Source organism: Empidonax traillii, unplaced genomic scaffold (genome assembly GCF_003031625.1).
Source record: "Empidonax traillii isolate 1590-97213 ecotype Southwest subspecies unplaced genomic scaffold, ASM303162v1 scaffold355:size2308892, whole genome shotgun sequence".
Lineage (NCBI taxonomy): Eukaryota > Metazoa > Chordata > Aves > Passeriformes > Tyrannidae > Empidonax > Empidonax traillii.
In genome coordinates this window covers 1584206-1728384 of record NW_020955548.1, presented here as the reverse complement: position 1 = coordinate 1728384, position 144179 = coordinate 1584206, and the positions used below count along the sequence as shown (strand labels likewise).

The 144179-nt window shown below is 38.6% G+C and overlaps 1 protein-coding gene and 1 long non-coding RNA gene across 4 annotated transcripts; one reads left to right on the top strand and one right to left on the bottom strand.

The window, feature by feature from the left end:
• The first annotated feature begins 45794 nt into the window (after positions 1-45794).
• On the top strand, positions 45795-105967 carry TRIQK (triple QxxK/R motif containing). 3 transcript variants are annotated; one of them, XM_027892516.1, is made up of 4 exons: positions 45795-45894; positions 63844-63924; positions 92056-92141; positions 103423-105967. In XM_027892516.1, exons 2-4 carry the CDS (start codon positions 63864-63866, stop codon positions 103534-103536), a joined length of 261 nt encoding a protein of 86 aa, XP_027748317.1. In that variant the 5' UTR covers positions 45795-45894; positions 63844-63863; the 3' UTR covers positions 103537-105967. The 3 variants fall into 3 exon arrangements, with proteins under 3 accessions (XP_027748317.1, XP_027748315.1, XP_027748316.1); XM_027892514.1 differs by lacking the exon at positions 45795-45894 and adding an exon at positions 48173-48352; XM_027892515.1 differs by lacking the exon at positions 45795-45894 and adding an exon at positions 48173-48404.
• LOC114061751 lies at positions 46703-48171 on the bottom strand. The gene is made up of 3 exons (XR_003572199.1): positions 48150-48171; positions 47400-47458; positions 46703-46787 (listed from the first exon to the last, which is right to left on the bottom strand). It is a non-coding gene; the product is annotated as an uncharacterized LOC114061751 (long non-coding RNA).
• Positions 105968-144179: the final 38212 nt, after the last annotated feature.

Below are 144179 nucleotides of genomic sequence, written 5' to 3'. Positions count from 1 at the left end.
GAGGTGTCTCATGTTAAGTAGGCATTGGGGAGCTCAAGGACAGCAGCACGGACTGTGCTAAACAGATACCCACTAGTGTCTGCTGTACATTTGCAAGTCCTCAGAGCAGGATGGATGGGTGTGCTGATGTGCTGTATTGGTCAAAACTATAGTCCTTTTATGAAGTTATTTGGAAGTCAGTGGGTCAGTCGACTGGAAGCACATGGTCAACGCAAACACTCATTGTTCATAGCCTACAGTTGCTCTACGATCACTTTCCACATGGAAACTCACTACTATCAGTTATGTTCTACCCTTCCAAAAGTTGCCTTCAAAATAAAAGTATTGCATTAAGGATTTGGTTTGTGGAATTATCTGTCATATTTCTCTATTCCTTGACTGCTGTGAAGTATTGATCTCTTAAGATTTGATATGATCATACTTCCTCCTTTGTTCTAACATAAGCATGAAAAACACTGTTGTTGCAAGGTTGTGAAGCCTTCAAACACGTGACTATATTTTGTTCTCGTAAGATGACAGTTATACCAATATGTGCTTTTTGATTAAGCAATACTAGCAGCATCTTATTTTGCATACCTTGTTCATGGTTTTTGTAATGAAAAGACGAAATATACTAGATAGAGTCACATACTTGGAAATGTAAAATCGTATTTTCTTTCTCACGTATTTTACACTTTTCTGATGAACACCACCTAAACCCTAGTCTCCTTAACTGTTGAAAGGATTGATTTGCATCACTAGATGGTTCTGCTGCCCAGAGAGCCAGCTCCAAAACACTTGTTCTTTCCACTCTTTCTAGGTATTATAATGAAGTGCTCTGGAGTAATCTAAATTATGTAAATGCTCTTTCCAATCACTATGCTTCTCATATATTCCCTTAGAGCAAGATTGAAACAGTGTAGAAAGCATGCTTGATATTCCCTCTAAAATGCTATTCACTTAAACTGTACTTTTTTACAGCTTTTCTACTGGAATGAATTAGGCAAAGCAGAATTAACCTTGTCAGTCACCAAGTCAGTTTCCATGACACACAGGGCTGTAACTAAGAATACAGAAATAACAAGAGAGTTGCAATGCAGTCACCCTCCACTGATTCCTGCATAGAGTATGTAAAGTGCTTTGGGGCGCTCTGAGGAGATAGACCCAATATAAATGTAAAGTAATAGTTAGCAAAGAAAAGTCTTTTTGCCTGGAAGCAAAGGGTAAGGGAAAGAATTCTCAGGCAAAAAATCAAAGGTTTATGTCCAAACCCATGGATGGTGAGGGAAGCTCAGCACACACCTCAGACACAGATGCAAAGCACTGAGCTGCTCACTAGAGTGTGTGGCCTGAGCAGGAGTTTGAGGGAGGGAAACAGGTTGCTTGAGAACGAGGCAAAGTGGGAGACGAGAAAAACTGAGTGAATTCAAAGGGAGAGAGCATGTGCTGAGAGGTGTGAAAACTGAGCCCATGTGGTAGCAAACCAGATTGAACCCCAGAAAAGAGTTGCCAGATCTTCCTGTTCTGGTTAACTTAGACTGGTAAAGGCAGATGATAAATGGGATCAAGGAAACCATGTGTTTCTGAAAATATGGTGTCTGCCTTTCTGCTGATATAAGACCCTGGGAACACCTTCTACATTAGAAAAGGAAAGAATTCTAATTTTATAGGTACCTTACCTCTTTCTGTCTTGGCGGCCTTGAAGTCCTGACCATTTCCTAGCCCTTCCAAGCCATAGTTGTTATTCTTGTTATTCTTGTTATTCCAGTATCCTGTTCTCAAACAAAGGGCAGGATGGATGCAGAACACAGCACTTGGTATGCTTCTGATGATGCTCTTGAAGTGGAGGAGGACTAACATCTTCTCAGACAGGGAAAATGAAAACAAAGGGGAAGAACGAGGGGAAACACCAACTGTGAACTGTTGAATGATATTGTTGGATATGTGACAGATTGCAAGAGAGTGCAAGAGGGTGTTAGAGACACCCTCACAGCCTGACTCATGCTGCTGTTGAGCATTCTGCACAGATAGCAGTTGAGATAATAAATCAGAGTTGCCATCCCATGGTTGACTTGGGCACACTGACATGGTCCCAGGCCTACAATTGCATCTGGCACTAGTTCAGGAACCTCTGCATCACACCTTGTTGCATGGTAAAGACAGGACCATGGCTCACTGGACACCACCAGCTCTACTAGAAGCTCCACCAATACAATTCAGCGACACATTTGTTTTAGAAACTCAGATTAGGTCCTCATTAGTCAGGCTGTTCTGGAGTAACTTGCTGAAAACTGTTTCCGCAGCACACTGAAGAGAGAAGACATTCTCTGAAGCAAGAGCTGAAATTTTTGCATTTTTTTAAAACAAGCAAACAACAATTTCCAAAACTGTAGGGGTTTTAACATTATCAAACTTTCTTCTCCACCACAAATTTTGTGTTTTGAATTGACTATGTTTCTACTTTGAAACTCTAAAAAAATGGGGCTCCTTAGGCTTTGCAAAATTCACAGACTCGTCACCTACTATAGGGCTCTGTTGTGACAGGATGTCCCTCAAAGTGGAGATAAAGTGTGACACTATAACCATTAAATTACCAGTGGTAACTAGCCTTTTCAGTTTTGTGGTGTTGTTTCTGTGCCACATCAAGTTAACGGATAAAGGAAGTTCTGAATGCTCTGAATGGGAACCAGGGGGACAACATCTCTTTTTTTTTAGGGGCTTTTCCTTGTGAAAATTTCAGTGCAATTCATATATGCATCTGTTAATGCATAGAACTGACTAGCATAAACAACAGTGCCTGTATTCAGATGGAGGGTACAATAAGTCTCCATGTATAATTGCTTCCAAAGAGAAAACAGAGGATCAGAAGCTCTGTCCTGTAATATTTATAAATTGAGTAGATATAACTTTTGTATCAGAAAGCAAGTACTCCCCATTAACAGTGGAACACATGATGAATCCAAATATTTCTGGCAAGCTTTTCTTAATTGTCTCTTTCTAAAAATGACTACAACAATGAAAGAATCCTATGGTAGTAGGAAAGGAGATAAACTTGAGCAAAGCAGAAGCTTGAAAGAGAATGCATTATTTCAAAAGGGTTTGCCTTCCTGAGCTTTAACAGAATAGCCTAGTTTTCATGATACAGTGTTGCCAAATTAGAAGAAAAACATATCTCAAAATAGTCTTTGTTCTGTGAATGCATGTCTGTGTAACAGCAGCAGCATTGTTATTCTGTGCCATCTCTTGTTGACAAGCCTGTTTGAGTTCCAATAATGGAAAACTATCATGTTGATTTGCTTCAGATTAACCTCATCTCCTTGTCATACTACAAGTATTTTCCATTACAAGAAACAAATATATGGTGATAGGTAAATGATTTTAATAAAGTCTGACAAATATTTTAAAACAGGCACATAGCTGCTTATTTTATTTTATTTTAGAAAAAACAATAGCATCACAAAGATGGCATCTGTCAGATGTCTTTGGTAATTTTATCATTAGGTGTTGTCATGACTTTCTACATCTGGCTACAAGCAACAAATGCTTTTTTCTCTGTTATAAATATTATTTAAATAGTGTACAATTCTAAACCAATCAGTAAGAAGAACTGAAAATACTGAAATTACCAGCAAAACTAACATTAAGAACTGTAAATAATTGCTCTAATCAATTATGGTATGTTAGCTTCAGGCTACAATAATTTCATAACCCAGGCACAGAGCTGCTGATTGCTTCTTTTATATTTTTCCCGTCAGATGCAGGGCCTGGGAAAAGTGAGATATTCTGATCCTATAATGACAGTACTAGTGTCACAATGCAGAAAGTATCAAAGCAGACAGAGGTGCACACTTGTATGGTGTTTATAGTTAGCAATTACCAGAGGAGACACAAAGTCAGCAACATTTCTGGCTACAAGAAGATTTACCTCTTCAGTCCCTTCCAAAAACAATAAGTTGTGCAATTGAAACTTTAGAATTCGGTTCCAGAACTGCAATTACTTAAAATGTGTAGATGTTGCAAGCCTCTATTTAACCACATACAGGTACTGTGGTGTGCACAGTAACTGCCCATTAGGCAAATAAAATATCATCCCCCTTGTATTAAATGCTACCAGCACACGGCTGCAACTTGAAGGCAGTCTGCTCTTTTTCTACAAATTTACCCTTTTAACACCTTTTGCTTACCAAGGGATAGGGAATGCTTAGCTGGTAACAAACTCTTTTGCTTTAACCCCTATGTACTCCAGTGTGCATTGCTTGTCTATGTTGGAGTCAAGTCACTGGGGAGAGACCTTGAACAAAAATGGGACTACTGAAAAGCCTTGAGTTGTCTCCTTCATTCCATAATAATTCTGACTTCAGAGATGATTTTGGAACTACCAGGAAAACTTGTCAGGGGGCCTGTAGGTCTTGGTCTGGTATGGAAAAAAACCCCCATGTTCCCAAATGATAAACCAAATTATAAACCATGTTCTTGACTATAGACGTAGAAGGAGCATCATGATTAGCTGGGCCATCCTCAGAAGACTGGAGAAGGGTTGAAAAGACAGCAAGGCAGAGCTGAACCTTCTGACATGATACCTCTGAAATTGGATCTCCCTGCCTTGACAGTCCATAGGAAGGAAATTTACCTTGTCTTCATCCTTTCCATAGTTATCACTATCTAGCAGTACCAAATTAACAGCTCATGGGATGTAAGACTCTGACAGAGACCTATTATAGACCATGGTAGCTGAGAATGGGACTCCTCCTCTTGTCCCTGCTGTGTCTGCAAGCTCTGGGCACTGAACCGAGCTTGCTCCTTCAGCTCATGAACGTCCTCTCACACATCCACGATCCCACTTTACCATTCATTTCCCTTTCCTACCTGTGTGAGGGAAGCACTTGGAACCAAATGAGGGTTTCTATTATTTCCACCTAGGAAGATTTAATGCACTTTTAGTGGCATTATGTGACAGTCCAGGCACGAAAGTAAGGTCAGATCTATTCCTAGGGCCTTGTTGGCATCTATAACTGCCTGAGTTGTGCTATAACCATATGTGACACCCACCGAGTGAATTCATTGTAGCAATCACTTTGAGCATATCTCAAGGATTTCATCATCATATTTTGCTGCTTGCTATGCCAGAGAGAGAACAACAGAATGAAATAAAGTGCACAGAACTTTGCCTCTTATGAAAGAGAAATGAAAGAACAGAAAACAGGCTGCTTTTCTCCAGGGTAATTTTATGTAAAAGAACGACCAGCAACATCCTTTAAGGCCTGAAATGTCAAGCTTGTAAAAATAGTATTCTTGGGAGTTGTATTTGATCATTTGTTAAATACTGTGATATAAAATGTAGAAATCCATGTGTAATGCTTCAAATCCCTAATCTGGTTTAAAAGGTCAGTTGAAGCCTAAAAGGACTTGACATTTTCCCTTTAAAAATCTGACTTTTTGACTCAGAGCTAACAACATTTGAGCCTGAATGACCTGAAGGATAAATATAAAAGCTGATTTCAATTGAACTATTTAGAAAGCAGGGGATCTTCTAATTTGTAAGATAGCATTCAGGGAGGTTTTTCCATTAAGAACTCAATTGACTGAAAAATGATTTCCTTGGGTATTCCACAATCTTTCAATGCTTGTGTAAATTTTACACAGGAGGGGGCAGTGAGTGAGGCTGAAGATGTATAACACAATGCCAGGAGAGCAGAAAACTCGTTATGAAACAGAGGTAACTGGTATTTACCTAAAAAAATTGAACCCTTTCCTTTCCTCCTTCATTGCCTTGGCAGACTGGGTCTGCTTCAAAGTCTTTAGTGTCCAGTGCAGATGAGGCTTGCAAGCAAGTACCAATGTCTTAATTAAACCTGACTACAGTCCATTTCAGCACACCTCCAACACCTTCCTACACCTCAGACTTCATTTGGCTCACAATGAGTGCTGCATCAGAGTTTGGTGGCTGCTTTCAGGGTGGTGTGCACTGACCACCTGCCTGGTCGTGTGGATGTGGTTCCTTGCAGAGCCTCTGGCTCTTCTGTCTGGCCCCAGCTCCACCAGAGGCTCATTGAGGTAACTGAAAGTACAGTCACTTTTTCCTCCCCAAGCCTTCCCTGTTCTCTGACTCCTTCCCTCCCTCATGCTTTTCATTGCCAGACCTCCTCCTGGTTGCTTTGCACCCTCTGATCTGTTTTTACCAATGCCATGATGGAGAAAATAGGGATGCCTGAAGGCAGCACAGCCTTACCCCTCAGGCCACTCATGCTCATGGGTGTTGGCCCTGCTATGCACAGTCTTCCCAGTGCCCTGTGAGGGTGACAGAGGAGTGACCTCTCACAAAGCCCCCACAGACACTTTCCTGTGTTTGGTCAGGGGTGGGCACTTGCTTTCCCTGGACAGTCACCACACAGCTCCCTGAGGTGCACTGAGCAGAACTGCTGTGCCACACTGACACCTGTCAGACACAGCACACCCATCAGTCACTCCCTGGAACAGAAATACCATTTATTTAACAGAGTGTTGTCCCAGGATGAATGTCTTCCAGCTTTCCTGGCGTTTGCTTTTGATAAATGCCTCAGTTTCAGCTCACATCCACCCAGCAGCTGGGGACTATTATGCTGTGACAACCTTCTATTCCATTGTCACAGTGTCAGATGCTGAAAAGGATAATAGGTAGATATTTCTACTCTTTGGATGTTAAGAAATAAGTGGCATTCCTATTCCTTATTTAGTTACTTCTTAATTTTAATTAATGGCTTTAGTGATAATTACCAGATTCCTATATTGATAAAAACTGGCACATTCTGCATGTTAATAATAGCACAAATTTTATATTTATGAACTGCTGTTCTTTTGCAAATATAGACATTTGGTAATCATCATTATGATGATAAAATTCATTAGAATTTGAGAAACAACCTATTATCCCTTCTGCCCATCATCTTTTAATTAAGTAACACAGAAGGATTTTATAAGACTTTCCTAGTCACTCTGCAGAGTATTTTTTCTGTGACGGAGTCTCTACATATCAAAATACCTTTATTTCAATTTTGATAGACTTAATGAAAAGACGAAAAGAAGACTGACAGTAGATTTATTCCAGAATATATTTCAGACATTTCAGAAATTTTAACCACTTTTAGTTTAGCACATACTTGAATCTTGTTTGGAAGAAGATTGGAGTTTGAGTGTAGACTGGAGAGTGTTAGAATCTATAATAGGATTTGGTAGTTTGCAATAGAAGAAAACTTTTATGATAATTTATTCTTCAGAAATTTCTAGCAGAATGACTGCCAGAAAAGTTGTGAGGTCAGTTACTCACATTAAAAGTTCAATTGTATCTAAAATGATAAGACCGTTTTTTAATGTGGATTTGGCAAAGAATCAAAAAAGTATGGGGATGGATTAGATTCAGACACTTTCAAACAGTGCAGGCATTTGATGAGGCTCAGTCAGAGCTTTCAGTCCTCATCTACTCCTGATTTATGTCATATTTAAAAAATTTAATCTGCATTTTGAATAGCAAAGATATAAACAGTATTCAAGTACTGTTTTACTTTTGATCTCCTAGATATTAATATCTGGAGAGAATAGATTTCTTAAGTAATAGGAATGTTTTGCTGTTATGGGCATGACCTTTAGGGCTACATCCACAATAGGCAAAGTTTGTATTATTTGATAATATCCTAAATTGAAATCTCAACTTGTCAACACACACCTGATACTGTTATATTTTTAATGCATATATTTACCTGATTTAACCAAAGACTTACACTAACTTCCTTTGATGCTACCTTTTTAATCAGTAGAACTGTCAAAAATACTGTTTATTTTAAGATGTTTTATGTATTTTCATCTTATTCCTGATCACTTTGATGCTGGATAATATTCATGAGGATAGCACATACAGCACCAGCAAATGTTTCAAGGAAAGATGCAGCCTGTGACTATCCTGTCTTTGCCTTTCAGTCTTAACTAGAGCCTAATATACTAACACATCACGGCAGATTCTCTTGCATACTGTGATACATTATCACTGTGTTCAGCCAAGAGTAAAGGAAGCAATTTTGTGAGGTCACAGGATGGTCAATGCTCTTCTATTTGAGTTTTTCTTGGGTTCATACAGGCAATTTTAATCTCAAAAGGTTGTTCCCCTTCTTTACGTAGTTAATATCTTCCTCTAAAAATCTGACATAACTCATTTGAAGAAAGCTACATTTGAGTTTCTTCTTCCAGACACAGTCTGGTGTCATATAGAGGCTATGATGACACAATCACAGATGAACTAATGAAATAAAAAAACTCATGAAACAGAAGAACAAAATATTTCTTCTTGCTTAGTCTAAAATTCATGTTTTGTTTTTTTTTTTTTTTTTTTTTTTTTTTTTTTTTTTTTTTTTTTTTTTTTTTTTTTTTTTTTTTTTTTTTTTTTTTTTAAATTACTGCATCTACTTGGGTAAATAAAATTCCCACTAGAAAAAAAACCACCAAACAAAACCCCCAAACAAAACACAACCAACCAACCAACTAAGAAAACAAATCAAACACAAACCTAAACAAACATTCCCCACAATTTTAATTTAAAGAAAAAAAAATCTCATGAACTGAAACACTTTGTCATAAATGCAAGAATTTTAAGTTGAATATGATTCTGCACCTGGGATTTGCATCCCTTCTGTTCCCAGCATTGTACGAGGGATGACTTTCTCTGCCAAACTGAAGCATTCAGTGATGCACGAGAACCACTTCTATTCTTGAAAAGTAATGGTATTTCATGGAAAACACTACCCTGTCCACACAAACACCAGAATGAGGCAACTGGACTGCAATATCCAAGATGTGCTACAATTGTACTACAGAACTGAGGGGGCAAACAAAGGAAAACAGTTTGATCCCCAAATTGAGACCTTTTCTGTAACCTTTGCTTTAAAATCAAAGAACAGTTAGTTTTCTCAGCCTTTCTCTAAAACTCATATAGGGTTACAAATTTTAGATTAATTTTGCGATAATCCGCAAATCAGTAGAAACCTGTTGGGGTGGTGAAAGCATTTACCTTCCTAAGTTTCAGAGTTTAAAGTGAAGTTACCTCTAATAATGCTGAATTTCTGTGAAAACATTTTACACAATTTTTGTTAAATATACAATTTTGTTGCTTTGAAACGACAGAGAAAACAAGCTATTTTTGCACAGATAGTCTGCCAGTCCTCTGCTTGAGTACTGTCTTTCATTAGTAATAAAAAAAAGTGAAGGAAATATGATTTATATCTCCAGAAATTTCCAAGGGACTGCCAAATGTTGTCTTCAAGCACCCTGCTCTTAGGCAGCCGCTATAGTGAAAATGTTCCCAATGTCTTTCCAATGCAGCAAGCAGGAATAATGTAATACTCTTCCTCCAGATGCATTACATTGTTAAGCACTTAATCTCAAGGACCTTTTTGAAGTACAGATAGTCCTACTTTATTCATCATCTAGTGTTTAGTTTAAAGTAACAAATGATTGAGCTGAAAGTCTTTCAGGAACAAAATTCCTTTTTTCCCCATACATAAACAGAGTTGCAGCCTTTGCATTTTTTGCCATCTGGCCCGCAGTGTGAAATGACATTAGTAGCATGTCAGGTTTATTCCCTTTTCAAAGAAAGAAATAAAGAAAGAAAAAGAAAGAAAAAACATAATCCTAATCTATAGTATGAAGAGTATTAAAATGAAACATCTGCCTCCCTGAAATGAGTGGATGAACTCTGAAGTCTACAAGCTGCTGGAGTTTGTCAAGTACATGTTTACATTGCTGACTGTTGTAAATTTGCAGGATGATGACAAGAAGTCCACAAACTAAAATATCTTATTCAAATGTTTTTAAACATCTGTTTCAAACAGAAAAGACCAGAACAATGAAGTGGCACAGTGATCACAGGCAGACTGGGGATGCAATAATATTATAACTTGGGTTACATAATAAAAGACGACGGAAACAGAGGCTTGTAACTGCAGTTACTGGCTTGTGCTCGAAAGTCAATTGACTGAAATGCTGAGAGGGTTATGCTTGCTGTTGAACTATGTGACTCCATCCAGAGTAAGGACGAAATATGGTCAAATAATCCTTAAAAAGTCGGTTTTTGCTACAGCACCTGCTGATTACAAAGCCAAATAAATTCTGTGCTCTGGAAAACAGCTTTGAACACCTCCAGGAATAAAAGATGTCAGATTTCTCAAGAGCTTTGCACAACCAAGAAGCACTTGACCCATTAGATTGTATTGTTTAGCAAATAGACTTTGCTATTGAAAGGTTTTTGCTTTGCAGAACTCCAGATTAAAGTCCTAGGATACAGTTCTTTTTTTATCATCACCATGAACTTGAGCTGTTGTCATGTACTGAATAGCAATCTTTATTCTCATCCTAAAAAATATACAAAAGGTTAATATGAAGGTGTAAGATTTTTTTTTGCTTCTCACTGTTTTGAGAGGCAGCCAAGAATGAAACATAAAAAACCAGTAGCTTCCTGGTTAATGGTCAGTATTTGTTTAAAAAACCAATTTAATTTAAAAAAATTATTACTTCCTAATTTTCTTTGTGAGATGACGAAACGTTCTGAAAATCACTGAAGTCCTTTGGAGACTGCTGGGACCTAAGCACTTTTGATATAAAGCAGGGACAAATATGGGATTTATATAAGTCCTTAGCTCAAGCAAAATTAAAATATTCCACTGTCTTCAAGACATCTTTGAGCCAATGAAGCACAGTGACAGGAAGCTAGGCATGGCATAACTATGACCAGGGCCGTCCATGCTATTTATTGTATTCCCCCAACCAGTTTTGGCATCTGTCAGTCAGCAGCTACTGGACAGGTGTGCTGAGGGACACTGAAAGGAATTAGGGTTGCTTCTAGATGGATTATGTAGGAAAAAACTGTTTATCTTGTATTTTTGGGAAATAGAAGGCAATATGAATTAAATTTAATTATATGGATATGAGATGTTCCACTTGCTTTGAAAGTTAGAAAATAGTTCTTGGCCACTTTTATTTCCTAGTATCCTTATGATAATTTATTTCAACTACCTATATTACAAGCAACAGAATTTTACTGTGTATTTAATTAATCAGAATGGTGCAATAGTATATTTGCACCACTGCTTCATCACATTATCCTGGGAGGATTAATTCCCAGTGACTTAATTTCATGTTTATGCACCTGGGTTAAGAACACAAATGAATGAAAATATTACTGATTGCATCAGAAGGGAGCAGGGTGAACCATCTACCTGCAAGAGAAGCGCTTGTCCTGGGAGTACCATTCAGGCTGCTCCGCCAGAATGTCCAGCCAAGGTACTCATGCATAGATGTAGGTGGAGTTTCTCAGGGCAGTCACACAGTAACATGACCTAAATTAATGTTGGATATTCAAGGAGAGGAAGTAAGACGAAGGCATGAAAGGGAAAAAGGATGATTTATAAGCTAATGATAAAGGAAGGAATAAGGCCCCCTCATCCATTGCCCACTATAGGGCAGTACGGGTCTTTGTTCCAGAAACATAATTCAAGATACAATTTATAACAAAGAATGCAGTTAAGCTTCATAGTTGAGCTCTTATTCATGTTTAACGAAGTTATCTGATGGGTTTCAGATAGCTTTTAGCATCATCTTTTTAATGTTAGTGCCTAATTTACTATATCTCCACATTATCTCAAACTTGCTTAAACTTATAGTTAGCACTACCAACTACAAGTCTTATTCCATATTTTCAGGGTGCTTGCCCTAGAATTCCTGTAAAGGGGAGGATCCCAGTAGCAAATCTTCATCAGACATATATGTAAAATGCATGATTTTCTCAGAGACTTTGTATGACCTAAACTCCAAGAGCTTGGCTATCCCTTTAAAGTACATCTTGGGTTTTTTTTACTTGCTCACAGTGGGATCCAGGACAAAGGATTTGGCTTCTGTAGCATTTCATGTCGTCTTTTAGGGTCTCTACAAACCTGGACTATACCACATAAAGACAGCATCGAAAAGTAACAGGAAAGCCCATACAGGAAAGAACACAAGCCTTAGGAGAGTGGTTTAGATAAGGTGTATTTAAAGGAACTTAAATGAAGAAATTACACAAATAATAATAAATGCTTCTGTAAATAATTGTTGTGTCTTGGATGTTCTTTAAGTCTTCATAGACTTAACACCATTACATGTTCCTGTAAATACTTTTTTTATGCTAGGATTGAACAGAGAGGTGGTGGCCATGCATTTTGACAGGTGGAAAGCAAGATAGGGTTTGACAGAGATACAGGAATGGGTTGTTAATAAAGGTGTTAGGTCCAGCAGTCCATTAGACAACTTGCTTAGAAGAGCCTTCAGAAGCACTAAGAACCACTGGTTAGTACTTACAGAAGTAAAGGACTGCCACTTGCAACACTTCTGGTCAGCTGCCCCAGGCTCAGCTCCTTTTCCGGTGAGATCATCGCTCCTGAGCACACACTCCCAAGGTAATGTGTAAATAAATTTTCTCCACTGAGGTGAAGTTTTCTCCATCTCTTTCTTATTAATGTTTTTAATTTCACTTGAACATAACACCGTCTTGCATCTAATTATTCATTTATTAGGAAAAAGATGGTTATCTCAAACTTATGTACTGAATTTTCTGACTTCTTTGTTGTCAGCGAGTAATGTTCCTAATTTAGCCTAGAGTCCAGTTCAGCTAAAAGCACTGGAGTGAAATCTTTGAGTCTGAAAATTTAAGGGCTTAAGGGGTATGTAGAGTCCTCATTCACTTAGTAAATCTATTCCTCCAGAAACCACAAAGCTTACACAGTTACCAAATGTGCAGGCAGGCCTAATGATAGAAGCATGTCTCTTAAACTTGGAAACAAATAATCATGCTTTATTTAATGATTTAAATGCTATTTAGATGGTAAAGAGAAGCTAAATACCCACAAAATAAAGCAGCCTCTACATGTAGAGCACAACTTTCCTATGTCTTTGGGGTTCTCAGCTCATCAGATTGAAGTTCAAGCAGAAGTTCAGAATAATTCAGAAGTTCAGAACAATTCAGAAAATTTACAATCACAGAATCCTCTTCTGTGACCATAGTTCCAACCAGTGGTAAAGAACTGCCTCATTCTATATAGAGGTATAGGGATATAATATGTGTAATATAATATATATGATATGATATATAATATGTGTGCAGAATAGGCTTAAGAAAAGGTCATTTGTTGGACTGTATTTATACTGAGCACAAAATCCACAGGGAAAGAACAAACAATCGACCTCACTAAAAATATGCTTCCAGCACACTGCCTAGGAGAGGGTATGACAAGCCCCTGTGGTGCTGGTAGACTAAACTGCATATCATGGAAGGGCTTTCTGTGAAGCTGCAGCAATGCTAACAAAGATTTGTCATTCTGAGCACTCAGGAGCTGTGTCAGCTCCACACAAGTGCAAGCGTAGCACAAAGCCCACTGGATCCTCTGTTGAAGTCAGTGGAGTTACACAAATACATAATTTATTAAAATCTTTATCTAGACACAAGGTTTCTGTTGTAGTGAGGCTGCCAGAAGCAGTGAGGTTTCTCCAGTTCACTCTCAGATAAAGTAAAAGGGCCAATGAAGTATATCACATGCATGGATTCACATGCTATACTGCATGGCTACAAAAGAACAGAAAAAAAAAACATTTCTTGAGAAGATAATGTTGGAGAGTTTGCTCTGCCTCTGTGGACAGAAAATTATTCATCATCAGTGCTAAAGTAATTTAACTGTGAGTTAATGTTAGAACTGCATTTTGTGTATGTGTTCAGTAATCTTTGAATACAATTTGAATCAATAGCAGAAAATATTAACATTAATATTTTTTGCTGCAAACAGAAAAGCTTTTTATATGAACAAATAGTGGAAGAAATTGTGAACATTAGGATGAATTAAGTGAAGAAATCTTTCTTTCCTCTTAATTGCTTCGGTTGGGAACAAGGAAGGTTGAGGAAGGTGTCTATGAAACCAAAACTCCAGATCACAATTTAAAATCCACAGACTTTTAATCTGTTGAATGTTGACTGAAAGAAAGCAAGCTGGCAATTGATCAGCCTTTCAAAAGCATGAGTATCTGAAAAGAACTGGAAAAGTGGAGGGTTACTAAGACTCCTATAAATTAGAGATTCCTAAATAAACAAGAAATTTGTACAATGGAAAAAATCTGTAACAAAATATTAACAGTATAGTCAAAAGATAATAATTGTGTTATGGCTAAATATTTTGGCAAATTCTTCATTCTATATAAAAATATATCAAAAATTTAATAATAAAATGTATATTATACATTACATTACCTGCATTGCTCTTGTTAAGGAAAATATCCAATTTACCAAGTATCTTTTACTGATAACAGCTTGACTTTAACTTGATAAAATTCTGACTTATCCTACAGGGTGCTTAGTACTTCCCTCATGGATTCCTGAGGTCTTCTCACATACAAAATATTCCATGAAGGGCCAGGCTTTTCTAATTAAGGTGCTTCTGCTTTCTAGTTTATCTAAAAAATGCATTACTGAAAAAACTTTTTCCTTTCACAGGAATTTTGTCTATTGTTTATATAGGTATCACAGAGAGATATGTTTGATACAAATTGTTTCAGTTGGAAAGAGCTCTGCCAAAGAAAACAGACAGGCAGCTGTTTGCATTGCATATAAAAATTTTGTTAAATATGGCTGCACCTGTGTAAACACAAATTTATTTCCAAGAAGTACCCCTGCAGCTGCAAAAGCTTTCAGACTTTGCCAGACAAGTTATTTTTATTAAACCATGTAACATACTAAATAGCTCTTTCAATGGTTGTCATGCCTTAGGAACATGTAACATAAAAAAATCTTGTCCATTTTTAGGGAAGATATATTTTATTTTTATTTTTCAAAAGTTAACACAGCAACAGGGCCATTTTATAAGTTAGCATTATGCTATATCAGTGCGAAAATTTAAGGCAATGCATAGATGTATATACTTTATGAAGTGTGTGCACACATGTAGAATTTTATGCTTTGTTAGTGCCTTAGTATCTGCCTGGTACAGGGTCTATCAGAGGTGATAGAGAGATTTTTATTGCCTGCAGCAGACTATGAATCAGAGTTAACTTGAAATGCTTGTATCTGGAGTGGTATTGTATGCTTCACCTCCAGAAAGCTTAAACAAGACAATTTAAAGACTGGGAGATGTCCAGACGCCCCATGGCAGGCAGAGGTGAAAGCAGGGGAAGCCACAGGGTCCCTACTTTCTGGCATCCACCAACACACTCATTCCTGAGAAAGGAGCAGAGAGGTAACAAGCCTTCTGGGTGCACTGGAAATCTGCTTGGATTGTTAGGAACTTGCAGCCAAATTAAATGGCGAAAGCAAACAGCACGTCCATGCAGGATGAACTCAAGTGCTGTCTAGTTATAAGGCAGAATTTCTTCCCCAGCTCTGGTTGCCCTCGAAGACACAAAAACACCTTGCCAAAGTGGGTACAAACAAGTCTCCAGGGATGGCCTGTGTGACCAGGGGACACAGTCCATATTTACGAGTATGCATTCTCCAACTTTTAGTAGCCCCTGGGGTAGAATTTATGGACAAGGTGTGCCGAGGCTCTGGGTTTCCCTATGCAGATGCATATTATGTAATTTGTCTGGTGTATTTGCAGTCACTCTGAGGTCCACTCTGCTCCTGTGCCAGACTTGGCTGCAAATATATGTACCCTTATTTAAATCTATATGTATACACATTCAGTCTATGTGCAATGCATCAAGTGGTCTACCTCTTCTTAATAAGTTCACAGATCTCCCACTGACATTTATTTTAGTTATTTAAGGAGAATAGAAGCTCTTTTATACACTCCAGTCTGTATGAATGGCTTCTCTAGAAAGCCGAAATCAATAGTGCTTAGTGATTCAATCCGTGTTAGGTGCAGCGCCAATTCAAGAGTTCATTGAATGGAGTAATATGGTGCCAACGAAGCCATCTGAGATTAGCGCTCCTTCCTGTCTCTCCAGGGGGGATGCAGAGGACTGGGTGCTAGGGGCACTACTTGAATTACAAGTGTAAGCTGAAGTAACAGCCAGTGTTTTAAGCTAGAAAGTGATCTAGTCATACATAGTTCTTTTTTAAGGTGTATTTCTGGTAATTATTGTGTAAATGCAAACACACAGAGACACAAATACATAAATATACTTTAAAAAGATATCTGTCAGTCATGTCTTCTTGACCAGTGTTTCTCTGCTACCAATTCAAGTGCTAGAGGATGGATCTTCAATAAATGCCACAGAACCTTTTCTCGGCAGCCTTAGTCTCACTGCTCATGAAGACCTCAAGGGCAAAACTAATTGGTAGGCTGGATATCACAGAGCTGCCACAGCAGCATTCAGTGAAAAATGTAAGCACCAGAGCAGATTCTTAGGCACTTTAACACAAATGCAACCTGAATCAGCAGGAGGAACAAGACTGAAACATTGAGAGAAGCAGACTAAATATAGATGGCATGTACCTGCTTGACACAAAGTAGCCAGTTCATATGTTGCTCCATTTCTGACCAGCAACTCTGGTTGAAGAGGTGATAGTGAGCCTAGTTTGGAGAGGGGAAAAATGAAGCCTACAGATGTAGGAAAGAGAATAAAGCAAAGGAAGTATGATAAAAAGGGATCACCAATGTTTGCTTGAATTCCGAGGGGATGCTGTTTCTGCTCTTCACAGGCAAGTTGCATTTGGCTCCCACAAACCTTTGGAGAATAATTTCTTTGAACGTGTCTACAGCGACAAGCACTTGGATCTGCCATGCTAGATCAGACAACCACTGGCATGTAGCTTGTACCAGATACACAAGGAAAATGTTTATGGAACCTACAGGAGGTAAAGTTAGAAGTAAGAAGATCTTAGGCAAGTCAGAAAGTAGGGATCCGCATAATTTCAAAGACTGAACTTTCCGGTGTCTGTAAGAATGAAGTATTGAAGTATTGTGTGGAGAATCTTGCTACTAAAGTAAGTTGCACATACGCATAAGAACAAGTAAAATTTATTGTTCCCTACTGAGGAATTTTTTATTACTGTTTCCCAATTTCAAGTTTTTCAAAGAAAAGAAACTATGAAACAAGTAATAAGAACAAATGTCAAACAAATAAATGTTGAAATATGATTATGAATTCAGACACAATTGAGTTATAAATATATAAAAATGATGAATCCCACATTCACCAAAGAAAAGGAAATATCGAAACAAAAGACCAGTAGAGGACAGGAGAAGGAAATAAAAAGCCCGTATCCAAAGAAACATGCTCCTACATTCACATTTCTGCTGGTGGGGAAAAACATGAACCTCAGATTTTATGTGCAGCTCTCCTACCTTGTAACAGATGAGTTCATGCAGCAAGTGTCCATCCCAGAATCAGCCTGTAAATAAACAAGTATGAGATTGAATTAAATTGTGTCCATATCCTGCAACCATGATGAGCATAGAGTAACTGCTTTCTCTCCCATTAGTGTATGAGTTCCATGTTCTGGAAGTGGTTTACTCTATACCCATGCTGATGGCTATAATTTGTGATGTGTGAATTTGACTTCTGTGAACAGCATATTCTTTATTAGTTTATATGAAGCTGGTTAGTTAGAAAACAACTCAAAGCCAACAGAAAAATAAAAAAGACAACATCAGTATGTCTCCAATATTCTTGGTAAGTAAGACTTTCACATTCCTAACGGAGGAGGTTTGACTCCACTCACTGGAAAAACATTCTCCTTCAGCAATAAGTTCTGTGCCAGGAGGCAGCAATAGAGTACAGTGCAGGACATACAGTTTCCTCAGTGGGAGGCATGTTGGCATCTGCAATGGAAAAAACATGGCCATTAGTTTTCCTGCTGAATGGGTAAGGAAACTGATAATAACAATCGGTTTGCATTTTTTTCCATCCAGTCGAGAAAGATCATTTTCCTAACTGTCTGCTGTGTCCAGAATGTACAAGAGTCACTTTGGGTTCCTTATTCCTGGGAGAAAGTGCAGCATGATTGCACAGCCAGCACTGTGCAAAGCCGTCATGAAATGTATTGTCCATTCATATTTTATTGAAGGAAGCCCTAAAATATAAAGTGTTGGTTGATTATGGGTAACCAAATCATGCTAGATGTCCATAAGCAATTATAATAAAATATTAAAATAGTTATATAGTCTAGTAAAAAAAGAAGATAAAAATATAGAGCCACACACTTTTGATTTAGCTGCTTCAATTTCCTTTTTTGTACATTAAAAATGTATATAAGAACTGCCATTTCAGTTGCATAAGATATCAAGCCACTTTATTTTTTGAGAAACACCAATCTAAGTACAGTTGATTTGCCAAGTCACAAAGATTTGCCCCCACTAAGCTGCACATAACTGAGTTATGCTCATGATCCCTCCTTAAATAATAAATTTAGAATCCTTATTAGAGAAAGTGTTGCTGTCTAGCAGGAGATAAACTATGCTGCAGAAGTCTCTCGAAAAAGATAGAAATAAGTCACTTAATAAAGTCTAAATCATTCCTTAGGTTAGCTAATAGAAGCACCCGTGGTTATAAAATTAATCAGTCTGTGCTATTACAGCAAATTGGTGAAGATTGTATTGACACATCTTCATCTGCATGTCTCATCAGAGGTGTCCATGCCATTTAGCTACAAAACCCTGGAGGCTTTACTCTGCACAGAATCTTATAATACTTCAATTAAGGGACACCAAGCTGCCAGCCAGACAGCAGAGCATTTATTTCTTGATGACTCCTTAAGTTGTGCCACAGGCCTATCATTAAGAGAATATTTTTCACAGCATGTTGCAAAGATCCTCATGCCATTAAAAGGAATTGAAAAAGCATCAATTTGTTGTTTCCACCTAACACAGATATTTTTCATTGCTGGAACAGCCATTAAAAACAATCTGTTTTATTGCGTTCTGAAAAGATCACAGGAAGTACACATTGTGATTTATTTTAAGTGTGACATTAGTATTAAAGGTATAGAAAATCTGAAGTATTTGGAATATAATCTTAAGAAAACAAAGTATTAAATATGCTTTTTTAAAGATTTTGCTGTAAAATCCTTTGTCATGCTTTCATATGAGACCTTCAGAGATTCTTAAATGACCTTGAGGGGATCTTTGCTTTTTGAAAGTGAGTAAGACTCTTTTGGCCACGTGACATTCAGAACTAATAAACACCACCATATAATGGATACAAAATTGAAAAGTGAATTTTTGTCCTCATGTGCCTCTTATGACTGTGACCTTTCCTCAGTGTGGGTTAATACAACCTCTAGGCCAAGGCACAAGGAAGCTTTGCATAGAATATAATATATATATTAAATAAATTACACTTTCTCTAACGATTTAGGACAAATCCTTTGCTCAGCCACTTGAAGTGTTTAAGTTAGATAGCAGGAAAAACTGAGGTCCTCAAAAGAAATTAAATCCCCAAGTGCCCACATTTCCTTAAATACCGAGGAATTGCCAATAAACCTGGCAGTGTGACAGTCCAATTTAATCTTACAGACCTCCTGTGTGCCCAGCACCTGGGTAATCTGAAGATCAGCAAGTCCATGCTGATCACTCCTGCAAACTCTAATCTAGGGCTCATTCCCAGAACTATCTCCTCACTAGAGTCAGGATGTCCAGGGTCTACCTGAGTGATATATACTGCATACAGCTCTGGGGCCCCCAACATAAGAAGTACTTGGTCCTGCTGGAGCAAGTCCAGATGAGGGTCATGAAGATGCTCCAGGGTATGGAGCACCTCTCCTATGAAGACAGGCTGAGAGAGCTGGGGTTGTTCATCCTGGAGAAGAGAAGGCTCCAGAGAGAACGTATAGCACCTTCCAGGTCCTAAAGGGGGCTTAAAAGAAGGCTGGAGAGGGTCTTTTAAAAAGGGCATATAGTGACAGGACAAGGGGTAAATGGTTTTAAACTGAAAGAGGGTAAGTTTAGATGAGATGTTAAAAGAAATTTTTGTGAGGATGGTAAGGCACTGCCCCAGAGAAGTTGTGGATGCCTCATCCCTTGAAATTTCCAAGACTGGATTGGATGAGGCCCTGAGCGACCTGGTCTAGTGGAAGGTGCCCCTGTGCATGGTGGGGAGTGGGACTGAAACAATATCACAGAATCGCAGAGGCACAGAATATGCTGAGTTGGAAGAGACTCACAAGGATTATCCCCCTTCACAGGATCATCCTCAAGAGTCACACCATGCGCCTTAGAGTTCAAGAGTTCTTGAACTCTGTTGGGTTTGGTGCTGTAACACTTCCCTGGGGAGCCTGGGAACCCTCTGTGTGAAAAATCTTTTTTTAATAAGTAACCTAAACCTTCCCTAACACAATTTTGGGTCCTGTCACTGGTCACCACAGAGTCTTTAAGATCCCAGTGTGCAGGCCATATGGGGATCTGAAGGAAGGTTTGCATCCCCAGTGACTCTTTCTGCCACTGTGCTGTTGTGGTGGCTTGACCTTGTTTGACTGACAGGTGCCCACCAAAGCTTCTCCATCACTCTGCTCCTCAGTTGAGCAGGGGAGAGAAAATAGAATGAAAGGCTTGTGGATTGAGATAAGAGCAGAGAGAACACTTACCAGTTACTGTTAAGGGCAAAACAGACTTGCCTTGGAAAGTTAACTGAATTTATAACCTATCAAATCAGAGTAGGATAAAGAGAAGTAAACCCATATCTTATAAACATCTTCCCCCCACACCTCCCCTCTTTCTGGGCTTAACTTCCCTCTCTATTTCCTCTCCCTCCTTTCCCTTAGCAGCGCAGGGGGATGGGGAATGGGGCTTGCATTCAGTTCATCCCAGGTTATCTCTGCCACTCCTTCCTCCTCAGGGAGAGGACTCCTCAGTGCTTGCTGCAGCACAGAATCCCTCCTATGGGAGACAATCTTCCAGAAACTTCTCCAATGGAAATCCTTCCCACAGGCTGCAGTTCTTCACAAACTGCTCCAGAGTGGGTCCCTTCCATGGGGTGCTGTCTTTCAGGAACAGAATGGGTCCTACCAGCAAGCCTGCCCCACATGGACTCCTCTCTTCACAAGTTCACAGTTTCTGCCAAGAGCCTACTTCAGCACAGGCAAGGTTACAGTCTCCTTCGGGTATCCACCTGTTCCTATGTGGGGTCCTCCAGGGGCTGCAGGTGGATCTCTGCTCCACTGTGGATCTCCATGTGCAGCAGTGGCACAGCTGCCTCACCATGGTCTATGACATGGTCTGCAGGGAAATCTCTGCTCAAGCACCTAAAGCACCATCTTCCTCTTCTCCCTCACTGACCTCGGTGTCTGCAGAGCTGTCGCTCTCACATATTCTTAACCTTTCTCTCTCTGGATGCAATTGTGCTGCAACTTTTCCCCCTTCCTAAATACATTATCCCAGAAGTTCAGCCTTGGTGGGTCTGTCTTGCATTGTCTCTGTCAGATATGGTGGGAGCTTCTGGAAGCTTGCACAGAAGCCACCTCTGTAGCCCCCTGCTACCAGAACCTTGCCAAAGTTCAAGAACCATGCTGCATTTCTTTTTTGATCTTCCCACTTTACCAGACAGTTTCCTAGATTTTATTCCTAACTGTCCTATGTACAGAGGAGTGGATAAGAGTCTCTCAAGAGCCCACACAACCCTTAAGTTGCTATTTTCTCCTGAATACCACCATTACTACCTCTGTGTGCTGGAGTATCTTTCCAAGCCATCTCATTCTGCTTGTGCTTGAAGGAAAAGCAACTCTCACTGAGTGTGAAGCCTTTCCAGTGCTTCGGTCCCTGGTGACCTCTGCCCTTCCACACTAATCCTGTAGTTTCATGGGCAATTTTGAAGGAACTGGTTCCCCCATTTTACAGTTTAAGAGGAGCATCACCCTCTCCCTGGTGCTGGCACAGCCATTTATACAGTCACGGACTTCAGCTGGACAAATAGTAGGGGTTAAAGCTAAATTGGCCAAAAAAATAGTTGGTTAGTTTTCAGCCAGATTGGTCCTTGACATGTTCAGCGTATGGCTCCACAATTTCTTGGGCTGACACAGGTCAGAATGGGTTGAGAAGGGAGGAACAAACAATGGGGAGCAGAACAGAGCAAGAATCCTTTCACCAGAAATAGTGTTGAATTGTATTATGTCCTCATGGAATTTTAATGCTGGTATGTTGTTTAGTTAGTTTAGCTGGCGAAGCAAAAAATAACATATCCCAAATCTTATGAAAAGTTTGCTTCCTAAGCATCTCTAACATACAGAAATGAAAAATAAAACTGAAAAATGTTTGTCACCCAAATATGATTCCTCAAATTGCTGTTTCAGTGTAAAATGTTTGCTTAATATGGACCAAAGACCAATCAATTATATTAGCCACTGGTTTATCTGGCCTTAATATTGATCCTCATATGAACAATCCCACAGAATGAATAAAGATTTTTAGCATGATTAAAACCTTCTTCCTGAAGTAAATATTACTAGGATTAAGCCCCTTATTTGCAGTAAGCTGTTTTGGGATGAACCATTAGCAAGACACGTCATTTTAAATCAGCACTAAAGTATTATGGTAATATACTATATATGGAGAGATATTAAATTATCTGGCCTCTTACCCTTATTCATAAATGTAAATTTCTGAAAATATATTGAAATAAGTAGCATTTGCAACTTAATCTCCTCTCCAATTAATTTATTTTAAACTAACGTATGGAGAGTGACAATTTTGTGCAGAAAAAATACATTATATAATGGGGGCCAGACTCTATAGCTCAAATTCATGTGAATAGCCTTGCTTGCCTGAATAGTCCCACTGGTTTCAATGGACTATTCACACCAGTTCAATGGGATTATTCACACACTATGGTATTTGGGATGAAAGGCGCTATATAAATGTAAACTGCTATAAAAATATTAATAATATGCATTTTTAGTTACAGCAAAATATGCGTTTATCCTGGTAGCTGTTATAGCTCATAAGGTAAATCATGTTTGAGCTAAGAAACTCCTTCTGCACATCCAAAACATTTATTTAACTGTGCTACTAATAAGTAGGTTTTTTGTAAAAAATACAAATACACATTTACATGAACAAAAATACCACATCTATTTAGGAAAAGGCTTTTGAGAGCTTTCAGGTAAATACTATGTATGTTTTCTCATTCCATTAGTGCAATATATTTTCTTTTTTCTTTTTTAGAATAAACAAAATACAAAGGTCCAAATTCATCTCTGCAGTAGTTCTATTGACTTCAACTGAGTTTTACCAAAACCAGGAAGGCAATTTCACACAAAGAGTATCACAAAAAAACGCTATTGCCAGTGATTCAAAGGACCAATTTGCAATGTGTTGTGTGCAAGCAGTTCTTCCAAATCAGCATGCAACCCTTCAGCAGCTTCAGAGGAGTTGAATTGCACATTAGGCAATATTCACATTTTTAATGCTAAAACCTAGAAATCCATAGTTACTGTAGATCCACAGAAATTCATAGATATCATTCACAGATTGCAGTAATAATAATAATTAGGGGAAAACTGACAGTCAAGTAACATATGAAGAACCTTTCCTCAATGAAATAGTGTATTAAAAAAACTCTGTGGGGGCACATCCACAGCCAGTGTGACTCTGTGGTCTTCAATTCAAAGTCAGCCAACTCTTAAAGAATAAAAGAGGAGAGAGAAAGCATGTGAGTGATGTACAGTTTTATGCCTCCCAAACTAATAGCTGTGCAGTGAATTAAAATCACATAGTCTAGGAAATCAGTCACTGTCATGGAAACAGTCTGCTAATTTATTTGTTTGTTATTAGTCTGTTTTCTTATTTATTTGTTTCTTGCCAATTCTTCAGGATGCCCAGTAATGCAGTGAGTGTAATGCAAATCCCAGCAGTATCCCTTTGGCCTGAGAACCAGACCTTTTTAGGTAACCAGCATGACAACCTAGTGTAATGAAACCCTATGTTTGCACTAGATGGGGCAGTTCCTTAGCTCTTTTCCCACTTTTTATTCATTCTGCATAGGAGAGGAAATTGGTCAGAGATGATGGCTGGAACTTGTTTTTCAGAGCTCAGCACTGTCACTTTCATCAGTGACCACTCAGGCTCAGCACTTCTACCAGTGTATTTCATCAATTTGTTTTTCCTGTCACTACTTTGTGTTCCAACCAGTGTGGATTTACAGGCATGAAAGAGAGGGAGCTGTGCCTGTTCAGCATTGGGAAGAGAAAACTGAGAGGGGATCTCATCAACATACATAAGTATTTGAAGTGGGGGTGTCAAGAGGACGGAGCCAGGCTCTTCTCAGTGATGCTAAGCAATAGGACAAGAGGCAACAGGTAGAAACACAGGTAGATGCACAGAGAGTTCCACCTGAACATGAGGAAGAACTTTACTGTGCAGGTGATCATGCACTGGAACAGATTGTCCAGGGAGGGTATGGAGTCTCCCTCACTGAGATATTCCAGAAACATCTGGATGCAATCCTATGCAATGTGCTCAGGGGTGACCCTGCTTGAGTTGGACCAGATGACCCACTGTTGGCCCTTCCAACCTTACTCATTCTGAGAGTCTGTGATTACCATATGTTGGTATGGCATAGAGTAGAAAGGACTGAGGTTTGATTTGCTGAGGCCTTGAGTGGTTCCAGTACTGTAAGTCCACATTATGGCTTCAATGGTGAGGAGATGTGGACAAGATTCTAGTCCCAGGAACACAGCACCTGTGCACAGAGGACAAACTCATGCAGGATCCTGCAGCCACGCTGTAGGTGGACCACACAGATTTTGTCACTGTATGTCTTCAATTTCTTCCAGTAAAAAGGGAAACTTCAAGTGTAATAATATGTCTGAATGCATGCTGCACTGCTCCATGTATAGTCATAAGGCAAATTTACACCCAAATGAAGCCATCCCATTTACTATATTGACAACTCAATGGAGATTTTAACCTTCTCCCTTCTTTCTTCCCTACTCCTGGTGTTGATGCTGGTATGGTTGTAGCACCAGACAATTTTCATGTGTTGTGCTGCCCTATTTCTTCCTTAAATCCTTCATCCCGTGTGTGAAACTTGAGAAGACAGAGAGAAGCAATGCACAAGGGTGAGAATAAAAAAGCAGAAGCTTCTCCCTTACAGGAGCCTTGCCATGTAGATCAGCCCCCTTCACATACCTCTCTACATTTCACAGGTACCAGTTTTTGAAGCTATGCTTTTGAAACTATGCTTGACTTTCCAAAGTGAATAATAAATTCTGATCTGAATGAGAACTGCAGTGGAATGACTTCAGTCACAGCTGAACTTGAATCAGAAATATGCTGATCCATATCCCTCTATTTGTCTCCTTTTCTTGGCTTGCCTTTGTTTTCTCCTTTCTCAAGTGAAGTATTTCACCACATCTCTACACATTTGTTTTCAGTTTTCCATTCCATTTCTTAATCTCAAAAAACCCACAACAAACCAAAACCCCAAAATAGCACATTATTCTAACAAGTCTGGTGACCTCAGAGGTCTTTTCCAACCTAATTGATTCTGTGATTCTGTATTACACAGCAAAATATACCGGTATCTGGGACTCTTCTTTCTTCCCCTTTCCCTTTTTGCAGTGGAGAAAGATGACTGATCAACTGAAAAGTACAAAATTAACAGGAGGGCCAAAAATGAATGGAGATGACAACATGGAACTGCACAGGCCAGAGAAGATAAAGCAGTTCTAATCCAGTGATCAGAATCTCACACAGTTTCAGTCCTGAGCTTAGTGACTGGGGAAAGGCAGCTGGGTGCCTGAGCTCCATCAGGCCATGGGAAGATCTGAGAGGTTAAAAACGAACTGTGCTTTGTCCTGTCAGACCCAGTTCAAAGTCTGGGCAGGCTTCAGTCTCTCAGAAAGATCAGGCAGACACATTCCAGTGGTTTCAGAAGGGCCCTTGAAAGCCTGCTATTTTCATCAGCATTGTAAGAAAGACTGGTGTGTTCATCATCTATAGTGACTCTTTTGGCACAGGACTTCTATCTGAAAACAAAGTAATAATCTGGTGATAAGGAAAAAAATTAAAACCATCAATGTTTTATGACTGAAGGTTCTTTTGGGTCAGTCATGTTTAATAGGTACCAATGAACCGATCTCACATAAAAGTTTAATCTCTTCTGGAAAAAAAAAAAAACACAAACAAAAATGCACCACTTTTTAATCTTCATAGTCTTGGAGGAATGAGTTCCACAGTTTAAATATGTCTTTTGTTTTAATTCTCCTGCTTGACTTGGGAGTCACTCTTACTCCCTGCTTTTGGTTAATCTTGCCTTCCTCCTTGATCTCACTATAAACCAAAATATTTTTCCCATTTAAAAAAAAGACTGCTCTTTAACTGTCACCCTATTTCTTTCTTGTCTCTTCCATTTCAAAAATCTAGAGTTTTTCCTGTTCGAAAATTTTTCTGCATCCTCTTCAATCTGACTTCCACACCACTAAGACTGGTAAATTGCCCTTGAATCTCCCATGAGGGTATTCTGACCACTGAGGTACTGCACAAAACAGAAGCAGTGGCATGAATTCCCCTTCCAGATGTGCTTTCTGTGGGAACAGCAAATTTTCACAAAGCTGCACCTTATTATTCTCTGCACAACCAGCCTAGAATTATCCTTTTTTTTTTTTTTTGTGAAACCTACAGCAAACAAAGCTAAGACTGCAGCTTGTTTTAATGTTCCATTTAACCTCCTTACATCCATCTGCCTTATATTCTTTCATCCTCTGAGACTTGTCTCTGAAACATGTCTTTTTGTCCTGCACTTGTGCCTCTCCTCATACACATCTCTGCTGTGCAGATGAGACTCCCAGATGCTACCAAGCTGCGAGCAGCACTAATAACTTCACATCCTGAAATCATTTTTTTGAATGTGCAACATGCACAGATTTCCTCTTCATATGCAATGTGAATATGCACTTTAAAAAAACCCCCAGGTATCTATTGGTAGGAAATTTAGTATAAATGTCAGCATTTTTAAGAAAGCCAAATGCAAGGTACTGCACCTGGATTAGGGGAATCCCCAGTATATACAGGCTGGGGAATGAGTTGATTGAGAGCAGCCTTGCTGAGAAGGACTTGGAGGTGCTGGTGGATGAAAGGCTGGACACGAGCCAGCAATGTGCACTCACAGCCCAGAAAGCCAAATGTGTCCTGGGGTGCATCAAAAGCAGTGTGGCCAGCAGGCTGAAGGAGATGATTCTGTCCCTCTACCCTGTCTCACGAGATACCACCTTGTGTCCTCAGAACAGGAACAACGTCAATCTGTTCGAGCAAGTCCAAAGGAGGGCTACCATGTTGATCAGAGGGATGGAACACCGTTCCCATGAGGAAAGGCTAAGAGAATTGGGATTGTTCACAGCCTGGAAAAGAGAAGTTTTAGGGGTGACCTGTTCGTGGCCTTTCAGTATCTTGAAGGGAGCCTACAAGAAAGATGGAGAGAAACTTACAAGGGCATGTAGTGACGGGACAAGGGGCAATGGCTTTAAAATGAAAGAGACTAGGTCTAGGTTAGATATTAGGAAAAAGTTCCTTAGTGTGAGGGTGGTGTGGCACTGGAACAGGTTTCCCAGAGAAGTTGTGAATGCCTCATCCCTTGAAGTGTTTAAGGTCAGCTTGGATGCGGCTATGAGCAAACTGGTCTAATGAAAGGTGTTCCTGTCTATGGCAGGAGGGTTGGAACTAGATGATGTTTAAGGTCCCTTCCAACCAAACTTGTTCTATGATTTTATTCCATTCAATCAAAATACTGTAAAATATTTTTACAATATTTCAGCTCTCTGTTCATGAAAGGGATGAAGCCGAGATATTTTCCTCCTCTAATAATAATTTTGATAAGAAATAAATCCACTTTTCATTATTGTTGCAAGTTAAGGGCATGGTCATTGTGACTGCTGTACTGGGGCTACCACCAAACTAGAGACTGAATTAGGGCACATTGAGATGCTCATCATTCAGCTAGTTGTTGTCTCTATCAAAGAACAGTTGTCCCTTACCATGTACCACTTCTACTCTACTATGACAGAAGAAAATCAGGGTACTTAAGACAACACTGGGTCTCCAGTCCTTCAGGAACTCTCTGCCACTGTTCTGTGGGCTCTACTTATTCTCTAAAATGTCTAAGTTTCATTCTGCCTGGTGCCTACTTTTGAGACAAATGGAGATCTGCTTATCTATCTGTGTCACTTGTGATTGTCACAGACCTTTCTATTGTAACGTATTGTTTATTTTTCTATAAATTTGGGAAATATTCAACCAAAACTACCATAATCAGATTTTCCCCCAAACATAGAAATAAATTTCATAAACTATTAGATACTGGAATCACATTACTTACACACACACACTGAAATATGTGTATTAATCTCTGAAGTTCAAATTCTACATAAGCACAAAACAAGAGTAATAAAATAATATAATGAATAAACTGGGGAAAAGAAAGATGTAAATACAGGTGAGTGTGTGGAAATTTTTGACACTGAAATGAGAAAACAAAGACTGACACTGATCCTGCAGACATTGGTTTGAATAACTCAGGTCCTCTGTGCAAAGATTTGTTTCAACATCTGAGGCTCTGAAGCCAGAAACATGAATTTTCAGCTGATTGCTTCCCTTTAAGAAGCCACTATAATTAAGTAAAAAATGTGCTTGTAAGCAGAGTAATACCATAAGCATTGACGAATGCTCATTCATGTTGGACTTTTAGTAATAGACTTGCAAGTCACTGTCAGATGATTTTTTTCCATAAGATGTCTCATTTTTTTACATAATTTAGGCAGCTCAAGGTATGAGCATTATCTCAATCTAAATGGAAAAAAAAATCTTCAAATACAGAGTTTTGTCTAATTCTGGCAAAACTCCCTCATGAAAGAACTGATGTGTTTCAAACACCCCACTAATGGTACAGTAAATTACATCTTCACATTTGGAACATTGTAATAGATTTCTCTACAGAGTGATTTATCATGCAACAATTAGGAACCCTAGGGAATTAGATGACCATTTTAAATTTTATCAGCTTGTTTCAATAAACTGTTAATGTGACCCTAATGTTTGGGAAGCACTTTAATATAATCAGATTTCAGTTGTTCAATCTACTGACATTAATGGCTACCTCATTAATCATAGGATTCTCACTGAGACCTCAGAGGCTGTGCTAAGTTCAGCGGACCAGTTCTTACAATAATAAAAACAACAGGCAATTTTCAACAGGGAAAAAACCCTCACTTTAACTGCAAAACATTGGGTTTTGTTATCCTCCAGGAGTTCACAAGGTCATTTAATAACCCTGAAAGCTTGGAAAAACAACATTTTTGTGTAGTTCAGCTTTATTTGTAAATTGGTCAATTAAAAACTATACAGTCATAAGAACTGCAATCTCATGCCATAAACAAACAGTGCAGCCTAAGATGTAAAACATGGGAGGAAGACTGTGTAATAACCTGTGTACAACTGGGTGTCATGGTGCAGGATATCTACCCCACGTACCCAGGGACAGTGATGTTTCCTCCCTGAAACACTTGTATTCCATGGTGATGGCTCTCACCTTGCTGAATACATCACTAACTCATCATCATCATCATCATGGCTAGACTTCGTGAACGAAGATTTGAGAGGGGCTCTACCCACACTTGCTACAAGTGCGCTGATGGCTAAAAAGGCCAATGCGAGATAGACAAGTCCGGTTGCAGAAGGTGCAGCAGAAGGACTCCCCAGGAGATAAAGACAAGACGTGATTCTTTCTGCGTTGTCTTTTCCCCTCGAGAGTGATCCTGCGTGTGTTCTCAAAAGCACAGGCTCCCATCAGTACGATATCGAATGTAGACACTGCTTTCACCATCGGGGTCAGCCGTGGCCCTTTGGAGCATCATGCTGAAGAAGACTGTGAATAAAGTTGGTGCAAGAACGCAGCCTTGCTTCACACCACTGGCTATTGGAAAGGGCTCAGAAAGCGCATCCCCATATCTGACTTGACCGCGCTGGTCCTCATGAAGCGAGATGATCATTTTGAGGAACTTGGGAGGACATCCTAAATGTTCCAAAATCTGCCATAGACCTTTTCTGCTCACAGTATCGAAAGCCTTGGTGAGATCAACAAAGGTAACATAGAGTCCTTTGTTCTGTTCCCGACACTTCTCTTGCAGTTGTCTGAGAACAAATACCATGTCTGTGGTACCTCTGTTGGCTCGGAAACCACATTGGCTCTCAGGTAGAAGATCTGCAATGGCAGGTATTAATCTGTTCAAAAGAATTCTTGCAAGGATTTTACCAGCAATGGAGAGCAGGGTAATACCTCGGTAATTTGAGTAGTCTGATTTATCTCCTTTCCTCTTGTATAAGGTGATGATGACAGCATCACGAAGGTCTGAAGGCAGTTCACCTTGCTCCCAACAGCGCACCACAAATTCGTGAAACTTAGCATGGAGTGCTTGGTCACTGTACTTCCAGATTTCAGGTGGGATTCCGTCAACCCCAGCTGCCTTGCCAATTTTCACCTGCTGTATTGCTTTAAGAGTTTCTCCCATGGTGGGGGCAGTATCCAGTTCAGTTTTCACTGGTTGTTGTGAAATGTACTGCATTGCTGAGTCCTGAACTACACGGCTAGTACTGAAGAGAGTCTGAAAGTGTTCAGACCATTGATTCAAAATGGAATATATCCAAGAAAAGGATACCACTAACTACTAACAAAGCTTACCAGTGTAAGGTATTAACAGAATACTGCAGTGGCTTCCCTGCCACCTGCATCAAAATATCTTGTTGTCCTGAGGAGCTTGATGGAAGATCATACCAAGGGCTTTGTATCAGATAGGCTGTTAGAATTTGTGCCTCAAGGCCTAAGGAAATTTTTATGACTGTCCTTATAAAGGCCTTGGCTGCAGGTTGCCTGTATTGAATATGTTAGGAAACATAGAGTGATATTTCCATGCAAACCCTGAAGAGATATAGGCATGGTCTGAAGCAAAGTTGAGTTCTTTGCGTGAACAGATTAACAACCCATTACTTGAATATTTATTTTCTCTCATTCAAAATGTTAGTAAGAAGAAAGGTGTGGGCAAGGGATGTGAGGGGATATTAAAACAATTTCAGAGAACTTGAAATAGCAGCAAAAATTACTAGTATAATAAAAAACTGAAAACTCAGTTCAGTAGAAGGACCTTTTCCCTTCTAGTTGCACAAGCAAGTTTAGCAGCTGATTACCTGCTTCTCAGCCTTTGATGGACCGCAGAATGGTGGAAACTTCCATTGCCTCTGAGAGAAAATATTTTTCCTAATAAAGTATCTTCTGGAAATGCAGGAGCCAATAATTGCCCATAACTGTAAGACAGTCTGAGAACGTCAAACAGCAATCAGTAAGCACTGAAACAGTTAATTTTAAAAGCTGATTTTAATAGGTCTTGGTTTCTTTATTGATAATGCATTCTAACTCTAACTTAGGTATATATAATTGATAAGTTATTCACCTGACAGTCAATATGGTTAATGTGTCCTTGGTTTATTTGCTGAGTTAATCTATTCAAAACAGGAAAATGGTTGCAAGCCAAGAGGATATGTATGGTATTGATGTATTTATCTAATAGTTTTTTGGGGATTCACTAAAATTAGTTTTACCAAGTTAGAGTGTCGGTTCTTTAAGACATTAGTAAGGATCATGCATTTTGATTCCTACTTTGTTTAGTAATGAAGTTAAGACCACTAAATTAAGTCTGTTTTTCTAATGCATTTGAAATACAAAAATATGAATTTGATCTTATCAGATAGATATGTTCAGAGCAGGAAATGTTACCAGCATTTTGAATAAACTGGAAGGCAGCAACATAAACCCATACAGCAGACATGATTGTTTATTTAGCATCCAAGAAAGAGATTTAACTTTCCCAGAAATGTTTTCAAGGTCAGAGAAAAAAAAGCAAGGAATAATAAAAATCCCATGATCACTAAGTCTACATCCTGGTTGTCAAAAGCACCACACCAGGCCCTTTCCTTAATGCCTGTCTTAAAAAGGGTTAGATTTCTTGCTGCAAAAAAAAAAAAAAAAAAAGTTTTATCATTGTATTACTCTTCATAAAAGCATTACCATACTTTTTGCTACTTGACTAGCCTGATCATTTAGCTTAAACATTTTCCTACCAGGCATTCCCATTCCCTTCACATATATCCCACCAAACTCCACATCTTCTGTTCCACTGCCATAAAAATATATTTTATTTACCTGAGCATCTTATGCTTTCCCTTATCTATTCCAGATTCACCTAATTCTTCCAGAACACAGCTGACCAGTCTTGCAGAAGTGGTCTCATCAGAAGGGAACTTATATTGGCGTGCAGAGAACTATGACAAACACATAATGGAGTGGTGGATTTACAACCAGTACAGAAAAGAGGACTCTGATACTAAAGTCTGAGAACTGCTATTCAAAACTAGCCAGATGCACGTATATGTGGTTATGGCAGAAATTGTACAAGGAAGACAATTAAGGAAAGTAAACTCATGAGGTAAGCTATTGTATGTCAAGTTCTCTTCTAGTTCTGTAGGATTTTTTACTTAGGAAAAATCCTACAAAAAACCCACCCTGATATAATTTAAAAGGGACAACGTGCAAGAGTCAGGATTAGTGAAGGTAGAAGTATGGCAGTGATAGCCAGCATTAGAAGCTAACTAAAAAACCTTGAAAGCTTCTGTAATACAGGACTTCTCTATAATATGCAAATGCAAGAACAAAATGGAGGGAAAGAGCTTCATGGAGGAGACTGGGGAGGGGAAAAAGAACTAGCAGAGAACATAGCACAACTGGAGGCACAGGTGATCAGAATGAAGACAGTGGAAAATGAATGGCACTACAAAATTTGGAGAGACTGAGTCATTTTAATTTTGATTAAAATTCTTATAAAAAATTTCAAGCCAAAACCTGTTAGTGATTATATATGTGGCTTTGGCTGATGGTCCAGTGGAGGAGTTACCTGATGTATGGCTTTAGCGTGAAATGTGACATTTTTAGTACATGTTATCAGCAGTGACCCATCACAGCATAACATGTAAGATTACCCACTGGAACCCAGTCTTTTTTCTTCAGGTGATTTTATTTGTAGTTTGTGCAGACACAGATGCAGCAGTGAATCTAGGCTAGCATTGGAAGAGTTGAACAAATGAAGCACCTTCCTTCTGGAACATGCTTTGAGACAGAGGGGGTACTGTCAGTTGAGCAACTCCTGTAGAAAAGCTACAGCAGGTTTTAAAAGGACACTTAACTCCAGGACACAGGTCTGGCTGTTTGCTCCGGGTTTTGTGTGGGAGGGAGAATAGTAAGGGTTGGTGTTTCAAGGGAGGATGGCATTGCTTCTATTTATTTTGCTCTTTCTGATTGCTGTTTGGGAAGGAATGGCTTTGAACTCTTAATTGTATATTTTATCAGAGCACAGACCCATCCTGTCCTTTCTCACTCCCCTTTTCTTTCTCCTCCAGTCCTCACTTTACTGCTTTCTTCCTTCTCTCTTGCCTTTCATCTTCCATTCTGACAATAAACAGTCTGGAGCTGAATCCAGAGCACAGAAATGGCTCTGATTCTCTTCCCATCCAGTACGGATCCCAATAAAACTTTAAAATGGCATTCAGATCTTAGCTTAGGGTTTGCCTCTAGCACAGAAGAAAGCAACACATCATGATTAGCCAAAGAAAGGGATTTTCCTTGAGCAATCTTCCACTAAAGAAGGTGCTCTCACTTTAGCAGGAATGTTTTTGTATGAGGAAATGAGCACTAGGAATGGAAGCAGCAGCAGCTTGAAAAGAGGTAGAGCCTGTGCAGAAAGGATGATGAAGATGGTAAGGATTAAGAGCCTGGATGCGTCATGATGAACCAGGTATTTATGTCAGTAATTCTCATTAGGTTTAATGTGAATAACAGTCACTAATCCCCTGGGGACAGAGAGAAGAACAGATTCCTTAATGTTTCCATGAGGAATACTTTGAAACCTTCATAAAACATTCATATTTGATGGAAAGGAAAACCTACTTTAATAAAACATGTTTACCACTACTATACAATCAGTAGTTGGTATTTTATCTAGTATTATCTTGAGTATAATGTATAACATACTTGCACTACCATTATATATTGTTGGGTTAAGATTGCTTTGCTTCATATTATTGGTTTGTTTATCTAACATTACCAGTTCATTTTACTGTAACCCCCAAATGGAGCATTTTTACTAAGTAAGCCAGAATGAACCCAAATTTACACAAGAGTTTCTTTTTGATTCCTCTAAGACCCTATTTCTGAATGTGACTTCAAAGACGTCTGCACCAGAGAATTGCTGCGTTCGAAGCTATTGTTTTTTAAGGTTTATTTTACTGCCTTAAAGAAGGTCAGAATTAGGTTGCGGTCTCTTGTTCTGGTCACTGAATAAATGCAGCAGACTTTCACAGGGCTAGTTTTCTGACTACAAAGGTGTGTCCCAAGACATCTGAGGTGCCCTAAGGTATTTCACTTGGCTGCTTCAGAAGTCAAAATATACTACAGATTCTCTTCCTTACGTGTCAGTCCTGGGGGAAGGCTCCTAATACACCACAGCATGAATTAGATGCCTATGTTCAGGCAACTTAATCCCCCATCTTTAAAATGTCTGCTGCTTCCAGAATACATCCAGAGACATTTTGCTTGTGATTGCACACCCTCAATGTCTTCTGACTACAGAATGGCACAGGACATCCATAAAACAAGGCTCACGGCTACTGAAAATACTCAGGGTTGCATATATGCTGGTATGGAAATAGATACAAACAATTCAGAGGAAAGCAAGAAAAGCAAGCTCTGCTCCATAAAAATTTTCCTCTCTCCCAATGCAATTATCTCCATACAATATTCCAAGTCAAACTCATGAGTATCTATTGTCGATGAAATATACTTAGCATAGGTTATTTTTAACTCATTTGTGTACATTTTAGAAATTGAGGATGAAATCTCTTCAAGTTACTGTGCAGCTGGGTAAGTACAGGTGTGTGATCCCCAGTGTTTTATATACCTTCTAATGATTGTTGGCATTTCAACCATTGTAAAAATAAGAGTAGTATGCATTTAAAGCTTACATATCATGAGTAAAATCTGCAATACTTCTTGAGGAAATGTTAAAATGTTCAACATCCATGTTCTCAACAAGTAAATACCACATTATAGGGCTACATTATGACCAGATTATATCTATTAGTTACTGCTGTGCACCATGTAAATCTCTAGATTCCCCTGGGAAATGAGAAAAATCATTTCAGACTTCAATAACTAACAATCAGTTATTGCTCTGGGCAATAATAAAGCTGAAAGCAATTACCTAAAGTGAAGTTAGCAGTGTAACAAATGAAATACAGATTTCTTTCTCTCCTAAAATAAATGTAGCATCTCCTTATCACACACTACTGCGTGGTATAATAGGGTCTTCTAAACAGTGTTTTGTCTGAACAGCCTATTTGAGATTTGAAATATATGTAAGTAAAACTTATAAAAGTTACTTTTTATGACATCACTTGCATCATTAGTGCTGGAAAAAGACTAACGGCTATGAAACTGCAAAAGTAAAGCAGTCATTCTAGGAAAACAAATTTCAAAACAAGACTCTCTGCTCCCAGTAGTACTCCTCTTTGCACAGAAAAGACAATTTACCCCAAAAGGGAAATAGAAAATTTCTGTTCATAAAATACCTTTGATCAGATTTTTCTCAAAACATGTTAGAGTTGTAAATGTACCATTTTGGTCTTCTTACTTACCCTACTTCCTGTCACATTAATTTATTATTTATTCTGCTAACATGAAAATGTTCAGTTTGTCAAGGAGGAAAAAGTGTTTTTATTTTGAGATGATTTTTAAAAGAAATGTTTGGGAAGTGAAGTCCCTAGAAGCTAAAACATTTCTCAACTTAGCACTGGATTGTATAATGTAAAGGACATACATAAATGTTTGCAGGATGAGGGGTTTTGCATATAACTCTGTAATGAATAATATTTCTAGCAAGAATGGAGAGATTGACACTGGATGAAAGAAAAATATGTACAAAAATATTAATAACTAAGAATAATACTGTTTACAGCCATGCTACCTTTTGCCTTATTATGTAGTGTAAGTATTAATTCTCTATGCTGAAGTATTGCTAATTAATTATTTGCATGTACTTTCTTTTTGTCACTACAGAATTCAATTATCCTGGAAAATATTTCCCAGTAGAAAGTTAATCCCAATTCCTGATCTTTTGAGAAGCCATCTTTTTATTGATAAATACAGACTGGGCTTGAACCAAGAACATTCCAGTTATATCAAGCTACTCAAGACTTTTTTTATACCTAACATTGAAGAAATAGCTTATTATGTAAAGTAGCTCACTGGTGTTACATGAAGCTCATTTTCAGACATTTTCAGGTAAAGAGTATCTTTCTTGTTGTATATTTATATGATGCATAGTTTGACATAGTATTATCAGTATTAGTAATACATTCACAAAATATGTTGAAGCAATTCTAGTCAGATCTGGCTGTCCTTCATTTCAGTACATGCTCTATTGGAATTAAGCTATTGAAAAGGTGGCTCACTATGGCGGTACTAATCATGAATACCCTTTTTAGGTAATTTAGCTTATATTTAGATCATTCTGATAATTCTGATACAAATCTCATTTTAAAAAAAAAATTTAATCCACACAGCCATTAAAGTAAGGCAGCATCAAGAAGAGCCCTGATATAGAGCAGCTGGGATAAAACACTACAGCATGAAGCTGCATCATTTGGGTTCAGTATTGCCTCAGTTAATTGGAACTGCGTTTGGCAATTGTAAGATTTGAGGAGTTCCAGCTTCTTTCTACTCTAGTCTTACTCAACCCCTGCAAAACAAATAGGAGAACAAAGATGCTTTCCATGAATGGCATCCACCATGATCAGATTAAGATTCATTGTCTGAACTCTGGGTCTAGTAACATTTAAGTAGTTTCCACGGGGCAGAGTGAAACTCACAGAGCCCTATTGCAGTGAAGGGGAATTAAGAAACTCATCACCATACGCCTTTGGACTCTTGGCCAGCCAGGAAATACGGTTATGTCTGTACTTACTTTAGTGGTTTGAAGTGCTGACAGAGAAAGCATCCACATTATTCTGGAATTCAGGCTTTGCAAAAATGCCATCTGCTTTTCCTCACAGGTGATGCCAGGATCTTTCTAGGAAGGATCCTTCTGTCTTGTGTCAATCATTACCAAAGGGAAAAGGTGTGGGCATGGGCAGCCTTGCCAGGCACAGCATGCCAGCCACACAGAGAGGGAGCTGGTGCCCACGTGGCGGCAGTGCAATTGCCATCTTCCCTCCAACAGCAAAAAAGGACCAGCAGCGAACACAGTCCAGAGGACAATGTTGAGATTGCTCTCACACTTCAGTAGCCAGTAGCCACAACGCATCACATCAGTTAGGCAAAGGCTGTCAAAACTAAAAGTCCTGCTCTCTCACTGTGAATTTGTTATTAAAATTATTAGGGAATTTTGGCAGTCCACTTGTGTTTGTGGGAAGAAATGGTAAAGCATAACTTTCTTAATAACAAAACAATAGAGAACACAATAAAGATATTAAGGAATAGATGGTGAACCAAAAAAGTAGCTCTTATTGGAGATACACTTTTAATGAGGTTTTGCAGGGAATAACAGCAGGCCACATGTCCCTTAGGATTTTTGCCAAAGCCCCAGCTAGGAATATAAGTTCATTTTTGACAAAAAATGAAAACAAAAAGTTTGGCATATAGTAAATAACACTGAAGATGGAATTAATACAGTGGTAAGAATCTATTGTTAATCTGGAACCATTAAACTATTTTTCAATGAAACCAAACAAAGAATTACAACTGATACTTAGAAAGGTGGGAAGCTTTATTCTGAAAATTAATGATTTGAAACTATTAAGGTCACTGCTTCCAAATGATTCAAGGCAGTTTGCCAAAGCAAAGCTTTGACAAAGCACATGCTTAGTTGTTGGATATAAAACAATGTAAAAAAGTAATGGCCAGGGTTAATGATACACTTTAATTCTGAATTTGTCTGACTGGATAATTTTTTGAATAAATTTGTCTTGTATCATTTGTATTTTGGAAATAATTTTGATAAATTAGACAAACCACAGCAGACAGCTATAAAAATTATGTGAGAGCTGAAGGGAATGCCTAGCGGTAAGAAATCTCAGTAAAACTTCCCAAATCTCGGTAAGTATAGTTTATTAAGAGGATTAGATTGTGGTCTAATTACAGTGTATAAGCACCTTCACAGAGAAAAGTTGCAGAAGAGCCAATGGCTGAAACAGGAAATCAAACATATTCAACTGAGATATTAGAAACAGCTTTCTTTGGCTGCTATTTATTGGTTTTTTGATCTTAATTACACATGAGATTAATCATGGGAACAAACCACAGCAGAAAAATGTCTGATTGTCCATCTGTGGATTTCCATTGCTCCTTTGTGGAGTGTGCAACGCATTTGTTCAGACTTGTGTCCCTGTGTTCAGCAACCCTCAGCACAACAGTGAGTTGGCAAGTTTTAATAGCACGGGATATTCAGACTGTGAGATCAAATGACCTAACCTTCTCTTTTCACTATAAACTATAAATGTGGGGAACGTAGACACCATTGTATACCTGTCAGTGGTGAACTAAACTTTCTCTGAAATACATGTAATTTGCCATGATGAGTGAGACAAACCTTTGGCAGTACTTACTTTGGTCTGAATCATTTAATCATTTAATTGAATGGTCCTGTCAACTGTCCATAAAATTTACTCATTATATAAAAGTCTAACATTGTCCACATAAAATGAACATTAAGAGAGAAGAAATATTTATAAGTAGCTTTAACCACTAATAGTAATCTAAATTCTACTCTGATGGCAGTAACATTAAAGTAACAGAAAATCTTTTGTAAAAAAGATGAATGTCATATTTATCCCCCTCAAGGTGCAAATTTATGCATGTATAGAGTTTTGCCATATACCAAGATACAGAATTTGTGGCTAAATTATAAATTATTGTCAGAAAAGAACTAAAGCAGGGCTCATCCATAAGGCACATTGTCCAGGAGCTGAAGGAGGCTGCAGAGCAGGAATTGGCCTCACCAGCAGGACCCAAACCCACACTATCTGTCATGATGGGTGGAGCTGGGGAGATAACTGGGTCTACTGACCATCCCAGATAAGGCAAAGTAAGGAAGCAGGTCCATGTTCCAGAAAAGACTTCTGTTCTTAACCTGCTGCCTGATTTTTTTTTTTTACTTGGTGTCCCCTTCTTTTTTAGTTTTGGGAAGCAGCAAACAATTTCTCCTTATTTACACTCTCTGCAAGCAATTACTTTGTTTCCCTCTCTCATGTTATCTCTTTTCCAGGATGAAGAGTGTTCATCAGTTTAATCTTCTCTTTTACAATAGCCAAACCTGATTATTCTTGTTACCCACCTCTGTAATGGTTTTAGGTTTTATGTGTCTTTCCTGAGACATGGTTACAAGACGTAGTATTCAAGATGCATACTGTTGTATAGTAAGGACTTCTGTTTTGTTCTGTTCTCTGCTCCTTTCTAAGCAACTCTGATTATTTTATTTTGATTTTTTTGACCTGTCCTAAGCACTGCTCCGATACTTTTAGATAACTCTCTACAGTGACTTCAGGGTTTCTTTCTTGACTGGTAATACAGACATAGAAATACAATGAACTCTGTCAAAGGCTGATTCTAGGCACTTGCATTTGATCATCTGTGCTGCTAAATAGCTACAGAGTCCCAAGCACAGTGTTGGCCTATGTTAGTCAGCTCTCTTCCAAGCTATTCTCAAGCATGGTTCAGGTTTCCTGAAGCACAAGTCATCGTCTAACAATTACTAACAGTTAACTGGCATTGGTAGCTGGTAGTTGACACACTGTTCTAGTGAGTTAGAGGGAGTAGTAATATGGGCATACGCCATGACCTCTTCTTTGAGTCCTGAGCAAAACTAATGTGCAAATATGTTTAGGTGACAAAAGGAAGACTAGGGAAAATGTGGGCCCATGGCTCAGAGAGACAGACGCTCTGGTTACACGGGACACGGGAAAGGCTGAGGCACTAAGGGATGCCTTTGTCTCACTCTTTACTTGCAAAATGAGCCTTCAGGTCCCAGAGACCAGGGGAAAAGGCTGGAGAAATGAAAGGCTGTAGCACTTCTTGCCCTCTTTCTACTTCCTTAGAAACAAAAACTAGATTTCAGATCCCACCCTTGCTAGGATAGGGCCCTAAGGATTCTGCTGTTGGATAACCGAGTATATGACAAACCGCTGTCAGCTTATCCTACTGATGTGTTCAACTCTGTAATGGAAGAGAGTGTATAAAGTGGGACAGTGCATACTTCACTTAAGGCACACACCTGGGATAGGGGAGAATTAAATTCAAGTTAAGACTTAACAGAATACTTAATTATTTTTACAGAATATGGGAGAATTCTGTGGGAAAGTGAGGAGAACTGTATCAGTCCAGTAATTTGGGGAACTATCATGCAATATGGAGAATACAGATCTCAAATTATATTATAAATAATTTATAAAATTCTAAATATGTTTTTGTTTCCTGGATGACGAGACTAATATTTGGAGGCAGAGCATTTGTTTGTTTAATTTTATTATCACAAACCCCATATTCATTGTTTGAGGCTAAGCTTGATCATATAATAGATAACTATTATGTTGATACCTTATGGGTTACCTTTTTGAAAAATGAACCAAAATAGCATCACAGTAATTTTAAAAATATGTTATTTTTTTTCCATAATGAAATATATTACTGTAATTACCCAATTAAATCAGTAAATATGAAAAACTTTTTCCACAACACAGATGACAGTTGTTCAGGTGTATGAAGTGTATGCATTACACAGAATAATATTTTCAAGTACTGTCTCAGAAAAAATATCATATATTTTAATGTTATCAATCTTCAGTTGGTATTGGGAGATGCTTATCTACCTATTTCTTTATCTATATATCTCTCTAAAATTACCATTTAGGTGGATGGAGATGTCAAAGTGTCCAAATTCAGTTCATAAGAACAGAAAATCTCTACCATATAGGAAATCTGTTAATATGGTAAAATATAAATAAGGGTTTTTTCCTTTCTTAATTCTGCGATGTCCCCAAACAAATTACAGCTTACCTCTGCCTTGTAATGGGGCCTGTTCCAAAGACCTTTGAAGTTTCCAATTGACTCAACAGGCTTTGGATCTGGCCCTAAAGTAGTAAAACCTTTGAGGAATGTTTATAGATAACCACTTAGTGCTGGCTTAAGGAAAGCAAAAGGAAATAAATTAAATGCATCTTCCAGTGACATAAGTCTCATGAAGAATTAACTAGGATAAGCACTTATTCTAGTTGGTGCACTGTCAATCTGAACAATGCAGACAAAAATAATAATTAAAACATAGCTTCATGCTGAGATGAAACTTTCAAGAGTGTCTACTGTGTTAAGCTTATGATTTTTCTGGTTTTGTATTTGCAAGCATAATTATGTCCCAGAGGCAACAGGAGCTAGTGCTTGTCAGTCCACATTTACCCTCTGAGAGGAGATTAATTTCTTTACACAGAAATCCAAAAGTTGATGTCAGAGCAATAATATAAATATAAACAAGTATTTTATATTTTTAATCTGGAATGCATAATTTTATGGCATAGTTGTATAAATAATGAAAATATCACATCTATTTTAGACAATTAACGGTAAACTGAAGGTAACATTTAATGTAGTATTGATTGACCATACCAACAAAATGACGGCAGACATCTGTATGGATGACAGCAGTTAGGAAAATGCTACCAAGTCTATCAATACAGATTAAGTAGGGGTGGGATGGAGCAGACTTGATGGCTCAGAGTCCTGCTAATGGAATGTGGAGCCTTTCACCTCCAGCATACTGACTTGAGCCAGCCTAGGTCAGTCTGTCACTGAAAGTCATTACCATCAGATGGTTCAGTGAAATGAGTTTGTCCTAATGGCAGGCTGTCTGTGTCACAAAATGCACCATCTATCATGACTGACACCACCTTGAAATTTTCAGCTGGAAGGCTGGAAGGAAAGAGGATGGGCTCCACATTCCTTCTATCTCTGTGGGAAGCATGGGTAAGGACAGTTATCTGGAGCTTTAGAAATCTTGAGGTTTTAAAAACGTTTGATTTTAGGAACAGTGGTGCCAACCACTAACCTGACATAGAGTGAGAGGAAGGTACTTGTGCTGAAGAAATTGCAACTGAAATGTAAGGCAAGACATGAACTAACAGGCAGAAATAGTAAATATGGGAGAAGCATGATAGGAGTCGGCTCAGCACACTAGCAGGATGAAGTTACAGTAGCTATCCTGCTGTAGGTCTCTTTTTGATGGATTTGAGAGTAAGTGTCACATGGGGAAAGCAAAATAGGATTGTATAAAAAAAATTGCAGTGAAAGCCAGAATTCTACGTTAGTCAGAGGTGAGAAGCAAAAATAAAAGCTAAGTGAAAACAAGACAGGATAGGCCTAAAGGATTTCAAAATGAAGGCAAAGTGTGTACAGAGCGGGCAGAGAGATGGCAAACACTGGATAGATGCAAAATGAGAAATTACAGGGATAAAGGGATGAGCTAAGGTGATTATTTCTTTCAGCAACAATTCTGGTTGGATATGAGAAGAGCAAGACTATATATGTCAAAGCCACCAGAAATTACATTGTTAGGAAGTGACAGGAGCATAAAGAGTTTTAGCTTTGTTGTTAGATGGGGAATACTGTACCTTGTAGAAGTTCTGGAGTAAGGTATTCCCTGAAAGATTTAATGATAGCCTGAATAGTAGTCCCAATCAAACAGCTGTTTTTTTGGCAACATTCAGGCTACAGTTCTGGATGAGAGAAGGGGCAAAACTCTTACTTAGTGATGGCAAAATTAATAGAACAAAAATAATTAAGAACATTCCTTCACATCTTTGGGCTTAACTTGGTGGTTAGACATACGTAAGAAGATATCAGGTTAGACAGTAGACAAGTTGTTGCATTTTGGGGAGATAGTTTTCTCTATGTTACTCTAATCCTTGTTGTCAACTTGGAACAAAGATGTTGAGCAACATTTTCCAACCTTTTGTCTAAAACTAACTAAACTCTAAAAGCTTGGGAACCGATTCTCAGAGCTTTGCAAAAGATAAATAAAGAAGCCTACTTTCACTGGGTGTAACTGAACTTCTATTAAAAAAAATGACAAATCATAAACTTGAAAACCACTGCATAGGTGAACAGAAAGGGACAGATAGATCCTCGTCAAATTGTCAGAGTAATCTGAAGGTCTCATGAAGGAATGAAAAATAGGTGAAAAACCAGGGAAAGAGTCACTGAATACAATACCTGATACATTTTCCTCAAAATTTTGTAAGATAAAACCATGTAAGTTAAAAATACTTTTGGAGTTTTAAATTCATCTGCTCAAGGGATATGGCACAAATTGATGGGTGTAGCAAGATCAATAAAAATTACTCTCTGTTTGACATACACATCAGTTACAGTTACATAATAGTAATGGTATCCTTCCTGTATTTACAGCTCTAAGAGAAATTTAAAATATTTCAGGACATATATACTTCACCCAGGCTGCTTCTTATTCCACCAAAAGAAGCAAGTCTGTCTGTTGTACTTTGTGTCATCTAAATGTAAAACTGCCATTCTGAACAGCAGGAACGCCTTCTCTGTAGAAGAAACCTCACAATGGGAAATGTTTTTCCCATAAAATGAAGATTAAGAATGAAGAATTGAAACAGTCAAACTAAAAACGGAGAAAACTCCTCAGGAATCCTTTTCATGAAACTGTAATTCCTTATGACTTCTTTACAGATTCAGTGTCAAGGATGCTGGGCATACATAGGTTTATAGAAGAAAACTTGGTGGTGAAATGAATATTGGGATTAGGTGAAATTGTGTCCAGTTTCGGTTACCATAATATAGGAAAGATATTAAGTTATTAGAGAGTGTTCAAAGGAGGGCAATGAAGATGGTGAAGAGCCTTGAGAGGAAGCTGTATGAGGAGTGGCTGAGGTTAATTGGTCTGCTCAGCCTGGATAAGAGGAGACTGATCGGAGACCTTGTCGCAGCCTACAACTCCCTTGTGAGGGGAAGTGGCGAGGCAGGCACTGATCTCTTTTTGGTGGTGACCAGTGACATGACACAAGGGAATGGCCTGAAGTTGTGTCAGAGGAAGTTTAGGTTGGATATTAGAAAAAGATTCTTTCCGCAGAGGGTGGTTCGGCACTCCTCGGGGAAGTGGTCACAGCACCAGGGCTGACAGAGTTCAAGAAGCGTTTGGACAATGCTCTCAGGAACATGGTGTGACTCTTGGGGATGGTCTTGTGCAGGGCCAGCAGTTGGACTTCATGATCCTTGTGGGACCCTTCCAGCTCAGCATATTCTGTGATTCTGTGAAACTGAAGTAGAACCAGATGTACTTTGCTATTAGGACTCACACAGACGAACTCCTCAGCAGTGGTTTAGATAATGCAAAATCAGATGATGCAAAATCATTGCATTATTCATCCTGAAAACACGGATTCTGATATTTCATCATATTTATTTACTTGGTTCTGATTACGCAGTCAAAATTCATGTATACCAGCTACTTGAATGTGATTGCTGTTTTGCACATAATACTATCTTCAAATATCCATGAGCATAATCGTGACTTGGGTTTAATTGAATCATAATAAAACAATCAAAAAAATCAAAAGAAACTCTTAAAATATTTTACAAGTATATGATTCTTGGCTTACCATTAGGAGTATAAACTAAATAAATTATTGTTCAAAATTCTGAACATAGAAGTTAGAAAAATTAGAGGAGGCGCTCACAGTGATTGTGACACCACCAGTCCCAGAGGTGGACAAGATTGCTGGGGAATAAAATATATGTGTGTTCAGTGAGATACAAAGCAGATAAACACCCTTAGTGTGAAATTTCTTGGCAAAAAAAAAATTGTACAACTTTATGTCTCATAACTCAAAATCAGGATGCACTATCTTTCTAGAAAAGCTGTATCATTTGAGCTATTTATTAAGCTTGCTACAGAAATGACTCAAGAAAACTGTGGTTTGGTATGCGTGCCAGACACAAACTGAGTAATCAACTTTTCTGTAGGCTCGCTCTCCACTCTGTATGCATGTCACCTAGAAAGATGAGAAAGTTCAGCTGGGTATGGCTTTCACTTCCGAACTTGCAGAGGTAAACAAATGCAAATATTTCTTTTTCGTGTATCTTTCCTTACAGGGGAGTGTTACACTTGGTTATCAAGTGCCATTTTGCAGGAACCAAGGCATGCACTAGCAATACTAATCAGTAAGCTGTTCCAAGAGTCAGTGGCTTGATTCTTGCACCGAAGTAAAGTAATATCTGTTGCAGAGGACCTGGTATCGTCTCAAGGTGTCTAAAAAATTACCTGACGGGGTTCGTAATTTGCCATGTGTTATGTTTTTATCATCTTAAATATAAGTTCCCCCTGACGTGGGCTTGTGATGGTGATGATCGGGGGCTGAAACTAGATGATCTCTACGGTCCCTTCCAATCCAAACCATTCTGTGATGTTAAGGCGTCTAATTGCTTTTCACTCTACATGTCTGGAGCAACAATTCGGACACAAGTAGGAAATAGCGGTAAAAAGAGAGCAGAGGGCGTGAACGGCGTATGCTGAAACACTCCATGGCTGAGCTTTCAGCCTCCCCCAAAACATCCTCTCCAGAAAACCCAACGAGACAACCGAGGGCCGCAGGCAGGCGGGACACCTCCCGCCGCAGAAGGTGCCGCGATGCCGGGACCAGGGCCGGGGCCGGGGCCGAGCAGGGCGGGCGGGACCGGGAGGCGGGGACGTTCGGGCAGAAGGCAGCAGGAGCCCCGCTAGCACAGGAAGTCGCGACGCCGAGAGAGGAGGGAGGAGGCAGGAGGCGGAGCTGTGCCGCTCGGCCCGAGGTACCGCGCCGCGTCCCGGGCAGGCCGAGGGGCCGCGGGGCCCGAGGGCCTCTCACGGCGCCCGCCCCTCCCGCTCGGCGGGGGCGCCGCCATTGGCCCCCCGCACGCAGCGCCCGCCAGCGCGGCCGGCGCGAGGCCCGCCGCGGGGCTACGCGGCCATTGGCCCGCGGGAAGCGCTCCCCGCCGCGATTGGCCGGAGCGCGCTGCCAATCAGGGCGGCCCCGCCCCTGGAGCGCGGGCTGAGGGGCCGGGGGGGGGGCGCGGCGGGTCCGTCTCGGGTGTGGGCGGGAGAGGCCGTCGTGCTGTCTTGTCGTGTTGTGTCATGTTCTGTGCTGTCCTGGGGCCGGGGTTCTTCCCCATCCGCACCGAGCTTCCTCGGCTGCATGGGTTGCTTTCCCCATGCCAGCGAGTGGGGCCGTGCTGGAGGGAAACAAACCCCTCGCCAGGATCTCCTCGGCGGGGCCAAGTTGCAGGCCTGGCCCGGGCCCGCCGCTCCGGCCGAGCTGGCGGAAGCCTGCGATGCTTCCATGTGGGAGTAGCTCGTGGTTTTCCCTCGAGAGCGCGATTCCTCCCGTGCTGGCGGCCAGTGCGGTGTGTTTGGTGTGAAGCCCCGCCTGCCCGGGGTGTCGCGGTGTCTGGAGCTCGACAGTCCGTCGCTCTGTGTGTGCTGACCCCACACGCTCAGGGATACTGGGACGTGCCGGAGCCGCAGCACGTGCGGTGTGTGGCGGTGCTGGGTGTGTTTGGCCGGCTATGGGCGTGCAGTAAATCTGATGAACCCCGGAGTTGTTGAGCTGGCTGTGTTTGTCTTCCAGGCGTGAAGCGTTCCGGGTACATTGGGCTCCTTTGTATTTTCTGCAGAGTGCGCTGGTCATGGTTGCGCTCAGAATATCCTGGACGGAATTATGTGAGAGTATGTGGGCTGCAAAACTTCTGAATGTGAGGTGTTGGCAGGGGATTCTGCCGCCCTGTTTGTGTGGCTCGCAAGCTGCTCCACCTTCCATCAACCTACACAGTTGCGAGGACAGAGCACAGCAGTACCAGAAAGCCTCTTTGAAAGCCCTTATGTTGTAACTGGGCTGTATATACGGCACACATGTTCACACTCAGTAATTCAATTACATGTCTTACAGGTTTCGAGTTCTACCCTGTTGGGGACCAGGCTCATTCCTAAAGAGCTAATCAGAATGAAAGAGTACCTGTTACTAAAGATATACGGACTTTCATACAGCCTTTGCTACTGATACATGACTTCTATGGTAGAAAACTGTATAAAGTGATGTTTAAGGGATACACAAAATTCTACAAGTATGGGGAAAATTGAACCATTTCTTAAGTATTGCTGTTTGGCTTGTCATCCTTGGCTGAATCACTTCACCCTGAATCACAAAACAGGCTAGGGACAAACTGCATTATTCAGAAGGTAGTTTGTTCATGCAAGGAAAAATTTGGCAGTTTTCTTTTGTTGGAATGATCATCTTTGATCATGACTTAGTACTGTTTACCTTGTGGGACTTTTCTGTCTTCATGGAAGCAGTGAAGACAAGCCTACTTCAAATCAGTTCTGTAAGTGTGAGCATAGAGAAAACAAAGTGTTAACTTTGAAATAAATTAATACAAACAGTTGACAAAAAAAAAGGTGAGTTGCTCACTTTTTTGTTATTTTTTCCTTCAATATGTAAATCCCTTTTGTAATTTATTTTCTAATTTGTAATTCTGTAATTTATGTACAGTCCTCTAGCTAAACCTGTTTGAGCAGAGATAGATGAGCACAAGTAGATGGCTTCAAGAGGTTCTTTTCAACATCAGCAATCCTGTAATTCTGTGAATTTGATTTATTAATGTAGCCAAGTAGAGATTACAACAAGGTTCTACAGTTGACTTCATAGTCTGCTTAAAGTAGTTTTTGTATCTGCAAAAACAATACAGAAAATACTCAGTTACTGTTTCAACATAGATGTGGGAGCTCTTCAAATATCTAGGTTTTGAAAGATTACTTCAAATCAAATGACTAAAACAGAGATTCCTGTAACATTGGTAAAACTCCCCCTATAATTAGCTTTAAATCTTGTATCAAATTACATACAAAGATGTATATGTCTTTCTGTTAAGTCACATAAAAACAGGACTATTTCAGATGAGCAGTTGAGTTCCAGAGTTTAATTACTGCATTACACTGAATGACCATGGTTTTTCTATACATCTTTCCTTAAGAACTTACTTTAGCAGAAGGTAATATGCAAGGAGGTACATACTTTCTTCATAAAATTAGTAGTACTGGGGCTTTTTGGTTGTTTGTTCTTTTTTTTTCTTAATCATGAATGATACAGAATAAGCTTATATGCATTTGAAGATTCCTCACTGACTTCTGCCTGTCCTGTGACTTCATAGCTCTCGCTGTTCCACTCTGCAGCCTTTTCAGAGATGGAAGCCAGTTTGTGTGCCAGTTTTGTAGCAGGTACGGAAAAATCCTCCCTGTTGGTCACAAGTATGGAATGGAGACTGGTCATGTAAGCTAATCTGGCAACCTGTGGTACTGCCCAGGGTATCTTTAGGGTTTACTTAATTCAAATATTTTGGCCAAATCCCACAGCCCAGTCTAAAGGGCAACTTAAGCTCAGTGTGCTTTATTGCAGCAGCTCCAGGAAACCTCTAGTTTTAGTAGATGCTACATAGAAAACAAGACAAGGCTTTTTTATTTCTTGCAGTGAGGATATTTTCCTTTGATTTTTCTGTGAAATGTGTTTCTTGAGACCATGAATTAATTTTGGTTAGATAATTTTAAATGTCTTTAAAAATTAATCAATACAATCAAGATTAGTTATAGTTAATTGCAGTTGGATGTTTAGAGTTTCTGTGAGATTCTTCTCATAACCAGGAAGTTGCTTTGTGGATTTTTTTCCTTTGCAATATTTCCATAATAATCTAAATTTTTTATTAGGCAAGACAAGCTGTGAATTATAGGTGAGGATAGGATACTTTGGAAAGTCTTTATATGTTGCTAAAGTGTTCTAATGTTACAAAATTAGGTTATGTATTAAAAAGCCCTAAACCAGTTTAATATCATCTTGAAGAACTGAGTCACTGTATTAAGTTCTTAGGAAGAATAAGTGAATGTTACAAAGAATAAATGAATGTGTTTACACATTAAAAGATACATAGAGAGATACAACATAGATAGTTGTAAGGTGTAAACAAAGAAGCCAGTGATTTCCATTTGCAGTAGAAGTCTACCTCAACCCTCTGAATCTCATACAATACTACCCTTGTAATACAGTTACTCCTGAGAAACAGGACTACGAATGTCAATGTTTTCTGACACAAACTCTGCTTTAAATTTTTCTGCTCTTGTGGATTTTTTCATTTGCTTGCAGGTTTACTTTTGATTGAGGAAAAAATGTGGAGAGATTTATGGAATAAATACTAGCTGTCATTTTTTTTTAAATAAAAAATGAAGCATATTTCAGTGAAAAGCTATCCTCATTTCAGATGAAGTCTGCAATGATTAAATATTAAAATGATCCATGGTTCAAATTAATATAAAAACTTTTCAGGACATTATTACAAAGATTAACGTTTTTAATGTTTTAATACTTACATAGTTTATCAATCACAGACACAGTGAAACTGTTTTTAGGTGTGAAGCTGATGATGCCATATATTATTGCAGTATTATGTACAACGTATCTTATGTATCTTACAGCTCTTCAATAACCAGTTTTATTCTTGAAGTATTTTTTGACGTGCTAAGTAAGCAGTAACAATTTTTTCCCTTTTGAAAAGAAGGTAAAAAGAAAGGGTATTTCTGTAAAAACTGTGGTGTTTGCCATTGAGGAAGGAACTCTGTTTCATGTAAGGACAAACGTAGAAGGTCACTGGTACAGCAATAGAAGAAGTCCTTGCTTATGTTTCCAAATAGGAGTTGAATTAATGTGGCTTTAATATCCCAAAATTATCTGCAACAGCCTGTGATTCCTGATACATTTTTATTTGTTAGAATTATGTTTGAAGGTCATGGGAAAATGTCAAGGCATCCCGGGTGCTTTTGTATCACTAGCTGCGCAAAGATACTCCCGTAGTTCAGTTGGTTGAGTAAACAGCCATTCTTGACATGGACAGTGCTAATTCCTTTGTTTCTCATTTCTTTTCAATTTTTTTTTAGCCACAGGGCTGAAAATCAGCAGTAGTAGTGATTTTTAAGTTTTATTCTGCCTCTCTAACCACACACTGCATTTCATTGTGTCCCAGGACTTTTTGCAGTTTTAAATATGATAATTCATACATCAACAAAATATTGCTTATTCTTGTGTTGTGATTGTTCTTGTCATCATCTTTCACTCAGTATGTTTTGCCATCAAAAACAAGGCAGAATTGGGAAGAAACACTGTGATGAATTAGGCAATGTAAACCCAATTGCAGTTGGGTAAAGAGGGATGGGAGATGGGAAAGGAAGGGAAGGGTGCAATAGAAATCCAGGAGTGGATGTTGAGCTGGAGAAGTGAATAAATGGGGAAAGACTGTTCTGACAGCAGAAGCTTATGGTGGGAGAAGTCATTTACAGCAGAAAGGACAAGTGTGAGAGAGGAAAAGAGCAGAGGTTAGCACTAATATTGAGAATAATAATTTAAATGGAGAATGGTATTGGGAAGTTAAAATCCAGAAGGCAAGCTGAAGCACACCATTTTGTACACAAGTTTATTGTTGGCTATTAATGCTGTTATTTCTAGTCTTAGGTAAGACAACAAAATAAAAGATGGCATTTGTGTCATCTGTAGTTGGTTGCCTCTAGCCAGAAACCAAACTTATCCTTATGTATTTCTATTGAAATCAAATAAATAATGGAACAAAATAATAACCTTTTATGTCATGAACTGGTTTTTATTCTGGGGAAACAGATTGGATTGGAAATGTAGTAGATTTCAAAGTTTCAATTGTTTTCTCTCCGGCTGTGCTGTGTGGTGTAAATGAAGAAAAGGTTAAGTCTACCCATGATAATTCTTTCTCACATTTATATTATCAATCAGCCTTTGTATCTTTTTGTGCTTTTATCTGTTGTGTTTTCATTGTAATCTTTACATATGAAGTTCTCAATTCTACAAACTCTTACACTGAAATTTATTCACAAATGGCTCTGACAGATGTGCTCTGGAAGCCTTAGATGCTGTGGTTTAAGATGCTGCCAGCTGGTCTCTTATCCCCACCTCTCAGACTGCAGTCTGGAAGGAAGAGCCAGCAATACCTGCGCCTGAGTTCGCTTCCCTTGCCTGAACTCACATTTCTTTTGGGTGACTTGTGCTGATGTGGAGGCTGGGAATGGGATCCTGGCTTCTGGGGGCAGATCGTACACCTTCTTGTCTTTTCTTACAAGCTGCTCACCCTGCCAGAAAGATGATTAAGCACCTGGGTCAGCAACATCTTACGGCCTCTCAGACACCCAAAGCTTGTTTATGAGATTTCCCTGTAGTTTTAAGTTGAACGTGTTTAAAACTTTCTATTTTAAATTATCTATATTTTCGGTTTGTTACTGTACCAAGTCAGTGTGGAGGACATTCCCATACTTGGCTTTACCGTACCAGTCTCTACTTAAACACTTACTCCGTGGTTTTGTCTGCTCTTAAAAGTGATCATACCTGAAAGCTTATATTAAAAACCTCAGATCTTTCATGTTATATGTATGCCATAGAAATTGTTTGGGTTTTAGTGTTGCTCTCATTGTGTATGGAGCTGATTATGCTGCCTCCAATTAAGATTGCATCAGTTACTGGTAGACCAGTTTTGTATTGCTTATGCTCTTGCCAAAAGGAAATAGTTAACCTGAAGCAGTGTTTTGTTTTGGTTTTGCGTCTTGGCTGTCAATCTGAAAGTACATTATTTCCATAGCTAACATTTAAATTTGATTAGGTCCTTGATTTACTGTTACTCGACTAAAATAAATTTAAAAATTAGGACTGTACAGTAAAATAAAATGGATAAAGAGCTGGTGAGCTGCCAGCACTCAGAAATAATGGCTGGAGGCCACTGTCAGAGGTTATGTGTGTTGAGGACTTTCCCCAGTGTTTGTGTCAGGTGTGATGCACTTTGCAGTTTTGATCAATTGTCTGTGTGTAAACATAAAAGCAATAGTGACAAACAGTGGATGGTTCAGTGATTGCTGGACTGATAAAAAGAAGTTTAAAGCGTGGCTGAGATCATGGTAACAGGAGTCTGTTACAGTGCAGTTTGTCTAGGTTTGTGGAGGAGCAAGGAATGCTGGAGGTGTGTGCAGAATGAAAGATTTTTATCTTGTAAAGCTGTGACTGAGGGAAGACTTGGGGGTTGGTGAGGAAGATCCTGTAGCCAAAGGGGATTCAAGTGCAGGGCAGTGTCAAGGACTGGTGCTGCCTAGTAGAGGTAGAGGGAGAGGTAGGAGCATGGTTTAAATCCCTTTAATAAGACCAGGGCTAGAATGTTGCATCTAGTTTTATTTCTGGGAAAAACATGTCCTGGAAAATTTGAAAGCATGATGAAGATACTTAAAGTCACGGACTTAGCTCTGTTAAAAGCACTGCCCTTTGTAGGTGGGCTTGAGAATAGGTTTAGGTTTGTTGTGTTAGTTCTGACCGCAGGTCTGCCTTACCTCACCCACTGTGGACCTCAGCAAGCTCTGTTACCTCTCCCACCCACCTGGCTGCTTCAGAGGCCCTCCTACATACATAGTGTTGGGTGTCCTGTGCGAGGCTATTTTGCATCCATGTGAATTTCTCGTTTTTCCCTTTACAGAGGACATGGAAAGCATTGTTTCTATTTTGTTGTATATATATACGTATATATGCAGCATGGAAAGTATTTTAGAATATGTTTTTCAACTAACTTAAGTATGATTATAGTGGAACTGCTAAGAATTGCAGCAGCTGATAATTTAGTGACTTTTTTAATTCTAAAATCATAAGATGGTCAGAGCAAGGGTGGATGTTGCTTTCATTGGAATTTTTTTTACATGTTATTTAATTTACGAATGAATCTTTCTGTAATTTGGAGTGGAAAGATTAATAAAGTGTTCTTAAATAGCTGCTTACCTTTTTATACTGAAAGATAGGATAATTTGAAATAATATTTCAAATTATATAATATGGTAATATTTCAGTATCTTTCTGGGTATACAAAGCTAGAGACCAACAGGCTAAATAGGAGGAGGGTATTGGGGGAAAATTATTATAGAGACAAAATCTATTGAAAAGAGCTTAAGACTATTTTCATTTTAAGTACACTAGTGGGGTTAAATAATATTAGTAACTTCTATTAGAGTAACAGATCATAATAATTTAAAACAAAAGTTCCCAGCGCACTTGCTAACATCCTTTATGGCTTCAGTACAACACATCTGAAATAATTCACAAAGCAAAGCTTCTGGATGAATTCTTCCAGTTCTGCATGGGAAGAGTGCCTGTTTATCTTCATGCTTGTTTATATAGACCCGTGGAAATTATGATCTAAATGTGGGTACCATACTAAAACATAGCCATATATGCAGAGTAAAGAATTCAAAGCACTTGCATTCTGTCATTTATTGCACACAAGTAATGTATATTGTATAGGCTCAGTTCAATTCTGTATTCTGACCATAGAAGGAGTCTATGGAATATGTACTGTACCTTCAAGACCTTCAAGGGGATGAAATGGTGTGTGTACAAAAACACTCAGGGCAGTGGCTCTCTAACCAAACTTGTTTCTTGCCTGGTTTTGAGCCTTCAGACTTAAGCACTGTCCTTACTGGAAATAGTAAAGAGCTGGAAAGATGTTTCCCCTGTATTATAGCAGTATACATTTTCATTTACTCACCTTATTAAAATAAATAAATGGATCCGTGTGGAAACAACTGGGACATCTGTAAAGCTGAATGTGTTGGATAAAGTATTTCAAAAGGTAAAAGTGGAAGCAACTTAGCTAAAGTGCTTTTCAGAGTAGACCCAGCTCTCCTTAAACTTTTAAGCTTGGTTACAAGAGCTGTACAGCTGTTGGTACAATAGTGGCCAGATGGGGCAATTGTAGCAGGAAGAGAGCAGACCTACAGCTTCTTGTGATGTTGGTGTGATCTAACCAAAACCAAGCTGAACTCATTTTACCGTATGTCCTAAAAGGTTTTGTTTTTGTTTTTGTTTTATGTCATCTACAAGGCTAGATTTCAGGCAGTGCATCCCCATTCTCCTGATGTGCAGGAAACACTGCAAGTGGGCTTTTGTGATGGTTTTTTGTTTGTTTGTTTTCCTTATGGCAGTGCTGAAGCACACTTTCTGCTTTGACTCTAGCTAAGGAGATATGCAAACTCCTAGTGCTTAGAGATGCACTCAGGAAATGAGAGCAAATGGAGTGGATTGTCATCTGCCTTTTTATCCCAGGCTAGCATTCCTGAAGAGATGCTTGCCAGCTATTCATCGAATAATCTCTTTTAGGAATCTCATAACTATTCCATTCGTAACTGGTCTGAGGTGTAGGAATCTCTCATCAGAGGTATTTTTTAGGCCTGAGAAGGCCAACCTTTCACACATCAAAATCCTAGATCTTAAAAAAATGTGCCATCTTGTAAAGCAGAAACCCATCAAAAAGTGTTCAATTTTGTATTTCACTAATATTTTTATACTAAGTAGAATTTCAAGTACACTGTATTACTTGAAACATCCAAAGTAGTAGAATTTTTTTATGTGTTTGTCTCGGTGACATCCTTTCCTTTGGCATTCTTCTGGATGATGAACCCTGCAGCAAAATCTCTTCCATGTGACACACGCACACTGTTCAGGAGTGCAGGGAATAAATGGGGTTGCAGTCTCTTCCCACCCTATTCCCATTAGTGGGAAAAGCCATGAAAAGAGCCCAAGCAGACATTTGCAGAAATAGTTGCATCCACCACCTTCAGACATTCATATGATGTTCTACAATTTCAACTGATACTTTTCTGCTGGGTGATAATTTTCTTTTTTGCTGCCTTTCTTCGCAACTGCACTTCATGCTTTTCTCTGCTTTCACATGAGGCAAGTAAGCAGTTCACCAGATTTTCTGACGGCTATCAAAGCTTATTTTTTCATTTGATGCATACAGAGGTTTTAGCCTGATTTTGATCCATGCCTTTAGTTCAATTTGTGTTCAAGATTCACATTTTTGATGGATATGAATGATCTTACATTCCCCTCTTTGTCCAGATATAGACAAAGCTCCGAAAGAGCTTACTTTATCTTAAAGATCATTGCCTTTAATGGGATCTCTAGATGGGTTTCAGGAGAGCCAAGTCTTGAGTAATTTAGATATAATCTGCAGAGAGTGTGCTTGACCTATTGTTTTGAACTACTTTGAAACTACTGAGTTGATGTTATTTGAGCTGTATTAAACTCTTCATCCAATTATGGTGTAATCCTTCAAAACCAATAGAGTTGGACCTGGTTTTGAAAATGCTGCTGCTAACATCTATGGATCTGTTCACTAAGCCTGGCTGTTAAGCTCATTATTAAGTGCTGTAGGGCTGAACTTTACATTTTATATGTCAACACTAAGTTAGCTACTGGTTTAGCTACTGGTTTTTGCCTCAATTTTAAAGAAAAAAAAGGTACAAAAAAAGATGTATTGTGTTAATACCAATGAAATGCATGTCAGCTTTATCTTCTTTATGGGGAAGATCTGCATCTGGACACAATCCTGTGCCTTGTGCCCTAGGAAGACCCTTCTTGAGCAGGGAGGTTGGACCAGATGACCCACTGTGGTCCTTTCCAATGACCCATTCTGTGATCAACAGGTTACTCTATGTTTAATCAGTTACTGAAAAATGGAGGAAAACATAAATGCCGAAACCACCAAATTAATACTCTTTACACTTAATGCTTCTTTTGCCCTGTGACTAGACTAGATTTTTTTTGTTTAAGCTGAGTCGCTTTCCTGAATGCCTAATACAGCATGTGAAACAAAAAATAATGCATAAAACTATTTTCCTTCGTTCCTAGATCAGTCTATTTAATACTTATTGAGCTGTAGTAGTTTCAGAGAAAGGAAAAAAAAATGCACATTCATTCTGAACACTGGATAGAAAGATTACCTTTTAAGTCCTTTTGAACACCAAGTTTAGTAATGGAACTAATAATTCAATTTTGCTGAAGTGTTACGATTAGGTCTACGTGGACTGAAGTATTATTTGCTGCTGTCATTTGTAGAGTGCTTTCAACTTTTGTAAGTTTGCTTGGAGTAAGAAGTGAAGCAATCATTAGGCTATAAACATGGTGACCAGTTTTAGCGATTAGTATGACTAAGTCATGTGATGGAACACTGTGTTGTATTAGAATGGAATATGTCACAGAAGGGCATCTTTGTCTATCTCCCGGCTTTATGCCTGTGTGGCTTATTTGTGGCTGTTTTCTCTTTTGGTTTTCAGTTATTAGGGTGATTTTATTTGCTGAGAGTTGTGTTTCTGCTTGAATGATAGACAAATTCAATGAAGATGGAGTTAAAATAGATGGAATATCAATATTAGAATTAATGGGGAAAAATTAAGCTGAAACTTAGCCTAACATACTTCAAAAAGCATTTTTTAAAAACAGCATGAGAAGAAAGGAAAAATTCCAACAGTTTCAAACTCTCTTTTTTTGATACATTACTTCAGAAAAACTACTTTGGTTTCTAAATAATTCACTCAGAAATTCTGTGGTTTTAACGGTCCAAGGTAATGCAAGGGAAAAGAAAGGCACAATAGAAACAAAAAGCATGATCAATTTTTGTGTGTGAATAACTTAAGAAGTTACAAGATTTATTCTCACTGAAGGTCATTATCCCATTTTACAATATTGAAAACTTTGTGAAACAGATTGTCCTCTGGATGGTCGTGAACTGTAGTTTAAGATGGATATACTAAAGGGAAGGGTAATTATTCCCTAAGTATTTCTTCTCATTTAACGAAGAAATCAGAATTTCATTTCCATCAAAATGAGCCTAAGCTTAAAAACCTACAAATGAGAAATTAACAAGTGTATATAATTAAAGCACTCAGGCTTATAGCAAGCTATGTCTTGTGGCAGGCCCAGGAAAAAAGTATCAACTAGATAAAATGGAAGTTTTGTTAGTTCTCAAAATTAAAGAGAGGGGAGAATAGGGAAGTTATTTTGTTATTTAAACAAGGGGGAAAAAATCACTATTCCCTTGCAGTAACACCTTTTCTTTTTTTTCTTGTTTTGGAATAAGACTTCAGTAAAACCATGTGGGATTCTATTAAATTCAAGAGTGGCAACTTCATAACATATTAGAAGTGAAGTGCTTAGGCAGGCTTAGCTGATTGTGAAATTTAAGGTCTATGATGTCTAGCTTTATACCTGTTATTTAAATTATTCCTTATTTCATCAAAGGAAATGAGTGCTGAAGGGGTGTATGGTGGGCATCAGAGAGGGAGTGAAATGGCCTGGATTCAACTGAACTGCAGAATGTTCCCTTTTGATGCTTCAGTCATTGAGGTGGAGCAAATAATTTTTTCTCATTGTTGCTCTTGACTCGATGACCTTTTAACCTTGGAGGCAGAGGTTGTGTGCTTCGTTTCTGTCTTGTGCAGTTGAGGTGGTGGTGATGTCCTCTGCACTTCCCCTCATTCCACAGAGGTGGCTCTACAGCATCTGTGGTCGCTCCCATGAATGCTGTATCCATCCTTGGTAGATGTGCCTCTGGGCATTGGGATAATCTGGATGTCTGTTCTCTTTCTACCCTTCTTAGCTTGATTTCTACTATAGCCCTGTCGCCTGCACCTTCTTCACCCTGCCCCCCTCCACCCAAAAAAAGGGAAGTTTAGACAGATTCTGTTATTTTGAAGAATGCTATTCTGAAATACTGCATATGGTGTCATTTATTGTGTAGTTTTTGCTTTAGCAGAGATTGCTCTGGGAAGTACTGCATTTTGAACTGTCTGGCAAGGCAGAATTGAACCACATGCATGCTTTTTTTCCTTCATGAACTTTTTTAAGGATATTTTCTTGAGACCTCAGTGCCATCAAAGATTCATCAAAATGAAAAAAAAGTTTATGCTTGAGTGTTTGGAATTTTAAATTTGTTAGATGAAAATCTGTCTTCATATTAAATATATGTTTCACAGATGGTATAGCTCTACTCACGTCTGAAGTGAGTAGGGAATTTTTTTCTGAAAACAAATAACATCCTAATAATGAAAAGTAAACATAAGGTACATAGAATCACTACAAATAAGAATATTCTTTTGCAAAATGTCATATTTTTTTATTACGAGTATAACACCAATTGCTAAATAGATATCTTCTGTATAAGTAATGTTTTTATTAAGTGAGTTTTGGCCTAGTACATCTTGATCTTCTTCCTGTAGAAGCTGTGACAAACTATATTCTACCAGGAATGGAAGGAACCTTTCGACATTTTTAATAACCTGTTTTTGCCTAAGAAAGCAATTTTACATAAATACAAAGTCTTTTTTAAAAATCCTGTTCAGGTTTTGCAAATTTGAAATTTTCACTTTGTTCCTGGCTGTGAGTAGTTAATGATAATATTTTCTATTCTTCATATGTTTAAAAACATTTAGTAAAAGTATGTAGATTTTTGCTAAAGGAACAAATGCAAATATTTGGGCCTAAATAATCTCACCACATTTTAGGCACCCTGAAGAGGTTTAGGAGCATAACAAGAAAGCAGTATTGCTGGAGGTGATTTGCATTCCTTACCATTACATCTCTTTCTTCAGCCATTATAAAGGGAGCAGAGGTGGCCTCCTCATGTTCCTGAAATTTAGTGGAACTAATCTGGGCTGATGATGAAATTTATTTATCATATTATATTGCCTTAAGATTTTGAAACATTCAGGAGAATACACTGAAAATTCATATGAACTATTACCTGTGTATTATTTTTGTTAAATAAATGCAGACCTAATCTCATGGATTTTGTGGGTACTGTATACCTATCAAAAAAACAGAGCAAGCTCCTTTCCCTAGAGTGCAAAGGGCACTTAGTAGAAGTAAAAATATGTGTTTTGTTACTAATGCTTACATGAAGCTGTGAAACAGCCTGATGTATGTGAGAATAAAAGTTATAGTTCCTTTATGGTTTGAATCTTGGGATATGGTACAACGTTTGTTGTCCTTGTGTAGAAAGTTAAAATAATTTCAATATCTATTCCAACTGGAGTTATAGATTCTGATTTTTTGATTAATTTTCCCAAATTTAATTGAATTTACATCACCTCTGCTGCTTTCAGGATTAAATTAAGTAAATTTAAATTCCTTTTATTAAAAGAAAAATAAATAAATCCCCAATAAAGCAAAAGCAGATTCTGCAAGAAGCAACATGGGCAGGGTATCCTTTCCTTTGAAATAATAGTCTCATCCTTCCCCAGAGGAATGGTGAAGACTACTGTAAGACTTATCAATAAAACATGAATGTGTTTTGTTTTCCAAATTTTGTTTGTGTAAGGTCTTTTTAAGAAGTAGTGGTAAAGATTTCTAAATTCCTTCTCTTGGCTAAAGTATAGTTGAAGAATTCAGCTGCGTTGTTCATGCAGTTTTGGCTGCAGGCTTCTTCCACTGCTGTATTGACAGACCTTAACTACTGTACTTCAGCAGTATACCTAAAAATGCCAATTAAAATAACCAACAGCAATTATTTCCAAAATACCTACGTGCAGACAGCTTCTCACTTTAAATGCAGCGCTACCAGTTCTTTGGAATAACTTGATGTTTGCAGATGATCTGATGTTCTCCTCGAATTTTACCTGAGGTGGATAAAAAGCTATTTTTGCCCTCTTGTAAGGGTTTTAATATCCGGTATTTATTAAACTATGAACTATGGAGTTTACTGGGAAAAGACCAGTTCGTTCCTTTCAGTAAGCTTGGAAAGAATCTTTGAATCATAGTAAAAACTGTTTGGATTATGAGTTCAGATTATGAACCTTCATTGCATCCAACAAAACAAACAAAAAAGGAATTATTTTTAAGGTAGATAGCTATTTGTAATTAAGGATGAGCACATATACAGATACTGAAGACTTGGTTCAACAGTGTTACGTTTGCAGTAGTTCTTTTCTATCCTGAAGTTTTACTTGGTTTTCTCTCAACTGACTAGTAATACTTTAGCTACAAAACCAGTCATTTTGTTGATTATTTCTGTTACATGCCCTCTGTTAGGCAACTTACTGTTGAAGAATACAGACATCTTATCAAATATCACTGCTAAGAAAATTTGTGTGCATGAACATATGTGTGTCTTGTGAATGTTCACTGGTTCACATTTTAAGCTTTATCAGTTATTAATCCTTCGTATTGCACCAATAATGTTCAAAATACAATCTTTGTGCTATATACTTCCTATTCTTATTTTTTATTAGTATTTTTAAAGTCATTCATTGTGTGTTTTCTATTTCATTAAAGAAATGCTGCTTCATTTTCTTTTTTGTTGTTGTTGATGTACAAAATGTTATGTATACATCAAGAATCGTGAGCTGGGATTCAAACACTTCTGTAGCCAGACCTTGAATGGACAGTCAGAACTGGTTTTTATCTCACAAAATACTATTGGTTGTTGAAGGTGATAATAGACAATCCATTATGTGTTTTAATTATTTTCAGCCACTGCTTAAGAATAAAAGAAGAGAACAATAAAATCATGTGTTTCTCTAAGAGTATAAACCTTCAAAGGTGAATTCCTAGAGGGAAAATGAAAGAGGGTGAAAAAACAGTGAAGGATACTACAAAAACAAAGATGTCTTTAAATCCTGTAGTATCTCTGAAGTAGAAATAAACAAAAAAATAATTTGTTTGGGCCTCGCGTTGTTTTCTCAAAACCATCTTATATAAAAGCTTGAAAGTTGAGGACAGCTCAACTCGTATTGTCTGAAACTACTCTTGAAGTATTTTTAGTTACCAGTAAAAGGAGCAGTGGGAAGCTCCTTATATGTTTTTCTTAAATTGTTATGTAGTCATTAAAATTTCAGGGACTTGAAGGTTGCTTGGGATGCATGCAGCGTGGCAGGCTGCCTATCCCTTTGGTTTGGTGAAGAAATACAGGAGAAGCCAGATCCTCCCCTTGCTGATGTCAGAGACAGCAAAATGGACAGAGACTTGAGTGCAAATCTCATTTGCAGTGAAGATGACCTATTATTCTAGAATGACCACTGCTATTTTAAATGGGGAGAATTAGTTTTCTGAATCATAAACGTTTCAGGCTTTTCCTTTATGGAAAAATGGTCAGAAAGTTACATTGAAAACCACTCCTACAGCAAGATTCATAAATAATAAATATTACCTCTTATTAATCCATATTTTAGCTTAAGTCTGGCTCATGGCAAGTTGCTTCCTCAGGGAATATGGGACTCTTTACAAGAGAAGGTGATGAGCCACAGTCCCCAAGGAATTAAATTGTGAAAACAACCTCAGTTTTATACATGCTAATATTCCCTTTCCACATCTATCACAACACATTCTAAATCATGGCTGATCTTTTATGCAAATAGCTGTCTTATTAGACATCGGGCTGCATGTGCCAATGTCTCCATGGGTTTCTCAAGCGTTTGCTATCTAACCATCAAAGCAGTGGAAATGAATGATGATTACTGCATCCCTTTGAAGAACAAAGAGGAGTCAAGGTTCTAAATGTGGAAGTCGGTGACACTGATCCATGTGGACAAATGCGAGTATCTCAGTGGCTCATATTGTCATAAAGAAATAAGTCATTAAGAAATAAATTTTGCCTTTGTTTTCTTCTTGTGTTTTATTGGCATTGCTAAAACTGCAAACATCTTTCACAGCTGATGTTTTGTTACAAAACATCATTAACTATTGAAATTGCAAAAGGCGAGTCAAAACAGTCTCTAACAGTGGTGTAAAAAAGCCAAGAACTAGTTTTGCAGTGTAAAAAAAATGTATCTGTTATCTACTCAATTAGCTGAAAGTTCAAATAGTACTTTTATTAATTATTATGATGTGAGCGTTATGTGCGAAATCCAACTCAGTCTAGAGACTTTCTGGGAAGTGGAATAGAGGGGAAAAAACCCCTACCCAGTGGATTACAGTTAACTGCTTATGTGTTTTACATAAATCAGGGAATATTCTCTGAATTCAACCAAAGTAATATATGGAAACATTAGAACACTATAATTGAATTTTCAGTTCAGAATAAAAAATAGTAGCAGTCTTCTATACCTTGCTGTTATTCCTGAATACATTTTAAAAAGGTTGCTGACTTTGGAGCATCTAAGTTAATTCTATGCCCTGTGTCCCACACGTGAAATTAAGGAGCCTGGATTTGTTGTTTTTCATTAAATTTGAAAAGTTCTTATAGAATAGATAAATGCAAAATAATAAACTTTGTGGGTTTAAAATGCACGTATAACTGGGGCGATCATTCCTGCAGCTATATTTTAAACCTTTCTTGAAACTATGAAGGAAGTAATGATGAATGTTTAAGCTTGGGACGCTGACAGTAGCCTATTCAGCAGTGCTGGATCATGCTTTTTGGTTCATGATTTGGCATCTCAGTGCCTTCAAGGGCTGTGCTTCCCAGACAGAGTGCCTTGGCAGAGACTAGGGAAGCTTGTCTTTCTGTAACATGGCTGGTTATGCCTAACAGAAAAGGACAACTCTTGCAGACACTCCAAGGCCATATGTGCACAATCTGCAGATGATTTGGGTCTATCCAGGGCGATTCAGCCAAAGTTTGGCCTTCGCATTGTGCTCGCCAAGGCTGGTTGGGCAAAGGCAGGGTTTGGTGTTGTGCGTCTTTAGTGCTTAAACCATGAATCTGACACTTCTGGAAGATGTCAGTCCTCTCGTGAGTACAGGCATTGATATAGGGACTTTTGTGTCATAGAGGCAGTCAGATGGTGAGGCTTTTCATCACTGTGGTGAGTAATGTCTTCAGCCCAGTCAAAAGTGTTCAATCTCAGTATTCTAAGCAATAAGCATGACTGTAAAAGCCAGTTTTTTCTTAATTAGGGAAAAAGAGGTGAAATGAGCATATTTGTAAAATCTTTCTGTATCATTTGAATGGCAGCCCTGTGAGGGGATGAATACAAGACCATAAGCTTTTCATGTTATAGGGTACATTGGAAATTTGCTAGAACGCTATTCTGATGAAGCTTATTCAGTTACATGGATGGTGTGGGAGCACCAGTGTACCAAAAAGAGCATCTTTGGATGGATCAGAGTGCACTTCTCTGTGCAGTCCTAGAGTCACCTGTTTGCACTGTGCAACACATGAGAAGCTCATTCAGGAGCTGGTTATGTAAATGCATTGAAAACGATTTAAACTATCAATACCACGGCTGAGAGGTGTAAAATGGGCACAGACCCAGCTCTCAGTTTTTGTTTTCCACTTCCTTTTTATTCACAGATATCTAGAGCCCATGGCAGGAAGGTAGGAGAGTGTAGGGTTGCTGAGTTTTAGATATCTGTTCCTCTCTTTTGCTCAGGGTTGCTGGAGGGCTGTGTCTGCAGGTGGATTTCCCAAGCAATTACACCTGTGGGTGCACACATGCCTAGTCCTGCCTCCAACTCCTGTGTGTAGTGTCAATATGTTTGCCAATAATGGAAACAGCTCACAATACTGCATTCAATCCCTGGTTTACTAAACAAAAAAATTATATAGGAATGTAATTCAGTGGTACCAAATGCTGAATTACAGTGCAATCAGTTTAAATCCTTTCTTTTTCCTTTATTTTTATTCAAACTAACAGGCATTCTGTAATGTTAATAACCCATGCAGTGGAGAAAAAGGTATGTTTAGAATGTGTCTAATAGTCTTCAGAATAGTGATGATTAACTCCAATGTCTCATTGTACTCTGGGAGGGCTTACGTCTTTGTGTATAATCATGTAAATGTTGCTTGTTACCATTTTTTCTGATATTATAAGTAATTGATTTTCTAAGTAATTTATTTAGGAATAATGTTGTGCTTTTGTGTTTCTTTTTGGTTTTGTTGTTGTTTTTTCTGATACAGTGATTTTTGGATTGAAAGCAATGGGTAGAAAAGATGCCTCTACATCAAGGACTCCTGTTGACCAGTACAGGAAACAAATAGGTAAGAGTTCAAAAGAAAAGTCTGTGTGCTGTAAAAAAAAAAAAGAAATTTTTTTTTTTTTCCAAGCAGATCAGCTACTTTAACGAAATGTATTAGTCCTCTTCAGAAACTTAGTTTTGCAGATACTGTTGACTAATTCATTTAGTAAAACCTTTTATGAAGACAGTGAAATGAGTAACTTGATAAAGTTCATGCTCTGTGTTTGGAAATACTAGTGAAATACTGCAGTGAAGTGGCTTCACAATGTTTCTGAACCATAGGAACTTTCCTTATTTTCCTGTTTGTCTCCATTTTCAAATATGGGCATTTGTAACAAAATACTCTTCCTCATTCATAACAATTTTTGATACACTGAATGACACGAAACTTTACATTGTATAACTGCATTTGTTCTCACACTAATCGAATACTTTAAACATGTTAATAATTTCTTTCCTTAGGTCTTTTTCTGTCCTTATCTGCTGCATATGTAGGTAACATGTACATAGAGTATGCACCTGTACATATGTACACACATAAATACTTACATAGCAGACTCAAATCCCTATTTCTTTGCTTCAATGCAAAGGTGACTTGTTTTTAAAATCCATATACGAGGATTCTGTCTCTACATGTTAAATGATATTGCAAAGCAGTCACAGTATTTTAACAGTACATATATAAAATGAAGTGCCTTAGTCTATACTCAGTTATTTAGGTAAATGACTTTGTTTTACAGTTGCTAAGCACCCACATCTGTGTTTAAGTTTGCAGAAAATAGCCAGTGTCTGGGAAAAAAAGGTTGTTTACAATGTACATTCTTATGGTGAATGAGCTAGGGTTATGTGAATAGTCTTATTTTTGTCATGTCTCAATTTTTTTAGTGCTGCCTCATTATTTTAATATAACTGTTCTAGTGGTCTTTCAACTTCTCCTAAAGTTGAAAGTAAGGCATTATTTTGTATTTTATTTGTTTTAGGTAGCTGTGGAATGGTCTGTGTTTCCTAATCTTGGACAGTTTGTGTGGCTAACTTCCTTGGGTGATTCTCTGAGATAGTTAGAAACATGGCTGAAAGCTTTTGAGTGCAGATAAAATGGAAAAATGTTTAAATAGATGAGCTCTCTGCTTTTGTGCGATTTAGATTTTTGTAGAAAACCATGCAAAGAAACTGCTACCCAGTAGATGACACCACAAGTGTTTCACCCAAATGGGTTTGGTGAGAAACGGGAGCCCTGCAGCTCCTCTTTGGGACAACTTGTCCTGTGTAACTGGGTCATTTGAAAGAGGATGATTGCTATCAGCTCTCTGACATTTTCTCTATGTCTCTTTCATCACAGTCACTTCTTTTTCAGCCATCTCCTTTAGGGTTGTGTTTTGGGTTTTTTTTTCTTGTGAACACTTTGAGGTGACCATGGTTATAGTTGTTTTTTCAAGTCCTCTCCAGGGTGACAAGAGTCTGGTGATCAGTGGGATCACTGGAGAGACTGGGGGTATGTAAAGCTGCATCTAAGTATGAGACTAAAATAATTACCTCCTGCTCTTCCACAAGAGCAGGAGGTCTGTTTCTTGCAAATTACTGCCATGTGGCACAGTGGTTGGACATCTCACACCTGTGAGATGCCAGAACTGATCAGGTATGCCTTGAGCAGGGGAGAGGACACTGTGCTATAGCAAGGAGATAAGAGTATTTGTATTGGGACCAAGCACTCAGAGGGACCCTATTATGTTGCTGACTCAACTATTTTGGCCTGGCATGTTGTCTGAACAATTTTGCACCTTCCCTGTTATACAATACAGCATCATGATCCATTGGGTACTGGAAAATACAGTCGGGGCTCATAATAAGCTAATTTTGTTTAGATGCGACACATTGCTCTTAACTTGGCAAAAACAAGTGTTAAAAATTATCAAGGGGAAGAATCTCATGCTGGCAGGCAAATAAACTACATAACCTAGTAGGTGTTTCTGTGATTGTAGTGTTCCATAGAGGACAGAGGGCAAGAACTAAAATAGACTGCGCTCTGCCTGTGCTCTGCTGATGGTTATTTCAGCTCCCACTCTGGTCATTCACTGATATAGTGAATGGAAATTATTTGCCAATGGAAATTATTTCATTAAACTTAATGAATGTGAAAGGAAGAGTTTGAAAATTTATGGATTCTATTTTATCCTTTAATGTTGCAGGTGTGTTTGAGCTTTATGTATAAGAATTTTGGGCTAGCTTTAGGCCTGGTAGTTGAGCTTGGTGGAGTTATCCCTCTAGTCTCATTATGCCTTTAGGTGTATTATAGGACAAATAGGTGTACTATTGACAAATATTGTCCAATATTTCCCTGACAAATATGGAAATATTTCAAGTTTTTTGCCATTACTTCTTGCTTTTTTGTTCTTATATAGTTTTGCATGACTGGGAATAATTCATCCGTTTATCACAGGGTGGTTAAGGTTGCCAAGGACCAGTGGAGATCATCTCGTCCAACCACCCTGCTCAAGTAGGGACACAAAGAGCTGATTGCCCAGAACAGAGTTCAGATGGCTTTTGAGTATCTTCAAAGATAGAAACTCCACAACCTCTCTTCCTATGTTTAACCATCCTCAGAGTAAAAGGCTTTTTTCTTTTGTGTTTCTGTTTGTGCCCATTACCTCTAGTCCTGTGACAGGGCACCACTGAGAAGAGTCTGGCTCTGTCCTCTTTGCACCCTCCCTTCAGGTATTTATATACATTGATGAGGTCCCCCTTGAGCCTATTCATCTCCTGGTTAAACAGTCCCAGATCTCTCAGCCTTTCCTCATAGGGAAGATGCTCTAGATTCTTCATTTTAACTCCTTTTGATTCTTCTTGATCTGATTTTCTTCCAATACTTATTAGAAATTATATAGAAAGAATTCAATTTCTTTCTTAAAGTACGTTCATCCAATAAACTCTAGATTTGACAGCTTAGGTACTTTCAGGTACTTTTATAGGGATGCTTTAGTGTGAGGCTGTTCAACAGATGACCCCTCAGAATACAGAATGCTCTAATGCTCCAGGCTCATTTGTTTTGGAGATGGACATTTGATCACCCTTTTTGAGATAGGTTATATCTAGAAACAGTGAACAAAGTGAGGCTGCACAGGGCCTGTCTTTAAAAAAATTAACTTATCAAATGCATTTAAAGTTCAAAATCCATGCTTGGAGTGATTGTTATCCTTCCTTTCCAGGCATTTGGTATCTATGGATTATTGAAAATATTATGATAGATGCCGGCTGAACATCTATCTCTTGCTGACTAATAGTGTGATGTTATTTTTTAGCTTACAATTTAATGTTTTCTAGCCTTGCTGGATAGAAGGTAACCAGATTGAAACGTTTTTCATACCTTTTTTTTTTTGATGGAAAATGGCAGCCTTCAAGGAACAACATGTCACAAAGTCATATCAACTTCAACACAATTTTCAGTTAGATGTTTAGTGGAGTAATTTGAAATAAAAGCAGATTTTTAATTTCATTTTGTTCCAAGCTTTCTGTTTTGTTCTGCGTTTCCATACGGCATGCCACATGTTTGCCCTGTGCCACAGTTCAAGTTCATGTTGATCACTTCAGTTCAACCGTTTGCCTTTTCCTCTCCTCTATGAGAGCGGAATCGCTTGTGTCTTGTTTGCCACTGTGCCGCTAGCAGTTGCTGTTTGCTTCAGTAGCATTTTCAGAGGATTCCCTCAGCACAGAGATTGATACTGCTCTTCTCTGTTAGCTGGCTTTCAGCCATCTCTCCTGCCACCAGCCAAAATTTGTCTGTAGTGCCACTTAAGCAAGTGCTCCGGTGTCTGACAGTGGCATTGCCTTTTCAGTGGGGAACAGAGGCAGTCTGTGAGCCACCAGCTCAAACTGGCACTGACTTCGTGATGCCTATCCCCAAATGGGACAGGAAACAACAGCAGCAACCTTTTCAAACTGGCTTAGGCTGTGCCTGGAGGAGGGAGGATGGCACTGAGGGAGTCTCTCCCCATTCAGATCTCCATAACAGCCAAGGCTGTGAAAGAAACAAGAGCAAAAGTAATTTTAACACTTTTTATTTATCTCTCGCTCACATACCCAAACATATACCTGCAGTGCAGCAGCAAGCAGGGCAGCTCCTCTACAGAGCGTTTTCTTCTCCCTGCTGCTGTTTGTGCTGCTGTGCTTAATTTGCTGGAATCTGTGGAAAGGTGTGAGGCAGTATACATCCTTCTGCATTTATGCAGCTTTGCTCCACAAATGCTGTGAAAATAGCAACAGGTTTTGTACCATATTTGCTTTGTTTACTGTTATGTGTGCTTTAAGTTCCCAGAACAATTCCACATGTATATTTTCCATCCTTCTTCATCTGGCGTGTCGCTTGCTCGGCATGGAAGCCGCAGGATTTGTGGGTAGTGTTCATGACTCGTGTGATTGTGGGATCCTAAGCAGGCATACTGAGAGGATTATAGCATAACTAAAACCTGGTCTACAAACCAGGAATAGACATACTTTTGGCTCCCATTACTATTGTGTTGCTGTAGCATAATTTTTCATGAGGAAAGGTTGTTTGCCAATCATTCAACCTTCAATTTGTAGACTCAAAGGTCTGCCTATTGTCTGATCTGTATCTCTTGACTTGCCAGCTTGATCCTTTAGGAACTGGAGCTTATATAGGCATAACCCAGGGGTTTTCTGGAGTAAACTAAGCTCCTCACATCCCCTGGAAAGGAGTAAAAGTTATGAATGAAAATATGTTCTCTTTTTGTTTTGAAAGCACAAGGTGGTAGGCTGAGCAGGATGGCTCGGTGATGGAAGTGGTACTCAATGAAATACATGGCATACTTTGAAGTGAAATGTGATTGTTTTGTTTTGTTTTGCATCAGGAAGTGCTTGTATCAGCATGAAAATTTTAGATTTAATTTCTGAAACTACAGCAACGGCAGCAAGAACAAAATGTGTTTGAACTGAATTTGGGCTGAAAATTTCAAAATTTCACCATTTATCACAAAACAGGTGAAATTCTTCTCTGTGAAGAAAAGGCACAGGAACAGAAGGAAACATTTACATAATTGAGATTGCTCTCCACTGTTACAAGCAAAGGTGTAGCAGGACTGATATCAATGGAATAAAAATTATCCAATCTATTTTTTTAGTCATCTTTTTTTTTCCCCATATTTGATGTCCGTCACCTATTTACTGTGGGAAAGGAAGAGGAAAAGTACAGAAACAAATACTGACTACTCTAAATTGAGAAAAAAAGGGGAGAGATCTCTTCTACTATTTATTTATAGTGTAAAAAAAAGCCAAGAAATAAGCAGTTCCAGTGTACAGAGGTTTTTTTTGCATATGGAACATTACATTTTCTCTTTTGAATTTTTCTGATAAAAATCTACTATTAAGCACATAATAAAGAGAAGTAGAAAAAAAGCTCTCCTTTTGCTATTATGTGTGACTTTTGGCAAGTTTTGGAATCTGAGTTTCATACTTTACAGTGATATGCCACTGATACCATGTGTAGTCTCTTTTTCTTTAGGAGGAGGTTTTATGAAGAAGGAATTTTGGTGTTACAAAAGGTGAACTACATCATTTGGTCAGTGATTGCTTTTTGATTTTAATTTTATGCCAGTGGAATCACTTCTTGGAAACTAAAGCAGGAGCAGCTGAGGAAAACACTTGTGTGAAGTAAAACCTAGTGTGGCTCTACTGATTTAATCCACGTTTTCTGACGATTAGGATGTTTTTAAATATATTCTGTGGAGACTGATGATGGATTTTAAGCACATACAGTTTGTGATCATGTATTTTTTAATTCCAAAACAGTAAAGCTATATTTTATTGCCTTGGCTTAGAGCATAGAAGGTGATGGTAGATCTGGATATGTACTTACGTTTGTGTGGATATTATTTAGTTTTCATTTGCTGGGCGGACAGAGCCCCAGCCTGAGCAAGGACGGGAGGGAGGGGCGGCTGCAGAGCCAGGGCGCTCTGGGAATGTATATGTAACACCATAAAGGGAAGCTAAGAAGGAAGGTGGTGTATCTAAACCCTTGTCTCCCATCCCCTCCCCACCACAAAAGCTGAGTTTCTTTGATTTTGTTTGATTATATTGCTTTTTCTGTATGTTCATACTAGAGTTGTTTAGTACTTTTATACAGATGGAGGTTCACAGTCTACTCTTACTTTAATCTCATCAACAATATCATCGTTTCACTCAGTGACTGTAATTACAAATTACAAATTTGTAATAAGTGTAAATGAGAATGAAATTTGACATGTTTCCAGTTGGTGAATTGCATATCAGCATGATGTTATTTCAAGAACTTGCAATTCCTGTACAGTATCCAGTGTCCACACTGGCTCTTGCAATGATACGTATTTGTGTGTGTACTTACTCTCATTTCTGCAGTCAAAAAAATCAACCTAGAAAAAGCTCTATAATCCTTTACAAAATACATAAAATTTTCACTATAGACACACATAAGCACATGTATATTACATTCAGAGGCAGAGCAGTTTAACATTTTTAGGAATTCTTTCACCAGGCTTTGAAAATCTTAGCTCATGTGTGAAAGCTGGACCTCACAGTACTTACATCTCAATGTGAATATGTAAATCTAACTTTAGACACTCATTTTTAAAAAACCTTAGACATAACTTTTCTATGTATACAGTGTTCAAATATATATATACAGTATTCAGCATTCTCTGTGTGTTGTGCAGGTACTTATATTTGTAGGAATATTACATCAATGTAAATGCAAAGAGAGCTGGGCAGTGAACTACAAATACGATTTCCTCTCTTTTCATCATAACAAAGCAATGGAGAAGGCATAAGAATGAAATGCCCAGTGCAGATGCATCTCTCAAGATGTGCTTGATAGATGTTTAAGTTGGACATAATTAATAGTTGTAACTGCATTTCTTTAGTTACAATGCTATGAGATGTAGCCCTATTTTTTTGTTGATTGCAGTTAAGTTTTGTCCAGCCATTGCCCTGCCATGGAAGGTGGTGGTCTGTCTGCTACTGTCTGGGTTAGCAGGAATAAAGGCAGAAAGGGAGTCTGTCAGTCATTGCAAGGGTAATGATCTCAGAAGAAAGACATAGAATCACCTTGAGTCAATTCAAGAGGTTTAACTGAAGGGATTTTTGTATTTCATGCTTCAGTATGTGGCCATGTGCGTTATGTAGTTCATCAGGTATTGCACCTATTTAGGACCTTAAAAGAATGTGTTAGATGTTCATGTTCAGAGTAAGTATGACCATAGAAGAAGTCACCTGGTTTTTGTACTGAATTTGTTCACATTTGTGATTGCTGACATGCAGGCCATTAATTGCATGATCTTTGTAACTGAATTGTTTTTAAAATATTTTTTTTCAGTGGAAGCTTTTGCTTGTATTGTGCCTTATTTTGGAAGAAAGCTAGGAACTAGCTACATTATGGTTTTCAGGGTCTTGAACTATTTATGGGATTGTCTGCTCAGCTCTCCATATTACTTGCAGGCCTATAAGTGTTGGATAAGAAAAAATTGCAGGGCAGAAGCAAAATGATCTTAGGAAGCCCAAACTGCTAGAATGAAAATATGAAAAGACAGTTGCTTGATTTGAATTACAGTTACAGAAGTCTCAGATATCATGCAAATAGCTTTTGCTTTTACTTGATGGTAAAAGGCTGATTAAATAAGCACTATTTTGAAAGTATTCACACATTCAAAATTATTTTGAGAGTTTTCATTTGTGTAGAAGTTGAATCAGTACAGAAAAGCACCATGAATTAAACGAAGGGCTCTACAATAAGTGGAATGTGGGAAAACAATTTGTCCTGGTTTTAGTTAATAAATTTACAGATAATATAAGGCAAGTCACTAATATGTCACTTAATCTTTGAAATACTTTACTTGAAATCCGGTCCTTTTCATTATCCCAACTACACAGATACCCTATTTACCATGGGACTGAGAGAATTTTGCTCTGCTAAGCTATTGATGCTGTTCTACAATAACTCATATATTAACTAATACTATTTTCAAGAATTTTTACTGCCTGTTAAATAGGAAAGGTGGAAAAACCTGCCTTTTCCTTCATTTATTTTCTGTAAATATCTTATCATTATCAGCATATCTGCTCTAAGAAGTGTAGCAATACTGATTACGATATTTGATTTTTCATTAACAAGGTAACAGTAATTTTAGAATGCATGGTATTTTTATTGTTGGAAATAATTTTCCTGTGATATTTTAACCAGATACTTGTGGGCAATTCATAAGAATTGGGGTTTGGATAATCTAGGGTGTGATAGGTAAGAGGATGTGACACAGCTTGTCAGTAAATCACTTGCTCAGGTTCAGCCTGGGTGATAGTCATGGGAAGATGGTAACTGCCTGGCAGATGTTGGGTGGCATTTATGATGCGTTGTTTGTGCATTCAGTTCCTAGTGGAGAAGTGTTGAAAAACATCATTATTTGTTGGCAGTCAAAACAGAGAGGAGCTGGATAATGAACAGCATATGGAGTGAAACAGTGTCTCAGCATTAGACATGGTCCCTTCAGCTCAAGGTTACAGCATACTGATGAGAGTGTGCCCAGATTCACTGAAGCTGTTTTGAATAAGTCTGAGCTCACAGGCAGCATTAAACTCCTCAGCTTTGAGCTTCTTGAGTATAGAGCTCACGTTGACCTGTCTCGTAGCAGCGCTAATTAACTTGGGCATAATGCTCTGTATTATGGCAATGCATCTCCTGCTTGCACCTTGCCAGTTCCCATCACAGGCAGAATGAGTCTGCAGCTCTCAGTTTAGCCCTGGCCTGAGAGACCTTCGATCACTGTGAACTGGAAAGCTGGAAGAAGTTTTAAGTTAAAGTAGAATGCAAGTGAGGCCTCCTAGGAGTTTTGCAGGCACTGAGTGGGGATGTGTAAGAATCATCTCTTCAGGCTTCTGTTCTAACAGGTGAAGGGTCTGAGTTTGGGCTGGTGACTCATGTCTGCATTTGTAGGTTAAAGCAAGTGTGGCACTGCTTTCTGGCAGAGAGGTCATCTGGCATCGAATAACCCTGACCTTCTATTAAACTATTTTATTCCTAAAACCAAGCAGCTGCTTTCAAACTGTCTATGAAAAATTGCTCCAGGCAATTTTCAGTTCACTCTCATGCTGTGTGTAGAAATTGTTTGGGAATAGACTACTCAGGGCAAAAACTATGTTAGGGGCTTCTGTAACAATTGGAGTGAGCATACCATTGAATTCAGGTTTCTATTTACATTGTCTAATATATTTGTGCAAAGTGGCCTTTAGCAACACTTACTTCTCTCTACTTGTTCCTGTCACCATGTCACAGTGTGTAATATACCATCCTCTTGAGGATGGTATACACACAGCTGTTTGTGTGCCATTTTGATCCAGCGTGAAGTAAAAGATGTGCTGGGCATTTTGTGAGTTGAATGAACGCCCTGATTTGCTTCATCATCCAGCTGCATGCACAAACTGAGCTAATACACATCAAAGACTGGAGAGCACACTGCAGGGACTGAAGTGTGTGGCCAAACTCAGGCCAAGTGCCATAAGCCAGTATTGCTGTTGAACACACTGCAAAGCCAAACTACACGTCAACTGAGCCTAGGAAGAATCTATTCCATAAAACATGCAGATTGAACAGATTAGGAAGCGCAGGAAGGACTCGCTTCCTGTGTAGGTTTCCCTCAGCTTCTCAGAATCAGTTTTGATTTCAATCCAATGGCCTCTGTAAGTCAGATGAGGCCTGCAGTCTGAGTTACTTCATGAATAATAACTATGATAGTTTAAATACATTTATTTTTAGAGGTATTTTACACTGTCTGTAGTGAGTGATGATGTTGCCTTTCATATGTGTAGAAGGCACAACAAAACCTGAATGCAGTTCTTTTCTTGGGCCCAGCCTTCTCCTTTATGTTCAGGCATAGTACACTGGTATTTTGCCTACTGAACAGTGAAAAGAAATGGAGTGAAATGACTAGTGGGGTTATCCCTGAAGAAAATTCCCCAAAGAAAAGATAGACTGCAGTTCGCTCTCTTTTCTGGAATAGAAGAGGACTGTGCAGACTAGAATGAACTGCACAGGGAGAAACATTGAATAAATTGCAAATCAAATAGAACTGAAGGTACAATCCTTAACATACTTCATAGTGTGAAGTGTCTCAGAAAATCAGCCTGTTAAGTACAATACCAGATGGAAACGATTGGTAGAGTTACAAGAAAATCAGACTCATGTCTGTAACACAGGAGGCTCCGTGTATCTTCATAGGCAGCTTGGAAAACCACAGACCTTATAGCATATATATTCCATGGAAGAAGTTCTGTCCAAATGGCTTAATGGAAAAAGGAAAAATGACCTGTTGTGTTTGTGTAGAGAAAAATTACCAAATTCTAGTGAGTAATCATCATGAAAAGGACAAAGAGGGGAGTGCTTTCAAGTATTCTTTAGAGAGGGAGAATAAAACATTTTGGCTATGACAAAAGCAGAAAAAATGTACCCCACAGAGGGTGTCTTCCCCATCTTATTTCTGTCACCGATGCAAAAAGAGAAATTAACAGCATAATTCGGTGTTAAGTTTTTTGCTTTATTCAGCTACCTTTCAGGTAATTTTTAGTCTGAAAAGAAACACTTCCTACAGTCAAGAGACCGTGAGTAGGAAGGTTGGGTTTTCTGGTGGTGGAAATTTGGGACAGGTATCATCACACTACTGAATTTAGCAGTTATTTCAGAGGCTTATCCTTGTAACTGGGAGCAAAATCCAATCTGTAAGTGTGAAGTTGGAATGAATAAGATTTAGATGCTGGAAAAGCTAATTATGTTTCTTCACAATTTATTAGTTGTCTGTGGTCAAAGTAGTTTCAAAGAATTACACATGTTGATGACCAGCTAGTTCACAACCAATGATGTCAATTCATCAGCTGGAAATCTTAGAGGAAGTCCTCTTGTTTCCGATGATCACTTGTGGTCATGAAAAAATTTTATCCTTGCATGTATTTAAAGTAGTGATAAGAAATAATAGAGCCATTAAATAGGGCACTGGGGACAGTGAGTTTGAAGTACTCGGTACTGCTTTGCTCATGCACATTTAAGAAAGATGAATTGAAAGAAATGCTGAAAGAACTGCTAACGTGACCAAAAATAACTTTATTTAGCACAGCTGAACATGAATTAAGACAAATATGGTTCCCTTTTGAATTTCCCAAGTTAACACTTGAGAAAGACAACAGTCCATATACATCCACATCCAGAGCAACATAACAGGAAATAGAAGGAAGTTTCTTAAGAGGAGATTAAGCTTCTTGAGTAATGTCCTACTGATAGGGTTAAAAACCAAAAAAAAAAACCAAATGCCCCAAATCTGAAGCTCTAACGTGTTTTCCAACTGATCATAGAAAATTATCAGCTTTAAAGAAAACAAGATGATATATGTGCCTTCCCTAGGAGAGCACTGGATTTCAGTAGTTCACCAAGTCCTTCCCAGTCATATGTTCCATATGGACAAAGTTTCACTGTGAAGTAGAGCAGCTTTCCGAGATATTTATAGCTAGAAAATGCATTTGAAAAGATTACCATAACTTTCTTACTGAAGTTTTACTTATGGAAAAATTAATACTGAGTATTTTTACCAAAATCAAGATTTCAGGAGAACTGAAAACATAATCTTGAATTTCACAGGTTTTTTTTCTTTTTTCCTGGAGAGAGTATGAAGTTCATGCTGCAAATCCATGATGAAAAGGAGAGATGAGGGAAAAGGGAATCATTTTGATTTAATTTTGTTTTTCAGTGCCTGTACTCTCAACACAGTGTGATGAAACTATCAAAACATTTCCACAGCATCATCTTTTTTAGTTTGTTTAGGGGATTTTTTAATAAATTGTTGAGTGTACATTTGGTGTTGCTGCTTTTTTTGTTCTTTGTATCATAGAAGTGCAGTACTTAACACTCTATTAGTAACTATAGTGTGCAATTTCTCAGGGGATGCCCAGTTGTACATCTTTGACAGGACTTTCCTGTGTTACCCCTTGGCCCTAGGTGTTACAGCATGTCCCACTGGTATGAATAGGTTGTGACTCAGGCATTTTGTCATCAAAAATCTCAATAGGAAACTAAAAAATGGTTCTGTAAAACTGAAATAATACTTCTAGCAATTAGCTCATCTCCAGGGAGGGACGGGAAAGAAAAATACGTAGTGTCTGTCAGTTGCCAAGGAACCTGGGAACATATTTCATTCAATAAGTAAATAGGAAGAGTTTGGAAACAGTTTACAGCAGGTAACAAAGGTGGTAGGATAAGAGCATGGTAGTATGGTTTTGTCTCCACTGCACACATCACTGACTTAAGTGCTTTCTTTAGGGTGGAATTTTCCTTCTCCACCTATTTGCATATGCAAAATCAGTAATTTCCCAAGAATTATTTTAACCTAGTTTATCACGTTTAAAAAGAAATTCATGCAGATGCACAGCAGTAAGCATTACTGAAATCTTTATCATAGAATTGCTTGGATCTTGGAAGTGCACACCAGTATGGGGGACATCGAAAGGGCTTTGTTCTCAGAAAATCTTGGAATAGGTCGATATATTAGCTTTGAAACTTAGAGTGGGTGTGGTGGGTTGACCTTGTCTGGATGCCAGGTGCCCACCCAGCCACTCTATCACTCCGCTTCCCAGGTGGACAGGGGAGAGAGTAAGGTGGAAAACAACTCGTGGGTTGGGATAAAGCAGTTTATTAAAGCAAAAGCAAAACAAAAGCTTGGTGCGTGCAAAAGCGAAGTGAACGATGGCAAGGTTTATTCTCTACTTCCCATCAGCAGTGGTATCTGGCAGCTTCCCGGGACGAAGGGCTTCAGCAACACGTAATAGTTCCTTACCATTCATTGGAGACAACGAATGCCCGCTTTCCTGCTCCTTTCCTTAGTTTTTATATCTGAGCTGATGTCATATGATATGGAATATCCCTTTGGTTAGTTAGGGTCAGCTGACCTACTTGTGTCCCCTCCCAGAAGGAGTGTTACAGTGTTGGTGCTGTGCTCAGCAGCAGCCAAAACACTGGTGTTTTATCAACACCCTTCTAGCTACCAATGGAAAGCACATCACTGTGAGGGCTGCTACAAGGAAACAAACTCCAACTCAACCAGACCCAATACAGGGGGTTATAGCTGAGTAAACATCTGGAGTAGAAAGTGAGGAAGGCACACATATTTCTGTGGACCATTGGTCACTAACATGACAATGATGTATCAGCTAAGGCTGCTATTTGATCATGGTGTGGGATGCTGGCCTCAGAGGAGAATGGGGTAAGACTGTTGCCATGTGTTGCCTCATCGAATTTCTGCACTTTTCCTACCCAAAAGAAGGAAGACTGCTACTTAGGACTGCACATTTGATGAATCAAAACATGAATGTCTTGTCCAAGATCATACTCAAAATATGTGGCTGAGAGAGGAAAATATACTCATCTTCATCAATTACCCCAACCACAAATGAATTTCTTATCTTCCACTGGTCCCTTGCCTCATTTATGACACATACAGCTTGATCAGTCTGTCCATATTTACGCAGCTCCTGAAAGAGGAAGGGGCTTTTGAGCAGCATACCTTATCATAAAATGATAAAAATATATAAACTACTGTATTCTGGTATATATGTTAGAGCAGACAACTTTATTCCTTGACTTTTCAGTGCCTGCCTTTGAACTTGCCAGTATCTATATTAAAAACACAGGTAGGTGCCTAAAGACTCTTCCTATGGTATTTCTATAAAGAAAATAAAGACTAAAGCACCAGCACATCACTGAGTGAGTCCATTGGCCACGCTGTAGCCTTTTTATCATAAGAAAAAAAAATTACTGATGGCTTTAAACTGAAAGAGGCAGGTATATATTATATATTAGGAAGAAATTCTTCACTATATGAGAGGAGTGAGACACTGAAATGGGTTCTTAGAGAAGCTGTGGGTGCCCATCCCTGGAAGTGTTCAAGGCTAGGTTGGACGAGGGAGGCTTTGAGCAACCTGGTTCAAGGCAGGGTGGATTGGAACTAGATGATCTGTAAGGTCCCTTCCAACTCAAACCACCCCTTGCTTCCATGATTAGAACATAAACATTAAATTAGCCTTGTAATTCTGCCACACCTTTGGATTTTGCAGCAAAAGAACTTGATGTAAATTTCCATTGTGTGTGTGTTTCACTCAAATGTTAGTTGTAGTAATACTGTTTTAATAATTTAGTCTCCTCTATTCTACATATGCAAAATTCCTTTGCTAAATTTTTAGAACCTGGCATAATGAGATTCACTGGCTTTTTCTTGGATCTAGGAAAAGCATGTCTGTCACAGGGACTGTGTTGTTACTGAAAGTGAAGTTGTGTCTCTTTTCTTCTGAGGAATGGAGCTACAGAAAAACAAGCCATAGGGAGGGTGTGTGGCTTTTTGATGGTGGTGTTCTGTGTTTCCATATCTATTTATCTATCTATGAAATGAGACATTCAGAAAAATTTTTCACGCCGAACGTGAGACAAACCTCTTGTTGTGAGGACTGAAAAATGACTGAAAAAACCCTGTGTTTTTCACTCTGCATGTTATGTGTAATAAATGTGTCCTTTCTGATATGGTTAAAGAACAGAATCAAACAGATTGAGAAATGTCAATAGAGGACCATTCAGAGAGTTTACAAATAAACTCTGTCATCTGTGCTGAGCAATGCCTGTCCTGTCTGCTCAGAGCCCACCATGGGAGGTGGGGGGTTCTCTCTGCTGATGCTTCTCATCGGGACTGTCTCGCGGGAGATGGAGTTGAAACTAAGACCATGTCACTGTATTCTGTGTCCTGTGTCACGCGCCAGACGACACTATGTGACCCAAGACAGAGGGACTCCATCAAGGGAAGGTGGGAGGTGGTGCATAGGACCTTTGTGATCAGAGCAATGTCCACATATGGTTTGTGAGGAACAAAGCACAGCTAAAATTTTGTTTAATTCTTTTTAATTTTGTATGCTTTTAATTCCAGAATCTGAAATTGCACTGTCCATGGGTTTATAAATATTTAACACACGTTTTTAATGAATAAGAAATTGACTTAAAGGGTCAGCAGCAAATTCAGTTACTTTTTCAGGTACTTTTTTTAATTGTTTCTCATTATATTTGTAAATGTAATTTTAAAATCTTTAAGAAGAAATTAATATAGGCCATCAGAGAATCATCTCTAATAGATAACATTCATTAGTGTTTTTCACTTCTATTGTACTGTTGGACCAGGATCTCAAGAGTTTTTGATGAGTACCAAAGTCTTGCAAGGAAAAGAGATTTCCCAAGGTCATGCAGTAATTTTGTGGAAGATTCTGGAATAGAAAACAGCTCCAGGCTTTATCTGATCTAATCGAATAGTTTTCCACATAGTCAGCTATTTTCCTCAGCAGTCTCTCCATCTTTTGTATGTTTCCTACAAGAAGCAGTATACTTGAAAGATCATTCTGTGGAATAAAGATTTGGAAAAAACGATACTGGGAGCAACCCTTGTTTCTTTGAATAAACTGCCCTAGTACATCCCTTTCACTATTTCAATAGTTTATAATGTAGTATGTTCAGAGTAAGGCTTACTCAAACCAACTCATTTTATTCATCAACAGAGCACTGATACTGATGCAAATAGTGAAATAAAGTCAAGGGGTCTCATATAAACTGATTATCATCACTGATGGCAGTTACTGGAAAAAATACAGCATTTAAGTTACTTGACAGATTTATATGCCTAAAGAGAAGATGTGAAGTGAAGCCTAACTATTCTTTACTGTATGTTTTAGATTGAAGTATTTGTAAAGGATACCAGACATTCACCTGTCAGGCAGTAAGTCCAGTCCCAAAGTCAGGGCTAAGATGGCATTATTTTACTATGCACACACATGTAGTTCCTTTTCTGTGAGCTTTCAGAAAGGGAAAAGAAAAGGATGGAGTAGTATGTCTGGAAAATTAAAAATAAATTTAAAAGTTAGCCAGGCTCCTCTATCCATTTATCTTAACAGCGATCTCATCATTGACTGTAGCCCAGTTTGGCTCTTGAAGGTAAAATTGTATTTTCTAATATACCTTCAAGACATTACTACACCTTTAGTTCTGAGGTCCATAAGCCTTTACTCTGGGTGCTCATAAATATGCATTTCCTTTACACTTTTAAATAAGCTGCTATTGCTGTCATTCACTGCTAGTTAAGACCTGTCAGGTGGTGTTTCTGTTGAAGGAAAGAAGTTTAAATTATGAGGGAACTGAAGATATGTAGTTCTTAGGTGTTCTAAAATTATGAGTGAGTTGGAGAGATTATTCCTCACAAGTAATTTTAGGATCCCAAAGGATAATGGTGATGTGTGCAAGAGATGTTCCCTTCTTGGCTAATTCCATTAAAAGCCTCTGATTTCTACATTGCTGGAGTGAGACTCCAAAAATCTGCTTTTCCATCTTACATAATCGCTTTCACAGTATCCTGTAACATCCACCTCTGCTACAACTGTCAGTGCATTGACTTCTGGAGTGACAGTGATATATAGGTCTGACAAAGCATCCCTCGCAGTGTTCTTCATTGAAGTGAGGACTGCAAATGCTGTCAGTATTACTGAAAACCTTTTACTTAGGCAGAATTAATAAATTACAACTTGTATTTTGGATCTTGTTATATACAGCTGGTCCAGAATGATATGACTAGTAGGAAATTACTGCACCTTAGCAGCATTCAAGTTATTTTCAATTCTGAGAAAAGTAATATCCACTGGATAAGACTGGATTCAGGATCGCAGTTGTGCCATTCTTCTGGTGCCTGACATCATGCAGATCTCCTCACTCAGATATTTTCTCTTCCTTCCCCTACTTTTTCCCTTTGCCTCTTTAAACACAGCTATGATCATTCATAAGATGTCCCGCTCAGCTCTTGCAGCTTTTCCACTCCAAGGTGAACGACGTGAATGCCATACTTGGACTAAATCCATAAATTTAGTCTGTTCCCCACAAGTTCTAGCTCCAGTCCAGGCTTTGCTTGGTTCAGACCTGGGAAGCTTTTCTTTAGCACGTTGTGACCAGTAGTGAATTAATGTAATCTTGGCAGCAAAAACTTAGGCTAGTGTTAAAAGGGATTTCAGCTCAACAAAGTAAGCATTAGATAGAAGTGATGCTGGCTTCTCCTGAGCTTCTGAGGCTATGTCCCTGGTTCATCATGCAACTTTGTTTGCTGCAAGGCTTCATTTGTTTTTCATAAAATCAGATACATGATTTAGTTCTAGGTGATGTTTTAATACTCTTCAAATGGTGCCATACTGTTGTGTGTGAGAACAAAAAACTGAAACTGATAGAAACAGATGTGATGTGGTATTTGTCGTGGAAGTCCTGTACTCTGTTTCACAGGGCCTCCTCTATTCCCCAAGTTGCTCAGGTTTTCTGTGACACCTCCCACATCTCTCTGTTCCAACTGGGGAAAAGAAAACTGTGAGTGACAGTTGTCTCACTGCCTTCCTGGACTGGTTGTCATCAACTCTCCTTTAAGCAAAGCCCCATAGCAGAACAGTTGGTGAAATTTTGTTGGGGAAATCTGTGGCTCCTGGGAGGGTTCTTGTGGAGAAGCAGAGGCATGGGGGAAGGGATGACTCCAGATTCATGTGGTGCCACAGTCCCACTATGACATCCCCCAGGGACAGGTCCCAGTCATCTAATAAAGTTGGACACATGAGGTAGTGTGATGTTAACTACAGCAGAGAGAAAGACATCCTCTCCTGAAACACCATGACTCTTTATCCAAAAGGTTTAATACTGTTGTTACAGTACTTAATGATACTGTGGTGCTTGTTCAGCAACCACTGTTGTGAATGAGTTAGTGGCAGTAGCATGATATACACCAGAGTAAATTAGAAATCAAAATACTGGTATTTAAAACATTTTTCATGCAAGGGATGATTTGGTCCTGCTTAATAGCAGAGATGTGGTCTGGAGCAGTTTCTTCCTAGTTCAGATAGGCTGAGGCTGCTGAACAGGTTTTCTTCAGTAAGGAAAGAAGGAAGATGGCATTGCTTTCCTCTTGATCATGGTCTTAGAATCATTTACATGTGTGCTGACTTTTTTCCTAAAAACATGCCCTGATAGGATACCCTTCACTTCTTCTGTGATTTCAGTTGTTCCTATTCTGTTTAAGGTGAAAATAAAGTAATTAATGTAAGACAATGACAGAAATTTCTGGCTATATAGTTGCAGAGATAACAGGAACAAAGATGTTTTGTGGAACATCTGTTATATGGATATGCTTTATTGTGGGAAATTTAATGGGATCATTAATCTCTGGACATCAGTCTCTGTATTTTCCTTTATTGTTTTTAAGTGTTGTGCTTAGTGGAGAACTATTACTAGTGTTTTCCTACCTTCTTGCTTAAGCACAGGCCAGCTTTTACTGGAGCTAACCTCTGGTATTTATAAAGCCAACATCACAATAACAAGCAAACAGATGGGATATATAATATTCATAAATTATTGAACACACCTTCCTCATCCTTCACAGCAAGCTCTTCAGGACAGGAACAATGTTTCCTAAGCACCTACAGTACAAGAAGAAGGTCAAAAACAGTCAATGTGGTTTGTTAAATCTGTTCCATTTTCTTCTCTGACAGAGTAGCAAACTTTCCACTGATGAGGAAGAGGAAGAGGTGTCATACACCTTGACCTTGTCAAGGCTTTCTGGCAATGTATTCTGGTAAACAAACTTAGAGATGCATTAATATGAAGCTACTGCAGAATGGGTACCAAAGCGGTATGAAAGTTGTTCTCAGTAGTTATTAATGGATCCACAGTGGCCTGTCCTGGACCTAGTATTTATTGCCAGTGGGATGATGAAAAATTATACCAATATGAGAGGCAGTAAAGAGAGGAGTTTAAAATTAATATTCAAACTAAATTTGAAAAATCAGTGAAATGGCTTGGAAAAGTAGAGTATAGTCCAACAGAAAAAGGGCAGAATTCTTAACTTTGGTATAAATATTCAACCTAGAAACTGAATATGTAAAAGAAATGCTTAGGCAATAATCTTGCAGAAAGGGTTTGTAACAGTGAGTAGAGTCACAGGCAGACTGTGACTGAATGTGTAAGAAAAGTATGTACATAAAAGATACCAATAAGTTCTGTTTCCACTTTTTTGCAGCCAACAGTTAATAAAGTTAGTGCAAGGCAAATTTCAGCTGGATGCAGCTTGTCTCAGAGAGGCAGAAAGACTCTTTGTATGCTGTATGTCCCTTTTACCACACCTTATGCTGCCTTTTTCACATTTTATCATGAATGAAATAGTCTGATAGTTTCTATTGTCCAAAAAACATCTAATCAAATGTTTGATCAAAATATGGCTTTTATTTGCATTGATGGTGGATACTTCTTAGAATCATAGGATGGTTTGGGTTGGAAGGGACCCTCAAGATCAGCTTGTTCCAACCCCCTACCATGGGCAGGGACACCCCTCACCAGGCCGGGTTACTCAGAGCTCCATCCGACCTGGCCTTAAACACTTCAAGGGATGGGACATCCACAACTTCTCTGGGCCACCCATTCCAGTGTCTCACCACCCTCATAGTAAAAAATTTTTTTCTAATGTCTAATCTAAACCTACTCACTTTCATTTTGAAGCCATTCCACCTTGTCCTGTCACTACATGCTCTTGTAAATAGCCTCCCCTAAGCAGTAGTAATTTTTTGTTTTCTTTTCTCATTTTCAGAATTAATACTGAAATATGGTTGTTTATATGAAAGTGTAACTGCTAGTAGTTGTTCCATAGCAAAGTAATAAAAATGTGCTCAAAACTACATATGCATTTCAATGTATGTATATCATGTATGCGGAGAAGAAAGAAGTGAAACACCCACCCAGTGATCCGTAGTGTGTGTTAATTTATTTTTAAGAAAGGTATTTAATGTTTTCGTAGTTGTTTTTTTGAGTGGGAAGTATTATGGAGATTGTTGGAAAGGTTATTTGAACTGCCATCATGTGTGTGGAAGCTACTCTTTTTGCATGGAGACAGTACTTTTAATGGCTGTAGGCATGCACCTGTTGGGCTTGAGCATAAAACTGCAACAGATAGTTTAGCACTGAAAGGCATGAGAAAGGACTGCCTATCAAATCGTACCTAGTAAGCATCAATATTTTAGTGCTCTTCTTCAGATCTTTTATTATAGTCTTGCAGTTAATTGCAAGGTATTATACAGGTATTGAAAACAATTAAATTAACTGAATAATTATTTAAAGTATTGATTTTTTTTTGTTCTCTACATTATTGATAACCAGTTTCCTGAATTATTTTTCTTAAATGCTTATATAGATTTTTAAAATACTCCTTAAGAGAAATATCAGAAAAGGTGCTGCTTTTAAATACGTTCTGAATTACTGATTAGAGTGTATGCCTTTATAAAGATGTTCACATTTTTTAGTGAAATACTGCTTTTCATGGCAACTCATAGCAAATTCTGAGGGATTTTCTGTTTACAGTTAGAATATTATATTTAACAAATATTACCAGACTACTGGTTTGAAATGAGGGAAATATAGCAATAATTAAATGGGTATATTTTCGTGTATTTAAGAATGCATTATATTCTGTGGGGGTTTTTTTATCTTGCATGCAGCATAAAATGAACTTATTTTAATGCATCCTTCTTGTTGGCTTAAAGCTGAAATATAGTTGCTTGAAAATTAATTTACCCCTCATGAATGACTGGTTGGATTATCTTTGTAGCATTAAATGTCAACCCTGAGCTCAGAGCACATTGTGTCTGTGGTAAAAAGTTGTCCCTGAGCACTTAATGTTGTGTTAAATGATGATGTGTCCTTTGCAAATGTATTCTTAGTGTCAAGCTGTTCTGTCTCTCAAGATTGAAAAATGGTCAGTGATTTGAGCTGCCATTAAACCTGAATAAAATAGAGAGACTGTGGGGGGTTTTCGTGCCTTTTCTGAGTACAGACATACTCTTGTGTAGATATAAGACAGATCAAAATCTTTCTGTTAACCTAAGACCACCCAAAAACTCCCTTTGGAATCACAGCAATTAAAAAAAGAAAATCTCACTTCTGCTTCTCAGGAAAAGGAAGCTCATTGAATGGATCTGTGTGACACTAATAGCACAAAAAACAATAAAAATAAATTCTTGAGAGCTTGGTCTTGTTTCTGTAGATGTAAGCTAGGGCTGTATTGCAGATTCTCAGACATAGGTTATAAAAGGCTTACTGATGTATGATTTGCTGACTGATTTTTAATGAAGTTAGGCCTGAAATTCCTGTGGAATTTTATTTTTCTGAGGTTCCTCGACATCCTAAATAAATAGTTATTTCCAGTTTTAGAGTGTTGTGAATGAGGCAGGCGTGTTTAAGATGTGTTGTGTGTGAGTAGAGTTTCACAGAGTTTCACTGGATTGAAGTTCTGTTCCTCAGTGAATATACAGTGGGTGGTTTAAAGTCTCTCAAAGATCGTAGAATCATATACATGCACCTTAGGAGCAAGGTGTCTAGGTACTTTTATGGATCTGGATGATATTACAAGGCACTTTAGAAAACACTTCTTTTCCCATGCCACACACCTAACTTACTGGCATTTAGAAAGGCACTTAAAAGTTCTACTACTATGTAGGAGATGACAGAGCTCAGTTTTGAAGAGTCCCAGGGTATGTAGGAAAAAAATGCTTGTATTTCCTCCTACTAAAAAAACAAACTACTGTAAAGTTATGGAATTTTTGATAGTACAAATTTGAATTTTTAGTCCGTTGACTTGCTGTTTACAGATCCTACTGAATTCCATTGGTGAACACGAGTTACATTAAGGTATTTCAGGCAATGGGATTTTACGGCTAAATTCTCCCTCAGTTGTCAGCCATTCAGCTGGTTCCAGGGAAGTGGTTCCTTGATAATTTGAAAAACAGAAATGCCATGATCATCTTCAAGCAAACTGGATGGAAGATATGGTCGTACTAGAGTGAGTCCAGTGAATGGTCGAGATGTCTATTTGGAGCACAGGATGTACAAGGAGAAGCTGAGAGAGCTGTGTTTTCAGCTTTAAGAGAAAGCTCAGCTGAGATGTTACTGCTGTCTACAAATATTTATTAGGAGGCTATGGACAGGGTGAAGCCTAACTTTTCTCAAAGGTGTACAGTGCTAGGACAAGAAGCAAGCTAGAACATGGAAATTCTCACTAGGTAGGTGGAAAATATTTTTGCCAGAAGGATGGTCAAGTGTTGGAAAAAGTTGTTCAGAGAGGTTGTGGAATCTCCACATTTGGAGATACTCAAAACTCAACTAGATAAGCTCAGCTAGACTAGCTCCGATAGTAACTGGAGCTGACCTTCAGGTTGAATCCAGTTTAGAAGTCATCTCTGTTCTGAGCAGAGGGATGGACCATATGACTCCCAGAGGCTGTAGCTTAAAGCAGGACCATAGCTGGTACACAGGAGCAGTTCTGAAGAAGCTAAGTGTGCTAATTATGGTATATCTTCACCACAGTGACTCTGTAGTACAGACATGGGTAACTGGTTTGGGAACCACCACGTCACAGCTGAACTATGTTCTGTGGGGTTTTGTGTAGGGTTCATGGAACCTTCACTAATTCATGTCAATAATCCTAATAAATACATTGATTTCAGTTTAACCAGGTGTGTGATTTCACCCTTCTAATTTGACAGTAAAGCTTGCTACACTTTGCCTCTAATTTCTGATTAGCTATATATACATTTTAGTATGTGTTTCAGCATCTGTTACATTAATGTACTGTAGTTAAACTAGTATTGGTAACTAAAATTTACCCAGTATTTGCAGTTTTATTACACCTTAAACAATACTTTAGCATATGAAATGGATTGCTGCTATTTGGAAAATGTCTTATTAATGTTTTCATTATGACTATAATACCAGCACAGGAAGATTCAGGACAGCAGTTTGTTGGTTCTTATGAGTTATAGTAAAAATGTTGAAAGGATTTTTAAATCTGTAATGTTGATTAGCAGATTTTACTATCTGTCAGGTTTTTTGGCATGCTGTAAATAACTAATTTTCAAATTATTTGTCTGAGTAATTAAATTTAGATTGCACATTTCTCATTTTAAATATTTTGACTCTTATCTATTTGGTTTTCCATTGTGGCTTAATTGGTGTGGTCTATATAAATGGACAATAAATTTATATACCTTTGTTATAAAGATCAGTCAGTGAATAGAACTTGGTATTCATCCCAGACAGAATTATGATTGAATGTATTTGCAAGATTAAAGCACTGAATTTACTTTTTTCTAATTAAAGGCAATTACAGATTTGCAGACACAAATAAAAGACAATGAATTGAGGAGTAAGTGTAGGAGCAAGTCCATTTGCAGGTGAAAAGAAGTGCCTTTGAAGCAGAACCAGCTGTATTTTCACTGAAAGAATAACAGTTTAGGAAGCTTTTCTGCATGTGCTTGCTTGATAGCATAATGTACTCATAAGCAGCTTATGCAGTACAGTATTCAGAAAATAGCAGTGCATTAATTTTTAAAGTAGCAAATGCAGGCGAAGAGCAATGCTGCCACATGATGATAATGAAGGTGGATATTGTGAAGTCTGTTGAGAGAAAAGAAAGCAGGGAGCTCCCAAAATGTGAACATTTATAAAACAATAACTAGATATTCATATGATAATAAGCTTGGACAGCAGCATCAACAAAGGCCAAAGATGCAGTCCTGTTTCAGCTTAAGCCTGACGAATTGAAAAGCAGAGAGGCAGTCTTCAGTCTGTTATTCAATTCCAGTAATGAGCTATTGTTAGAATGAAAGAAACCCTTCTAGAAATATCTAGAAGGGTTGGAAATATAATTTTTTTTCTTGTGAAGTTATTCTACAGATTTGTTCATGTTGTATCTTAGACAGCAGCATCTTTACATACAATCTTAAATGTAGTCAGTTTTCTTAAATGTAGTTCTCAACATGCTGTGTTCTCAGTTACATCCATCACGGAGCTCAGTATATATGCAAAGTACAGTGTAATGAATACTACCTGGCAGTGCCACAGTATTTCTGTAGACTGAAAAAAAAATTAACCCAGAACTTAATGAACTTGTTTAGCTCATACATATTATTTAGTTTAAATTTTGCATTTATCATTGCATCACTGGAGGTTTACTTAAAAAAGAATACTCAATATACAAAATCAGGTCATCTCTAATTGTAATAAAATTATTGAGTAGAAGGTATATATGGGATCTCAATTTCCTTTTAAAGGGTTAAATAAAAAAAGTCTTGTGCAATCCTTAGATTATTATTCCTAGTTACATGAAGAGAAGCAAGCATGTTGCATATTGTATGAATCCCTAATATTCACAGTGAAGGAGACATCCTTTAGCATGTTTCACAATATAGCTGTGTTTAGTAGCTAAAAAACTCACTGTATTTCACCCTTATCTTCACCCTTTTCTAATCCTACAGCTAGTAGAATAGTCTTCATTTCTACCTGTGGAAAGTTTTCCAAGTGGGATCTGTAAACAGGGCACAACTCAGTTCAAGTGCTACTGAGGTCACTTTGCCACCAAAGGAGCGGAAAAAACTGTGCAAGAAATATGGAACGGTGCAAGGCAAGCTCTGGAGACCTTCCAAAGGGCAAAGGGTATTTCAAACACTGAATGGAAAAGTGGATGATCTTTGCATCTGGTTTTGAGAATATCTGGCAGGAGGCAGGATGAGCAGAGAGATAATATCTGTAGTCAGTAAGAAAAGTTGCCCTGTCATGGACTATTTCTTTGGCCTTAAAAATGGAAAGGAAGTGATGGACTTGGAAAAAGAAAGAAGTGGCACATTTGGGGGAAAAAAGAAAGAAAGAAATTGAGATAGTTACAAAAAAAGGAAAACTGGCTTTCGAGTTTGAAAGAAGAGATGAGATGACAAATTAATAACAACAATGAGAAGTAGAAGAGGAAAGAACTGCGCTTAAGTAATAAAAAAAGTAAGATTTTTTTCTGGAAATTTTCCAATTCTATCTTTTGGCTTCTTCTTGCCTTCATATGTTCCCTCAGGAAAACTCAGTATCTCAGATAGGCGTTGGGTAAAGCACACAAATGAGGCTTTGTCTGATGAGTCCGTCTTAACTAGCTTTGACAATCACTTCCTGGGAAGAAGAAATAGCTTAAGCTGATGACTCTGACAGATAAATGTACAAGAAAGCTTGCAGGATAAATGAGATAAAAGTAGAAGACATTGAGAGTGTGAATATAAGTATTCCAACTGGTTGAATTTGCAAACCCAAAAGAAGGGGGGCTGTAGGGAGCCTGTATTATCTATTTCTGCTTATTTTCCAGGTGGTAATGATCAGTATTCATGTGGCAGGGGCTTTGCATTTCATAGTTCTTTATAGTCCTGTAGTGTAGATGTCTTTCCCAAGGCCTCAGAAATTTCACATGTTTTAAGAGTCTTTTTGTACAGTTGCTGAATCTGGTTTTCATTACAAAGAAGTCCACTGATGCCCTCTTTTTTTTCTTTTTTTTTGCTATTATATTTAGCAGGGGGAGTAGTAAATTGATGGCAGGTGCTTGGAATTGGAGAACTACCAGCTCTAGAGTCATTAAAATAGCCTATTTGTTATATAGGAGAGTTAGTTGTTCATATCAGACTTAATATAAATCTGGAAGTATTCTCTGGTAAGTAGAATCCAGTCTTAGTTGTAGCCATGATACTGGAATAAACAGTAGCAGAGTGTCTGAAACTAAGGGCAAAGCACCAATAAGCGTTCCCTTTTCTGTGAATAGATGTGGTCCTGCCAATAGATGTAGCTCACAGACTGGGTGTCCTGTGCAAATATTTACCCCTGCTTTTGTCACCTTCAGACTTGAACCTTGGAGAAAAGGAGGGAGAATGGGCAATGGTAGGAAGGGGAAGTGGGTTTCACTGGCTGACTTTGACATTCAATGACTCCATTGCTAATGGACCTTACAAAACTTTCTAATTTTCATTATCTAATGCCATTGCGTCACTGGAAGGGAAACCTCTGACTGTCCTGCTTCATTTACCCCAGATGGGAGAGCAGCAAATCTGAATGATGAGAACTGAAATTGAACTTAGCCCTTGTCAGCTACATGCTTCTAAATGAATGTATTTTTCATGCTTCAAATATTTCAGATTGATAAATTTCTATAGTTTGTTCACAAGTAAGTAAGAACAGCTGCACCACTTACAAAAGTTGGCTATTAACAAACAAACAAAAAAATTCAAGGCTTGGGTATAACTATGCCAAATTTCAGCCTGGAGTGTATTTTTATGAGTTATAAACTCCTGCCATTTATAATGGAAATTCTGACAGATCTTTAACTATTTCATAGCAGAAGTATGACTGCAGGACTTCAGGGAGAAGAAGCATGTTCTCTCTCTGGCTTGCTTCATCTGATGATTTAGCCATTATTGTGGTTTCTGCAATTCTTTCCCTAACTATTCAAAAAAATTCACTGTACTTCTGATGCATCCTATTATCAGATATCACATATATTCTGAAGAATAATGCTGCAACGGTCCTGTCCTGCTAATGAGATGCATTGACTGGATGAGTATGTTGGAGCATCAGACATAAATCATCATTCTGTCATCTTTTTTTCACTCTGTCCTCTAAGAAAGTTCCTTGGAGATATCCTGCCTTTTTTTTTCCTAATACACATGGTTTCAGTTATTTTTCCTTTTGTCATTGAGTATTTTTAAGTTATTTCAAGTCTTTTATGAATAATACCTGACCAGAGGATAATATGGAGACCTTCACCATATATAATCCCTAGGGTTGAGGAGAGATTATCCAATGAAAGCAAATTTGTAATGCGAGTTCAGCATCTGCAATATCCTACAGAGAGGATCTCTGTGTTGAGTATGAACAGAATGATAGGAAGAGTAGACAAAGGCAGAAGCCTGTTTTCATGAATCCAGTATATCACTGGAGAAGACCTTTCCTTTCCAATTCATGTTTCAGAGTTTCATCACTGCTCTCTTAAACCGCAGCTATGAAGATAACCATGAAATAAGAAGATTACGTTATTGATTATGAATGTAAGATCACATCTCATTGAGCAAATGGGACACAATTTTAGAGGAAAGGTTATTCAACTGTAATGGTAATGAAAGCTAATGTACAGATAGGTAAAATTAGTGATTTAAAAATGGCAAGACATTCTGCTTTAAGCATTGTAGCTCAGCTTTGGAAATAGGCAAAAAAGAGAGAAAGGCATGTATGCTTTACAAGGTGAAAACCAGAAAGGACTCTTGAAAAGCCTAAGGGGTTCTGCTGAAGCTTTACCCCTCTGATCAGTTTCTTCACAGATTCCTCTTTTCCTTCTCCTCCTTTTTTTGGCTGTATCTGTACCTTGGCTTCTCTTAACTTAAAGAAGCTACAGTTAATAATACATAGTAACAGACCTTTCAGATAGCAGAAATATCCCTGAGAGTTAACAAGTGTGTTATGCTTCATTATTAGGTTGAGATAAATGATTTATACCATTTCTAAATACTTGCATGACCTCCTCTGAACTCAGTTCATATGGACTCATGGTAATCAAGCATTTGGTTGCACTCTGTGGCTGCAAGAGATAGTCTCTCTCACTTCTAAAAAGTACATCTAGAAGTTTCTATTTAACATGTTTCTACAAGCAGATGTCGAGCAATGGTCTGCGCTTACTTAGACTGACCTGCATATCTGTGAGTTCTGATACCTGCAAATAATGTTCCAGTTCAGAATAATGAAACATTTACATTCACAAGGATGGCCTGTATTGCACATTTATGTGTGCATTAGGGATGACTAACCAACGAAAATTCTAATGAAGATTTTTGTTTTGATTTAAATCAAAGGGAAAAATATCATCCACCTAATCTATTTCTTTGCTGTTTGATTCTTACTGAACAACTTAAGAAACATTGTAGTAGTGGGTATCTATCCGTATATGTATTTTGATGCCACTCTGGAGTAATAGGCTCTATGCTGATTTGTCGACTCTTGCTTGTTGCTATCATTGTCTGTTTTAAGGATCATTGTTCTATGGATCAAGTCCCTGTGTTACAGAGAAGCTTCTGTTTAAAACGATGGACTGTAGGATGTTTTCAAAATCTTGCATCTGACTTTTTAACTGAAATAAATGCTCACATTCTTTATATTCTTTTTTGCATTATTTTCATTAAATATGCTTCTCTACTCTAGGAAAACAAGATTATAAGAAAACCAGGCCTATGTTAAGAGCTACAAGATTAAAAGCAGAGGCCAAGAAAACTGCACTAGGCGTAAAGGTAGAGATCTCTTTGATAGCTTAAACCACCTTTGTGTATATGTTGTTTCTTTTCCCCATAGATGTACTGTGTGAATATTGATTTCTGAGAGATATTGTTTATGACACTTCAAAATCTAAGTAAAATGCTTGAATCTAAAATATTTATGATGAATTGCTTTTACTTAACCCTAAAATAACTTGAATAGTTGAAATGCTGAAAGATTTTAAGTAGTCCATGTTCTTTCTTACTTTAAGGTGAATAAAGTATTGTGTGCTTAGAAAATTGATCTTTTGGGGGAGCCTGTCTAAACACAGGACAAGTTCTTTAACAATTTCATGTAGTTAGAGAAATTGCAATAAGCGTCTTTTCTTTTCCTATCCTGTACCCAGTAGTAATTTTAAAACTGGGTTTGTTAGGTATTGTTAATTCTCAGCATTGTTGTTTTAATCCTTCATCCTTGTGTAATGCCTTTGACTTGGAAGAAGAAGGCTTAATTAACTGCAAAACATCTGGAAAGGTACTAAACCTTATTTTGGAAATGTCCCTTTTTCAGGGAGGTTGGAAGTATAACAGTAAGTGACTGATCATGGCAATGAGTATGACCGAGGACAATTAGAAATATTTTCTGCTGTCTGCTACCTAGTGTGTCATCAAAAAGGAATTCATCTGAACACATATTGTTTATTTATGTTGCCCTCAGTATTTTTCTCTCAAACTTTTTTTGTTTTGTTTTTTTTTTTAATTTAATTGATACACTATTAGCTTAGCAGCAAGGGTAAAACCTGAGCAAAATAAAAAGAAAGTGGATCAATTAACTCGGTATTCTAGTGAAAGAAACTTCAGAGATGTTAAAAGGAGAACATTTTCTTGTTTCTGGCATATGAGAAATCAATTTTTTCAAGTTATAGCTTATAGCAAATGCCAAGGTATTACTACCAAGCTGTAACAGCTGTTGAGCTGCCAGATGATGTATTTGGTTGTCTTCCAGAATTTGCTATTATAATCACGAAACAGTGCTTTCTTTTTGCTCCTGATTGCTGATCTCGATCAAGCATTACCATGCGATGCAGTATGTTTTCACAACATAATCTCTTCAGTTAGTGCTGTGTGTCAGGTTTTAATGAGAAAAAGTAGATTGCCTTTTTTGTTTAAAAGATAGATTATTAACCTTTTGAGTTCCTTTTCCTTCCTTTCTTTCCTTTCTTATTAAATTTTACTTTTTCTTTTCATTTTATTTTCAATGACATGACCTTTTAAAAGTGATGTCCTACTTGGAGACTTCGTGTACAGACTAGTTCTTATTAAATGTACATTTTTTTTGCGTGTCTTTCACAAGTGAGAAGAATATGAACTTTGGTCTTTCAAAACATGTTTAGTTTCCTTATTTTATTAAGTAATTCGTCCTTAAAAATGAGAGAGAATAGGAAAGCATATATTGTAATAATACATGTTATCAAGAATCAAGTGTTAGTGAGTAAACATATCAAGAGCAGTTTATTTTGTAAAAGAGTGTTTCTACATGTTTTGCAGAATATCAGCTAACTTCTAGGTAAGAATGAGTTTTGCCATCAAGGCACACACATGCTCTGCAGGTCATAGGATGTTGTGTTTATGGGGTGCAGGACTCCACATTTGCTTTTGTTGGATTCTTCTTGGTTCTTCTCTACCCATCTCTCCAATCTCTCAAGGTTCCTCTGAAGGGCTGCACAGCACTCTGGGGTATTGGACACTTCTCCCAGCTTTGTGTCATCAGTGAACTCATTAAGGAAGCATCTGCCCCTTCATCTAAGTCATTAGGACATCACTAGTGACAGGCCTCCAACTGGACCCTGTTTACAACCCTCTGGAATCTGCCATTCATCCAGTTCTCAATCCGCCTCGTTGTCCACTCACCCAGTCCACACTTCCTGAGTTTGCCTGTGAGGATGTTGTGAGAGACAGTGTCAAAAGCCTTGCTGAAGAGGTAGACAATACCCTCATCCATCCAGGTAGGTGTTTCCTCATAGAAGGCAATCATGTTGGTCAAGCACAATTTCCCTTTAGAGAATCCATGCTGTCTACTCCTGATCATCTTTTTCTCAGTCATGTGGATAGGGATGGCCTCCAGAATGAGGTGCTTCATCACCTTTCTTGGGTTTGATGGAAAGCTGACAGGCTAGTAGTTCCCTGGGACCTCCTTCTTGTTAATTTTTAAGACTGCAATGACATTTTCTTTTTTCCAGTCCTCAGGCCCCTCTCCTGATCTCCATGACCTTTCAAAGATGACTGCAAGCTGCCTCATTGTCAGTTTTTCCTAGGTGTTCTCTAACCCAAACCTCCTTGACCAAGGGAAAGTCTTGTTTCCAACATTCCTTTAACCTGGTCTCCTGGGTGAGAGATTCCTGAGGGCAGGTCTTGTCAATGAAGACCAATGCAAAGATGACACTCAGTAACTCTGCCTTCTCTGCATCCTTTGTTACCAGAGTTCCCCCTCCACTTAGTAGTGGGCCTGCATTATCCTTTGTTTTCTTATTTGAAGGAGCCATTCTTGTTGCCATTGACATCCTTGGCCAGATTTAATTCCAAGTGGGCCTTGGCCTTCCTTGTCTCATTTCTACTTACTTTGACAACCTCTCTATATCCATTCCAGGAGTATCCATTCAAAGTGGCCTGACCTTGCTTCCATCTCCTGTGTGTTTGCTGCTTATGCTTGAGTAATGACAGCAGTTCTTTATTCATTCACACAGGTGTCTTACCCCCTCTGCCTCATTCTTCGCTCACTGGGATGCATCATTCTTGAGCCTGGAGGAAGTGATCCTTAAATATCAGCCTTTCTCTTGGACCCCTCTTCCCTGCAGGGCCTGTTCCCATAGGATTCTTCCAGGAAGATCGCTACAAAGGCTGAAGTTAGCTCTCCTGAAGTCTATGGTTACATCTTACTTGCTTCCCTTCTTCCTCCTTGCTGATACGGAAGTCCACAGTCCCATGTTCACTACAGCCAAGGCTACATCCAACAAGTTCTTCCCCATTTCTTAGTATGAGGTTGAGGAGCACACCATTCCTTGTGAGAACCTCCACCACCTGTGGCGGGAAGTTGACATCAGTGCTTTCCAGGAATCTCTTGGACTGTTTGTGCTTCACTGTGTTGCTTCTCCAGCAAATGTCAGGGTAGTTAAAGTCCCCCACAAGAACCAGTTCTTGTGATTTTGAGGCTGTTTCAAGCTCCCTGTAGGAGGTCTCATCCACTTCCTCCTCCTGATCAGGAGGCCTGTAGCAAACACCCACAACAGTGTCACCCTTACTTAGTCTGACCTTTAATCATAACCCATAAGCTCTCTATATACTTGTCATCTACCTCAAGACAGAGCTCAATACATTCCAAGTGTTGCCTCACACAGAGGGCAAATCCCCCACTGTGCCTTCTTGGTTAGTCTTCCCTGAAAAGCACGTAGCCCATCATGACCACATTCCAGTCATGGGATCTGTCCCACCATGTCTCCATAATCGCATTGAGGTCAAAGTCCTGTGACTGCACACAGATCTCTAGTTGCTCCTATTTTTTCCCCCTACTGTGTGTGTTAGTGTACAGACACTTTATGGCAGTATTTGATTGTGTCAGTCCCAGTGGGGGTGCACAGGGACACCTTATAGTCCTGTCTTGTGGTTATGTCTTTGGCTGCTTGTACTTGCTGAAGGCCTCTACTCTTAAACCTCTTTCTGCTACTTGGGTGGTCACTATAGATCTCCCTTTCCCAAACCTTATCTCTATCAACACTGCCAATGTCCCCATCCCCCTTCAAATCTTGTGTAAATCCTTCTCAATGAGCCCTGCTAACTCCTGAGTTAAGATCCTTTTTCCCTTTTGAGACCAGTGGACCCTCTTTGTTGCCGGTAGGCTCAGTGTCCTATAAACTAACCCACAATCAAAACCCCCAAAATTCTGCTGGTAACACCAGTCTCAAAGCCAGGTATTTATCTGTATGATTTTCTTGGGGTTTGCCCCATCATTCCCTGCAACTGGCAGGACAGAAGAGAACACAGCTTGTGTTCCAGATTCCTTGATGAGTTGCCCAAGGCCCTGAGGTCCCTCTTGATTTTCTGTAGTCGTGCTGGGACTTCATCAGTACCTACCTGGAAAAGCAGTAGCAGGCAATAGTCAGTGGGCCATACCAAGCTAGTAAGTTTCTTGGTGATATCCCTTACCCAGGCCTCAGGGAAGCAACACCCCTCTGTATAGGTTGGGTCCAGTTGGCATGTTGTGCCCTCCACTCCTCTCAGAAGGGAATCACCAATGACTACTACCCTTCTTTTTTTCTTCATTGACAAGGTTGTGATGTTGGGAGTAGGTTGCCCTGCCCTAGGTGATCCCTCCAACTTGAATGGACCTTCATTGACATTCTTATTTCCCTGGTCCTTTGATTCCAAGGCCTTATACCTGTTGCTGAAGGGCACCTGGAGAGGTGAGATAGGTCGGGAGGGGATTTCCCCACCACCCTGAGGAGAAACCCATTTCCACTCCTTTGTCTCTAAGGTCCCTCCCACCTGTGCCTGGTGATGAGTGATGGTGACAAGCAACGTGATTCATTTTCCAAAGGATTTTAGTCCTTTTTTATTATGTAGGCCACAATTCTGTTCTGTAGCAGTTGATTAACTTCAGTTTGTGTTGAGGGCAAAAAAAAATATGTAACTACAGTGTAGTATAATAAGTAGACACTTTAAATAGAGATGTCCAAATAAATACCTAACACAATAAGCACCATACAGCCGCTTAAAACCATAGGATTTTTAGTGTCATTGATAACTCTAGAGTATTTTTGTAGTAGTATCCTGAAGAACTTGCATGCCTGGTTGCAAACTAAAATATGCTGTAGTCTTTAGGGGGGAGGAAAAGAGGACTAGAAAATAGTGAAGGGATTTTAGTCCTTAATTCCTATGAAAATAATGAAATTCAACTGTTGTGTTTTTCACCATGAGAGCTGACAACATTAGCTAAGAAAAAGGCCCCATAAATGACATAAAACTTTTCAGAACCAATTCCCTGGAGATCCTTCACATTTCATCGCTGGCATACTAATTAGCTTTTCTTGTCAAACTTTGATTGCCTTGTCATTTTAATGTAAAGTAACAAAGTTTCTTTCAGTCACTGGCATTTAGTACTTTTTAATTTCCCCAATGAGAGATTTTATCTGTGTTGATAATGTCAGAGAAGCAGCTGAGCAGTAATAACTTATCAAAAGTTAGTTTGAGCAGGATGACCATGCTAGTACTTGTGTGTAGTATTTGCTCTTTAAACATGTTTACAGATTAAATATTGTAGCAGAGCTGTTGTACTGGCTCTGTTTGTATATGTGACACTAATGTAGACAGTGCCAAAATATACTGTGTCTCTTGGAAAAGTAGGACCCCTGTCTTGAGAAACAACTCCAAGAGAAAGCAATATACTGTATGTGTTTGGATAAGACAAAATTCTTTGTAGCAGTACCAAAAAGGGAGCCTCTGAACTTTCTCTGTGTCCCCCAATGGGGGGCTTGTGCTGGTGGAAACCCAGCTGCTCATCCTTACCAGATAGAACAGGAAGGGCTTCATACCATGGGTGCTAACTCTACTCTCAGTGCATCAGAAAGTGCTGCCAGCAGGAGGGTGACAAGCAGAAAATGGTTTGAGAAATGGGGAAGCTTGGCCCCCACATAGCTTTTTTTGGTATGCAGAGGCCAAAGGTAACGGGACTTCTTGGGGAGAGTTTTTTTCACAAGCTGCAAGAACAGGTCAGTGATCCGTGGGGTAGGTGATGAAGTTTTCTGTCTTGTTGAAAGGTAGACACAAATCTGAACAGTAGTATTTGCAAAGTACTTGCAAAGACATGATTGACTGAAGAATACCACTCCATAGAGAATTATTAGCAACACAGTGCATTGATTGAGCTAAGGAAAAAATGTTTCCTGAATAAAGTGAGAGCTTACTGTCTGTCATTCTTTTGCATATCTACCTAATCTATTTTGTAGCTACCTCACTATGAAGAGTTTCTCTCATCTGGAACCAGTTATGTATGAATAGATAACAAAACATTCCTAGTGTATTTTGGCAAAGGATATTCTCTGATTTCATGCCGTTCATGATCTGCTAAGTTAGTGAACTACATTTCTCAAGATACAGTTTCATAAATTTGCAAAAATTAAGTCCACAAGAGACTATTAGATCATTTGATCTGGACTTCTGTATGTTACAGATCATAAAATTTCATCCAAATACTTTCTACAAGTCTGAGCACTTTGTAATGGCCAAAACACTGGGTCTTCAAACCAGCTTATGTGCCTCACAAGGTGCAGAGCATCTTAATGTGCCACCCATGAATACAGTATGGTATTCCCAGTGATCCCAGTAGTCAGGCTTTGATCCCTGACCTTGAAATGAAAGGGAGGGGAAACAACATGTTAAAAGAGAAGAAAATCAGACCCTGGCCTGACGTATAAATGCATTAATCACAGTGGTTTGAGCATGTGAACAAGATACACCAAGCAAGAGCTCAGGAGGATTTTCTGTACCCTCCAGAAGCAATAGTCCATCTTTCTCAGGCCTACTTATGTCTCTGCTTATAATCAGTCTAGGTAACACTTCAAATGGAAAAGTCTGATTAGCTAAGTAGGAAGTGTCATTACATAATAACCTGATACTTCAGGGGTTTAGAATATAGCACTGACAGTGTAAATAATCCCAGTCTTCCCAGGGCCCTGAAAGAGAGGGGCAGCCAGGAGCGCTGTGTTCACCAACTCCAAGGTTGGCAGCCAGGACCTCCTTTTCACATAAGGCCAAGTTGAAGTATTCTTTCCAGTTGCTTAATAAAAATGTATTTTTTTGAGAGAGATCTGATGATAAAAGACTCATAGCTATGGAAGTCCATACCCCAAGAGTTAACTGGAATGTTCAATCGTTCTTGTTCCTAGGAAATGGCATATTTTTTCAAAACTGAGCTTATCTAACTGCAGATGGACCTTGAGAGGTTCTTGTAAACAGGATAAAAGGACTCCACTCTGTGAAGGACCTTACTTAAATACCTGTATATATAGTTATATGCGGTAACCAAACTACCTCTCTTTCTTCTCTATGATAAAATAAATACCAATCATCTCCCTACTGGAAATCCCTCTGCCTTTGGACATCCAGAGATCACACTGAGGGAGTAGTTACCCCTGAGATCCAAAGGCCTTTTTAAGAGTCATAGCTTTTTTTGAGGCAGAGTACTCCACTTTGCAAGCACTATCTATATCTTTGCTACCTGTATATATTATTTTGCATTTAGCTATATTAAAACAAATCCTGCTGCTTTGTGGGTGAAAGGCCAAACCTTTTAGATGACTCTGTAATAGTAGTACCTCTTTCTCATTATTTGAGACAATAATGATCTTTCTTCCATATCAAATTTTTACAGTAAAAAATTATAACATAAGTGCAGGTAAAAGTTAATAAGTTACTTTTGTTACCTTCTGTTAACTGTAGAATGTCCAGCATTAGGGAAGTAAGCATTCATTTTTAAATACAATTTTGGTGAAACTCTAAAAAATAGTCGCAGTGAGTGTCCAGATAAAGTCTTCAGTTAAAAATTATATGAGATAAAAAGATTGACTGTCAAGCCCATATATGTTTGTTTTATTTCTACAGGTATCCTTGGTCAGCATGGTTTTCTTTCATCTCTTTTCAGAAAGAGATAGGGATAGTTTAGCATTTCAAAGAGAGCAATTTATGGTACTCTTTCACCTAATTTTAAGCTGCTTTCAGGTAAAAAAGATACGATTCTCTCTGGAGGACAATAAAAAATATGTAAAAACACCCTAAAATTTCCTGAAAGTATGATATTTCTCTATATGTGTAGGATACGATGCTGCCCTGGTGTCCAGATTTGTATATAGTTATATGCTGTAAACATATATATGTAACCATATATATTATTGTAGCCAACATTTTTTCCTCACCCTATCTCCCGATTAATCTTGTTTAGATCCCAGCTCTGCCACTTGCTCTATCAGGGTGAATTTGAGGACATTATCCAAGTATTTTGGCATGAGAGATGTAAAGCTGACAAAAAATAAAAGGAGAATTAAATCAACATTGTGCTGTAACGGCATGTGTTTCCTGTATGAAAAGTTTCTGAAAAACTTAACCGAGCTGAAATCAGTAGGATTCTGCAGACATTATTCTAAATATAAGAGAATATAATAGAAAATTCTGTTCCTTTTTAAAGGCTTCTTTGACCGTATTTCGGGATTTGAGAGCAGGGATGTTGTTTCCTAGTGGTTTGTACCATGATATAAAAGAAGGAAAAAAAAAAAGGAGAAAAAGCCATGTGATCATTTTAAGTTTATTTCTATAAGACTTTTTCTATATTCTTTAATTATTCATGGTGAAATCCTCTGAGTAAATGGATTTTGCAGAGGGATGATGGGGATGATCCATAAAGTACAAGAGAAAGGGAGCTATATATGCCAAGAGGAGAGTATTTTAACATTTCATTTCTATGCATGACTTAAGATACAAATAGCAAAGTCTGATAAGTATAAAACAAATTAAAATGACAAGATATACTGTTGTTGCAAGTACAGTATAGTAGTGTAGCCTCGCATTTGCTATTTACCTTGCAAAATTTATGTTTATAAAAGTTCATAAAATGGATGCAATTCCTAAGAGACTATGTGTCCCTAGCTGAGAGCCAGGTATAGTTTGTTAGGCCATTTATTTGAGATTTTTATTACTCTACCTTTTTCAGTAACTAAAAATTAAGGTTCTTGCATAATTCTGAAACCTGGAGTTTCAATAAGGCTATTTATTCCCAGGGATAATAAATACTGATCCAGCCACCCAGTTCCTAATGGCTGTGTAAGGAAAGTAGTATTGTTATTGCAGTGTTATTCATTGTAAAACTTAGGCAGAGGAATTAAAGAACTGCTCCCATCAAGCAGTTACTCGGCAGCCTGAGAATAAAACTCATGAATTTTTCCCAATTCCACTTCCTTTGAAACAAATCTTTAATGCAGAGATTCCTCAAAATCTTACTGCTGCTACCACAGCATTTCATAAGAGAGACTGGGGAGAAGGGAGGGGAAAGGTGAACCTATTGTAAAGCAGAAAGCATGTCAAGCATGGCATCCAAACAAGGGAAAAAACTTTTTAATACTGGAATGAATTTGCTTTCTGTGTCAAGTGTGAGCGGTGCCTGCATTGTGCGGTTTTGTTGTCCACTCTCCTGAGCAGATGGAGCTTGCAGTTGTATGTCACTTGTTTATTACATCCTCTTAAGATTAGTAGCTGTGTGGCCAGATGGGTCTGGGAGCACAGCTGTGGATACAAGGAAATAAATGAAACCTGTCTGATGCTGCCATGCCCTTTTGTGAGATACTGACGTGTTGCAACTGCAACAAAGCAAAAATCACTTTCCTTTAATATATTAGTGAATTAGATGTACTTTCTTTTTTCTTTCTTTTTTAATCAAATCATATGAAATCAGGAGGATGAAGTTCAGAGGATGATGCAATTCTAAGAGGAAAATGTAGTTGAAATCTGTAGCCAACAGCCTCAGCAAATATACAGAAGCAATTTTAATGAGGTAAAACAAATTTAAAGTACATCTCAATTAATCATCCATATAAAATGTAAAGCAAAGGTTTCTAAAGAACAAGGATTATGCTCCTATAGAACATAAGCCAACTAGGCAGTAGTATTTCAAAATTTATTAGGTGGCATATGTTGAATTATTGATCCAACATTCTGATAAACTATATAATGCATTCATGTAAATGCAAATGAAATGCTGTTCTATAGAAAAATGCCAGATTATGGGCTAGACTTTAAAAAATGAAATGCACAGTTTTAACTCCTTCATGGCAGTGGACAAACAAAGCTGGTCACAAAGCCACCACCAACCTAGAGACAGTGGATAGGATTCATTCTACAGTGCACAATAGAGGTAGCATCTACGCTCTCTTTCTAGTCTAAGGGGAGAAATGGGCATTTTTGGGAAGAATTCACCTGGTCTTTCCTAGAGGACACAGTGAATCTTACACCAGAGGGTCAGATTCTGTCCTTGCATGGTAAACAGTGTCTTACTGTCTGGGTGAGGCGTAGGCATCTCCTTTCAGTCCCACTGGCGCAGGGTAGGTTTGATGTCTCATGTTCTGTACCAATTTAGATTAGTTGTTATAAAGTCACTGAACTGTTTTTCTTCTCTTCTTTAAAGTATACAGCAGAATTGTTCTGATGTAGTTGTTTTATACCTTAACATGAAGCAGAGATTTGAAGCAGAGGTTGTTGCTTCTATTTGTAAAGGGAAAATGGGGTTTGGAGGCACAAACTAACATGTTCCTTTGGAGAATCTCAGTGCACAATTTTAAAAATACATCATGATGATAAGGAAAATCTGAACTATTGTAAAGTTGCTGTGCCTTACAGAAAAAATAAAATCTTAAAAATGTGAAATAGTTTGACTTTGAAAGAAGTAGTGTTATAAAAGAGATGATCATACTATGATTTATTATGAGATCTAAAGTCGGAGCTTAACAGAGTCCAGCCTTGGAGATGATAGGCAGTCACATAATGAGTATGATGTGTAGTACAAAAACATTTTTCTGCTTCTGAAAGCTGCTATAAATCATGTATACTTTGGAAGACTCTTTTATGTTAATTAAGGAAGATGCAGCAAGTTGCAATATTTTATGGGAAGAGAGGCAAGTGCAAGTGCAAATTGTTGTGCTTTTTGCCTTATTGCAGAGAGGAAGAAAAGTTTCATCCAATTCTGAAGGATTTTGTAGCTTCATATTGTAATGCATGCCAGGAGGTTGGGAGGTAGAGGTAGCAATTTTCATTGACTTCCACCATACTGTGTTTGCTTCATTAAAAAATTACAAATTTGTTGGCAAAAAGCAGTAACATATTGCTAGAAAACATCAAAATTCACAGTGTAAATTCATAACTTAAATTTGTATTCAAAACTGTGGTTTGTGAATTCTGTCTTTTAAAAAAGAAGGAATAGCATAATAAAAGGATATAAAGCTCTATTTCTAGGTCAGACTCAAGATTTTTAAGCCAAATATCCTCTTTCTGGCAGTATAACAGACTCACCAAAATCTTTATTAAGTGAATGGATTTTATAATACTTGAAATGATAATCACAAAAAAGAAATCATTAAAGCATAAATGCCTTTTGCAGTTATATATATCTGACGTTATTGCGATGTGCATTATAGAAGTAATATTTATTCCTGATTACTCTGAAAATATGATATTACTTCTAACAAGTTTTGTTTTTCTTTTTCTTTTTCTTTTATTTCTACAGGAAGTTGCCCTTGTCCTTGCAGCTATACTGGTATTTTTGTTGGCTTTCTATGCTTTCTTTTATCTTAACATTTCCAACGAAGTTGACCTTGATCTGGATCCAGATGAAAACTAGCAGATGCAATGAATCTATCATCAAGATTTCTTCAGCTTCAATAAGACTTCATAGGAACACGCAGCCTCTTCACTGAGAGACAGTAAATGATACCATTTCTTACAGTCCAAATTCATAAGAAAGTTTTGCAATACATCAGTCCCTTTTACATTCCAGATCTCCAAAATAAGAACACTTATGCTTGGCCAAGTGTATTTGATTAACACCAAGGCCAGGACCAACAGTACAATACACGAAATTTATTGTTTACATTATTTTTGTCTCAGGCAGAGAACTTTGATGTCAAAAGACAGGTGCTATTACTATCATGGGTATTGATGCTGACTTCACAGAAGTGTCTGCCTTGACCAACCTGAGGAATCAAAGCTTCCTAATAACCAAATTAGTTTCCTTTTCCAAAAGAAAGCAGAATTACCAAATAAAAAATCTTTTATTTAAAATATATCAAACTCCCCTCATCCTCCCTTTCCCTTTTAATCTTTCTTGGGCATGTGTGTACACGCGCGTGCATGAAGATGGAAGAAATTGTAGGGGGAAAAAATTCCTTTTAGGAGCAGTCTGTCACCTTCATATGGACTTAATTTTATGTAATCCCAGATTCTGTGTGCCCATATATCTGCAGTAATCTTTTTCATTCTTTTGCCAACTGTTCGGCACACATGTGTTCTGTTAGAAATGGCACCTGGATGACAGAAGCTCTAACATTCACATATGCTTCTGAAACACAGTTCTTTGCCTCCTGTGCTGTCTGAACTAGTGTAAATAGAAAGTTCAGTTGATATTGGTTTTAATTAGTATATTGGTCTATTATTAATATAAAGTCAAAATTGTATTTTAATTATACTCTTCCTGATGGCTGTGGTATCAATTGGCTTTACTTGTTGGGGCATGTTGTAAAAATCCATTCTTTTCCAAATATACAATCATTTTAATCGTCTAATTAATGTGAGAAGTTGTACATAATAAGAAAGCACTTTTTTTTCCAGGTGTACTAATAATTGGGTAAATCTTGGCTCCATGAGATGCCTCTGTTTTTGCAAAGTACCTTTCATATTCGCCTTTCATATGCACTGTAGATAACATTTCTGATCCCTTTAATAGCCACAAGTAGCTTGAAGGAGTTGGTATGTCAGAGCAGCCGCAGGAATCTTTAAAATTCTGGCTTTATCCTGTTCTGCTTCAAGTTTGGCATATAACTAAGCTTGTGGATGTAAAGGTTCAGCTTTGATTCCTTTAAACATGTGGTCAGTCATTGTCTTGTTCAGATTCAGTTTGATATCAAGAAAAGCTTAGAGCCATTGGTGCTGAATGTGACAAGGAAGTTAGGCAGACTGACTTCCTGAAAAGTTTTCATAATTCTTAAGTTGTATTAGCAAACTAGCTTCACTTTACCTTTGATACCAAGTTCAGGGCTGAATGTTAGGTTTAATTGCAACTGAGGTATTTACTGTCTTGTTCCTGAGATACCTGACTAAGATTTCTTGCAGTGATTTTGAAGACAAAGGGATACAAATCACAGCAAATATTATAGTGGAAAATATATTTCTTTTAAATTGACACAGTCCCATTATCACCACTTAAGAAACTTAGATCAATACAGTTAATTTTTAAACCATACAGTAACTGTGAGCATATACATTATGAGTCTCTAAGGATTCTTTTCTTATCTGTCATACTCCTCATTCGCTTTATGCAATGCAATACAATTCCTCTAAAAACTGAGAGTACAACAGTCTTCCAAGAAGAATATGAAAGAGAAACATGTATGTGCAAATATTTCTCATTTTCTAATTATGACTGTTACAGACACAAAACCCTAACATATATGCATGCAGACTTATAGTCTGATGCTACTTGCACACATGACCACATGCATAGCAACATGCTGAATTTATGGTGAAACATTATCTGACATGTGGCCCAACTTTCAGTGAAGGGAAAAGCGTATCACGAGCTGTCTGCTCGGATGTGACGCCTTTCACTTCACCAGTGCCCCACCACATGTCACAGAAGCTGCAGACCTTTCCTGTTAATTTGCATTAGCAATTTTCTTGTTCTATAAGATGCTGGAAGAATTGCTTTCTTAATGTCTGCATACAGCTCTCTGGGTGATGCGTGGCCTAAGATGTGTAGTTACTCTCTTCCCACGGGCTGTCTTTTAACGTGTTCTCTGAATCAGTTACAATAAGAAGCAAGCAATTCTTACTGTCAAATTTATGAAGTTCCTAGAACAGGAATATTGCATTTCCCATAATTATGAATCAGACAAAAACTAAAGGACATATATATTGTGATTCTAGCAACTTCCCTGATGTGTGGCTTATGAGTCCGTATTGCCCACAAGTGCCATAGTTTGCAGTGTGTTTGCTTTGTTTAGATTAGGCATTATCATTTGCATGAAAGATCATAGACTTGTAGAATGGATCATAGAATCATAGAATGGTTTGTCTTGGAAGGACCTTAAAGTTCATCTAGTTCCAACCCCACTGCCATGGACAGGGACACCTGACCTGACCTAGACCAGGTTGCTCCAAGTCCCATCCAGCCCAGCCTTGAACATTTCCAGGGATGGGGCATCCACAACTTCTCTGGGCAACCTGTTCCAGTGTCTCACCACCCTCAGAATAAAGAACTTTTTCCTAATGTCAATCTAAACCTGCTCTCTTTTAGTTTGAATTGATTCCTTCTTGTGTTGTCACTACATGCTGTTGTAAAAAGTCCCTCTCCATCTTTCTTGTAGGCTCCCTTCATGTACTGGAAGGATGTTCTCACGTAACAGGAATATTTCTTTTTGCTTAGGTAAACTGGATAGACTTCAGTGTACTTAGAAATACATGGTAAATATTGCAGCCAATACACTTCTTTTCTTATCAGTACAATGATTTCTACTGGGACATGTGGTTTAATTTGCTCTTAATTATATCTGAGATTGAGACATGCCTCTTGGGGTTTGGGTCATCTATCTTTGTATGTGTTGTTCAGTGTCTATTTTATTAATAAAGAGTTTTTTACTATTTTGGTTCTCTTATTAATGTTGAGCACACTGAATTATATATATATACATTTGAAAGGGCATTAAAGCAATCAAAACAGCACAGTGTTCAAAAGTGAGCAGTAATATCAGTTTTAGAATATCTGGATTATTTTAGGCAGTTCTAGCTCCTAAGCTCATATTAAAATTAAATGTGGCCTATGAATACTTAAAAGACAACACAGAGAGCTTCCTTTGGCAGGCTACCCAATACCAATAGAGCAAGGCTTTCTTCAGGCATGGTTTATCCATGTGGTTCCATCCCTTCAGACAAATTGACTTTATTATAAAAGTAATACTTTTGAACACTTGTTTCAGAGAAGGATTGCTGATCAAATTCTTTACATGGCAAACCTGGCTTAAGGAGGCAGGTTTTCTCAAGGATATTCACCTCTAGGGTGGAGGAGATGCCTATACTGAGTCCTTGTGCTATGGTGGGAACACATGTCCTGTCTGGAAGAATCTCTGGCTAGGAAGGCATAACAGTCTTCCAGCAGTGATTCTGCTCAGTAAATCTTTCCTTGGCGGTTTTCCTTTTCTCTTTGATCCTACAAAAGCCAAAGCAGCATGTAGACCATCTCAGGGCAGAAGCCTCAATATAGTAGTTTTACTAGTGCTTCTACTGAACATTGCCAAGGAAAGGCTTTAGCTCTACTACCTAGAGTCTATAAATATATTTTACTGGAAGTTTAGTAGGCATGTTAAGCATTTCCCTAGTAGACTCTAGAGATACATTTAAACTTTTCTTGAAGAACGCTTAAGTTAAAGTTCACTGTTGCATATCATACAGACATCATGTGGTTCAGAATCAGTCATAGCTCCATCCATGCATGAGCCAGCTGTAGCAGGGACAACGTGTAGACTGTGATGTTATGCCAGAGCACGTAACTGCAGATAGCCACAGCGTGAGCAGTTTGCTCATCTGTTTGCTTAGGTGTCCTCTGGAGTGGTTGACCTAAAAGTTGTTTTTGAAAACAGTTTTTAGACAATTCTGCTAAACTGTCCTAAAGAAAAACTCAGTGAAAGCCCTGCAAAACTGTTCATACCGTTTCCATGAAAATTGCTACCAAGGCCAGGTTTTGAGTGCTACCCTTTCAAGAAGGAAAATGTTGCTAGCAGCTCCCAGAAGAGTGATAACTGATATGGGATTTTGCCTGTAAGGCACAACTGAGCCAGTTGGTAAAGGCCAAATGCATTTAGGACAGTTCTCTGTAAAGGACCGTACTTGAAAAGCAGAGTAGGCAAGTTAGGGTGCCAACACACAGGATACTACAGACCTTGATTGCATTTTAAGTGTTACTTACAGTAGCATAATAATTAGTGGTGCTTATGACTGAGAAAGTAACAATATGGCACATCAGTAAGACAGCGGAAATGTGATGTTGGAACTGCTTCTTAAAAGATTTTATAGTGGATTATACCTGTACTTTGGGAAATGAAGCCATGAGATGAATAAACTGGCAAAGATCGTCTGTGATCTTATGCTTACAATATTTTTCCCTGAAAGAGCCAATGGAGATATTTTGGAGTACTTTTCCCCATCATCCTCTTAGTTTTCTGTAATGCATTTTTGTAGGTGTATTTCTACACTTTCCCAAGAGTGAAAAAAATATTTTGCTTGTAGTTCATCAATTCATTTAATTGACAGAATCCTCTACTCACCCTTTTATTCCCCCTTAATCACAATCAAATTGGTGGGGAGACAGCCAAAATGTTAGGTACCAGTGTCTCTCAAGCAGATGTCACACCACTATTTTTTAGCTCGTTTAAATGAATAAACATGTTAAACTGTGAAGTATTACATTTTAGATTTTTTCATTAAAAAAAATGGGACAATCTGTTTACTGTCCTTAATTGAGACAACAATCCTGGTGGTTGCCAGTTTTGGCAGTTGAAATGATGAACTATAAATATTGGGACAAATTAACTAACTGATGATTGTGGAGGATAGTTCAAGTACAATTCTCATTCTGAATGAATAATTTTTTCAGTGCTATATTTTTTCTAATTTCCATAATTGTTATACGGGTTTTGCATGTTAAAACCACAAGTAAGTACCCAACTAGTCAATCAATAGGCTTGATTGTGTTGTCTTAAGCTTGATAACTAAAAACAGCAGATAAAACCTGACCACCCTGGACCACAGTTCGTGCTTTGCCCAAATTCTCCCTAGCAAGTGTGTGTCCAGATCAGTTACAAATGTGAGCTACGAAGAGTTTCATTTTACTGAACTGTGGAAAAACTGAACAACATACAGATCTTCGGGACTTTGCCATTTCACAAAGAGATTGTAGGAATTTAAAAGAGCGCAGCCAGAGGAGGTGAGTATGGAGTTTGGAGTTTGGTGACAAACTGGTGTCATTCTCCTATCGCAGTTCCTCCAGAAATAAGAGTGGGAGAAAATAAAAGTAAAATGGCCAATTCTTGCAGGAGACAACCACGTCACAACTCACCATGTTGCTCAAGAGCTAATTCTTAAATCAGACCTATCACAACTACTTATTTTTCATAGGACACTAAAAGGGTCAGGAGATAAAGGTGTCTGGAGCAAAGCAGCTTCTCCTTGGATCAATGGTTCATTTACTTAGGTAAGAAATAAACAGGATTTGGAGGATTTACGCAAAGCATGTCAGGTTAATTGCTGCTGCCTTCATGTATAAAAAAGTCACATTATGCCAAGTTAGAGTAGCTTTGTGTGTCTGTTACAGAGTTAAATATAAATGTACTGATACTGAGAATGTCTGCATTTCTCTAGAGGCACCTCCTTCTCCTGTCATACTATCAGCAAAGAGGAGGGACATGGAGGGAAATGGCAGGGGAGCCCTTTTGCTGATTCTGCACTCCTAAAGCAGCACTCCTGCTCTGTGGGGAGCTGCTGGTGTTTAGAGTAGGGCTGCAGTCCTGGATTGCTTTGGAGAGGCTACAAAAAGAACAGAGCAGAGCTTATCCTACAGGGTGAGTCTCCTACCATCACTGGTGCCTGATTTGTTACAACAAATAAATAAAAGCTGAGGCATTCAGCCTTTTTACTTTTATTTATTCGTTTCTCAGGGAGGTGCCAGAAAAATTGTCTTTTGTTATTCTTTTGCATAGTTGTTTCTGCGTAGTTGTTTCCCTTATTATCCGTGGAACTCTTTCCAGTTAAAGAATGCCACACTCATGCCTACTTCTTTCAGTAGTATCATGGCTACTGCATTATCCTTTTGCAAGGAGAGGCTGGGGAGTGACCTGCTGTCTCCCCTCTTTTGCGTGGCTGAAACTGAAGAGACCTCAAGTAGCTATTACTGTGTAATATAGTAAGACTTCTTTGGGTTTGGCAAGGGCAGCAAATTCTGAATTCAGGGCAGCTTTATTTTGCCTTTTCTGCCTGAGGAACCTTCAGAGCATCAAGCATGATGAACGTCAGGTTTTTGCCTACTTCCCTTTTGATGACTTCCTTTTCATTAAAAAGATAAGCTAAGGTGCTATGCTTGTCTACTTAAAGGAGAACTTTTCTAACAACAGTATCATGGGGGTTTGCTGCCCTAAAGAGCTTGTGACTGTTCATTCTTAAAAAGCAGGTGACCCTATTTGTGTTTTTCTGTTCATTAATCATAGCCTTTCTTGAGCTACTTTTCTCATGCAGTACTTTATCTTTGTTCCACTCTAACACAAAACAGAAAAGAGAGTAGAGCAGCTTCTTCAAATCATTACCAAAGCCACACATTAATTTAAATTAGGCAATGTATGCAGGGGCATTTTCCCAGTGCACTATATGGATTTCTATTTTGAAGAGAATCCTGTTCTTGTGAATTATGTTTGGCAGTCCTTGCCCTTATACATTAACACTTGTGAGTTCACATTAAAATAAAACAAGGTATAAACATGATTGTGTGACATGAGAATATGTCTGAATTTTTTTTTTTTCTCATAAACTGGTCATCAGCTGCTTTTAATTAATAGAAAAGTGGCCTTTGTTTGTGAGTGGTACAGTTTGGTCAAATGCAGCTTCTCATCTGAAATGTTACAGAATGATAATTACATCCCCTTAGTTAAGGGCTGCCTCAAAATAGGAATCCTCATAATACATATGACTTTTTCCAAAGACTGTGATGCTAAAATTTGGTAAATTCCCCACGGAAATATGAGATGTATGACTCTAAAAAGAGCAATAATTTTGAAATTTTTCCTTGTCTACGAGTTCTACCTTCTTTATTAGGAAATTTTCAAGTTGATATCATGATAGAGTGGGAAATTCCTGAAGGACAAATGCAAGGAGTGAAATAAAATGCTCAGGAGACTGTTCACATGCATTGTTCAACCTCTCATGTACACGCCTTTGTGACTGGGCTATGTCAGTGTTATGGAGTGATGGAGAGGCAATACATCTGAGACAATCTACTTCGCTTTTGACTGTAGCACCCTCAAACCCACATTTGCAAGTGTTTCTTCTACATTGTAGTATGCTCCTATACACAGAGGAGATGTCTCTTATTAAATTAATTCCTATCTACAGAAGAAGATAAGTTCTATTTTATATGTCTTCACTGATAGAAGAAAGAAAAAGTTCCCCATGAACCAGGGCATTTGGAAACAAAAATCATTCCTGCATCACAGGAGTTAGGCACAGGTATAAAACATGCTCAGTATAAAGGATAATACAGATGTAGAAAGGAAGTTTTCACTGATCCACCATTCCTTACAGTACAGATCTCTAGAACAGTTTCCACAAATCTATTCCTGCTATTCCATCACTAGTTTGGGGACCATCATTACCAACTCAAAATGAGAAATTATCTTGTATTTCCCAGAACTTAAACAAGAAAATTAAAGTATCTTTGTTATTCAGTTGCTTTGAAAGGGTCTACCAGAGGGTATGTACAATAATGTATAACTCAAAGTGATGTAGAATAACAGAAAGAAATTATAACTGACTTTCAACCTAGCAGCTAACTATGGAGCTGGCCTGGGGGCCTTCAGCACTGCCTTGCTGCTTTCTTGCAAAGCCTTAAGGAACAGATCTGTCCCATCCACTCATCGACATTTATCTTGGTTACCGTCTTAGTTTTCCTGTCCTTTAAAGAATTAAAACTTCAGGGTCATTGGTCTGGAGAAGGCTGGATTTCATCTTTGCACCTAGATCAGGCCTTCCAGCTGGCTCAGATCAAGGCTCCTTGGCAAATTCCTTCCAGAGAGCCGTAAGCAGTTTGAAAAGAGTCTGTATACTCTTCCATCAGGTTAGCAATGAGATAACACAAGTTGAAGACACTGAAAAACTGACACAGCCTCCCTTGGAGAGAGAAGTATTTGCTGAGGTTGTCTGGCAGTGGGGTACCAGATATGTCAAGCTCTGAACGAAGGGAGGAGTGAGTCTGGGCAGATGGATCTCAGGATGTCAGCAGGGACTTGATGCAGATGTTCTGCCAGATGCTGCTTCTTAGGGACTCCCTCCTCCAATGGCACAAACCCAAGAAAACTTATGAGAGGACCCCAATGCAGTCTTTTCACGAATAAGAGTCAAGATTATGAGAAGTCTGTCTCATACTAAATATGATGAAAAGTTGTTCAATTTATTAATAACTCAGGAACTATTATAGGAACTACAAGCGCTAAAATAAACCTTCCTTAGCCCAACAGCAAAGGTTCATTTTTAAAGCTTCACAAAAGCCCAGGCACATTACAGATAAATAAGCAGTTTAATTCTTGTGATGAGGAAATTGATGCAGAAGAGAGAAAAAAAATACAAAACAAAACAATTTCAATAAGAAATATGTTAATTCTGTTCCAGAGGAACTACAGAGGCCCTAACTCTGGTGGAGTCTGAGGAAGGAGTCATGTACACTAATGATGTCTCCTTTTATCCTGTGCTAGTAATAGGGTAACACAGCTTTCCACCCAGCCAACAGGAATACTTTAATTAAGTAAAACAGGATTACAAAACACCAGGCTACCTAACTGCCCCAGTTTAGAGAGCTGCAGAAATGAAGCTCTCAGTTCATTAATAATATAAGGTTTATATAGATACCCCACTATTACATGCCTCACAGCCAAATATCAAAACCAGATCCACTAGCAACATATTCACGCTCTGTCTAGTTCTCCTTTGTCTCAGAAGTCTTGAGGAATACAGAGACTGTCACATGTGTGATAGATTTTGTATTATGTTGCTCCTCTCACAAGGTGTTCTTTGACCTTAGCATGGGCTGAGAGATGAAGTTGGCAGGCTAATGAGGAGGAAAAAGAGGATACTCTGTAAAACCCCTACTTTATGGTAGTCTTAATTATTTAGAGGCAGACATCACAGCCGTCCTTGGAGGTGGAACTGGGATGAAGTGCTCTGGGAAAGACACTGTTGTTCCTTTTTGGAAAGCACAGTGAAAAAAAGCTTTGGGCCATCTATGCCCACTGGAGGAATAATCTGTGATGTGGAAGGCTGAATAGATGGCACTGAAATGAGGACGGCAACCAGCAAGCAGAGCAGCCCCTTCTTCCAGACCTTGAATTAACAGCAGCGCCATGGCCCAGAGGAGCAGCACTGCCTCTCCGTCCAAATCCCAAGCCTTTGGCCAGCTCACTTGGCTTGGGAGCTTGAGAAAAACAAACCTTGTGTGACCCTTCACAGCAATTATGCAGGAGGCCTCTGCAAGAATGAAAATTTGCTCACACAGGAGAAAAAAACTTGAAAAGCTGCATAATACTCCCACCCGCCAACACCCACTATTTGTGAATTGAATCACTGGCTTTCATCCCTCTGAAGAACAAAGTTGATTTGACTCATACTGTTATGTTCCTAATGACTTGTTTTTTGGATATATGGCAGCTGCATTAAAGAAAAAAGATCCCACGTAAATAGTGGCTTGATTCAGTGTGGCTGGCACAGATCACCCTTGCTCATAGAGGTGGGTGCAGTGTCTCTGGCAGGGCAGCTTGTTTTGGAGTCTGTTCATGGTTATGCCCTCATGACGCACTTCTCCCAGTGGTATTGCCTGCTCTGGGAGTCAAGAGTCCCCACAGGGCCAGTGCAGCTGATGTGCTCCCAGCTGCTGCATCAGCCTTCCCAGCAGTTTTAGTACTGACAGGGCTTCTCTCTGCAATAGACCTGAGCAAGCAATACCCTGGAGGCAAAATCAAACCAGGAATGCACATGAGCAGAACCACAGGGGACACAGAGCCTATATACACTAAGTTGTCAGGAGGCTGGTGTCTAATTCCAACTCCAGTCAGAAATGAAAGGAATTTAGAGGTTGGTTTGGTTTAGGGTCGCTTTTAGGTTCAGCAAATCCTGAATGTACAGTGAACAGCTGTCCACTGCAGAAGTCTCTGGAGAGCAGAAGGTCGTCTGGAGTTCCAGATGTGTGAATATGCCACCGCAGGACAGCTGCCCTCTGGGGTGTCTGTTCCCTGCCCACAGTGGGACCACAAGTGACTTGCAACAACCTGTCTGGTAATGCACTGACCGACTTCATGCCACGGCAATATTAAATTTACTTGTGGGTGTGCTCAGGTGCATGGGCCTAGGATCTCTGAAGGGCTGTCTCCAGCTGTCTTGAGCTGCTCCCAGGCTAGCCCATGGAGGGTGTATGGAGGGTGAATACACATGGTTATGTATGAATGCATTGAACAGGACTTTGTGATCACATTCATCTAATCATAGAACTGCTTGGTTTGGAAGGGACCTTAAAGATCATCTAGTTCCAACACCCTCTGCCATGGGCAGGGACACCTTCCACTAGACCAGGTTGCTCCAAGGCCCATCCAACCTGGCCTTGGACACTTCCAGGTATGGGGCATCGACAACTTCTGTGGGCAACCTGTTCCAGTTGCCTCAGCACCCTCTCACTAAAGAATTTCTTCCTAATGTCAAAACTTACTCTTTTTCAATTTAAAGCCGTTACCTCTTGTCCTGTCACTCGTGGTGTAAATGTTGCAAGTTTTCTCCAGCATAATTATATCCTTTTTGTTTATGACTTGTGATTTGATTTTTTCCCAGTGTTTTTCACACCACTGTATCTCTAAACACCCCTGAGATTTTAGCAGAACTTTAGGGGACTATATCACTTCTTGTCTCCCACATGCGTGTTTGTTTTCTTGGGCTGCATTAAATAAGATGTTTTGTACTCACTATATTCTGCAGCAAGCCAGTATGACAAAACTGTAACTTCTAAATAGTGCTGAATTTCAAATATAGGGAAAAAAAATAAATCTAGGCTGTTATTTCCAAAAAATAAATTTAATAGTATACATTATTCAGTCATGCATTAAAATACTTATTTCTAATTATTGAATCATTAATAATTTAAATACTTTTAAATATTTTAATTGAATCTACTATGCTGAATAATACCGAATTCATTAAGATGAAAGCAATGCATTGGGATGAAAATAGGCATCCTAAAAAGTGGATCACTTCATTCACTCACTGCATGGTGCCAGCAGGCTTCATCCTGCTCAGGCAATGTTTCACAGCTGTGGTGATGGTTTGTCACTCTTAGGTTTTCCCATCCTCCAATGTGGTGTTGGGATTGCTGAACAACTTAAAATTTTGCCATTAAGATGAAGCAAAACTCAAATACCTAATAAACAGCCTGTGAGACTTTTGTCCAAAGTAAATGGATTTTAGCTGTAGTTTTCCTATAAACCTGAACTCAAATAATTTTCCTTTAATTATTACTTAGTTATAGACCTTATTCCCTTTCCTGATCCTAATCTGTCATACAAGATTGACATTACCCATGTTTAAGCAGATGTTGTGATTCATTACAGAGGTGGCTGCATTTCAATAACTGGATAAAGTGGTTCCACTGCATCATTTTGCAAAGTTTGTAGAATTACTTCAGGGAAACATTCTATTTAAATGTAAATTATTTTACTATTATCATCATTATTATTATGAAAATTGTCATCAACTACTAGGATTGAATACTAAGAATTTGTCTATCTACATTAGGAATAGAAAGAAGCATGCGGGAATACAGCAGAGATACTTGTCTACCTATTGCTTAATGTGAATGGACTCATAGTTTACCATCAGCTTTGTATTTTTTGCCTAACTGTGGTAATAGTAAATGGAATGAAAACAGTTCAGAGGCATTTGTCTGTAATTCATTACAGTATTCCGTAAACAAGTTGTTTTAAATAGATTTGAATATGAATTTCACATTATGTCTTCGTTTTCCTGTCAGACTTTATTATTCCTTTGTAGGACATCATTACACTGATAGAAGCACTCAGAGAAATGGTTTGCAGGTGGATCTCACCTGTTACTCACTGGGATGAGATTCATATCATAATGGGTGTAAAATGTTCTACATGGAAACTCATTACCTGATTATCTAAACAGAGTGCATACAATTAATTCCTAATAAAATCTGGCTTTATAGATGTAGTCTGTTCTCCAACAGAAGGGGAAAATCTGTCCTTTGTACCTTTGAAACATACTGGCCATTGGCAGAAAATTACTTGGAGGTTCCCAAATACAAATCCCAATATTTAAGAGGATTCAAGACCAATGAAGATTTTACCCATCACAACACTGTACTGCTGGTGTATGCAATTTCTCAGTCCCTGCTCCTTAATTGGGTGCCCAGGGTCTATGAACAGCACATAGAAGTGCCAGAGGGTGGAGCGTGCTTGATCACAAGATGTGGAGATGTAGAAGTCAAGAGCCTATCTGAAATCCCATGCCCTTCCCCACTTTGGAATGGCTTTTTAACAGACTTTTCAATTTCAGTGCCATCAAGAAGACTTGTTCCTTTCCCCACCATCTGAATGCTCTCGATGGTAGTAGGTGCCATCTCTGTCAAACTTGGAATAGTTGTCACATCTCTAAATCTCAGTCCTCATAGAAATTACTATTCCTTTTCTGTGAGAAGGAATAAGGAAATCTCACACTCACTTCCAAGGAGGTGAACTCTCCTGACTAGAGTATGTCAAAGGAGGAATGAGCTGTGACTGGGCAGAGTGAAGCATTGAGCTGTATCTCTCATATCCCATTCAAATATTGCAGTAGCTTACGCAAGGGGAGGACTCCAGCAGCCATATTTCAAAAGAAATCAATAGCTGTTATTGTGTTTTATGAAAAATCCAATTTCAGAGCTGTTTGGTAGGAATTTTCAAAGTACTCAAACCAGCCCTAGAGGAAGATAAACAGAGGAACATATTTTTGTGTCCCAGCTAATCTGGTGCCTGAACTGGATACTGAGCAACTTGACCTTTTTTAAGACTGAAGAGCTCTTGAGGATAACCAGAATTCAAGTTGTCTGGGAACCTTTTGTACTGGCAGCTGATCTACAAGTTTGGAAGCCTCCTGAAGCAGACAGCAGAATCTCTGTTTTGGATGTAAGCACATAAATTCCACCTCTGCCAGGGGTTAACCACGTAAGTCCTTTTCTGAGTACAAAGCCATGACAGATGTACGACCACCCTTCCATCTGAACTCCAAGTGGCTTTTTCATTCTTAGTGCACAACTCAGGAAACTTTTAAATCTTACCTTTTGCGTGACGTATGTTGAACAGTATGCTCATTTTGGCTGAGGTAATTGTCTTCACAGTGGCTAGTATGGGGCCATGTTTTGGATTTGTGCTGAACACAGTGTTGATAATAGCAATGTTTTTATTATTGCTGAGCAGAGCTAATACAGAGCTAGGGCCCTTTCTGCTTTTCACACTGCCATACTGATGAGGAAATTAGGGGTGCATGGGAGGCTGGGAGGAGACACAGCCAGGACAGGTGATCCCAACTGACCAAAGGGATATTCCAGACCACATGACATCATTCTCAGTATATAAAGTGGGGAGAAGGAGGAAGTAGGGGGTGTTTGGAGTGATGCAATTTGTCTTCCCAAGGAACATATGTGATGGGGCCCTGCTGTCCTTGGGATGGCTTTTTTTTCCCATGAAACACCATGGCAAGAAGTGAGTGAATGTTTGCTTTGCTTGCATATATGGCTTTTTTCTTTCCTTCTTAAATTGTCTTTATCTCAACCCATGGGTTTTCTGGCTTTTACCCTTCAAATTCTCTCCCCCACCTCACTGGTAGGGGGGGAGTCAGCAAGTGACTGCATGGAGCTTGGTTGCTGGCTGGGGTTAAACCACAACAAACAGCATTTCTATCCTGAGTTTTTCTTCCACCATTTCTTGCTAAACTAGCATGCAGTGGACATGAAAAAGGTTTCTATAACAACCCTGTGAAATAATAAATACCACAAAGCAACTCTGCAATCTCCAAATGATGTAAATGTTTTTTTCATTTAATTACTATTCACATTTGTGTCCAGCTTCAGAATAATACAGCTGCAAAAGTAATTAATTAATATAGAAATGCAGTTTAATAACAGCACAAGGGTTCTGTGTTCACTGGTTGGTTACAGGCACTAGCTAGCATGCTGATAACAGGTTGTTGCCATTGTTGCCACCTCATTAGAAAATTAGCATTTAATTAACTTAGGAAAATATGGAACATTTTTGATATGGGAAATATTTGTACACGTTGTCTGTTGGAATTAAAAGCTCCCATCCAGCAAAAAGCACAGCAGCCTCTACAGCTGGTGGCCCACAGAAACTAAATAGGCTGGCTGGTCTGTGCAGCTGCAGCCGCTGCCTTTGATTTGGAGGGGAAAGGGAAGCTGTGAGATGCACTCTAATCTAAGGCATCAGCTGAAAGGAATGATCCAGCTGTGACGTCAGCACTCACCTTGCGGGCACTGTAGCAAGTCCCCAAAAGTATTATTCTGTGGACAGTGCTGGCCTCTGAACTGTCAAGTACAAGTTTTGAAGAAATGATGGCTCTACTTTAGCCTGGGCTTGATGCAGCCTCCCCTGAAGCCAGTGGGAGTCTTTCCACTGACTTCATCGGGCTTTGCGTGGCGCTGCTGGGGTTTCCTGGCCCAAGAGTCCCAGTGTTGACTTGAGCAAGGTGCAGGGAGAGGCAGGTTAAGCTGCACAAAGGATAACTACTTCTGTTCTTGGGGGGCAGAGGGTGGGGAAGAGAAGTGGACAGCCAGAACGAGAATGAACTGCTGAAAGGCAGCTGGTTTTTCTTGCTATTGCGTTGTTGCTGTTCACATGAGCTGAGTGGTCTGAGGTTTTATATGTTCTTGTGGATGAAAACATTCTCTTTAAACTGCAGTTTAAAGAAGAGCCTTAAACCTCCTGCTAGCAAACACAAAATATCCCTAGTTCCTAGGGTGAATTCTTATTCTGACCAGACTCTTCTATGTAGGTTGATGCAAAACCAGAGAACAGTCGGATGACATTGAGCCTTGCTCCTGCGGGGTGAGGAATTCACACCTATGTGTGCCAGCACTGCCATGCACATCCATGGGGGATTCCTCCAGACAGGGGTAAATGGCTATATCACCTCTGTCATCCCTCGGGCTCGGAAGCACATACTGCAAACCCTCTGCACGTGTTTAATGTTGCACATGCAAAGCCATGGAGTCGTGCCAGCATCCCATAAGTTTCTCTCACGTCCCCGCAGCTGCAGCAGCAGGATCTATCCTAACCCCGGGCTGAACCAGCACTCTGCAGCAGCCAGCCTGCCTCAGCTGCTCTCGCAGCCCTGCTCCAGCGTCTCCAGGTACTTCTGAGAGAGATGTTGCTGCCATTAGCAGCAAAAACTGAGGCCCCAGCTCATTGCTTGTCCTTCCCCAGCCCCACCAACTAGATTATCACCTGCCAGGAGTGCTGTGGCAGGACATCAGGGTCTCACTGAGCAGGATGGGTGGGCTGTATTGTGAAAGGCTGTCTCCCCTGGGGCGATCTCACTCCTGTCAGTGCAATGAGCTGACAGGTAGGGACTGACAACACCCATCAATCACACCCTTAACAGCCTGAAATGCTGCCATTTCTCTTGTGGAGAGCAGCAGCCAAGCCGACAGGCTGCGTGGGGCTGTCAATGAGGCAAATGTCCTCGTTGAGAGAGCTGCTCCTGAGAGGATCTCCCACAGTTGTTCCTGTTTTTCTCAAGCAACTGCCCCCTATCCTTTCTCCTGGTGTGAGGTGAACAAATAACAGAGCTGGAGGGATTAAGAATGATTGTGTTGTGATTGGCGCAGATGCTTTTTAGGGCAGATGCTGAGGTGTGTGACACTGCTCTACACTGTGTGTCAGGGCATGAGACAGGCAGATAAAATGCAGTGGTATTTTTTCAGTTAAGGACAGACAGACTTAGCACGGCAAGGATGAGGGGTGCATGCCTGCGTTACATGCCTTTAACTGGTGGCAGCAGTTAAAGGCTCTTTGTGCATGTGAAGCAAGGGATGTAAATGAGCATAAGTACAGAGGCTTCACCATTTCTTTAAAGGGAAAATGATCCAGGCTTAAGAACTGCAGCAGCATCTTATCACTCAAAAAATCATCTGGTACATTCAGATTAAAATCATTGCTGAAGATCAAAGGTGGAAATAATGTAGCTCAAATTCCTTTCAGTGCCCAGCAGCAATGGTTAAATATGTGAAGGGAGAGACAGATAAATGAGGAAGCACTGCAAAAAGCAGCAACAAACAAAACATCTCATTAAAATCTCACTCCGTGTCAGTTGAGTGTTTTCCCACAACTGATTCAGAAGAACTGTCTGCTTCCTCCTCACAGGTAACCCCACAGGCTTGTTGTACAGAGCATGGGTTGAGCCCTCATGGACAAGTGACAGTTGCCATGTGTGTGGAACCATGGGAAAGGAGAAGGGCAGATACCTGTCTGGCAGGACCTGATGAGCCACTGTATGACACAGATTGATGTGGGCTGGGGCCTTCAGGAGGAAACACCACACATCATACAGTTTTACACTGACCTTTCCATTTACATTTTCCTGTGTTCATGCCTTGCTCTCACTGCCAGTAATTTATCTTTGGTGAAATTTGGACCACCTGCTTTGGTGCTAAAATTCAAGAATATGATTTAAAAACCTACAGGTGACTGTAGCTTAACCCTGAGGCACCCACATCTATTTTAGACACCAAAGCTCCCAGAAGCAAACACCTTTTGTTCTTGGAAACATTCTTGCATTTAAAGGAGCACAAATTGGGGCACAGAGCCATTGTCTTGTTGCATTGCTCTTCCATATATTCCATTCCCTACACTCTGAATACTTGTGGGACATATCTGCATTAGCAAATCACACCAGACTAAAACATGGTTTTGTCTCCCAGAGTTGTCCAAGGTGTTTCTTTGGCAGGTTTGTCCCCAGCAAAATTCATGCCTGAGCCCACCTGCTATGGCCAGTCAAGGTCTGCTAACAATCTGGGACACTAAGTCCATCTTTGCTCATCCTTTATGTAACAGCCACCTCTGCCATCCCTGGGTGAGACATAGAGTAGTTGAATCCTTACAACCCATCCAGTCCCACATCTCAGAAAATACTGAGGGAATTACACTGTTGAACACTGATGAAATTTCAGGTAGTGCTAAATTCTCCCCACACCACGGTACCTGCATTCTGGCATTTCACTAATTTGAATTGCTGATCTATTTAAAATGTAAATTGCTGATCTATTTAAAAGGCTACAGCAGGAGCACAGTTTACATGGAGATCCAGCTGGGATGGAGGGTCAACATTCAAGTTCAGTATTTTCTTTCTAAACAACTTGGCTGCTACAACAACACCTTGAGGATTTGAATTTAGTAGATCAAATTTTCTTCACAGTACATTCCCACTGACACCACTTAGGTCAATGGACCAGCTTGTGAACTCAGTTAAATCAGCATGTATTGGGAGTAACATTACAGAGAGTAGTGGAACTATTCCAGATTTATATTGGTGATAATGAGACCAAAATTTGGTCCAATGTACTTGCAGAGATCTGAAAGCAAAGCATTCATTTCAATCCTCAAGTAAAATATACTGCCCTGCAGACTTTTTTAAATCCTTGAGCAGAAGTCTGTGTGTAACAATAAGCACAAACAGAGTGACTACTATAGAATGAAAGAATAAAATAATAGAGAAAAAAAGGTTAAAATTTATCCACTAACCTATACCAAAACTAGTAAAACCAAGGAGTATTCCTGGGTAGATGCAAAAAATATCAGATAAACTACATGAATTCTCAAGCTGTGAGTTCGGAAATATTTTTAAAATGTTCTTATCTAACACAATATTTTGAGATGAGAAATATAATTCAAGGTTCCAACCTTGCAAAGACAGCATACCTTACTTTTGTTACTGGCGTCAGCATCCTATTTACTTTATTCACATGTTATTAATCACACATATGATTCTTTGTACTTCTACACTTTAGACTTCTGGCCAAATACGTGACAGTTCCTTTCCTTTTACTCTTTCCACCTTAGCATCTTTGTGATTTGCCAGCTTTTTCAGCAGGTATTTTGGAAAATGTTTTGTTTTATTTTTTGGTTTGGTTTGGGCTTTTATGTTTGGTTGGTTTTTGGTGTGTTTTTTTTCATTATATGCATGAAAATTTTATTGTTCATATCAGAATGATTACCAAAATCAGAAAATATTAGTTCAAGTTCTTGAATGCTTATTATGATGCAAGAGACCTCCCCCTTTTCAACTTGTTGGAAATGTCTGTATTCTTCCTGTTTGGACATGGAAAAGTGATAATTAGCACTTTGATAGCCAAGCTCCCAGTGTTAATACATGTGTAATGCAGCTGTAGAAACCAACATACCATTCAAAAATAAAAGTATAAACTTGAGAACAACCAGAACAGCTCCAGCTCCTTCAGCATCAGTAAAGCTCAAGAGACCTGACCTATTTGGGCAGATGAACAAAAATATCTGTATATTGCTTTCCACCACATTGGTTCCTTTTTCCAGGTGATAATCTGAAAGGGTGGGACAAAAAACAGCAGGAAATGTTTTCTCAAAAAATGAAAAGCAGTGAAAGAGAGAGATTTACCAAACATATTTCTGAGCTGTCCTGTTCCTTTCCTTTCAAATTGGATGAAAGCACAGAAGGGGATGGAGGGAGAGGGAGATTAGAGCAGGGGAATAGGGGAAAGCTAAAGAAAGGTTTTAATTCCTCAGGGATGCCTCTGAAGGAGGAGGTTTCCTGTCTCCCTGCTCTGGGAGTCCCTTTTCTTAGGTTTTGCCTTTTGTTTTGTTGTTTGTTTTGTTCTTTCTTTCTTTTACAGATCTATCTGCATGTACTGGAATTCAGTATAGAATGCGTATACACAAGCTGGAAGCTCAGCTGTGTAAACCACTACAGTTTTTATAGGAATCAATGAAGCTGTGCTGATTTACATGACAAGAGGATCACACCTTTATACCTGGTATTTAAACTGAAATAGAAAACTACAGGTGGCATAATTTTTACAAGGTTTGTATTTCTGTTTTAGCCAGTTTCTGATATGGACAAGGCAGAAAAGCACACGGAGATCTTTATTATCATCTCTAATAAGAATCTGAGCTCCAAACTTGATAGTATGTGACTGTGCATAAAATTAACTAGACGTGTCTGTTAGCAGATCTGAAGTTGTGCCTGATTATATTCTGCATGCATATTTGTTTTCAGTCATATTTACAGGGGTGCCTCTATCCTGATGCTTCAGTTAACTGTTACTTTGAGGAAATAAACAGAGGTGAGAGTCCAGTCACCTTCAGCTGTTGGAAGTTAATAAGGTGTTAATGAAACATTGGCAAATAGCAGCAGTTTAGCACTTGGTTGACACTTGATTTTTAAAAGAGACAGAGTGTAAATAAGCTGTGTTTGCAGTGAAAATTAGAAAAAGTGGGAGGTGGGGAAACAAATAACACCCTCACAGCTTACTGGTTTTAAGCAGGAAATACTCAGTAGACCACATCAGGGAGCTTAACTAGCATACTGCAGTCACTGGCAGCAAACAATACCCAATGGCAAAGGAGTCTGTTTTCATACATGCCTTTTTAAGACGCTCTTCTAATATATGACCAACTGATGCACATAATCAGTGTAAGAGGACCCTTGGCACCTCTGCCTCTGACCTCTGGAAGTGCTCCATGGGAGCATCTGGCCTGTTTCAGACCACAAATCATATGAATCGTTGTGCTTATTTATAAGGGATGTGCAGTCTCTTTCTGCAGGACACCTAAAGCAGTGAAGGAGCTTGAACTCTTTTGTTCCTGCTGCATTAAGGACAACAACTGACACCTTGAGAAATAGTAACACTCTGAAGATATATTAACTAAGACAGTACAGCATCATCCCGAGTGAACCTTTGCACCACTTGCAGTATAGAAGGGAGTACAGGAGATGGTATAGCCAAGCTGTACCTGGTATCCTGCTTCTAGCTCTGAAGAAGTAGGAGGATAGTGATGGACCAGGATGGACTAGTGTGAGAGTGGAATTAAACAATGTTAGTTTAGCAAGCTAGCACTGCAGAGAGATGAGGGAGGAAGCCACATTTCAGAGTGGCTTCTTGGAATAGGGATCATTGACATTGGCACCTAGCATAGGTCTAGGCTCAGTAGGAAGTGGAATATTTGTAACTGGAGCACTGAGGATTTTCTGTTTATGTAATATATCCAGAAAGATTCCTTGATAAAATGTTCTCCAATGGAAGAGATAATACCAAGGCAATTCAAAAAGGGAGATACCCTGGGGACATCACTTTTTCTACATAGTTAAAAAAAACATCATTTGTTTTGCGGGTGAGTAGTGTGTGAGTGATGTTTCCTTGCCAGGCTAGAGAGATTGGTGGGTTCTAGCAGATTATCAAACTACTTCTGAAATTACTTTAACAGTGTGGAGTTGTTATAGTTAGAAATCTGAGTTACTTGATGAATCTTTTCTACTATTCTCATGTGTCACATTCATTCACAGCAGCCCGTACTGTACAGTACCTTACCAGCATAAGGCAGCTCCTTTGGCACACATACTGTATAATAATCTCTTACAGTACATTACAATTGCAAATTAGAGCTAGCGTTAATTTAAAATGTAAAAATTTCATTTTCCTGAGGTAAGCATTGTCAGAGGAATAAACCTGTGGGTGTAATATACCCGTGGGTATTAGCAATTCTGAAGTGTTGAATAAATGAAACACACAAAGCATATATTTTTGTATAGGGTAAATAATGCCACACATAAATATTGAAGTATTGAACATAAAACACTATGCAAAAACATAGACTTTGTTTGCTTGATTCTCCCTGATGTGCTAGAAAAGCTTTCACCCAAGGGGGACTGTAAGTGCAGCCTTTAAAATTAATTCAACTGTTGTATGTTGTCTATAAATTTTTGTATTGAATTACTGTCTTATTTTCAGTTTGAGGCAATATATTATTTTGTTTATGAAGACTACAGTTTAGCAGGTATCTTTTTGGTATCAGCACACTGTGAGATAAACATCTTGCAATATGCTTGAAAGAATCTGAAAATCCACACTTCCCAAATGAGACAGAATCTCACGTTCTGTAATGTACTTCCTAGTAACACTGGAGTTTGGCTGCACTCAGAGTCAGGATGCTGGGCAGGGCACAGGGGGTGTCCCAAGTTGATTATGAAGCAGTTTGGGTACGTGGCTGCTCAAACACTGAGGACTTGAGGTCAGGATTTCCCTTGACAGGCTGGCAAAGAACACTGAGAGCCCTTTTTCTGCCTTTGTAGTATATGGCCAATTTCCTAGGATAATCCATTTTTTCACTAGCAGCTATTATGAGGACATAAGACACCAGGAGGTGCACTTTGACCTCTCCTGTTCTCTTCTGTCATACACAGAGTATTTGAAGCTTTTGGCCTTTTGTACCAAAGGTCCAGTTTTGTTGTAGGATGTCAAGGCTCCTTTTGTAAGGGGCACAGACCATAATTCCTATGATGCTTTTGTCACAACAGTGTATTTGTTTTAATGACAACTAAGCCACCTTTAGCAAAAGCAATTGACCCTTGGTGATGGACTGACTTTCTTGCCATCAGAGCATGGAACGTTTGTTTTGACATTAATGCAATAATACCAGTACTGCTATTTTCTCTAAGTATTTTTCTCTGACTGTGTATCCAAAATCTGCGAATGCAAAAACTGCGTATTCAGTAGATAAAGTATAGAATTTGGGTGAAGAATCTTTTGCCAATTGAATTTTCATCCTTTTTCTCCTTGTTTAGCATTTAAAATAAAGAATACAAGGTCTTCTTTCTTCAGATCCAGGTCAGTGCAGAAGATTATATAGTCACTTAAAAAAAGAGTCATTTGAGGGTATGAAAAAAAGAGAGAGAGAAGATGAGGAAAAAAACCTATCATCTATGGTGTAGCAGAAAGTAAAGAGGGGACTGAGATGAATAGAAGGAATGAAGGAAAGAGCACTAATATTTCCGGAATAAAATTATTTCCTCTGAAATATTTTAATAGGGGATTAACATCTGAGGAAGAGCTGTGCTGTGGTTGTGCTGTGATTTGCTCTTTGCTCATAAAGGCTGAAAGTCTGAAAATGACCCATTTAGATTAGTCACAAGCTAGAAAATTTCTACTCAGACCTCTGCTTGATTGCATATCTTCGGAAAGATTATTCCAGGTGTAGTTTTTCCTGAACTCATGAAGGCAAATTTTACTAGGCTAGGCTAGAAGTTCAGGGCAGTATTCAGTCTGAGATTAAGACATGCATACTTAGGTACCTAGATGTATGTGTCTTAATCTAAAACAACTCTAAACCATCTGACCCTCCACGGCTATTCCAGAAAAATATCTAATTTCCATTTGTGGTCCTTGAACATGAATAATCCTCTCCAGATGAAATGCATTCCCAGCCTGTGGTCAGGACTTCAAACTGAGTGGGATAAAACTCCTCCATGTGCTCAGGTGGCTAACTTGGATTAGACAGTAAGTAAATCTCATTAAGATGATTTCTACCTGCCTTTACAATTAATTTGTCAACTCTTCCAGATTTCTAACAGTCCTTGAGCATCTTGAAAAACAGGTTGTCCTGTATCAGCATTCATGTTTGTCATACCACAAGGACACTGGTGATTTACAGACACATTTGATGGGCACGATGTCACACTCTTCTGGGGACAGACTTCAGCCTGAACAAAAGCATGCTGGACATGCAAGAATTTCAGCTTCTTCTCTGGATGACTCTGGAGGAACTTATGGCCTCACATTGCTGAACTGTTGGCTTACAGTACGCAATGAAGAATTGTTGTTTCCCATGCTCTGATCAGGATTTTTTTTAGCAATATCTAGAATGTACTGCTTATTTTGCTACCCTTCTACACTGTTTGTGAAATGAGCTTTTGAGCACTCTTGGTTGGGGTGTTTGTTAGCTGTTTTTCCTGTTAGCTGTGACAAAAATAGAGTTTGCATTCAGGCTGCTAGCCATCTTGTGTAGCTTGTCTGGGGCTTATAAATGCCTTGCACAGGCCCGGTACCCCCATGCCTAAATCATCATCACAAATAAGGAGAGGAAGGAAGGCAGATCTGGATAAATGGGTCAAGTTCCTTAACTGGCAGTGATGACTGATTTCTCTCACTGTGGCTTGTCTGAAGTTTATGCAGGGGATTTTGCGATGGATACCTTTTAGGGTGCTCTGATCCCAAGCGATTGGACCACTAAAGCTGGAAGCCCTGTTTAACTGCATTCTTCGTGTCCAGATCAATAGCTGTTTTGTTATGAAGCAACAAGCATGACCGTGCAAAAAGGGTTGAGTCCTTTTTAATTAGGTGCTCCCATGACGATTATTTTCCTGGCATACAAAAAAGGAAAATTAACCTATACATAGTTTGCCTCCGAGCACCATTCAAGGGTTTAATTTAATTTGTCAGTGATACAGAAAGAGGACTAATTTCTTAGTAGATATTTATCTGGAGGGAAGAAGGTGGTAAATAGTTACCCAGGTCTGTGAAGTACAGGTGTTCATTAAGTGTACCCTGACATAGATATCTTCCTTTCTTTCTTTCGTCTCTTCTGTTTGTTTGCTCTCTTCTGTTTTATTCAGAAGCAGCCAAGTGTTGCCCAACAGGGATATCCACCTGTGCTCACCAGTCATTTATATCATAAATGTTCCTGGAAGCTCATTCAGATAAATCTAACTCTTAAGGAACTTAAGGAACTTTTGGTTGCTTTTGAGCATTCTCTTAAGAAACTCTGTAGCCAACATTTTCTTACATCAAAATATGACTTTTTTCTTTTAAAGACACTTGTCTTCACTTCAAAAAGAACTGGTTGTGCTCTTCTTAAGAAGTGAGAGTTAGAATTTTATCTGTAATTACAAGACCATGCTTCCTTAATAGGCTACAACTAGAGCCTTAAAAGAAACAAAAAGAAAAAAAAAAAAACAACCAAAACAAATCAAGCCTCCACAACCAAAACCCAAAACTTCAGAAAGCTTGAAACTTTGCTGTGAAATTTGCATTACTAAGTTACCCATTGTTAAAAAACTTTCCAGATAAAACCCCTCTTTTACTCTTTCACATTTTTCTCTGGCTAGCTGTCTGGTTGTGGTTTTTTGGTACAAATTTTTTACACTTACACCTCTTAAATTATTGGGAAACATTGCAGCAAAAGCATGTTCAAGTCCAAAGGGCCTTGAATATGGAGTAATATTCCAAAGTAATTGTACTTTGGATTTTTCTAGGAGTTAGTTTCACAGTTTCCTCCTCTTCAAATATTTTACCTCCAAATTTCAAAAGCCTTCATTATGGTTCTGATCCTTTACAGTTGTCTTGAGCACATGGAATTGCAGCTACCTTGGTGGTTTCTGAGTTGAAAGCAATTATTTATATGGCAGTGACTTAACTGGTTATCTTCTTTGAAGATTAGAATCAAGGCCCTGACCTCATGCACCTAGATTGAGAATTAGATACGAGCACACAAATCCCCCTGATTTTAGTGCCTTTCTCTTGGTTAGAACTCTAATTCTTGTGTGCAATTTGAAGTGTATCATAGGATTCCTGATAAATGCATGAAGCTTTACCAAAAAGAATTTGATTTGTTAAAAATCAAAGATACTATATAGTAATTTTTTTCAATTTGGTTTTATTAGGATTGTTATCATGTGTGATGTGGCAATGAAGTCCAAATAGTTCAAACAGAAAACTCAAAGTGTCTCTTTGCCATATTCAAGTTTGCACAAAAGTGTTATTAAGGGATTGGATGCCATTAATTTTAAAGCTTTTTGGCACTTGGTCAGAAGAGAATAATGATGATTTTGTTTAAATGCATATGGTTGTGTCTTTATTTCACTAGAAAATAATGCGAAAGAGAAGAATAGAAGCGGTAGGCATTAAAACTCATTTGTGACCAATTCTAAGATAAATTTCTCAAGGTGGCTCTCAAAAGCAAGCAAAGAGGAGTACAAAAATCAAGACAGTGTCAGCAGTTAAGGTCTGGGCATGATGAAATTTAATCCAACACACCTTGGAGATAGGATACTGCAAGACCAACGTGGTCTACTGGTGGACATTACCCTTCCAGTTAGAGAATACTTGGCAATGATGTTAAGTGTAAATCAGCTACTGATACTGATGTACTGTCCAAAGTGCTTCTGCCTTCACAAAGCATACAACATGTACAGCATACCTGCCAGTATGACATTGCTCTTTTCTTCCTATAATAGGCAACTTCCCTAGCCATGCTTAATTGATAATTAGAAGTTTGGTCAGCAAACAGATATTGGAAAAGAATATTTGTCATTTAGATAGTCATATAATTAATATTCAGCATATGTTATATTCCAGTGGGGAATAACAGGATGGTGTGTTTGGGGATGAATGCATAAACCATTCAGGGTCTGTTTGGAAATAATTAAGGAAATAAGATGCTTAGTGTATATAAAGTGGGCTTTTAATTATAATAGAAAAGAAATTCTTCAGAAATAATTTGTGAGATAACTTCCTTCTCGAGTATGTTTTGGCAGGATTTCAAAATTACCAAAGAAATGCACTACATGGTTTAGACTTCATGTTTTTATGCTGGTTATGTCCGTCCTCTGGCAGGACAAAGAAAATGGCACTAAGGCTGTCAGTAACTTTTGTCGTCTTTGATAACAGGTTAGCAAAGGCATACAGACCTTTTGGTAAACTCCATAAAAGAGTTTGGCAAAACAAACACCTGAAGAAAAGTACAAAGATCAGCATTTACAGAGCCATTGTACCGTCTACTCTTTTATCTGGGTCTGAATCATGGGTCATTTACCGCCACCACTTGCATCTCTTAGAACGCTTCCATCAGCACTGCCTCTGTACAATCCTAAGCATCCACTGGACTGACTATGTGTCCAACACATCTGTCCTTGAACAGGCAGCAGTCACAAGCATTGAGGCCATGCTGATGAGAACTCAGCTGCGCTGGGCAGGGCACGTCTCCAGGATGCAGGACCATCGCCTCCCTAAGATCGTGCTTTATGGGGAACTTGGGACTGCCTGCTGCGAGAGAGGAGTCCCGAAGGGGAGATACAAGGACTGCCTGAAACAATCCCTCAGCCTTGGCCATATTGATCACCACCATTGGTCTACCCTGGCCTCCAATCAGGAGGCTGGAGACACACCATCTATAACGCTGCTGCTGCTTTTGAGAACACACGCAGGATCACTCTCGAGGAGAAAAGACAACGCAGAAAGAATCGCGTCTTGTTGATATCACCTGGGGAGTCTTTCTGCTGTACGTTCTGCAACCGGACTTGTCTATCTCACATTGGCCTTTTTAGCCATCAGCACGCTCGCAGCAAGCGCGGGTAGAGCACTTCCCAAATCTTCAATGACGAAGCCTAGCCATGATGATGAAGAGGTTTTGTCATAACTGTTGCATTAATTTGGTCTGAGAACACAGTCCTGAACATGCGAAGCCCGAGCTCGCCGTGTCTGTTCACTTACCACTAATATGGCAGTGACACTTACAGAGAAGATGGGAGAAATTCAGAAAACATCGCCTTAGACTACAAGCTGCTGATTAAGGTGTTTTCTCAGGAAGATGTAAAGGAAGATACATTGGATTTAATATGTGAGATACCATTCATGTGGCTGTGAGAAGGCACAAGACCGTGTACCATAGCTCATTGTACATCATTATTGCATGCCCACCACCTGCAATGTTAATTATTAGAGAATCACAGAACAGCTGAGGTTGGAAGGTGTCTCTGGAGATCATCTAGTCCACCTTGCCCCCAACTCCAATTTTGGGAATATTCCTACACAACAGAGAGTGAGTCCCACCTAACTTTATGCTCTAAACCTATGATACTCTTCACAATATGACCTTTGCATATAATACACTGAAAGTAATTATAATAAAATCTCTCTCTTGAAATGCATAAAATTGTTTTGAATTCTCTGCCTGACTTGGAAACCAGTGTAATATTTTCAGTTTCTGTAAACTGCCCTTTGCAAATGGTTTCTTTTCTTCAGCTGTGAATCTCAGGGTGTATACAAAGCCAAGGGTATAGCCCACAGTTTGCATTAAGTAGCATTTGATTAGGTGGTAATAACATTAATTGGCACCCAGAATCAGTTGGCTGTAGGTGATCTGAAGCGATAATGCACTAGAGCCTCTAACATTCTGTTTTAAGTAAAAATGCTTCCTCAGCCTGGGGAAAGATGCAGGTGTTTGGGATAAAAAAAAGAGTGTTTTGTAAATGAAGAACTTTAACACTGTGATTCCACTTCATTACTCTTCTGCTGTTGCTTACTATAATTATTGCCACTTTTCTTGTGTGTTTTAAAAGTATTAGAAAATTAAACAGTGAACCCTAAACATAAAAATCTGACCCAATCTGAAAAAAGAATTAAAATCAAAGAAGAAAAAAGATATTGAATAACTACAAAATCATTTAGAAACATTCCTGATTCAGTCCCGTGTGTCTATTACTAAAAGATTTAATAATTCTTGATTATCTTGTTGTCTTTGTAACAACGAATCCCTCAAAACATTGACCTTCCCCAAAAAACTATTTCACTTTTTATGGATTAGGGTCTTCATGGAGATAGAATATGTGTATGCAGCTGGCAAAGCAAGTGTCTTAGTGAATGGTAATTGTTCCCCAATTCCCACAAATCCTTTCATAAACTCTAGGACCATAGGCCTTGTTCTTTTTTAGTGTTCTTGCTTACGTTTCATTAGCAGCTGAGCCATGCTGAATTATACTTGATATAATCAGGAGTGAGGCTTTAGCAAAAGTGGTATTCAGCAAAGCCAACTGAGGGAGTCCGAGTGCTCTGGTAATTTTGTACTCTTGGGAAAAGGCAAAAAACACGAGCAAAAATTATGAAAGCCTCTAAAATTTGTGTACATTATATATGGCTGTATAGAATAGAGGTGTAAAATTAAATTTGACATTGTTGTGAAATTGCAGGTGTGCATTTCATGTCTTACTGCTTTATCTGAAAACTTACTTTCCTGTATTTTTCAAGGCCCAGGACTATGGTTGGAAGAAATGCTCTGTTATCAGTACAAGTACAGTAACAGGACCAGGGCAACCCTGGCAAGACCAGGGAGGTCTTCTACAACTAGAGGCCATGGCATTTAGTTCCTGTGCCAGGAGCCTGTGTCTGGATTCAGGCAGAGCGTGGCATGGGATGTTGAGGCAGTAAAGCAGGAAACACGACTGTGGTGCCTTCTACAGTCTTATGCAGGAGTGTGGTCTGCAGCTCATGTTGTGCCAGTGGACGATGCTCCTAGTACGAGGTGGAAGCAAGTTGTATGATCTGTAGGATTAAACACAGTTCTCTCCTTTTAAACATATGCACTGTATTTGTCTGTGATCTAAATTATTCTTGTATATTATTCTGAGCAAGGTTTCGGTGTCCTCAGTTGTACCCAAGAACAAAATTGGTTTTCTTTATTTTTAAATAACAGGGAAGAACAAGAGTGGGTAAAGCAGTGCACAGAATAAAGCAGCATTTTGACATGTAGATCAGTATTTCTTAAGCTATTGGAACATGGTGGAGTTCAATGGGCAAATCACTTGTATAAAACACGGAAGGGAAATGTGTAGCATAAACACAACAAAGATCCAATTCTTTTCTTTATGCAGTTTACATAGCTTGTGATTCCCAAACAAGAAGGGTTTTGTCAGACAGGGAACAATGTGCATTGCTGCAGGCATGAGAAAGGAGAGTTGCATTTGAAAAGTATTACAATTCTAATGGGAGTAGATTACGAAGCAGATAATTAATGGTAGGGATACAGGATCTTCCCTTCCCACTGAGATTCATTCTCACTCTGTTGGTGTAACTTATAGCCCTGAGGAACACCCTTTTTAGTTTCAAAACTCTCTTTTCTAATCTCTAGGTCTTTCAGTGTTTTATTGCATTGGTCACAAAGGTTCAAGGAGGTCACTCCAGAAGATATTCTTTCCAAGGGATTAAACTGACTCGTTTTTGCAGAAGGCTTCTGCCACCTTTAAACTACAAAAACTCTTCTCTTCCATTCCTCCAAGACAATTTCTGAAGTGCTTTACCCTTCTGATTTATATCATTCTTCTTTCAGGAAGATCAGAAAAGAGTATGTAAATCTAAATTGACTGCACAGTTATACCTAAACAATAGAAACAGTATATTAAAAATATACATGCTTGGAAAATTACTCTGAGTGATGAAATGTGTTATTTATATTATTACTGATTAATATAACATTGCTTTTTTTTCAATTACATTAAGTACTATAATTTTCTTTTCTGAAGTGTCTTTTGTTATGAAAAACAAAACTTTGGCTGAAGAAAACTGATCTACTGAGGATGATACTTCAATTAATTTTTTTTAAGTCATTCCAGTAGAACAGTATAGATTAAAGGGTTGATGTGAGATTTATTCCTGAAACACTTTGTATACTTGTTGAACATAATTATTCATATAGTTATTAGACTTAAGAAAGCAACCCAAACATTACAAGCAGAGAAATAATTTTTAAATTTTGAATTGTTGACTGGTCAAGTATATAAAAAAATAATAAAAAGCATAGGTTACTATATTCTTTCAATTATCTGACACAGATTATTGTTCACTTAGTGCCTGGCCTGTAAATAGAAATCTTCCAATTTGTATGCTAAGCACATATATAAGAACAAGAGAGGACTTGTAAGTGAAACACAACATCACCTTGAAGTGCTTCAAAGTTATTCAGAGTCATCAAAACAGTAACTCAAAGTATCATCAAAGCAGTAAGAATCATAGCCTCCATATAGCAATATGTAAATAATTAGCAGAGAACCATCTGTAATGCATTATAAGCAAGTGTGTTCTAGTTATTTATCTATTCACGCACATATATATTAATGTGTTCAATGTGTTGAGATATACCATGCTGTACATAGTGATAAAATAAAGGAAAACTATATTTTAAAATATTTTAATTTGTATTTTTTTCTGTATGTACTCAGGCATTTCTGCATTTTTTTTCTTAATTAATAATATTACATGTGGCTTTGATTGATTATATTTACGTGAAATAACTCAGTATTTTAGTAGGCCAGTTAGTATGACCTACTGATATGGGTAAAAAAGGCTTTTATCTAGTGAATCCCTTGTGGCCTAACACGCATGCATATTGTCCATTCAATTAATGTATTTCAGAGTAGAATAAAAAAAAAACCTGAGCAAGTTTTATAATTGCTGAAGTTGCTGGAAAAAAAAAGGTATATATATTCATAAAGTGGGCTCTGTACTTTGATGTTTTGCATAATATAAGCCCTGGAAAATCACCAAAAGACAGTCCTGCTTAAGGAAAAATGCTGACTATATTGTTTAACAGGAAAATAAAAAATATTATTAATTTTATAGTAAAATTATATATGCAGACCTATTTAAGACTGAATCATGTTTAATTCATAGCTGATTCTATTTATTTTGCAGACGGTTTTGTGCAGTGCAGTATTGCTGAAAAAATAACATTCCTACAGACAAGCTTAGGGCTTGTGATTTGGTAAGGCTGAATACTGTTTAAAGATAGGTAATATCTTAATATGCATAACATTTGTGTTTTAAGAATAGCAGATACACACATAGGGTTTCACCAAGTCCTCAGATAGCGTTTTTCTTTAGCAATAATAACAGATTAAAAAAAAAAATTTAAAATTTTGCATTTCAGATTTCTTTACTCTAAACCTTGTGCACTATCTTCTATGAAAAGGGAAAAAAGAGGTAACAGTTATTTAGAAGAAAGGAACTCCTGTTCCAGTGTCTCTATGGATGAAAGTGAGGAAAGTAGACAGAGAGACAGGAAGAGAAACAAGTGTAAGTATCCTTATATATGGGAAAAAGACAGGGAAGATAAATTGGCCAGCAAAAAATTATTTAGGGAAACTTCAACATAACCAAAAAGCAGGTCATGTGTCTATTCCCAAGTCCTATTACCGGTTCTTAACCACAAGACTGGTTTTCCTTTTTCAATTGCAAATTAATAATAGCATTCTGAAATTATAATTTCACTCAGCTTTGTTTCCTGTTGTGCTGGCTGGTGGTTTTCAGTGTAGCTGGTATCTTACCTCTTATTTTGCATTAATTGGTTGGCGTTTGATTAGCCACCAGCCTCCTGAACAACAGGGAATTTTGTATTTGAGCAAGCTGAGGTGAGAATTGAGTCCAATAGAAGTCATTTGAGTGCAGCTGAGCTGGAGATTCAAGGTGTTAAGTACTTACTGAAGACTGTTCTTATAAATCAGGTCAGTCTGTGTATATACAACTGTGCAATTTGAATTAATACACTTATGCATGTTCTGTATTTTAGTAGAGCTGGACAAAGGAGGTACAGTAAGGAACTGAGCAACTGAGTGGAAACCTAAACTACCTTAATGGCAGTGGAACAACATCGGCATATTTACCTACAGTATGACCAGACCTTTTTTTTTTTAATTTGCACGTTTGTCTACCCTGAATGTGAAAATGGAGGAGTGAGGTAATGTGGGACACTTGGTTTGTTGATGTGTTTTTGCTTCTGTTTAGCAACTATCATCTTGCTTCTCTCCCTCAGCAAAATCGAGTTTAGGACAGCTTATAAGAAAAGGAGTTCTACAAAAGCCTGCCCTCTTCCCCGAGGAAAGATTTTTAAGTTTGTTGGTTTTGGTTTTGTTTTTTTCCAAATATATGTGTATATATTTATACAAAAGAGCAAAGTGCTCCAATTCACTTCTGGCTAGTGTTGAAAAGGGCTTCTTATAGTCTGTCTCTTTCTATGTTTCATACCTTCTGCAGTGCCCTTTTACAACTTGAAAATTTACTGCATATCAGAGGAACACAGATCCCAGTAAATGCAAAACACAGAGTTTGCAATGTTTTGGAATCAGAATACTTTGGCACAAAAGCTTCCTGTTTTTCCAGCATTATAGGAACAAGGAGGGTCCATAAATTTGTAAAGCAAGTCCTTAGCTTAAATGTCATATGCGCTGTGCTTGTCATGCAAATTTAGAACCTGATTTACAAGCTGAAGGTGTTATCAATTGAACTAGAGTATTATGTAATACCTGAAGTAACTGCTCACCCTGCATTACTCAGAGGTGTGTATTAATTAAAGAAAAACAAATTGAGCTCAAGTTTTTTTGTGTTAAATTTAAAAAGGGGAGCAAACTGACCATTTATCAGTCAGAGCCTGTAAACATGATTTGTGACTAGAAAAGGGAAGGCAACCTAAAAAAAAATACAAGGGGTGAGGTTAACATTATACTGAGAGGACTGATTGTGTTTTATTGTGTAGCAAAGTTGTCCAAATGCATTATAAATGTGGTAACTCAATAATAAATGGGGAGTAGGAGGGTACAAGCAATAAAATTACATGAATGCATAGAGTTCTCTGTATTTTAGTTAAGTGAGTGCTGTAATATGGTAGTAGAAATCTGTTACCTACATGCCCTGTTTTAATGAACATTGCTTCGTTATACTGCTGTAGTGAATGTTTCTCATTTCCAAGAACATAAGAGAGTGTGTTACTGTGGGGAAAAAGATATACTCATTAAAGTGCAAGTTGCCAACATGTCATTCTTTATATGTACCTATACACGCACACACACACATGCATATATATATATGTAAAGCATAAAATGATTAAAATGTTCCTGAACACGTCCATACAATTTCATTTTTATAATATTCACTTCATCTGTTGTCAAGAAATGGTGTTTAATTTGACTGAGACTATGAATTTTGCAAAATGAGGTGGTAATAACATTTTACTTAAACTTATGGCATCTCTGTTCATACTGTATAGTTCAGGAATGGTTTCTTCATAATTAAAGTGTCAAAAACTTACATTTGAATCAAGAATGATGAAATTCGTTCAGGATGATTTGCTAAAGAATAATAACTTTAAACTTTCTCCCTTTAAACAGAATTGTTTAGGGCTCTCTCATCAGTTGTCCAGGGTTCTCTTATTTCCTTTTCTTGTTACCCTTGGAAATGAACTTGTCTCTTACGATGCTTCCTTTATGCTCTGCATATTCTATACATTTTATGGGTCAATTACAGGAGGCTGTTGTACCAGTGATTTACATGAACATTGGTAAATATTTTTTAAAATTTCCCTGAGTAAATAAGAAGAGGCAACATATTATACCTCTGGTACAAAGGGTATAATCAGTAAAAGTCTAAATTTTTCCAGAAATGCAGAGACTTCCAGGAATCCAAGTTGATAAATGTGAATGTATCAGCATGTTAAACTTGACTCCACAATATTTGGCTTATTAGTTCACTGCTGAGCACAGGATGGTACCTCTGGCCTTGATTCAGCAGTCTTTAAATAAATGGATAAGTGCTCTGCTGAATCAGGGCCAGACAAGTGCAGTGTCAGTACAGGGCATTTTGGGTGAAAGAAAATGTTGACCACGGGGGGTTGATTTCTTCTTCCCTATAGGAGAACAAATCTGAAATAAATCAGGAGAATTGTGTGTATACAGAAACAATAGCATGAAAGAAGATGGACTGAAAAGTTTTAACTAAAAGTAACTTCTAGTTGTGTGTTTAGAACAGCAGTGCTTGTTTTGTGAGATGGAAAATATATGCTTGATCTTCGGTATTAATTTTTTAATTTCTCACTGGGGTTGTATATAATAAGAGTGGGATTTGCTGCACCTTAATGGCTATCTGAAAACTGTCTAGTCTGAGCTTCTCTATGTGGAAAGAGACAGGCTCTCTCTAGGAGCTGATTTATCCCATCCTAAGGTACTTGTGGTTAATTACCCCCAGAGATGCTGCTGTGTGGAGGGAAACTAGTGGACTCTAATCAGACAGAAGCTAGGTGAGATGACAAAGATGCTACCTTACTAAATAGAAAAAAAGAAGCTTATTACACAGGTGTCTGTCTTGTCTCTTGCCCAGCAGAATTAAGACATGAAACAAAGGGAAGGAATTATGTTTACAATTTACCTCTGTGCCTGTGTGAAGCAGGTGTCTGAACGTGAGCCAAATAGCCAGCCCTTAGATCCAGCTTAATTTCTGGAGAATGACTGCTGTAGAAAAAGCTCCCAGTGTTCCTCACATTGACCTACTTTTCAGTGTTATCTAGTGACTCTGTGTTAATGTGACCTAATGTTTCTTTGCTGTTCACTGTCTGGTGCATTTAGTTTTTTTGCTTTTTGTTTACCATTGGTGTCTATACTTACCAGGCATCTAATCCTGCAAAGTGCTAAGTCCCTCTCAGGAGGCACGGGCTGTTCTCTTTTCTCATCTAGCAGGACTCAGGCTGCCCCATTTCTCCTAAGATTAGACTGGATAAGAGACAAGTAACCGTAAACAGCATTGTAGCTGGTTTTAGAATTGTACGCCAGCAAAGGTCAAGCATAATGGTCCAGTGAAAATAAAGCATTTTGAGTCATTTATTCCTTTAAAAAGGTTTGTATCATCCATGCAGCTGCAAAGCCATAATGCTTTCATTAAAAGTCACATCTGTGCTGAATTAAAACAGGAGCCTTTTCCAGCCAAGGAGTATTTGTCAGGTTGAAAGTTTTTCTCTTAGCTCCTGAAGGTTTTTTCCAAAATCCAAAGACTAAGACAGAGAGCAGACCTTGTCACGAGCTGGTACTGAGGTTTAAGTACATTCCTGCTCTGTTATTCGCCGTCTGGCTCCAATTTGGAGGTACATCTCCCCTGTGTTCACTTTATTAACCTACATATGACTGGCTCTTTTGTTTAATGGGGAAGTGAAAAAAATAGACACTGGGCCCACGAAAAGCAGTCTGAAAACATCTTTTTCCAGATTTTCTGCTCCTTGTGGCACATTAACCACTTACAGGGAAAATTTGGTGGATTAAATATCTTTTAAAAGATGTTCTTTGAGAGTAGGCATTTTTAGCTTTATGAGAAAAGATTTAAGCAATCATGAAATCTTAGTCCACTTATCTCTCTTATTTGAGCACATTTACTATTTTCTATCAAAACTGACTTCAAAGATAGGAATGTACCAAATCAATGAAAATTTACTAAGCAGATAGAAGAGGATAGCCAAAATGAATACCTCAGCTGAGAGTGCGTCTGGAGCATGAGCCCAGCAGCTGTGCGCTGTGTAGCTGGATCGACAAAGGAACAGATGTACATTCCTCAACAAACTGCTGTACTCCTGTTTCACAAAAAGCCACTACACAAACTACTACTGATTTGTCCATCTGATGGGTATGAGACCAGTAATAAGTAAGGGAATAACCTGAAGGAGGAACTGGAGGTATTGTGGGAAGATCTGTGGCGGATGTGAGTGTAAGTGTGGGTTGCTGGGAAGTCACATTTAGGACAAGCAGCTTTGCTAGTTCTGCTGCTCACAGGCCAGCTGACTGCGAAGAGGGATGGAAAGCTTCAAGATTTGTCTTCTCTTCAGTGTGACCACTTCAGTTAGAAAAAGAAAATAATCAGCTGTCTGTATGACAACTGTAAGCAGAGAGCCCAATGAAGCTGGGTTTCTAAAGCACTGCAAATCATCTTTATTGGTTTAGTGGATTTTTGGCTTTTTTTAATGCAAGAGCATCAAGGCTTTGAGAAGTAACTAGGAAGAAAATGATGGGCATATCTTTACCAACACGAGTGATAGCAAGTAGTGCAGTGGGACAAGAAGGGTAAGCTACCTGCTGTCAAGTCCCTGCCCTCAAGGATCTTAATCTACTCTTTCTGGGTAAAAGAAACAAACTTTCACAATTAGTTAGGTTTTTAAGGCCTAACATACATAATATATTTGTATAAATCAACTATCTATCTATCTACTCATGTGTATACAGAACAATTCTGAGTGCATCTTTGTGCATTTAAAAAAGGGCAAGTGAAGAGATCAGATTTTATTTTAGAAACAATAGACTTTCAATTGTTTTTTTCTCTTTCTTACTCTGACACCCCACATCGCTGATGTCTTCCCCAGTCACAGAATTATGCTCTCTTGTATTTACCAGTAAGGACTGAATCTCAGAGGGAAAGTTGTACCAAGGTTTCCTCCAGGTTTTTGGCTGAGCTGCTTCACGAGGGAAATATTTTGTTTGAAGAATATGTTTGGATGTATTACAAACAGTGTGAGGAGCTTCCCTCTCTGCAGAGGAGAAGAGGGAACCACCTCCAATTCGTGGTTTTTTTTCATGAGAAGTGGCAGATTTTCAGGATGTGTTTAACAGTGCTGTGCTGGATCTCATATCCTAGGGAGAAGTTCTGGCTCTGTGGAAGCTCACATCGATGCTCCTGCCAGCTCCTACGAATCCAAGCAGAGGCAGGACTCCTGGGAGCAGGGAGGATCTCATTTCTTCCTGGATCTCTGCAGTAAGGTTTGTGGGGGGCATTCCCTCTGGAGCCTGCATCATGCCAGGTGTCTGAGCTCATACAGATACAGCTCTCCCTCTGTCTTGTGGAAGAGATAACTTGTTTCCATTGTACATTTTTGGGGGAAATAAATTTAAGGAAAATACCCCTGAAAGTAACCTTTGATTTAAGTGTTCCCTCAGGGTTGATTGCTTAATCTTCTCCTGGTGCAATTGTTTAAAAGAAGAGGATGGAGATATATGTGAGGGAAAGTAGTATTTTCTAAGGAAAACCAAGGGAATTGAAGAAAAAAAAGAAGTTGTTAGAAAAGCACTTCTGAAACAGTCCAACCTGGATTTGCAATGCTGCAATTTCCCTCACCCTGTAAGGTTTCATTGCCTTGTATCTCTTAGGAGCAGAGGAGGAGATGGGCAGAGTTTACCTGGGTTTCTTCCAATAGATATTCTTGAAAAGGTGGTGGTGATCAATATTCAAGCACACTTTCATATTTCCAGGTTCCAGTAATTGAGAGTTTCTGAATTTAGCTGTCAGGTGCAAACATTAAAAAAGGATGAAAGGATTTCATTATTGCCAAGCTGCAATATTGTTCAGAACCCACTGTCTCTGGAGGCTGACTGGGCTCTTGTTCCACATTCCCTGCAAATTAAAGGAAAGAGGGCTTCAACGGACTTCCCTGCTGCACAAATTTTGCCAGCTGAGAATAGGCATCTAGAAAATTAAAGAGAAGTAACATAAATTAAACATTCTGACATTGGTAAACTCACAGCGGTGGAAATTTGTATGCTGAAAAGCTGTTCACTCAGTATTTGTCTTATCTTACTGTCTATTGACCCATTGTAATTTTCAATATATTTAGGCTTTAGAGCCTCTGAACCAGGAAGAGGTGATGATTTATTTAACAATAAAATCACTTTGTTTATGGCCATCTTTTTCTTTTTGCTTCTTATCACACAGGAGGGTGGGGTGGTGGGGCAGAGGCATCACTATAACCATTACTTCGCTGAAGAGGAAATGCAGATGATCTGCTGGAGCTATTCATTCTTACTCATTGCCTTGACTTACTAGCCTTTGGAAATAGATGCAAGGTCGATGTAGGTGTCTGATGCAACGTTGCATGATGGAACAACGTGTGTAGATGACTTGTGAGAAATGCTGTCCTCCCAGAAAAGCTTACCATGAGGAAAGCACTGGGTAAAAAACTCCACAGGGCTTTCCTTGTGAGTGTTTCTGACATAGGGAATTTCCCTACTTACACCCCCGGAAGGGAGAGGTCTGAGAACCTATGGCACATGCACCGGTGAGTATTTATGTGTTTGCAGAACCACAAGTTCAGTGCCTAAAGGATCTAGAAAGTGGAGGTAGAAGATCCTGACAGCTCCAGGCCATCAGTGCCCAGGACACTGGCAGTATTTTGATCAGCTAGTCAGGTAGTCAAGCAGAAAGGGGAACCTATGATCTTGAAGCCCAGCTTTTCTTTAGGTAGGAGATGTTGGTTCAGATCTCCTTCATCTGTCAGGTCACTGCCTTCTAGGTGGAAAAGGATATGTTAAAGACCGTTGTTTGTCAGTTAAAACTGGCTGGAAGTGGTCAGGTTAATTTTTGGCAGGAAAGGTGGATGGGTGTTACAGGGTGGTGCCTTTAGGTGCTTGGGCAGGGTTTGTGGGAGTGCTATTTTGACCAACAGCATCTAGACTTATCTAGTTGATAGTTTAGGGTTTGAATTTTACTACAGAAGCACTTACTTTTCAAAATTGCATGTGCTTTCCCTGCATCTCCAAGTGCTGGCACAGATTCCTCTCCTCAGAAATGCACTGTTTCATTCACTTGCTTTGCAGTTTTCCTTAGCTGTCGTCTTCTAAGAACGTCCCTTTCTGTTTGTATACATGTTGGACAGCTGAGTTCTGTGATCAGGGTTTGAATTTCTAGATGCAGAAAGGTGATGGTCTTTGTACTTTTCCTATCTATAGGCTGTACTTTACCATTGGGTTTCTCGTAAGAATGCTTTTGACCCCCATTTAGATTTTCTTGCAATGAATTTTTATCTCAAATTAATACATAGTGAACCAGTAGCCTGCTTAAAGAAATAAAAAAAGAGAAAAGAAAAGCAGAAAAAAGCCATCCTAAAAACAAAGTAGCTGCAACAATAATAATAAAAAACCTTTTTCTTACTAGGTTGCAATCTCAATCCAATCCGCTTTGACTGTAGCTGTGGCAAATTGCTGTCTGAAAATGACTGCCCTATTCATCTGTTGATATTGTTAGAAAGAAAGCTACAACTGTACCTATCAGTGTAACTAAATTAGAGCAGGTTCACATAAGGCAGGCACACAAAAAAATGTACTTATGAAACAGATGTATCCCTCAACAGGAAAATGACAGCAATTCTGATAAAATGCTTTTATTATTTACTTTCCACAAGTATCTATAGCTGCAGCTTGACTATTTTTAAATCATTTCAATAATCTCGTTATAGGCCTGGCAATAAAAGGAAAAGCACTTCAGAGCAGTAAAATGGCCTGGCTTCTGACATCTTCAGTGGCATGTCAGTGATATGGTGATAATTTTTTTTAGCTGTCAAAAAAAACCAGCAGCATTGTTTATCCAGGTGATGAACTGCTTAGAAACAGAGCACATCGCTTGTGTGGAAGGAGGCAGCTGGCACAAGCTGGGCCCTGCTGGTGGGGAATGGATGGATGGATGAATGGCTGCAGTGCAAGGGAAGCTTTGGTTCTGCTGAGTGCAGGAGTTGCCCTTGTGTATCTTGGAAGTAAACACAGCAGTGTGAAGAATTACATTTGAAAATTAAAAAATTTTGATCTTAAACTGAGCAAGTGCCTGCCTGGTATCTGAAGGCTTCTGGTTCCTATAAAGTTTATGGTCCACTTACAGGCTCCTCTAAAACTAGTGCGCAGAGCTTGTCCTGTTTCAAAACTAAAGTTTTTTGGAGATGGGTTTTGTGCGTTTTGAGAATGGATGGAAAAGGAGATGGATAGTTACCATTTCCGCATTCAGTGTCTTTCCAGGTTTTCTTAATTTTTGGAAGAACTGTGAGATGATAGTTAAGTAAATGCACAAAGCATGGCAGTTGGCAAGTATAGCAATATATTGCTATCTATAGGAGCACAGAAAAATAGACTCAGTGGCTTAAATATAGTCATGTAGGTTCTTTGTGGCAAAGTAAAGACTATCTTTAGAGGATTTAATTTTAATCTGCTACAAAATAACCTTGATTCAACTTCAAAATGGTGGAATAGTTTATTTTCATTTGTTCTCAAACTTGGAGAAATTTTCACAGCTAAGCAGGAAATGAAGCTCAGAGTATTTCCTTACAATGGCTGAAAATGTCTGAAAATGTTAAATAGCGGACAGTATCTATGAGAAATTATATGAAATGCAAAATCTAACGTCACAAAACTGTTCTGATTCTTCTGGTAATTCTGGTAATTGCTCCAGGTGAGTATAAAAACATTCTTTAGCAGAATAGGTTAAATTACAAACTCTGGTAATGAACGAGTTAAGATTTCTGTAGCAATATGGCATTGCTCTTACATTGTGCATATTATTCTAGACAGTAAAACCTTTATTTTAAATTTTCTGAATATTCAGTGTAAGAACATACTGTAACTGAAGTCTTAAGCTTTTTAATCTTTAATATCTTTTGAGGATCTTGCAGTGAAATTGGCTATATGACTTTTGCTTTGTTTAAATTTGTATTTTCTCTGCTATGTTCATATCTCTTTAATAACTATTTCTTTTCACAGTTTGCTTTAGTATCTATTGATTGAGAGATAAATAAATGCATTTGTAAAATATTTGTTTAGAATTCATACGTTTTTGAAACTTTTTCCCCTTGCTCTGAAACACACTGTGATCACATACCACCCAAAGGAAAATAATTATTCTGAAAATTAGAAATAAATCCTGTACTTATTTCCTTTTTGTTTTCCTTTCATTTCAGACAACGGGAAGTGAAATATGTCAAAAATGTACAATTTTAATCTCTGTTATTTCAAGAAGCAAGATAAATTGTTGTATTTTGAACTGTTGCCTTCTTGAGG

Coding starts and splice junctions, on each gene's coding strand:
- TRIQK (XM_027892514.1), top strand. CDS start 48,319: ATGGAAGCCAGTTTGTGTGCCAGTTTTGTAGCAG. Junction 63,925..92,055: donor CCAGTACAGGAAACAAATAG/GTAAGAGTTCAA, acceptor TCTCTACTCTAG/GAAAACAAGATTATAAGAAA. Junction 92,142..103,422: donor AAACTGCACTAGGCGTAAAG/GTAGAGATCTCT, acceptor TTATTTCTACAG/GAAGTTGCCCTTGTCCTTGC.